The sequence below is a fragment of the Diuraphis noxia genome, unplaced genomic scaffold (assembly GCF_037042655.1).
Source record: "Diuraphis noxia isolate RWA-SAM2 unplaced genomic scaffold, SU_Dnox_SAM2 contig0003, whole genome shotgun sequence".
Lineage (NCBI taxonomy): Eukaryota > Metazoa > Arthropoda > Insecta > Hemiptera > Aphididae > Diuraphis > Diuraphis noxia.
The window spans coordinates 21,549,762-21,665,449 of record NW_028301713.1 but is presented as its reverse complement, the minus strand read 5'-3'; the positions used below and the strand labels follow the sequence as shown (position 1 = coordinate 21,665,449).

Genomic DNA, 115,688 nt, shown 5'->3' with positions numbered 1-115,688 from the left:
TAAATTACATATTCAAAATATTTTGAACATTTTGTCATGAATAAAATAAACATTTGATGAAAATTTCAAGTATTTTCAGTTAATATTTTTTAAATAACAACAAAATAAAATAGGCGGGTAAGTCGTGGATGTCGCTCTGCTGTACAGTAGGTTACAACTCATACAAGTGGGTTACTGTAATGGATGGAATTAAATTTGAATCTAATGATATTATATCATTGTATACGAAAAACGATTCTGAGCGAAGACGGTTTATCTGTCTAGAATATATTATAGATTATTAAAAATTTTCAAATCTTAGATTTAAAAAAAAAAATTTTTATGAATTCCTAGTTTAAAATAATTTGCGGATTTTCGTGATTTTCGTGATTTTTACGTATGTTGTCTAAAATTCAAACTTTGAATGCTTGTAAAAAAAATTGAGACTAAGCATTTCTTTTATTTTGCAACTGCTATTGTAAAAATATGTTAGAAGCCTTGTATTAAATGTTCAAATCTTAGAATCAAAAAGAAAAACTTTTATGAATTTCTATCTAAGATAATTTGAACATAGCCGTAATTTTTACGTATTTAGTCAAAATTTGAACTTTAAATGATTAAAAAAAAAAAATCGTGCCTATGTATTTTTAATATTTTTTAACTGCTATTGTTACAATGTGTTAGAAGCCTTGTATTAAATTTTCAAGCTTTTCTACCGAACACATAAATTTTTATCGATAGGTATTTATAAAAAAAAAAAACTAAAAAAGTTGAAAAATTAAAATGTCAGTAAACAGCTCAAAACAAATCTAGCCATCTAGATATACAATAGAAAATAATTAAATTCAATAATTCTTTACAAATTAATTAATTACCTCTATGGCCTGAAAATAGAGAAGAATGACTGGGTTCTGACAAACTAGCGTTTGGGTAAAGCAGATAATTATAATTTATAATGTATTAACCTGTTATAGTTATTCATTATTATTAGTTATTACAGTTATATACAGTTCAATGGTTCAGTCAAATTTGTAGATTTCGTGTTTTGTTTTGCAAACATGTCAATTTGTTTGCGGGTAACCCGTGTTTAAGACCATAGGCGTGTCTAGACCTTTGGCGCAGAGGATGCAACCTAGTGCGTACCCAAGGGGCTAATGGGCCCAAGGCCCCTTTTTTGAATAATTTTTCTTAATAATTCATTATGCCTCTTGAAATTGCAGAGGGTGCAGGTGCTGAGGTGCATACCCTGCACCCTCCGTGGACACGCCTATGTTTAAGACCATATTTATTCTCTGGTTGAAACCATGATAAATATAATTTACCTAATGCAATTATTGCTTAGCCCTAGAACAAACATTCAAAATTTGTATACAGAAAATTATACCTTTATGGGGGGGGGGGGGGTCAGTGTATAAATAATTTGCTTAGGGTTTGAAAGATGTTCGCCACGCCACTGATGGTGACATGGTTGGCAATGCAATAGGTAAACAGAATGCAACAGAAAGTCCGGAGTCCGGGCCAAAAAAATAAAAATTAATTACGCTAATTCATCGTATGACAAAAATTGATAGTATTATATGAGAAGTAAATAAATTAAGAAAAATACTCATGTCAGCAAAATTCTCAAAAATCATATATTTTTTAAAAAATTATTGCGTTCCAAATTAATTTAACCAAAAGAATATTGAACTTTAAACAAATTTAAAAAAATAAACTACCTGACTTAGATAAATCCTTTTACCATAGAAATTGTTTTTATAATCAGATTCATAATTAGATTATTTTGAATTTTTGAATTTATCCAATATTATTTTTATTAAATTTAGATTTTTTCAGTACTAAAAATAAACATAAAAAAACGTATTATACATTTAGTGCTAGTCACTTAATGAACAAAAAAAAAAATAAATAAATAAATAAATACAAAATATTAATTTGAACAAAAGTTATTCTAAAAGTTAGTTCTATCTGTTACATCTGTATACCTATCATATTCATATTATATATATATATATATATAAGTAAACTATCAACAAGTGGTAGTGACGGCTAGTGTAGCAGAGTCACCAACAAACCAATGAGAAACAGCGAAATTCTACGTCACAGTAATCGGCTGGGCGGTGGGTGGATGCGCGATTTGCTTTAAAACCGGCATATTGTTGACAGCCTGCTCAGCAGCTGCCGACAGCCTGCTCAGCAGCTGCCGACAGCCGACAGGGTATATTCTATAATCTATATCAATTCTATCTTTAATCATGATTTTTAGGTTAATTATAAGTGATAAGAGTTTTATTTTTTAATTAAAAATTATTATTTATAATTCAATTACCTTTGACTGTAGTCTTCAATCTGTTACTATTATGAAATTAGTATTTACATCTTACATTATTTTTATAATTTTCAAATATGTAATTTAAATTGAATAGTTTAATGTTTATCAACCACTACATTATATTAAAATAACTACAAATTTAATACTTTTTGTGTATAAATATAATTTTAAGTAGGTATTCTGTTACGTATTTTAATACAAACGTGTAAGTTTTTTTACCTGTAAATATTTTGTAGCCCTGTGAGCAGGGGCGGAGTGGGAAAAAAATTCAGGCCAGGAAAATTAAGTTCCTCCAGGCTACTCAAAGTTTTCATCTCCTGGTTAAAAATTGTATTTTATTTAATTTTGTATGTAAATATATACGTATATAGGCAGGCAAACAACAAATAGGTAATAAAATAATAAATAATATTATAGTGTATGTATTTTACAGATAAAACTATTAACAAAACTATAAAACTGAAATAAAAATACACAAACCAAAATAATAATCATAATATCTTCTAATGAAATTAAAATAAATATAGCAACTTACAAAGAATAAACTATTTTAGCTTTAGATATAATTATAATAATGGCTTTATCATAATTTAAAATATCAAAATATTAAAGAAATAATCAATTAAATTCCATTTCGTCTTCGTATATAGATAAATAAACTCTTTCATTACTCTATATTATTATTTTTTCTATCCATACTTTAGGTAAACGGGCCATTTAGCTTCCAGGCCAGTCTGCCCCTGCCTGTGAGTACCTATTCAACTCATATCATATAAATTAAGAATTTTTTTTTTTTTTAAACCAATAACAAACTATAACTTAGGTCATGAACATTAAACAATGTATATATAGTGATAATTTCCATTAAATTATTTCAAAAAAATCTAGGAATTTAGAACAAACTTAACCTATTTAAGATGTTGTCGAGAAAAAATAAAGATACAAGAACTATCAAAGAAGGAGTGGTAGGAAAATATGTTAAAAAAGACAAGCCTCCAGAAATACCAAGTAAGTTCACAAAGTAAAAAAAAACATTATATAATTAAAATATGTTTTAATATAATATTCATTGTTTATGAATATTGAATATTAGTATAATATTGATGTTATTTTATTATTTCTTATCTGTATTAGAAATAAATATCGAAATAATTCTCAATGTGGTAGAATTAATTCTTTTAATTTAGTTACATAAAATATTATTAAGTATAAAGTTTAACCCATCATTGGTTACAATGTTACATCTGTTTTTGCTAGTGGTCATTGTGAGAATTTCTTTTAATCGATTTTGTATGATTTTATTTACCAAACCATGTTTACTAGGTAATAGGTATGCAATTTGTGTTAGTTATGATCATTTTTAAATTTAATTTATTTAACTTTTTATCTTGTCATGTACATGTTGCATGTTACAAATTGAATTATTAAACATTATTATTATTTGTTTCGTTTGGAGAATATCTTTCATTTTATAAATGCTAGTCACAAGGCCGCCCGCACAATAATTGAACATCTAATAAAGTTTTTGTTGATATGATAAAAATCTTAACGGTTGAATCAATTATTTTTTGCTTATATTAAAAATTTTACTAGTACCAAAAAAAATATAATAGCTATAATACTAATTTATTGCACTACAATTTAAGTATTTAATTATAGTTAATAATATTAAGATAATATAAGTTATGTGTTAAGATTCTAAAAAATGTATTTATTTTAATGTTTTACTTTAATCTGGAATACCTATTGATGAATTAAATGTTTTATTTTTAGTTATAAATGTATGGACTACAGAACCTTTTAGAAAAAATAACCACAGCCGGACAAATGTTTCGGAATCCCCAAATTTGAATGTAAGAATTATTTGATTTTTAAACGAAGCTCCATTTAATTAAAACATTTTTAGAATACAAACCAACCAAGTGGTTCAGCTCAAAAATTTGGTAATGTGAAAAATACACCATCTCCATCAATGTTGATTGGTCATGAAGGAAAATATACTCCTAGTAGTTCTGTTCCTGATTTAGCTCAAAAGTATTTAGTATTATTAATTTATGAACTATTATGAAATGTTAATACATTTATTTTTTAAAGATTTGCCAATGCTAATTTATGGAGTAATTCACCAAATATAGCTGCTGATCAATCAATAAGTGTTAGGAATTGTAGCAATAGATATATTTCCAATGACTGTCACATAAATCATCAGGCAAGTTAAAAATGGTGTAATCGTACAATGTACCGATATTGTAGTTAATTTATTATAGTTGGTATAATTTGTGAGATGGAAGATTATTTGTTTACGTTCTAAATTTTTTGTTTAAACTCATATGCCATTTTGTTAGGAAAGCAATTGTTTTTGATATATATATTTTTTTTTTTATTACTTTAAAGCCTCAACAACTAAGGTTATTAGCTTACATATTTTAAAATATTACTTATATATACAGGTACAATTTACAATACATTTTACAATATAACAATAAAATTATTCTTGGTAGGTATGTATAATTAAAGTAGGGGAATATCTAGGAAAACATATGAAATTATATGAGGTTATAAAGTTTGGTTATTTTTAGGAAAGTTAGAATATTAATAGAATTTTCATAGTCCGGTCCGAGTGCTTCGTAGAGGTGTTCTGGAATGTTTAAGGAGGTTCTGGTATCTGTAAAATTTCGGCAGTGTAGAAGGACGTGTTTGATAGTTAGAGCTTCTCCGCAGGTTGTACATTGGGCAGGATCGTCGTGTCTCATGAGAAAGCTGTGTGTAAGCCACGTATGCCCGATTTTGATATATTGATTGTAGAACTATTGGTATCATGAAATAATGAAAAACAATTGTACTGTTTCTATTGTATGTTAAATAATTGAAATTGTATTTATTTTTTTAGATGGGAACTCACAGTAGTGCCACTTGTTTGCCTTATCATTCACACTCTGATTTAGCTGAGTCTTCTGTTATTTTACATGGATTTAGTGACAATACAATTTACTCACCAGCATTGTCACAATGTTTCCCAACTGTAAGTCCATATCTATTTTAGATTCTAAAAATATTTAGCTTCTTAACTGTGTTTATGTTTATCTAAACTTTAATTTAAATATATATATATATATATATAAAAGTTAATTAATTTTGCTTACTGTAAATCTGATTGATTTCATACATTTACAATATACTACTGTAACACTAATTTTGGATATTTCTTTTATCCAAATCTTGGTAACCTATTAAATAATAATTTGATAAAAGTGTTTCTTTCGGCCTTGCGTCAAAAAATCTAATACAATTATTAGTTGTTGTAGAAATTACCAATAGTAATTGATGCACATATGTTTGAACTTATAGATTCAAATACAACACAAAAATGAAATTATGACTACTCATCATTCTACTCCAGCTTTACATAATATTGGACAGTCTGTTCCAATACCATTACCAACAGGTGAATATTTATGTTTTAGTTGTAATTAAAATCGATAACATTTTAATTGGCATTTCTCTCAATTTTTAAAATGTAAAAAAAGTAGTTATAGTTTCATAACTACAATAGTTGGATATTTATATTTTCTTTAATATTGTAGAATTTTTTTGTTCTATCATCAATAGTTTCCACAGTGCATGCGATGCAAGTCATTTTATGTCTGATTTTTTTACTCGTTGGGTTACATTATTGAAATTTTAGTAGAAACTCTAATTCGTTCTAGTTATAAATATAGCCTATGTTAATCAGGAATAATGTTGCATTCTGATGATGAAAGAATTTTTGAAATTGATCCAGTAGATTTTGAGTTAATTCGTTACAAACATACAAAAATACGAATCGTTTTTCTTTATAATATTATTATTATAGATAACTAATATATATAATAGATGATGATATTAAAATCTTCAGCATTCAAATTTGTTTTTGATCAGGTGGAGGTGAAGAACTTCCTTTACCACCAGGTTGGTCAGTAGACTTAACGTTAAGAGGTCGTAAGTATTTTATCGACCACAATACCAAAACTACTCATTGGTCACATCCTTTAGAAAAAGAAGGTCTTCCTACTGGATGGGAACGTATTGAAAGCGATGAGTATGGAGTATATTTTGTTAAGTAAGTAAAAACTAAAATTGTAATATTTAGATTTAATCAATTTAGTGTTTTTTAAGTTATAAATATATGGTATAACAACCATAAATTATATAAAATCTAAAAAATATTTAGTATAATTTATGTTTTAAATATTTTATACCTAATAATGCACTGGACATTATTAATATTGTTTGTTGATTCATGTTGTAGTATTTTAAACCATTTTTTTATTTATTTATTGTCCATGTGAGGTATGTAAGAGAGGTTGAAATCAGACAAAGGTCTAGGAAACATAAATTATTTGACTATAAATATTGAATGTAGGTCTATTATAATATTTCATTCTGTATACTGATTAAATGTTAAAAAATATTTTAGGTATACACAATAAATATCATTTTTTTTTTTTAATCTTGAAATATGAATGTTATGCTGTAATAATGTTTTTATTATTTAATTATTTTGTTGTATCTATATTCTATACTACACGTTTTGATTTTTTTTCAGTCATATTTCCCGACAAGCACAATATGAGCATCCATGTGCTCCACATTATATTTATCAACCTGAAGTGAGAATTCCATTGCCACTTCTACCTCCTCCTCCACCAAGACCTACACATTTCCATTCTCACAATATGCTTGTTCCTGCGAATCCTTACCTAAATCAAGGTAAAAATAATTTTTGTTAATGTGGTTGTGTTCTACTTTTCGTTTTAACTTTTTTTTTTATTTAAGAAATCCCTGTATGGCTCAGTGTTTATTCTCATGCAGCTCAAACATTAGACCATAAACTTAGATGGGAAATGTTTCGGTTACCAGAACTCGATTGTTTTAATGCTATGTTAACTCGGTTATATAAACAAGAATTAGAAGAGATTGTGATGCGTTATGAAGTTTACAGGTTTGTTACTATCATTTATTCTAGATTTAATTTTGATTATGTAAGTGAACTGTGAACTTAGATATGCTTGTATATGATAAAACTTGAAGTCAGCTCTTAAACTATTTTTGGACGCCTAATACTTCTCAGACAAAATTTAGTACGCGATAAACTGAGATCAATGGAACGATGGTTATTCTTTTTTAGATCTGCATTATTATATGAAATGGATAGAAGACATATGCAATCACAGTATATTGATTCAAATGAATATAACCGTTATGGACCAGGGCTACGTATTATTGATGTAACTAATGATAATTTACGAGAAGTTGCACTTTCACAACATACAGAAACTAAAGTTTAATTATTAACTATTAAAATATATTTTTATATAATATCAATCAAGCTATTTTAAATTGTTTTTGTATACCATTGTTATTGTTAATTACTTAATGATACTATGAATTATATTTGCATATAATTAAGTTTGTTCTACAATAGGTTCTGTGATAATTTATTGACGTAATTATTATTATTGTAACTAAAACAAAAGGATATGGTTGAAATACTATCGCTATTATTTGTTATCCACTATCATTATAACTTATTTATTTTTTGAAGCAAGTGATAATATAATTTTTGTTAGATGTACTTACTCAATTGTTATTAATGTTGTGGAAGAATAAACTATTGCCTATTATATACTGAGGTGCACGTTTTTACACAAAAAATCGAACTTCTAGTACTTTTTTTTTCTATTATTTTGCAAAAAAAATATTTTTAGAATTGTAACCACAAAGTAAAATATTTTATTCCTTAGTTGTAACTGATACAGTGCCTATAATATGAAATCAACTGAAAAAGTAGATGATATTTATACTCCATTTAGAAATATAAAAGTGGGCTGCAACCAGTTTTCATCAACGGCAGTCATCAGATGCTTCTTTCACCAACACTGACCTGTGAGGATTCTTTTGATCAAAGTTGTACTCATGTGCGCAAGTCAGCTGTCAGATACGTTTCTTATATTGAATGGACTATCTATCATGTAAAGTGGGGGGTTATCTTTGCACACATACCATCAATGTTTTTTAAAAATTGGTGTCTCACCTAATTTACCAGGATAAAAATGTATATTGACATATTATTATGCTTTTCATGTATGTAAAATTAGACAATATTTAATTTAATTAGTTAATAGATAAGTCAAGATTCTAGTGGAGATAAGTTCTTAAAAGCTAAAGTATTTTTATGCTTGATGTATTAACTATTTATTTTATTGTCCCAGTCTTGGCATAATATGTAGACTGACTGTGATTATATAAAAACAAAGATGAATGGACAAAATTACAATTTTTGATTATTGAATTTGATTTAAATAAACAAATATTTAATTTTTCATACATATGAGTGAGCTTAATTAAATGCATTTAGTGTATTTTGTTTCAGTAACACAATGTTATTTTTATTAAGATTAAGATCAGTTGAAAGTTTATAAGACATCAATAATCGAGCCTTAGAGTTATAACTCTGAGGATTTATAAGTGACATTAGGTTTATTTTATGTCTTACAAAAATTATCCAACACTTTTTTGTTCATTAAAAAATAATAAAATATATTTACACATAGTTCAAAAACTGCATTTATCTTAATCGCATTTATGTATCATACATAATAATTAATACATTTAATAATCATTAAATGTTCAAAATAATATAATCCAGTAATAGCCTATGACTAGGAGGTAGGCCCTATAATCTAGTTAAAACTGTATACAAAGATTAAGATTTTTTTGTTATTTACATGGCTCAAAAATAATAAATAAATAACCATAATTGTTTCTTAAAATATTGATATTGGAATTTGAAGGCAATACAATTAAGAAATGAAATTACACAATTTAAGCAATCCAACGTGTTATGTGGTTATCATAACTTCATTATTAACAGAATTCATAGATATTGCTGATCCTTTCTCGGTTAATTCTTTTTTGAATGAGGATAGATTTTGAGTGAACCTATTAAATGTTATATAGGAGTTAATTTATTGAATTTAATATTTTTTTAGTAGATTTATATCTTAACTAAGTATGTATATATATACATACAGGGTTATTGATTTATCATAAGACACTCATTATTTCAAAAAGTATTCTTTTTTCAAAATATTTTTTACATGGTTTCAAATTGTTAAAAACCAACGTTTTTATTAAAAAATTATATTTTTAAATATTTTTTATCCTTATCATTTTTTTAGTTTTTTACTTTTTTGAATAATATAGAGTTTTTATTTCATATTCCAAAGCAGAATATTTTTCTAAGTATTTTGATACATAGAAATCGAATTTGGGGTTAGTAGTTTCTGAGTTATAAGTATTTAAAGTTTAGACAAGCGGAGTAGTGGACAAACATTTTGCGGGGTAACCCCGTACCACTCCATTCTTCCTATCAAAACTTTAAATACTTATCACTCATAAACTACTAGCCTCAAATTCGATTTCTATGTATCAAAATACTTAGAAAAATATTCTGCTTTGGAATATGAAATTAAAACTCTATGTTGTCATTCAAAAAAGTAAAAAACTTAAAAAATGATAAGGATAAAAAATATTTAAAAATATAATTTTTTAATAAAAACGTTGGTTTTTTAACAACTTGAAACCACGTAAAAAAATATTTTGAAAAAAGTCAATACTTTTTGAAATAATGAGTGTTTTATGACGAATCAAACACTCTGTATATATATATATTTATTTATTTACATACCTTTCTCGATTTCTGCTTGCTAAATTCCTTTCAACTCCTTCCATTAACATTTCAAACCATTGAGCCATTGCTGATTGTTTATCAATTGGTTGGCTTTGCAAGATAACATCCCTTAGTTGATTAAAATACTAAACAAAATGTAAGTGATGTTATATAAGTGAGCTTTTACTTTATTTTAGATTATAGTTTAAGTAATCAATAATACCTCTTCATTAAGTAGTATGAGCCCAAGAAGAGGTCTGGACATTGACCATTGATTTCTACATTCTTCAAAAATGATTATGTTGAGTACAGTCTGTAAGATTTGTCTAAACACACCTAAATGTGTTTCTAGAGTACGTAAAAAAATTTCATTTACTTGTTGCATGCGACGCCTCACTTTTTTACCTAAAGAAAATCAAAATATTAAATTTATAACAACTTTTCAGTTATTAGAAAATTCTAACACAAGGTGGATGTAAGAAAAAAAAATTGAGTATATTTAAGAACAACTGATATATAATAATTATGACTATGATTTTTTCTAAGGTTTTTATATTTATAGATTTTTTACTTTCTTTATTTAAGTTAAACACTTAAAAAAAAACTAATATTAAGGTCAAAACAAAATAATTAAAGACGTAATTGTCATCAGTGGGTAGCTTCTTCATTCAAAATTTCATTATATTGTCATTGTCATTAGCTCATACTCTTATTATGCTGATTGTGTATAGATTGTGTATTTATTAATAAAGTAAAAAAAAAAAGTTAACCTAACCTAACACTTACCTTTTAATAATAATTGTTTAAACACATAAGTAACAATATGATCGAGAGTAGTGCAACATCCTGTGCATATAGACATATCTAAAAAAATATTAGTGTTAATAAAGGGTAGCAACTGAATAAGTAAGATTAACAACAAACAATAACAATACATTCTAACTATATATTTAATATGATAAACAATTATTAATTTAAACTTATGAACCTCAAAAATCTTTATTATTTCTCTTTCTTGGTTATGTTACATCCTTAACGTATCTAAAATCATTGTAGTATAATGTGACTCTTTATTTTAATAACCAAATGTATTATTGGAAGTGATTTCATTCACACTCAGTGGCGGCGCCAGAATTTTAATACCAGGTGGGCCAGGCTGGGGCCCAAATATTTTAGGGAGGGCCAAATTGTTGACTTGGTATTTATATATACATATATATATATATAATATAAACAATAGTGATGACAGGCAATTGCGCAGAAGGGGGAGGGGGAGGGTCAACTTCCAATTTTTCAATTTTTTTTACACTTCATTGTGTTAACTTACTAAAACAATGATTTGTAAACATGTATTAATAGTATTTATTTCCTAACAAAATATATATTCATGTAAAAGTATATTAAAATAGAATGCTTTCCTTTGTATTTTCTTTATCATAGGTAGTTGGTTAATAATCTAATCCCGTTGTTCATGGAATTTTCAACAAAATTATTAATAACCTTGATTAATATTTAATAATAACTAGTAAGTATAACTTATTATTTTCGTATTCAGCCGCTGGAAAATACACATTATTTATGAGGCTTGAAAGCATAGTGCATAGTTTTTAACCCATTCAAAATGTTGTTCACGCCATCTATTATGACTTCATATTTCCATATTTTGATTTATTCATGAGATATTTTTTAGTGTTCTAGTATGATTAAATTTAATTTTTGGGGTGGGCCCGGGCCCACCCCTGGCGCCGCCACTGTTCACACTATTCCGCCTAGGAGTTTTCTCTTGCTGCTGGCCATAGTAAAATGATGTAGATTGTACAATATTATCAACTCTTTAGAACTTGACATCCTAAAAACAGGAGCACACGTGCAGACACTCACCAAGGTAAGCCTAACTACCTAAATTCAACCATGTTTTTTTTCAGCTTTCTAAATTTAGTCTTCAATTTAATCCAACTTGGTTGTAGAGACCACTTTTCTATAATTACTTCAAGCTCGAACAGTAATACTGCTACTAACTTTCCTAGCACACCATGACAGTAATCTACTTGAACCATAGATTAAATACAATAAATGAATCTCTATCCTGATAATTTTATCCGATATATTAGCGACAAGCCTTTGTATAAAATTAATAAACTGTGCATGAGTGAAAAGAAATGTAGCATATTTATCTATTTGAATTGATATACATCATAAAATATAAACCAATCAGCAGTCAACCGATAAATATGCAACAGTTCAATTCATGCATGCGCACATAAAGCATATAACACAGTAACTTGTCACTTATATGTATGGAAAATTGTTTACACAGCCAAGATGAGCATGACTCTAATCAAAATATATTATGATCTAATACTTACTCCCATGACATGACGTTAAATATGTACTTACCAAGCTATTAAAATGCATTGCATACTGGTCAAATACAGGATTTGCAGTGTTTATTATAATTTTATTAGCTTTTAAAACATATATCTTGTATACCAATACTTACTAAAATATTTATCTCATAATATAGGAAATATATCTTTTTACAATATATAACTCACCTAATGCATTCAGTCCTTCAGATATTGATGAAAGTATGTACAAAAATACTTGAGGTTCTAAAGTTGATAAAAACTCCATATGATCTTGAGCAAGGCACTCAAGTAATCCATAATATGTTTGTGATAATTTAGGATAATGCTAAAAATAAATTAAAATTAACAAATTATATTACAATTAGTCACCCATTACTAAAGTATGAGAAATATTTTGACATATAGGTTATTGCATAACTTTGATAGGATGATTTTAGATATGCAATGTGATTCAATTGTATATAGCATATTATAGGCTGATTAATATAAGTTTTAATATTATAATAATATTTAATAACATGAAATAAATAATATTAGATAGATAAAGTGAAGAAAAAACTTAAAAAGTATCTGTACTATTTTAAGAGTTAATTTTTTTCATAGGGTTATAACTTATATGGTAGACATGAATAAATAAATATTAGTGAATCAAGAAAATCATTAAATTTAGAGGGATTATATAAAATACCATAATACATAACCTAACCATGTTCCTACACAAATTGATGATAATCTTAAAATATGTAACACTAAATAAAAAAGTTCATAAGTGAATTCAAGGTACCTATATACACAATTTATGTAGTATAATAACAATAAGTTAAATAACTATAACTTTCAAAATCTTTGTTGTCAAAGAAAAATATATGTATTGAATGATAAAAAATAATATTTTTGAATTTATGTTGTAATTACTTATCTCCAATTTTTATTGTTAAATTAAATCATATCCCAAATTAGAATAATTTTCTGAGAATTTTAATGTATTAAAAAGTGGGTACCGTTAAACTATTTATATTTATGTAATACATCAGTTAGTGGACAAACAGGAAATAAGAAAAAAAAGTTAACTTTCATAAATTTTATTATGTGAAGCTTTTAATTTTTAAATTCTTAACTCAAAAGATAATTTAATTGGTAAATAGCTTTATCATTGGATTTGATATCTATAATATTATAAAATCAATTAAGACAAGTAAAAATCACAATTCCACCACTTCACAAAAACTAAGAGATAATTGAAAATAGATTTTGTTTATAAATGGATTGAAAATTATTTGATCTATTGCTATTATACATCCTAACAATGTACATAATAACCAGAACGAATTTTAATTTTATAATCGACATAAGGTTTAATATTAATGCAAATAATATACGACTTACCATAAGATCGCTTAGAGGAATTGACAGTAATAATTTTACAAATATATTAAGAGCATTTTCCAAAGTATCATCGCCATAAAGTTTAAAAACACCAAAGTTGACATAGTTTCCACATAATGCAGCTTTTAACATTGAAAAACATATAGATATTCCTTTTAATTTTTTTTTATATAACATATCTTGTGGAACATCAAGATTTAAAATATTATTTCCTGTAAAAAATATTTATGATTATATTGTTTACAAAAATAATAAGGTTAAAAAATGCTTACCATAAGTACAAACAACTTTACTTGCTTCACGAAATAATAATATTCCATTAGGAGAAGAAACATCAACTTGAAGTCTTTGTGAACGATTCAAAGCCAATTCTGCATAGAGTTTTAATAATGGAGTTGTAATTTCAGGATCAGCATACCATAGTTCCATTGCACGCAGTAAAATTGGCGTATATGATGGATATAACCATTCAAACAATAACATAAATGATGTTTTAGTATTAAATGAAAAAGCTAAGCCTCTAAGATCTCTAATGAGGCCAATTAGAGCTTTTTTGGCTTCAATATTTGAATATACTGATGTATCATTGACACCGTTAACTGTAGCTAATAAGGCTCCTATTGACTCAACGGATGCTAAATTAAAAAAAAAAAAAATTAAAAATGATAGTTAATTGTATATACAGTATAAATTATAATAATCGAATAAATTTACCTGTTAAGGGTATCATAAAATTATCAAATTTATCTTCATCTTCCAATAAATCAATCATAAGGAGTCTACCTAATGAAGTATAGAATGATGATCGATGTCTCATATCTTTAACACTAAATGTGTTTCCCAATAAAGGAAAATGTTCACTCTGTTAAAAAAAAATTATTATTCATTTAGTGATACACATTTTATCTAAAAATAATTAAATGTAAATATTTAAAATTACTGTATGATTGTTTAATAGGAACTGAATTTCATCAAGTTTTACTAATTTTCGAACACTGGAAAAACCAACGGAAAGGTCATTCAATAGAGCTAATGTTTTTTGAATTACTGTATTGCTGGAGCACCAAAATTTTAAATTTGTTATACTGAAAATTAAATTAATGATATAACATGATAAGTAATAACTATTGACATTAAATAAAAATAAAAATAATTTACATTTTCCTCATAAAAATGCTGAGAACCATGTGCTCTTCACTAATGCCAAGGACATCATGTAATCGACGGTATACCTTTGAATTCTTAGGTACCTATAAAAATGTAATACAAAATTTAACTTTATCCAAAATATTAAAAATGAAAATAAATCTAACAACCATTTAGGGTTATATGGCATAAAAATAATTGAACTTTAAATATTCTACATAAATATTTTTTCTTACTTGATCACCAATATAGATTTTTCGAAATTGTTCAAAGAAAAATAGAAATGAATGTTCTAATTTTTCATAACCTCCTTGTGGCAGCCTTGAATCACTAAAAGTCATTAACTGTAGAACTTTACAAGCCATTTCTCCATCCATTGCGTCTCCATCGTCATTACTATTAAATGTTACACGACCACCAATTGCTGCTCCAATCAAGTATACCAACCAAGTTAAACAACCTAAATTTAAAATTATTTATATATTTATACTAAAAAGAATATTTTGAACTAAAAAATATATATTGACACAACATACATACATGTGTTTATTCTAATTTACAAGATATAAAATATGGGTTCTACAGAATTTAAGTTTGTATTGATAGCTTTAATATTAGAATAAGTTGAATCCTATAAAGTAAGAACATTAACTATATTTGAAAATTGGCATTTTACAATATTTAAATTTTAAAGTGAACTATGATTATGTAATTATATTATATTGCAATTTAATAACTATCATAATTGGTTCAAAATTTAAATATCATAAAAAATTTACACAAAAATTAAGATTTTTATTTTTATATGAAATTTACAATCTGTACTTAAAAGCACAATAAGCAAATAAGAATAGAAATATTATAAGGTATTAAACATATAAATTATTAGGTAAATTTTAAATATTAATAGAAAAACAATTTACAATAAATTATACATTATACATGTTATAATCGAAGAAAGCAACCACCCATTATTTTGTTTATAACATGTTTTAATTGTCAAGATCCTGGCACGATTTGCGTTTTAACTTTTATGGACAAAGTTAATGTTATTATTTAAGTCAATTTACATGTCAATCTACTCTAATCTTAATATTAAAGCTAACAAGACAAAATTGGTTCTACAGTATGCAAATTTGGTATGTGGTACGTTTGTAAGATAGAGAACATAATTATACATGGGTGAGAAGATATTTTCAGTAATGCGAGTTACTCAAAAAGTATGATTGGAGGAAAAGAGATATTTGCAAGCTGTCCCTTGCTACCATCATCGCAATACCAATATCATTTTATACTTCACTTAATTGTATCCGTTATCTATATATTGTGACGAAACATCAGTTAAATTTGGATTAAATCTATATTTAAAATTACTAAAACATAAACCAAATTGAACTTAAAGAAAATTTATTTTACATACCTTCTTGAATCTTTAGATCATAAATTGAAGCAGAAGCTGAAGCAATAATTTCTTGATAATTGGAAGCAGATTGGTCAAATAACTGAGCAATTAATGAGCATGTTTTTTGATAATGACATCTACCAATCACAGATAACTGCTCAAGCTGTTGCTGAACATTAGTGAAGTCATCTAATGGGTCATCCAATCCATCTCTTACAATAAGTGTAACACTTTCTATCCTAGATGATATGTAAGCCTTGGTAACTTCAGGAGTATAAGTTTCCAATAAATGAGGTTCTGTAGCTTTGACATAAGGTACTGATGCTACCATACGTTGCCAGAAACTTAATAGATAGTGAAAACTGTTTGGAGCACATTGGTACACCTAAATAAATACAGATTTTTTCATATATTTATTGGCTATTAAATTACATAAACAAAATTTTAGTTATAATTATGAGTATGCAACTTTCAACTTTGGAATTTTAGCCAAAATCAACAATGACCGCAATAAACTAATATTATTAAATTGGATAAAAAAACATCAGGGAATGTATAAAAAAACCTTAAAATTATACACCTATATTATTAATCGAGTTAGGATTCATATGTAATGTTAAATAATGAAATAAACATTTAATTTTATTAGAATATACTAAAATATTTAATAAGCTCTATGAATTTCATAAAACAATTTTACCTGTAAACTTTCAACAGTAAATTTAGCAATGAGACCAACAGTTTCTTGGTAAGTGTCCACCATCACAAGTTCTCCAAGTTGATAATTTGATTTCAGTCTTGCTAATAAACGACAAAACTCATGGTAATTATTTGAATCAGCTAAACCCTAAGCATAAAAAATAATGAATTATAATAATAACACAATATTTTAACGATGATAACACTAGGGTGTAATAATAGTTAATATAACATTTAAATGTTTAATAATTTATTTAAATATAAAGAGAAAATATATATTCAATTGAAATCTTAATACCTGAGGATTAAGTAGAATATCTTTGACACCATTTACTAAATGAGATAAAAATTTAGCTCTTTCAGTAGTACTAAATAAAGAACGTCGGACTGATGCTAGTTGCACCAAGCACGATAGAGCCTAAATAGTTATAATACAATTAATTTTATAACAAGACAAAGTGTGTACATTTTAAAAGTTTTTCTTACTAGGCTTGACAAACTAGGCGGTAGGGAATGATAGAGATCGAAAAATAGTGTTAAAGTAGATTGTTCAAGGAATGCTGGTCGCCAACCTGTGGGTATTTGAACAGTACAAATATCATCAGCCGATTCATCACAAGTTGTGCCTATAAAATCATAGGTTAAGCAATTTTGAGCTAACTGTAGACATCGAGACATGAATCCATGCTAAATCAAAAAAACAATGTATTTAATCAAAACATAAAAATTATTAGTATAATTTAGATGAACCAAATATTTACTTGGGTTTCGTCAGTGAAATTTAAATTTTTTCGATTGTTATTAGCACCCCGTAACATTTGACATGACATTCGAAAAATTTCAAATAGTTGTGTATCTCTGAATGATGATGCAACTTTACGATGTTTTAAAACAGCACGGTGAGATTCTACATCAGCTACAGTGTTCATTTCAGTTGTTAACTGAGATAAAAGTTGTACACCAATCATGCAATGTTCAACATTCGTTCCCTAAAACATTTATACTTTAGTATCTAATACAATACAACAAACATATATTTTAATAACAAAAAATTTACTTAATTAAATAGAGAAAAACTGTATTAATAATAAAATTATTTAATAAAAACTGATAAATATTAATAATTAAATAAAATAATGTTATATGTTAAGTATGCGTATTTCTCATGGTGAAAAAAGTTAGACTTTAAATAAACTGACTTCCAGTAGCAACTAGCACCACAAAAATGATAAGCATAAAGATACAAATTTGAGTAAATGTCTGAGAGGCCTTATTGAAGTATAAGGATCTCCTAGCTTCTATTAAGTATGTGGAGTACAACTATTATTTTCTAAGTCTGAAGAATCATCAATTGTGTCGCTCAACAATTACATACAAATTGATGCCACAATTGTTAACAACTATTAATGTGAGAAAATAGTTTTTTAAGTAGTACCTAGCAAACCAAATAATACAACTTAAAGTTAAAAATTGCAACAGTTTAGTTACTTGTAAAAATACTGAAATATCAGATACAACATTTCTAAATGCATAGGAATCTTTTTCTCCATCAAACCATCCTTGTTTAGTAATTTTTGCAAACAATAATACAAGTGCTTGCACTACAAATGATGGCAATTTAGGACGCGTAGCCAAATAATTCAAAATATAATTTCCTAAAATAAAAATGTTTAATAATTATGATATAAAGTAAAAAATATTATTAAAAATCGTGTTATATTAAAAATAATTTACTGATTTGTATTCTTTGATCAAGGTTCAAAGTTAATGGAGTGCGTGATAAAAGTTTAGTTATGGTTGTAGTTGCTAATAATTGAGAGTAATGTGAGTCAGCTCGTTCCAATAGCAATTGACACTTGGATAGTGTGTTAGGAGTATTACTATTTTGAAATGAAACCAAAGCTTTTTCGGCTTCCACACATAGAGCAGCATCCCTTGATTCGTACATTTGCTTGCATAGCATTTCCAAACGCGGAATACTCTATAAAATATGTAAATTATTACTTTAAGAAATCTGTGAACTCTATATTATAATAATTAACAAATCAATGTATATAAAATAATGATTAAATAATTAATAACAATGGTCATAAATAATAATAATCTATTCTTAGGGATATAATTAAAAAAATATTACAGCAAGACTAAGGATTTGACCGTGTTAAAACATAATCAGACACGATTTTCTAAGATTGTAAAAGTTAGTAAAACTTAAATAGTATCACTTATTAGTTAAGGATCAATATCATTGTCAACATACAAACATTTTACTTCTTTATACTGCATCAATATTGTATTAAATAAAAAAGAAACTAAAATATAAGTAGTTGTTTTATCTGCATATTCTAAACTTATGCTGTCTGAAATGTTACCTGTTTTGATAAATGTAGATAATAGTATAAGTACCTTAAATATTATAGTTTTGATTTAAGTATTGTATTGAATATGCTAAAACCAAAGAAGGTACATAATTATACAAATACTTACAAGAAAATATTTATTTTTCTAATAATTAAAAATGTCTTGCTGATTACTAATATTTTCTACTATACTTAAATAGTAATATACCATGACTACTAATTAATATAATTTAGATGGACCAAATATAAGACCCATTAAATGTGTACCACATTTCTAGAAATTAATTATACACATTTTTTGTTATTCATATATTAATAATTGTTTTATTTTAACATTGCCGGGTAGTTATTTACAAAAGTATGTCTAAATGATAGAGATAAGAAAAAATGGTAAATGTTAATATACTTATACTTAAATATTATAATATAAATATTAGCCTAAAATGTTGAGTGATTAACGTTACATTTTCAAAAATATTTTATAAGTAAATAAATAATTATAATATATAACTATAATTTTATTAATTTATAAAAAAAATAACAAAACATAAGTGACCATGCAGACAGATTAAAACTTGCCTGTATATCGTCCGCCATCTCCATCAAAAGCCATTAAACATCCAACAAAAATATGTATAGTAACAACCTTATATTTAGTAGGTATTTGTTAAAAACTATAGTACCCCAACAAATTTATTTTATCGCAATCACAATAAAAATATTAAAAACCTAAGTTATGGTTAAAAAATCCAGTGCGAATAAATAATAAACAGAAATTTTTGTCAAGTCCAACTACAAACAACGTTCATCTATCAATTTTCATGTTAACCAACATTACACGAGTGTATAAAACATAAATTCAATTAAGTTGCGGTTAAATATCACTTGTTAATAATTTTGATAAATTTCGACACACACAGTTTTGAATAAACATTTATTAACGAGTGATTTTAAGTTTTAAACACATTGTAAGACGATAAATTAAAATTGTAATTATTGTTGGTTAATCTGAAATAGTGATAAAATAAATTATTATTATTATTACTATTTTGTTAATGTTAACAGTTTTTGATATCAAATTATTTTAAACATAAAATATTGTACAATAAACAAAATATGTATAAGCCATATTTTATTATTTATGTCTTATGTAATAATGTAATCACAAATCAGGTTTATTGTTTTGTACACTAAATTATAATATTGTGTTATGACTAAAATATATTGCATGAAGAATAATAATTTATTTTTATTCAAATAGTCGAATTTTTTGTAAGTAATCTCTAATAATTATAATTAAAGACATTTTTATTATTTTATCTCGTCTCCAAATTAATATTCAATTACAAAATTGTTCAAATTTGTTCTGGCAACGGGTAACTATATTGTTAAGTATCATTCGTTCAACATTAAATTTTGTTTAAAAAAATGAATAATCCAAATGATAGTGAGGTTCATGTAAAAATGTTAACAGATGTTTGCCAAAATGTATGTACATTTATAAAAACAATAACAATGAATAACATGTCAAAAGTTGAAAAAATTAATACATTTGAAATAAAAATTAATGATTTGCAAAGTCTTTGTTCTAAATTAAAAATTAGATTAGAACAAATTGATGAAAAAGTTAAAACATTAGCAAATTTGTTAAATTTCACAGCTGACCAAGATGCATCTGCTATTGATATATTGACTCAATGGATCTTATCGCTTTCAAACAAAAATATTGAATTTGCTAAGAAAAGAAAATTATATTCATCATATTCACCTCTAAAATTGTCTCTTAAAGATAAAACAGATTTTAATGAAAGCACTAAAAATAAACTAGTGAGTACAAGGCCTGAAAAGGAAAACAAAATAAAATCTCAAAATAAATTAAATAATGTTTGGAAATTACAAGTTAAGCGTGATGGAAATCCTTCCGATTTATTAAAGAAATCCAAACAAACCACATTAATGCTTCAATCGCAAAGAGAAAAGGTGAAGATGGATATTACTACTTTTAGCAGTCCAACATCTAACATTTCAGTATTAAACTCGTCTAGTTTGTCTAGTCCTGAGATGATTAATCTGAAAAATTATACAACTAATGATAATATATGTGAAAGGAATATAATTCATAATACAGAACTAAATGATTCAGTTAATACTTCTTTAAGTAATTTTAATAAAATTATCAAACCTAGTAAAAATTCACTGTCTATTATAAAAACAAATACTATAAAATCAAAGGAAACAAATACTTCACATGATCAAACTGAAAAACATGATCATTCAAATGATGAAACCAATTGCAGCCTAACAAATGTGTCTATGAGTGTTTTAAATAATGTAACAACACTTAAAAAACAATTCAAAGTTCCTAATGCCAATTTATTAGATAGCTTTGATATTATTCCTGGTTTGAATGATAAAAAAAATGATTTTCCTAATTACAAATTCAAAGAAGATCCTGTTAGAAAACATAATGAGCGGAAGTTGTTAAATGGTTGGGATTGTATGGACTGTTGCAAATTTTATGAAGAAAATAATGATAACCCTGTAGAGGCCAAAAATGCCATGAATCATTTTTCAAGACATCGCTCCGTTAAACACCAACATCACGCTCCAACACCACCAGGTTTTTGGGATCCAATGTAATACCAAAGGTATAAAACTAGAACAATAATTGATTTTTATCAGCTTTCTAATTTATAAGCCTAAATAACTTTCATAAATACTTAAATTGTTTAAATAATTAAATAATTGGGTCTTAACAGTGTTAAGATGTTATGTACAAAAAAGATAATTTATTATGCCTTACAGTAATAAAAAGTAAATATTCAACGTTGTGTGTCATACAGTTATTAATGTATATATAGAAACTACTCCCTTCTAGTGTCAATAGTTATATATAGCATACTTACTTTATTAATATTTAATAAATTAATTACATCATTATTTTAATTACCTGACATAATATTTTTATATTATAGTATATATTAGATGTCAGATCAACTATATTTTTCAAATTTAAAAGAAGTATGTCTAACAATAAGGTGATATATTCAAATAATAAATATATAGATTTTATTTTATTAATTTATAATAATTAAATAATAGTCTTATAAGTTAGCAAAAGAAGTCACTTAATGTACTGAATCTGATTTAAATAAAATATAAGTTAGAAACAAAGTACATTTTTTTCTTTTTTTCTTTTAAAATGTATATATTTTTTTTTTTTTTTGATCGTTTACAACTTCGGCAACAAAGGCCATTAGTTATTTTATTTTTTACATTACGTTTGCTTACATGTAAAATGTATATTTAAATGTAGTAATAAAGTATTTTTACATTTTGTATTTACATAATAATGTGAGTAACAATTTTTTTTTGTGGGTTGGCTGAAGGACAAAATTCTGCAAAATGAAGTACACGTGAAATACATAGCCACACAACTCACAAATAATTATTCTAAGGAATTAAGTCCTCTGAATTCATAAGTCACAATTGATGATTTTATATTGTAATTTGTAATAATCTATTATAAGTTATAGGCAAGTAATATTATGGATAGTCACAATCAATGGGTGCCAAAAAGTTATGATAAAATAGTGTTACATACACACTGAGACACTTTGGCCTTCTGAAATACCTTGCGATTCAATGGACTGGTCTATTGATATTGTCATTGTCTCATTGGTCTTAAGTGGTTAAATATTAATTTATACAATATAAATTAGTCTCTTATATATGGTCAACTATAGAGTTAAACTTTGAAAGATTTAAATCTTTCATTAGTCCATGTTGATTAACAATTTTGAATCCATCTATCCGATATGCTTGCTCATTTTCTTACTAATAGTTTCAGTTAATTTATTTACCTATAAAAATACAATTGTCAATTTTTATAAGTCGTGACTTCACTGTATACACTGCCATAGAAGATGTTAACTATTATTATTTATATTTATCAAAAAAAATTATATTATTATATTATGTTATTTAACCTGCAGTAGGCATTGTGCTAATTTTTTGAAAAGATTAACTTTTAAAGATTACTTGCTTCCCCAAATTATGTGAATAATAACTATTAAGATATTCATACCAGAATAGATGCAAACTCATTTGTAGATATTAATTTTCAATCGGAAAATATTAAATAATAATATAATTGATTTTTTTGATATGCTTATGTACTTTTGATATTTTTAACTTTTTAAGTGTTAATAAATGTTATATTATATTATGTAAATTATTTAATTGTCGAGCTATAATATTCTCTGACTGTAAGCTAATAATAAAAAAAAAAACTATAGCTTATGAGGAATTTTGTAATTATTTTTCTATAGTTTCTACATATCCAACATCTTTTGAAAAAAAAAATTGTGGCTTTGTTAAATTATTATTGTTTGCATTAAAAACAAAGCGAGCATGAGGAGTCTTGTATTTTATTTTCAATATAAAGATGTTAAAATTAAAAATGTTTTGAATTTTAATTACAAATTGACCTGACACCCCCCCCCCCCACACACGCCACACCAAAATTACAGCCTTGACCGTACATATTGTATTATATAAATTATAAATTATATTATATTTCATAAAATATAAGCATTACATATATGCTACATTTGTTTGTTGTGGTTTATCTAAAATATTTTAACTTTTATGCTAAGGGGATGTACTTAATTTGAAAAAATAATAACAGTCAGGGATGGAAAGTGCAAAAAAAAAGTGTACACCTACCTAAAGATTTAATAATTTGGTTGGTGCTAATTTAATATAAATACAATTTGTATGCTTAAATATTTTCACGAAATATGGACTATGCCCCCCATGTCGTCCAACAAACTACATTCAAAATTTTGTAACACTTGTTTGAAACTAAATAAAATAGGGGTGCCAATGTTCAACTTGCCATCCCTCCAGCAAAAGGCGACGCTGCCATCGTTTCTCCTAAAGTATAAACTATTAATGCGTAGCAATACAATTATTGTTGTTGAACAATGTTTTCCCCACATACAATAAAGAATAAATATTAAATAGTAATTAGTAATTACTATGTATAATTATAATTTATAAGTCTTGACAATGTTGTTACTTATTTTATTGCTTTATTCGTGTTATCAGTAGAGTATATCGACCGTTCAATGTTCATATACAGATAAGGGGTGTACTGTTGTCTGTTTATAGGCATTATATACCTATATAGTTATAGCCACAACTCACAAGTCGTCAATTCATAACAAATAAATAACAAAAACAAATATCTTTTTATTTCATTGCTAATACGCAATAACTTTGTGAGAACGTTTGAGTTTCTATTTACAATTCTGTAGTTTGCTATTTCAAGTTGTTCATAAATGTTTTAAAATCACTTTATTAATCGATCAAAATGAAATTACTATATCTAGGGTTTTGTCTCTTTATTGCTTTATTTGGAGAAAATGTTTCTGCTCAAACGCACAAGGTTAGTATTATTTTTAGTGGATTAATCAATATATGATAAACATTTGTTTATTTTTTTTTTAAACTGATCTCAAGAAATAAAAGTTTATCTGATTTTTCAACCATCAGACTCCTAAAATTTTGATGCAATTTTTCAGTTACATCTTTCATTACCTACTCAACAAATCACAACTCATGAAATATAAAACTATTATAACATGGTTCAAAATTAACTATTGTACTATTTATAACCAAAATTATGGCTAATTGCTATTCGACGAATAAGACATTTTAAAATTACACACAGCCATTTAAAACAAACCATCTTTCATTTTAAAAAGAAATTTTCATTGTAACTTACTGATGTTGATCAATGATCAATATAATTATATGTTTTAGATTTTGAAAACAAGTTTAGATTACTTGTTTTATTTTATTTAGATCATACAAGCAAATTATTAACAAATTTGAAAATTCACTCGGTATAATTTGTCCTTTTATATTAGATAAACAAATTAAATTAGCACTGATAACAAATCCATCAAAACCAGTAGCATACATCCGAGTAAACCCAACATTTTCAGTTACGTTATTTATAAATTATAATTAGACCCCGGATTTGTAAGCATTTGTATATTCTAGTTGTTTGTATGATATAATAAGTGAGCACAAAATTTGTTTCTACAATTTCCCAAATGGAACTTTATACTAACATATATGTTTGCCTATTTCTACATTTTTCTATTTAAGATCTTATTTTACTATTTTAATAGCATGTTTCATCATTTAGTGCATATTTTGACGGTTTTGTTGTTAGGTATTTTTCAAAAACATAATACCTATTATATTATATAAGAAAAATTATATTTTTATTGTTTCGATTAATATAAAAATAAATTAATAGGTATAAACGGTTTTCTCAAATATGATTTTGATCAATAATCGGGAGAAATAAAATAGGTAAACCAAGATAAGAACATATTTTTAAATATTTTATATTACCTAGTTAAATGTTTAAAAAATTAATTTTTATTTTTCGTGCACATTTTAACATTTTCGTGCATATATTTAGGTATGCATATTTAAGAATTTTTAGCACATATTTGGTTGATTTTTAATGCATATAAATCTGCACTCTAGTTATAACTTAAAATTACAAAAAAACATTATGTAAAATACTGTTCTGTTTTTCTTTATTTTGTTTACATTACATTAATGGAAATATTAAATATTTACTTGGTATTTTTCAAAACATCCAACTTCTTACTATATGTAAATCTACATTTTGAATTGAAAAATTTAATAATGAATAATATTTTAATATCTTAGTTAAATTTAAAGAATTTAAAAAAAGATATATATAGTTTTTGTTGAAAATATGAAATTTTCTAGGTCATCAATTATGCAATTATTTTTCTGTTAACCTTGCAATTAAATATTGATAGGAAATTATCAAATACTCCTTAATTGGGAAAATGTTTTATTAATCAAAGGCCACATTACTCGCTTGCGCAACACTTGGATTAGAAGTAGATATATAGATATGATTTAACATGAGAATGGACATAACTTTTATTATATGATTATATAATCATTCTTATTTTTTTTGTTTTTAATCATTTATATAAAAGGTTCTGTGATAAAAGTAATAGGAATTGTTTATTTGTAACTGTGTGACCACTACAGTATGAACTCTGGGTAATAATACAATTATTCTCAAAAATAAAAATGTAAGCCCCATTCACAAATCAAATTGTTATTGCCTGAAAAACATTAATTGAACCAATGGTAACAATTAATACTTAAATAAAAATATAATTTGTAAAACAATGTAATATCTTAATTATCAATTATTTCTAAAATCTTAAATGTTTTTCAAGGTTTATAGTTAACGAGTAGTCCTTAAGGCCAATTTAAAAGGTCCAAATTAATGAGTAACCACATATATTTTCCTAATACAATAAACTTTATGTTTATCTAAATACAGTTTTTCAATTTCTTTTTTTAACGCATTAATATTTTTTCTGACCATCTGTATTGGTTTTTAAATTAGATCAATAATCAATAGCTATTAATGATTATCTGTTTATATGCAACCTTTTTGACTGTATGCTAAAAAGAGGAATCATAAAGTATTGTCAATATTAACATTTTAAAATAAATGGATCACTGAAAAACATTCATTATACTTTATAATGATATTGAACTTTTGTATGATTTTTATTAGTCTCAATTAAGAACAATGTGCCAATTTTGGGGGACTCTTAGTAGTATGTAGTTACACTAATTATTAAGTTTAACTCCAAAGAAGCAACATGAAGAAATAAACCCCTAAAGTTCATCTCGAGTTTCAACTATTATAACTAGTAATCTATTTAAAATGTTTAGAAATAAAAATGTATAACTATATTTAAAAAAAAGAAAATAAGTAAGAATACCGCCATTGGTTGTTATCTGTTTAATTATTCTCACTATTCATTTTTATGATTGTTATTTTACTGTCCACTACACCTCTGAATTATTCTGTTATAGATTGAGAATAATAAATATTTTTCAATCTCTAAGCTTTACGATCATCATTATTCTGTGAGAAATATAATCAATCATAAGAAAATAAAAAGAGATACTAAAGAAGAAATTAATACATTTATTAATCAATTATCAGATATTGCACTAAAATCAATGAAAGGATTTTCAGATTATGGGCATAAATTAATTGGAGCTGAAGCAATTGGAAATATATCTCGTGTAAGGTTAAAATATAATTTAAAATAGGACTAGGAAATTTAAACTTAAATTTGCAGGCTTCGGATCAAAGCAAAATAGAAGTAACAGCATGTCGTTTTAATGATTTAAATCAAAAAAAAGAAATAGAAATACATCATGAAAAAAAAGTATCGATCAATGATTTTTTTGTGAGTTTTTTGTGTTTTAAATTGTTCTTGGGCTTACATAATACATATTTTTTTTTTTTTTTTAAAGGTTTGCGATGTATGTCAAATTACAATTAATAAGACAGACAACAATATGTATAAAGTTGTAGAAATGCAATGTGTCTTACATGATTCGCGTACTTATATTAGTGCTCCAGAGGTTAAAAAAATTTGTAATTATTTTTATTTGATATAAAGAAAGATTTAATTTGTTCTATATTTATGGAACATTAAAACAAGTAAAAACATTTCTGATATCAATTGAAATATTCATACACCATTTGATTAAAACAAAGGCTTTTAAAATGAACAATAAATGGTTTTTCAAAATACTTGCAAATTTAAAACTAGTAAACAAAAACTTTAGATTGGAAATCATATCTAACATATTAATGTAACGGAGAATATACAAAATAAAAATGGTAGAAAAATACAGTATTTTTGTATTCTATTTTTAGTTTTATAGTTCTTAATAAAGGAAACAATTGTATTTTATTAGTTCCTTGGTCAATATAAGTTAAATCAAATCATTATAAGTTATAACTAAATTACTAATTGTAATATTGATTGAAATTAACCTGACTGAGTGTTATGTTAAAAAATTAACGTATTTAGAAGGTGCCATCACTCATAGAATTCAACTGTAAAAATTAGTGTTAACTTTTCCTTAGCCAAAGATAGATAATTAATAGTAAGAAAATATGTTTAAGATTAGGATAACACAACTAGAACATTACTACAATAAAGGTATTAACTACTTAGAACTAATAATGACCACACTTCAGTGCCTTCACGTGCAGGAGGTCATTTGGAGTATACATAAAACACCTTGACGCTCTCACGCTTGTATCATACTGCTCCTATTAAATCAGCAAAGTTAACAATAGTTTTGTATTTCATAGATTGTAACCGCTAATAATATTTAAAAGTATTAAACATTTATGTATCAATATAAATTAATGGATGCATATCACATAAGTAACTTTAAGCATGAAAATATAAATTATTTTTTATTATCTGTACATGTTTATTAAAATTTATTGGAAAAACAAAACTGATTTGGTAAATAAATCACCATCAGAAAGTAAAACTCCATAAGAATATAGGAAAACATTTGGTACTGTTTTGAAAGCTATATTATTTTAAATTGGTATAAAATAAATAAAATATTTGTTTGAAACTAAGCTTTTAGCTTTATTTAAATAGTTATTAATTGTTTTATAGCCATCTCCCGTGGGAGGTTATCATGACATTGACCATAACAGCGAGAACATTAAACAACTGGCTCTCTTCTCATTAGATTCTATAACACAACAAACAATGTCCAAAAGATCTTTGGGGTTAATTAGAGTCGTCTCAGCAAAGTCTCAAGTATAATATTCAGTCATATTAAAAAATATATGAGGTAGGTAAAATGCTAGTAAATATTTATTTAACTTTCAGGTTGTTGCAGGAATAAATTATAAAATAAAACTATTGGTATGTGAAAAAGATTCAACAAAAGGCGAGAACATTGTTATGGATCATAAAGTATTTATAATGTTTTCTTATTGAAAATTTAGTTTCTTATTTAACTTAATATAATTACATTCTGCAGAATTGTCGTTCATGTGACATAACCATCTGGGAACAATCATGGTTGAACAACAAAAATGTTACTAAAGTTGCTTGTTCTAGACCTTCAGAACTTACATCATTTGATAGCGTAGCTGTGACTAAAAGAGTAATATTAATCTTTAATATACCTAAGAAAAAGTAAAATATATTTAATATCTTACCCTGCACAGGACATACATGAAAATGTAAATCTTGGAGCGAAAATAAGTTTAAATTCTAATGACAAGAAAGTTAAAGAAATTGTGGATTATGCTTTATTATCTATTGATAAACAAGAAGGATCAAACAAACCACATATATCATCAAAAATAATAAATGTATCCAAACAAGTAAGAAAAAAATAGTTAACATTTATAATTAAGTAATAATTTTAATTAAAACTCAAATCAAATATTGATATTATAGATTGTATCTGGAATTATTTACAATATTGAATTGGAAATATGTGATGATTATACAAGTGAAGAAGTTGACAAAAAGGTAATCTTCCAAATAAATTAATGGATAGCTTTAAGATTAATTTGTTTTTTTCATTTATACTATCTCAATAAATGTCAACTAATATTGATAAATTGACACAATATTGTAGAAATTATTTGATACCAATATTTTTTTATAGTTAATTTATATTTATTTTATCATCGTTTTTAAATAAAATTGAAGCAACGTTAAATAAATTGTAAAATTTAATTTCATCTTTTTTTAATTTGTTTTCTAAGGGACTAAAATCTGGATAAAAAAAGGTTGTTGCTTTAAGATGCCACATCCGCACATGAGTTGTCTCTGTCTTACAAGTGCGTAACATAGCAAAAACTGTTTCGCGCAGGAAAGAACTGAGAAAGCTACAGTTATAACTAAGAAACAAAATTTTGACCATATAAAAAGGAGAATTTTGTCTATGCAATATTGTTTTATTTTTTTTGATATTATTTATACAAAAAAGTTCTTATTGTTTGATAATACATTATTTTTGTGTTTTTCAAGCATGAATAACTTTTTTTGTAGTTCTGATATCGAAAAAATAAAAATGATATTGCACAGACAAAATTCTCTTTTTATATGGTGAAAATTTTGTTTCTTAGTTATAAATTTAGCTTTTAATGGTTATTCCCTGTGTGAAACAGTTTTTACCATGTTACGCACTTGTAAGACGGAGACAACACATGCGAGTGTGGTGTACTCTTAAAATTTTTTGAAAACTGATTTACAGAAAAATATTTATGAACCTATTTATACATCATGTATTATTATTTATTATATAATACAATTTTTGATTGTTTGATGATAATTTGTAAAATATATACTTTTTATTAACTACACCTTTTATAAAAATTAAATTATTGCTACTTAATATATTATGTATTTTTGTAATATTACAGAACTGTAGAATTTGTAATATTAAAGTATGGGAGCAAGCATGGGAGAACAACAAAAATATATCAAAATTAAATTGTTATAAACCTCATACCACCAACACAGATATATCAAATGCTGTAAGTTTATAATATAAACATAATAATTAATTGTAAAATATTAATTATTCATTTCAATTATTATGTTCAAAATCTAAGTGCTTTCAATTGATATCAAGTTTTAAGCTTTGTTTATTATTAATAATTAGTTATAGACTCGATTTTTGTTAGTAATTTATTGAAAATTATGTTAAACCAATTGATCACTGATGAAATTACAATACTTTTATTAATCCTAAAAAATGTTCCATCATTTATTTTACCTATACAAATCTATAGAAAAAGATACTTTAATAAACATTATTCAATACTAAATTTTTAACAGTTTTTATTATTTTACCAGGAAAAATTATCTACAAAGAAAAATAATATTGATGATCGATTACAATTAAAGACAGATTTTGAAAACTTTATTATGACACATAATAAAATTTATACTAGCATTGGAGAAAAAAATAGAAGATTCCGAATATTTGCTGCTAATATGAAGAAAGTAAAATTATTGCAAAACAACGAACAAGGAAGTGCTATTTATGGAGCTACACAATTTGCAGATCTTACAAGTGATAAATTATATAATTTAAAAAAAATGTTTTAAATTACAAGTTATCATTGATGTTTTTATTCTTAAGAGGACATGGTACCCTCATGTGTTGTCTCCGTTACCAAGTGAGTAACATATCAATTTTTACACTCAGCAAAACACATGTAGCTGTGTTTGTTTAAAATATAGAGTGAATTGACCTCTAATAAAAATTAAAGGTAAGATTATTATATAAACAACCTCTTATACTTTTTATCATATTTTTATTTTAGGGCAAGTTATGAGTATTTAAAAATTGTAAATCAGTTCTTGCATCTTAAAATATTTGTAACTCGATCTAAAATTAAAATATGATAAAAAGTATATGAGGGGTTGTCTTGATAATAATCTTATCTTTAAATTTTATTAGAGATCAAATCACTTTAAATTTAAAAAAATAACAAAACTACACGTGTTCTGCTGAGCGTAAAATTTGGTATTTTATGAAGATGAAGACAACTTACGGGTATCACATCCTCTTAATAACAAAAAATTTAAAAAGTTTTTAACAAATTTGTCGTACTGTGTGTGTGTTTTTTTCTTTAAAATGACTTCAGAATTTCATTAATAAATTACGTTTTACATCTTCGAACAACTTTTAATCAGTAAAGGAGTTTCATATTACACCATTAAAGCACATTTAGTTAATATTTTAATCACTAAGAATTAGGTTTTAATGTATTTGCATATTTTTTTCTTGAGTTTTTTAGAATTTCTGAGTTATAAAATGCATTTTTTGAAATAGCATTTAAATCCGAACCCTAGTAATTATTTACACAATAAGACAATAAGAAAACTCATTTAATATATTTTTCTTTTCACAATTTACAATCAGATAAATTGTACTTATGGTTACTAAAAAATTGTTATTAAATAATACAATAAGATTCTAATATTTTGATAGAAAATGAATTTAAAAAAAAACACTTGGGCCTGGACTCATCTTTGACAAATAAAAAAACATTACCCATGGCAGTTATTCCACAAAGTGCCACTATTCCTAATGAATTTGACTGGAGAGACCATGATGCAGTGACACCAGTAAAAAATCAGGTATTTAAAAACTGTTGATTTATAATTTTATATTATAATAAAAGTTCTATAATAATATTTATAAAAATTATAATCATAAATAGATGTATACATTTTTATGTTACATAAAATATGTAGAGCACATCAAATAAAAAATGGGAATAAAATGACAAATTTACGTTTATATTGTCGTTTTAGGGAGCTTGTGGTTCTTGTTGGGCGTTCTCAGCCATAGCCAATATTGAAGGACAGTATGCTATTAAATCCAAAAAACTTTTATCTCTCTCAGAACAAGGTAATTTATAAATTAAATTGAGTAAAAGTATTAAAAAGTTGGATTGTCAGTTTTCCAAACATAAGTTTAAGACATATCCCCGTTCTGTCTGTTATTTATCAGTATAAAGCTATATAGTATATTATGGTATTGTTGATAATAATTTTACCATTTTAGTGTTAATATTCTTAATAAAAAATAATAAACTAGTAATACATTTAATTATAGACTTAAATTAATAAATAGATTCATTTTTTTACACTACAGTTGATTAAATAAATAATTTTATAATGGTTCTATTCAAAATAAATTCATACTATATTAATAATAAAATAGTGTGTGTGTGTGTCAGATTTTGTATCTGACGTTTAATTTTGATGTGTTAACATTAGTCCCATGACTCGTGCCTGTTTATAAAATGTAGGTTATGATAAATAACAATTATTAATAATATTGTGCCAGAACCAAAAGAAACATTAATAACCCAGTCATCAAAGTAATAAATGCATATATACAGGAAACCGAAAAAGATAATATAAAAATAAACAATATTATAGAAAGAAAACCATATAATTTCCCCCCATGGAACACAACATTCAATGTTAACCTTACTCTAACTGAATTCAAAAGAGATAACACATTGCCTTCCATATATAAAAACATTTTGCAAGAACATCCAAACAGCATACTCATATACACCGATGCATCCAAAACTAATGACGGAGTCGGGCTCGCAATGATAATAAACAATCAAACAATAGCATACAAACTTTCACCTCAAGCATCAATATTTACAGCAGAAGCGATGGCAATATACAAAGCCGTAAAATGTATTCACACAGAATACGCAAACCACCAAACCAAATTTATAATACTTAGCGGCTCACTCAGCAACTTAATCGCCATCACAAATACACGAAACCAACCAGATATCACAAAGCTCATACAAGAGGACACTTTACTTGCAGGAAAAAAAATATAAACATATCCTTTTTGTATGGATCCCGGGGCACATAGGCATTCCCGGAAATGAAATGGCTGACCAAGAAGCTTATAATGCAATTGTCTCTACATCAACTCCAACCATAAATTCCATCACATTCGCAGATACAAAGAATGAAAAAACCTACACTCAAATAATAAATGGCTCTCTCACTGGCGAAAACTCAACACCAAACTCAACAAAATAAAAAATAATATAAACCCATGGAAAAATCCTGAACTCAATAGAAAAGATGAAACCATGATAAGCCGCCTCCGAATTGGTCACACATACTTAACACACAGCTACTTGATGAGTAAAGTACTTCTAACCATCAACCACATCATCACTTATTATCAAAAATACAACCAGTATCGAAATCAATTTCACATATCCGAACAAATCTGTCAAGCACTTGGACCAAACCCTCAGGATGTAAAAAAACTTAATTTTATTCTTTAAAAAAAACAGAATTATTGTACAATTTAATTTAATGTAGAAAATGCATACTTAAAATACTAAAAAAGTAACAAAAAAAAAAATTTCTTTTACTAATGACCTATAGTTGTCGATGTACTTTGATCAATAAAAAAAAAAAAAAAAAATTATTAATAATATTAAGAAAATATCATGTGATATTTACATTACACACACCATGTCACTATGAATGCACTACGTATGCTTGGGCTCTGAGTGTTGGGCACACTATTTTGTGACATCAAATTTACCAATTCACTCTAGACCCATTTTTTTTTATGGTGAGTGAGGTACATAAAGAAGTTAACACATCAAACATATTAAAAATTTGAAATACTTATTTGTTTAGTTTTAAATTTTAATATACAATCATACTAGCTAATCTCATAAAAATAGGTATCGTAATAAAAAGTGCCAAATTCATTTAAAATTGTCAATTATAATTAATGTGATCTATTAAAAAAATATTTGTAAACCAGAATTTAGCACTCACAAAATAAGCTATCCTAATCTATTATTTTATTTATGTAAGCTTAATTTTTATAGAACTGATTGATTGTGACAATTTGGATAATGGGTGTGGTGGTGGTTTAATGACTCAAGCATTTGAAGCTGTTGAAAATTTAGGAGGTTTAGAGACAGAGTCAGATTATCCATATGAAGGTCACGTAGATCGAAAAGGTTGTCAGTTAAAAAAAAGTGATGTGAAGGTATCAATTTCCAAAGCTGTAAATGTATCTACAGACGAAGAAGATATTGCCAAATTTTTAGTTAAACATGGACCTCTTTCTGTTGGGGTTAATGCTAATGCTATGCAGGTATGTCATACAAAATGTCAACATTATATAATATGAGGTAATGTCTGGTGGGGAAACTGTAATGATGTTTTGCACAATTTCACTTTATCTGCATTAACCTTTTACATTTCACTCAAACACTGCCGTTATTTCAGTTTTATTTGGGTGGTGTATCACATCCAATCCATGCCTTATGTAGCCCCAAATCACTGGATCACGGTGTGGCCATTGTTGGATATGGAGTCCACAGTAAGTTATTGCATTGTATTTCATAATAATTAATTAATTATGTACCAATATAATATCATTAATAATCTTCTAATTAAAAGATTATTTGTTTATAATAGTTAGATCAATAAATTAAATTAAATAAAGTTAATTTTAAATATTTTCATTTTAGGAACTAAATATACCCACAAAAATTTACCATATTGGTTAATTAAAAATAGTTGGGGACCTGGATGGGGAGAAAAAGTAAGTTAAACTCATATTAAAGTATATGTTTTTTTTCAGAATACCCTTATTTAAATGCGACTTTACCGTTTTGGACCATTAAAAACAGTTGGGGCGACAAATGGGGAATGCAGGTAACGGGCTTGTAAAAATTAAGCCACACAATAAATCATAATTTATCAATAATTATGTGGTGCTTATTTTTAACAATTAAAATAATAGTCCAAATATTGTGGAAAAATATGTACCATGCCATACTTTGACACAATTTGTTTGTTTGTATATACTTTATACCATTATTTGCTTAATTGGGATTAAAGAACATCACAACCTTAAGTTTTTTGGTGTATTAATATAGTCAAAATGATGAAAAACGTTTGGTAAAAATTTGAATAAATTATTATTTAATAAAATAATGAGAGCTTATGAATAGAGCTGACGAGTAGTTGTCCATGATAACTAAAGTGTAAAAGTAGTTTGATTTACAATGGTTTTAATAACTTACTTCAGTATTTCAGAACATTTTTTTTTATATTTCCAAGAATATTACGTGCTTGAGACAGTGGTGTTTTTTTTTAAAATTAAATTAAAATTATTATTTTATACACATTAAAAATTATAATCAATTAAAATTATTAAATTCATGACTCGCATCATATTGCTATGCATTGCTAAATTGTATTATAGTTTTATTTATTATGAAAAAATTAACTATATCAGTGTCAAAAACATAAAAAACTAAAAAAAAATATTAACTTTAAAGATTGAAATCATTGTATTAATTTTGAAATTTCATCTGAAAAACAAACACCGCTGTTCAGACTTTGACTCTATAATAATTAGTGTTTAAGAATGAAACCCACTCAATTTTTTTTTTTTTTTTTTTGATAATGGCATACTTATAATGTAATTAAACTTGCATTTAGTGTTGTGATAACCTTTAACTTTGACTTATACAATACATAATAATATATTTGTTGTAGGGTTACTACTTGCTCTACAGAGGTGATGGATCTTGTGGAGTCAATCAAATGGTTTCATCGGCAATCATTGAATAATTTCTTGTTAAATTAAAAAAATTTACAACCCATTAAAAATTCTCAAAATAACAAACCTAATATTAAACATTGTATTAATGTTTTAATTTGATCTATAGAATTTTATTATACTAATTTTAATTTATGGGTAGATCTTTAGTATATATAACAGTATAACACTGTCTTGTATTAACCATAAAATTTAGATTATATAACTTAATCTACTTAATTTTTTTATATTTAATATTACTAAGAATGTTATTACTTTTTTTTATTCCTTTATAATACAGAAACTAGTATACCATTAGAGTAATAATAACATTTATTTGTTTTACAATGTTTCATAATTTATTCCTCTCATAATTCTGTTTCTAATGCACTAAATATTTTTTTTCTAATTTAAGAGGACGCTAAACCCGCATGTGTTGTCTCCGTCTTACAAGTGTGAAACAGTTTTTGCAATGTTACGCACTTGTAAGACGGAGACAACACAGGCGGGTGTAGCGTCCTCTTAATATGATCTGATCAATATTTTAATGGTTTCCCCATTGTGTGTTGAATTTTTTTTTGTATTATGGCAAAAAAATGTTTAGTCTATACACCCTATATAAGGTATCTATAAAGTTATAAATAATTTTATGATGTAGTTTTTGAGTTAAAAAATAATCAATCATAAGTGTATTAAGAGATATGCATGTAAGATTTTTTTAAATTTTATTTTAAACATAATAAGACGATTGAGTATTTCAATTTATAATATAAAATTGTAAACAGTGAGTGTATAATAAAATAATAAAAGTGTTAGCACTAACATTGACTTAACATTATGAGATAGATTGGTTTAACAAATTATCTTAAAAAGTTCAAATTTAAATAATTAAACAGTTATAGGTTCCCGAAAAAATTTTCTTGATAGTGTGGTCAGCAAAATAAATTAATAATTATAACAAACCCAACTAGTCTTTAATGTATTATTCTTTTATTTACACTAATTAATAAAATCACAATGATATAGATAATGTTTGTCCCTATAGTACAGAATATATGAAATATTATAAAATAAATATGTATTTCGTATATTCTGTGCTATACAGAGTTGTCTGCACAATACAGTTTTTGCTGTTGTACATTTGTAAGATAGGGACAATACATACCAATTTCACTAATTCAATTTATTCTATGACCATGTAGCATTCTATTGATTTCACTGATAGTAACTTAGAGAAATCTTGTACCAAATGTTCAATGTATTTTAAGTAATCAAAAATTAAAATTGCATGTAAAGACAATAATTGTAAATAAATTGATAATTGTTTTCCTGTAAATAGCTCTATAAGAGTCAAAATGTTGTTATCCATAGAATATGATAAAATAATATTTGGTGAAGATTTAAAATATTGATGGACATCTCAAGACATTTTTCTAGGGAAGAGCAAAATTAATTTAAAAATAATTCAAGATTTTTTTACATATTTTTTTTTTAATAAAATATTATTTTTTTCATAAATATAATCAATTATACTATAATTAACTTTATACATTTATACTATAAATCTTTTAAATATAATATTAGTATTATTTTATTGTTTCAAGTAGTTGAATTGATCAAAAATATACATCTACTGTAATAGGTAATTATAGTATAATTGATTATATTTATGAAAAAAAATAATTTCTAATTAAATAATAAATTATATTATATTATTCAATAATAAACTTTAAAAAAATGGGGGGGAAATGTCCGTATCGAAAATATATTGGGGGGAAATTTCCTACTATGCCAAATCAGTTGGTGGTGGGGGGGGGGGGGGGGTAATTGTCCGGATACCTTTATACTTACACTTTAAAAGTAATTTATATGTTTACTAAATTGATGCGTTACAGATAATGGCTTGGAAAGCAAATTTAAACTTCTAGGCAGTGGCAAGTGTCCCCCCCTGATGGGGGAAATGAAAGTATTAATATTTTGTTTATGAGTTACGCCAAAAACTGCTTTTAAGAGAAAATTCCCGTTAAATCTTAAATTATGTGTAGTTAAAAAAAAAAGTTTAGTAATTAGTTTAAATCCACAATAATTTTTGTTAGACTAATTTATCATTTTTTATTTTTTCTTCAAGATTTGAAAAATATTATGTTAATATATTTTACAATAATTAATGAACGTTTTTTCGTTTTTAGACCTTCATTCATCAAAAAATTTAATGGTAGGTAAGTCATATTACAACTCTGAAGTATAGAAATTCATCTTATTTTTCATCGAATGATTTTGTTATTTAAAAATGAATAACAATAGATAGGTATTTTATCATTTGTTTTTTTTATCGTGGGATCCCTTCTTTTTTCCAATTGTCTTAATGTTACACATTCTGTGTTAAGATTATTTGCAACAAAAATAACATTCTAACATCATATTAAGTGATGCTGATATTTGTTTAGTTTAAAAAATATTTTCAATATTTTCCATAAGTACTTAAAATAAAATAAAAATAAATATTTAAATTATTTTTAAATGTTAAATTATTATTTATTGTAGATATGGCTATATGAAATGATTAAGTGAAAATCTGATGCAAAAAAAATGATTACTTTAAGAGATATTATAAAATGTAAAATAGCCGCGTGACGTCATTGGACCCTACTCTTCGTAACAGTGGCGTAACTATAAAATTCTAGCCCATGTGCAATATTATTTTATGGCCCCTAAAAATCGTTATATGAATAAAATTAGACAATTACTATTATTAATTTTCAGAATTTTTACACGAGTTATTTATATTTTGTGCAACTAAAAAATTTGTAATTTTAGGAAGTTTAGCGTTTGATTCCGCAATTTCTTTTTGTTTTCGTTTTTTAGCTGCCCCACTAGTACTGCTCAACATTTTTAGTCTAAAATATAATACCTATAATAAATATTTATAATTTTGTACGCGCAATGTATATATAAATTATAATATGAAATAAATGTAGGTAATTTCAAAAACGGTTATTGCAATAAATACGTAAATATTATGACTAAAATAAACTACCTATAAATTATAATTGTATTAAATAATTATACTTACAATATTTTTAATAATTAATTGTAAAACAATAATTTTTAAAATATTATTATTATTAATTAACACAACTCACGTCTTATAAGTAATAGTACAAAGTTTACAAACAATGTACCGTAGCAGGGGCGGAGTGGCCCACCGGGATACCGGGAAAATTCCCGGTGGCCTGGAAGCAAAATGGCCCGTTTACCTAAAGTATAGATAGAAAAAAAATAATGTAGGGTAATGAAAGAGTTTATTTATCTACAGGGTGATTCTTTTAAGTGGGTACACTAATTATCTCGAAAAGTATTGACTTTTTTCGAAATATTTTTTTACATGGTTTCAAGTTGTTAAAAAAACAAACCTTTTTATTAAAAAATTATATTTTTAAATATTTTTTATCCTTATAATTTTTTATGTTTTTTACTTTTTTGAATGATAACATAGAGTTTTAATTTCATTTTTATACTCTTTGTAATATAAAATTTTATGGTTTTATCGTAGTATATAATTTATTATAAAATAGTTTAAAATTATTAACAACATTTACAATTTTGATATATTTTAAACAAAATATTAAAATTCTAGGGCCCCCTTTTGGGCCTTCTAGGCCCCGGGCCCCGGTGCAATGCACACCTATGCAACCATGTAATTACGCCACTGCTTCGTAATCGCCTAGCTTATACGTGTAAAAGTTCCTCACTTCTCACAACGACTTACCCACCTAAACATTTTATTTTTGAAAGTTAATTTACGTATAAATGTGTGGTTTTGTGTGTTTAAGACGATGCAAGAATCAGAATTTCTATATGACGTTTAGTTTTTTAAATATTTAAAATCTTAAAAGTGATATTTTTGTTAAACGGCGCTCCATGGCGATTTAAATACGAAATAAAAATTCCAAAATTTCTCTTTTAAGATTTTAAATATTTAAAAACTAAACGTCATATAAAAATTCTGATTCTTGCGTTCTCTTAAACACACAAAACCACACATTTATACGTAAATTAAATTTCAAAAATAAAATGTTTAGGTGGGTAAATCGTTGTGAGAATCGAGGAACTTGTACACGTTACACGTATAAGATAGGCGATTTCGAAGAGTATGCGTCTTTTATCAATTGCTCATAACTTATTGAATAATATGAGTAGATACGTAAAACTTATAACATTATCCTTATAATTGAACATTCTTTCTTCTTTCAAATAAAAAAACTTAATTGTTGTGTTGTGTGCTCCTTTAATATGTCTATGGTAGTATCACAGATTATATAATATGGTCTGGAGGTATAATATAATTAAAATGGACGTCCAAGATGAATCATAATTCATAATATTACTCACCGTTGGTATGACTGTATGAGTGTTATGGATATGCCCACTTTCTGCTTTGCGTTGCGGATAAGGTAAACACAAAAATCATTGATAAGTACGTCAGCAACAATGGGAGTTATGAACCTATTCGCGCACCATCTTTTTTTCTCCATGCATTGGGTGAATAAGCGACCAATGAAAAGTGGTGTTTTGGTCGGGCGTAGTTGTATTTGAGCTGTGGACATGCGTATCAGCAACTATAAGTTACATGGTCATATACCTCTTCTTCATGCGTTTTGCTAAAACATTTGGTTATTCTTTATTTCTTTATTTCTTTGTATTTTGTTATGACTAATGTTATATTATTATTATTGTTATTTAATATTTTGCTAATCTATGAAATTGTGAAATGACTGTATATTATTACAATTCACAATAAATAATAATATGGCATTCGTATTCGGTGATATCATCGTGTCGTATCTCGTATTGAGTCGTTCAATGTAGTGCAATCCGGTATTCGTCATAAATTGGGTGTTGTCTTCATTAGGTTTATGCGTAAACTCATTTGGAAGTTACTAATAGTTACAAATATTTATAACCATCTTTGATATTTTAATATTTAAACAGTGACATAGAACTAAATAATACAACATGACTGATCAGTTCGGTCCCATTACTCTTAAATGGGATCCCAAAAATCTAGAGATACGAACTATGTCTGTGGAAAAGACACTGGAACCATTAGTTTTACAAGTAAGTATTTATATTTGAATCAAAATAACCATTTACCAAAAAACTAACTAAATATTGGTAACTGTTGCAGGTGACAACTTTGGTGAACACTAAAGGAACTTCACGTAAGAAGAAAGGACGTTCAAAAAGAGCTCATGTTTTAGTTGCTGCTGTTGAAAAAGCTACTGAGAATTTTATTGAAGTTGGGGAACAAATTGCTTTTGAAAATCCTGATATAAAACAAGAAATGTTAGCTGCAGTTGAAGAAGTTCGAAAAACTGGTAAATTCAAAATTAGTATTTTTAGTAGTTATAATTCTTAAAACATCTTATTTTGTAATACTTGAATGAACTGACATCTATACTTATTATTTATACTTGGGGAAATATAAAATGTTTATACTGCAATCAAATCCTCATCCCCCAACCAGCCATAGGAGTAACCTACGAGTGCCCAATTAGGCCTACGGGCTTATTTCCAAACATAGCGTCATACGGCAAACAAAAATATCACTAATATTATTTTTATTTTATTGTACCTAGTATCCACATAGATTAAATAAATAATATTTAATTATTCATGGATTTTAATAAGGATTTTAATGTAATGCAATAAGCTTTGTAATCGTATAATTTCATTTGGTATTGGTAGAATATTTAAATTTTAAGTTCTACTTTAAACTATAAATACTTTACTGATATTTTCTTATTCTTAACCATCACCTACAAAAATCAATCACTCCATTAGTGTGATAACTAACTTACTAATAGCATACTTTAATTTTTACTTAAAACTCATTCAGCAAATAATATTTAGTTTTGTATTATACTGGTCTAAAGCAGTGGCGGAGCCAGAAATCTCCCAAAGGAAGGACCCACCAGTTATAACACCTAATGCATAAATTTCAGTATATTATATTTTATATTTAATTAAAAAGTCACAATTTAAGTACTGTCCCTTATTTAGGCCAGTTTTGTAGTTGCATTCTCCTGGCAGAGTTTTTTATGAAAACTATTTCTACTATTTCCTCCACAGCTACATTTTCTCCTTTATTTATATTTGTTAAACCCAAGCCATTTTGCCTTTCTTGAGATATTGTTGATCTCAGATAAGTAAATTTTTAGTCTTTTAAGAGTAGAAAACGTGCGTTTTGGAGTGGCAGAAGTAACTGGTTGTGTGGAGAACAACTGTAAATGTGTTTTAATGTTTGGAAAAATATCTTGGCAGTGCTGAATTGCTTCAATTGCAGTTTGTGGTACGTTTTCTGTGTCCTTCCATTTATTTCTCCACATGTTAATTCAGAACTTAAACTGGATATTGCATGAGGAAGATAATTTTCGTATGTAGATGCAACTGATAAAATTGAATCATCATTACATAAATGTAAGTTACATGGTATTATGCCTTGAAGTGGCAATACTTGTTTAACCTTTCATCAAATCTTGAATATAATTGTGATATTAAGTTATCCAGAAATGGTATATATATAGATACTTTTAAATATTCTTCTGGACTGCTGGACTATTGGAACTAACATTCACACGTTTTGTCTGTCTATTACAGATACGAGGCATTTTAATGTCAACATTTACAATAGAAGCTACTTTTGAAACAGTTCCCATTATTTGTTTGAAAGAGTTATCGGCATCATTTCGAATACTTAGTAAGGCATTTTTCACTTGTGTTACGTTAGTCAAAGCATTGCATATGTCTATTTGCTTACCTTGTAAACGTTTACTCAAATTAAAAGTATAAGAAAAACATTTGACAGATACTTCTAAAACAAGAATAAAATCAGGTTTTGTTATGACACTTTCATACAACATAGCTTTTGTTGATGTTTTTGGATTGGTATCATGCTCAAGCAATGTTCGGAACGTTCACTAAAAAAATGAATTCGTTCACATTCACGCTCAGCCCTTGAAAAAGAAACTCGTTCACGTTCATGTTTTTTCAAACGAACGCATTCACGTTCTTTGAAAAAATGAACGCATTCATAAAAAACGAACATGACGTTCATCTAATTTTTTGTTAATAAATAGTTTACCAGCAGTTTGTATAAAAACCCATAAACATATAGGTCTCAACCCAAAAATAACAATTTAGACTTTAGAGCATATACATTTTCTAAAGTATCTAAATTATATACATATTATATTTATTAAATAGTAAATAAATTGAGCGTCTTCAAAATCGTTCAAATTCATCAAAAACATAAACGTAGTTCACATTCTATTTTTTAAAAATGAGCGACGTTCACTAATTATGAACGTGAACGTGTGAACATGCGTTCATAAACGATGTTCTTTGCAAACACTGTGCTCAAGATCTTCTAGCGTAGGAACAATGTAAATATATAGTTCTTTAAAAGTTAATATAGCGTTGTTTCACTTCTACTCATCGAGTTTGGCACAATTGTTTTAGCTTTTTCTTTTTAACAACTTTTTTTTTTATTTATTTATAAAGTTTTCCTGACAATTGGTCATCTAAACTTAAGGCTAAAAGAATATAATATTTTGACATTTTGAAAAAGGTTAACATAAAAAATTTACAAAATTAGTAAGAATTTATAAATTAGAATTTAACAAAGTTTTATGAACTTAGAACTAACTATTATTATATAACAGTAATAGGTATGTACAATTAAGATTTAATTAAGACATCTAAAGTCGTTTCAATAATATATTTTAACTTCTCTCTTCGTTTAGAAGACAAAGAAAAAAATGTACAGATAGATCTAATTATACTATTCATATTTTTTATAGCCGATACTTCACATGCTTTTGATAAACAACATTTTTGTTTGCTGAAAAGTATGTTTACCCGCTGTCTGGTCTCCATTTTCATAGTTTGTTAAGAAGTCTTTTTCCCTTTGACTAGAGATCATAATATGATAATTGGTTTTAGAATGTTCATATAAATCAGCCATAGCATTCTTATACTTATTGGCTCTTTTACTAGGTTTTTTTTACGACTAAGAGAAATAATTATAAATAATCAAGATAAATTGTTTTTTTTTTTCTATGTAATATACCTGGTTGCCTGATCCATCACCTGAAAAAGCAAATACAACACAATATTTGCAATAGGTTCCTTTTTTAATCTCACTATAAGCTAACCATGGAAATATTTCTAAATATTTATATTGAAATTTCCTATTGTGTTTACCTTTTGCACGTTCAGGAAAATCATAATTTGGCTCGGGTATCTAAGTAAATTTCAAACAATTAAATATTTTAGACTACTTTAAAGTGTATTTGACCACAAAATTGGCAGTATCATGCAAATATCCTGATTTCTAAAATAATAAAAACAAAAGTTTATTACATTACAATACCAATTACCTAGCAATTTTTTCGACTGTTCAAAAAAAACATGCAAACGCATAAAAATCTGGGCCTTAGTTATCATGTTACTGATTTATATAATGATGTAGATACATTTATGTAATAGTCAATGGACATTAGTCCACAACTAAACTAAATATTATAATTTAAGATCAGATTTTTATGCATTTGCATGTTTTTTTTAACAGTACAAAAATTGGTATGTAAGCTACTTACAAGTTTGAATTAAAGTCAATAGATCCTTAGTATAATGTTTTATTTTGCATATTTTGTCATTTTTGGACATGTATATTTCTGTATTTTACTATTTTTTATTGCATATTATAATATAAGGTTTTCAAATTCACATATACAGTTATTATTTTATAATTCCTTTTCGGTTTCCCTTGAAATTTGACTTTGTAAGTCAGTCTCTGACTGCTGCTGTTTGTCATCTACATCCATTTCTATTTTAATTTTTCTTTGTGTTGAGTTAAAAAAATTTGTTATTTTTGATGTTCTTTTATTTTGTTGCAAATTTATAAATTTGGTTGTCAATTAATACAAATATTAAAATATGTACACAAGTCACAAGTAGATAATTAAATTATAAATAATATATTAACAAGTAAAAGAATACTTTATTGATCAACTACACAATTAGACTAGGATCACACTAGGTCTTATTGATAATTAAACAGCATCTGAGAAACGTGTGTGGTATTGAGGTATTTTCCAGAAACTTTCAGAGAAACAGCCTAATCTAGACACAATAATGCATTATCGATCTTATCTTTTGCTATTTATATTTTACTTGAAATCGTAGAACGCTGCGTAATTACAATTTACTATTTTTATTTTGGTTTTTTCAAATCATCATTTAATTATTTTATTTAATTTTAATATTATTAGAATACACGAGCTAAGCCCTTTTAGACATAGATAAAACAGGTAATATGGTTTACAAAGCGTGAGAAAAAAAAAAAATAATAATAATAATATAATATTATTATATAGTATTATTATATGATGATTGAGTAGTATTGTGTTATACTATACTATATACTACACAGACCAATAAGGGCCCAGGTCCTTTTGAGCCCCTCCCTAATACGCTACTGGTCATGAGTGTAAATGTTGGTGTAGCATCCTTTAACGATTGATAGATTAATAATTTTCCAAATTTATAGAGTATCAAGTTATGTTTTGAAAAATTTGTTGCACATCTTTATTTTATATAGGTGATGCTATGAGTATTGCTGCAAGAGAGTTTGCTGAAGATCCTTGTGCTTCAGCTAAACGCAGCAATATGGTAAGAGCGGCAAGAAATCTATTGTCAGCCGTAACACGACTACTTATACTTGCAGATATGGTTGATGTGCATTTATTATTAAAGTCTTTAAGGGTTGTAAGTATTATTAATTCTAATCATGTGTTTAACGCAATATTTTATAAAATATCTTATTTAACATATTAAGTATAAAAATATACCTCTATTTGTAATTTAATTTTAGGTTGAAGATGATCTGGAAAAAGTTAAAAATGCTTCAAGTCAAGCTGAACTTCTTGACAATATTAAAGTTTTTGGTAGAAGTGCTAGTGAACTTATGAGTCAAGCTGCAAAACGTCAACAAGAATTAAAGGATCCTCAATTGCGCGATGATCTTGCTGCAGCTCGTGCTATTTTAAAAAAACATTCCACAATGCTGTTAACTGCATCCAAAGTAAAATTTTAGTAATATAATATCCAACTAATGTGCATTTATAAATAACATAAATTTTATCCTTAAGGTTTATGTAAGACACCCAGAACTAGCTGCAGCTAAAGCTAATCGTGATTTTGTACTGAAACAAGTTTGTGAAGCTGTAAATACTATAAGTGATGTTGCCCAAGGTCGATCTGCAGCAATGAACGATAATGGGAATCAAATTTATGACGGACCTGGTGAATTGGCTGCTGCGCTTGATGATTTTGATGTAATTACATATTATTTTTTTCTGTCTTATTAGTGCGTAACATACCTAATTAAATACTCAGCAGATCATGTTTGCCCTGTTAGCTTTAAATTCAGAATGATTTATTCCTAGATTTGAAATAAAATAAAATTTTAGAAATTTAATATATTTCTCACTGTAAATTACAAACAAATAAACTAAAATAAGTGTTTTATTCCCAAAGAAATTATTAATTAATGAATCATTAAAATATGTTTTCAGAATTCTTATCTAATTTATAGATCAATATTGGTATAATGGAATGATGAGTTAATACTTATTAAATGATTTTTTACATTACAGTACGGAATAGAAATGTGTGTGTTAAAGTAATGCATTGGGGTAAATGCACATACATTAATTATCACTTATAATACAACACACAACTACACCGTTTATACACGTTGATACATTATATCATATTTTCTATGATGAATTCCTTTTAAATCAAACTGTTTGCAATGGGGTTGAAATCAAAATTATGAATTACAACGTTATGTTATTTGCACCTATTTAATATATAAAATATATCTGTTTAAGTTCTATATGACATTTTTCTATTGTACCTTGAACTATTAACTTAATTTTAGTAATTTCTTACTTCTTATATTTGTCTTATGATATAAAATAATTAGTACAAATATAATACAATTAAAATGTATCTTTATTTTTTGTCTTTTAGGAAAGAATGGTAATGGATCCTCTTGTTTATAATGAAGTGCGTACTCGTCCTTCTTTAGAAGAACGGCTTGAAAGTATTATTAGTGGAGCTGCATTAATGGCTGATTCTTCATGTACCCGTGATGAACGTAGAGAAAGAATTGTTGCTGAGTGTAATGCTGTGCGCCAAGCATTGCAGGATTTGCTGTCTGAATATATGTCCAATGTATGTACTTTGTTTAAATGTTTATATATAATGTTTAATTATACATTCTATCAAGAATTATTGTTATTTTGTTGGTGTTTGCAGCAATTGCAACTCCAAAGGGTCGGAAAAAGGGTATGGTTTATGGTTTTTGTTTAAAACTAATTTTCTTCCTTGCACTTTACACTAATGTTTTAGAAATAGACCACACAATAAATCCATTTTGTGTACCCTTATTCACTGTCATGTAATTTTTTTTTAATTTAAATTTAACACTTAATCACTAATCTGTGTTTTCTTAGTAGTTTTATGTATTTAAGGAATTTTTCCATAACTTTAAATTCATACATAATGTTATTAACATATCTTTGAGTGCACGACTTCCTAGCTAATCTTTTTTTTTCTGTGAGTCAAGACGTCAAGTAGAGTTTAATATTTATTATTTAATATTCAAATATTATATTAATGACAGATTGTATAAACAGACACTAAACATTTTATGAATCAATTGTGATAGATGGTCTATTGAGTTAATATAATTATCCAACTCAGTTTATATATTTAAAATAGATTTATTTTGTGATTGTAAGTATATAATATTTGATCATTCACTATATTAAATCTTGACATGATTGTAAGCAAATTCCATTTACTGAGTTAATTATATTAAACTCTATCTGAGTACTATTTATGATACTTTAGCAATCCAATATTAATTATCTATTTATAATTTTGATAAAATTAATACATTAAATTAACTGTTTTTATTTAACTATATCTATTTGAATTTATCTGAATTCTTACAAGGATAGCAACAATACAATTTATGGTTTTTTTTTTTTTTAAATAATTTAAAAGTTAAAAATTAGGTATATATAATTATTCAATTTTTTTTTTAGCCAATTTAAGTAGCAATGTTGTCTTGTTTAAATTTATTATTTCCATCAATTGTTTTTTTTTTTTTCAAAGACCAGATGTACACCTAATAATTGTAACTAATTTGGAAGTAATTTGGTACAAATCTAAAACAATAACCACACCTGTTACCTTCAAGATTCAATTTCATTTTAATGTGTAATTAATTGAATCTACTCGGTTGTTACTATATTATTTGATAACTTGAATTCTTTTAATACTTAATGTTATTCATTGTGTATTACCTACCGTATTCTGTTATAATGTCACCGACAATGTTCAATTGTATATTTCAGTTTTGCATGAATAAAAAAATCACTGTAAGGCATGCCATTTTAATAACTTAGAATAAATGTTACAATTTTAAATTTAGCTATTAATTATATAACATAAGCTTTCCTTTTAATAGATGAGTGTTAAAGAAACTAGTGAAGGATTGGAACGTGCTATTGATCATATGTGTCGAAAAACTAGAGATTTGAGACGGCAATTACGTAAAGCTGTTGTAGATCACGTGTCTGACAGGTAAAATAAATCCAATGTAAATAAATAATATTTAATTTAGCTAATTAGTAATATATCCTTTTGTTTGTTTGTTAAACTACAGTTTTCTTGAAACCAGTGTTCCATTACTTGTTTTGATTGAAGCAGCACATTCAGGTGATGAAAAAGAAGTTGAAGAATGTGCTCTTGTATTCACTGAACATGCTAACAAACTTGTTGAAGTAAGTTATACAGTTAGTTAATTGTGTGTATGTATTACTCATTTAATTCTAATGGTTTTATTTTCAGGTTGCTAATCTTGCGTGTAGCATGTCGAACAATGAAGATGGCGTAAAAATGGTACGAACAGCTGCTGCACAAATTGAGAATTTATGTCCACAAGTCATAAACGCAGCTAGAGTACTTGCTGTTCGACCTCGCTCTAAATTGGCACTTGACAATATGGATGTATTTAGAGATGCATGGCAAGCACAAGTCAGATTACTGACTGAAGCTGTTGACGATATAACAACAATTGATGACTTTTTAGCTGTTTCGGGTATGGAATTACTGTTATTAATTTTTTTTTTTAAGTTTGTGTGCTCATTTTATTTTTCTATTTTAGAAAGTCATATCTTGGAAGATGTGAACAAATGTGTTCTTGCACTACAAGAAGGATCAGCTGATCCATTAGATAGAACTGCTGGAGCAATCAGAGGCCGTTCAGCTAGAGTTTGTAATGTAGTAGCTGCTGAAATGGATAATTATGAACCAGGAATATATACTGAGCGTGTGTTAGAAGCAATTAAAGTATTACGTGATCAAGGTAAATATCAATCTACTAATTATTAATCCATATCAATAAAAAATTAAATAATAAATAATTTTTGTTTGTTTAGTTATGCCTAACTTTGCTCAACGTGTTGAATTAGCGGTAGATGCTTTGTCAACCAATCCTCCTAAAGAAGTAGATGAAAATGATTTTATTGATGCTTCTAGACTTGTTTATGATGGTGTAAGAGAGATACGTAGAGCTGTTCTCATGAATAGGGTATACTATTAACTAAATTTTTGATGTAATAAAATATTATTAATAATTTTAATTTTACAGACTGATGAAGAATTAGACCCAGAAGATATAGAATTTGATGAACATTATACAATTGATACACGGAGTAGATGTAAGTGGTATAAATGTACTAAATAAATGTTTATGGTACATTTTTTTTTTAATTATATTTTTATATTTAGTTCATTCATAAAATGATGACTCTTTTTAATTAAAATATTTATAATACATTTTAAATAATTTTTAGCGAGTGCTCATACTGGAGAACCGTTGGATGAGTACCCAGATATTAGTGGAATTACTACAGCACGGGTATGTTGCGACAATATATTGTTTATATTTATTATTTAACAGTTATATTTTAAAATATATTTGGTTCATTTGTTAATTTATTTGTATTTATTAATGATGTACAATAGGAAGCTATGAGGAAAATGACAGAAGAAGATAAACAAAAAATTGCTCAACAAGTTGAATTCTTTAGGAGCGAAAAACTGAAGTTTGATCGTGAGGTAGCTAAATGGGATGATACAGGAAATGATATTATTGTTCTTGCCAAACACATGTGTATGATCATGATGGAAATGACAGATTTCACTCGGTATGTAAATAAAAATACTTTATTTTATAATTTAATATTCATTAGTTATAATTACGTGAACGTGATTTTTAACCCTTTAACTGCTCCACATGCAATTATGAAAACCCTCATTTGAAGTATTTTAATCTTAAATGATTTGATCATATTACAGACCATAGTGTAATAGACAAAAGGTTAAATAACATTAATTTTAATATTAAATTATAATTTTTAAGTGGACGTGGACCATTGAAAACTACTATGGATGTTATTAATGCTGCTAAGAAAATTTCAGAAGCAGGAACAAAATTAGATAAGCTTACTAGACAAATTGCTGATCAATGTCCAGAATCGTCAACCAAAAAAGATTTGTTAGCTTATTTACAACGTATTGCTTTATATTGTCATCAGTTAAACATCACTTCTAAAGTTAAAGCAGATGTTCAAAATATAAGTGGCGAGCTGATTGTTTCTGGGGTATATTTTTATTTTATTATAAAAGTATCTAATGAATTATTTTCACACAATTTAAAAAATAATAATTTTAGTTGGACAGTGCCACATCTCTAATTCAAGCTGCTAAAAATTTAATGAATGCTGTTGTTTTAACAGTGAAGTCTTCATATGTAGCCAGTACAAAATACCCTAGACAGGGAGCAGATCTTCAAAAGGTAATCATTTTATTTCTTGAAAAAGACAAAAGTTAATTGTTTATGTTAATTATTTCCATAGCTTGTTGTTTGGAAAATGAAAGCTCCTGAAAAGAAACCACTTGTAAGACCAGAAAAACCCGAAGAAGTTAGAGCTAAAGTGCGAAAGGGCTCTCAAAAGAAAGTACAAAATCCAATAAAAGCTTTAAGTGAATTCCAAAGTCCTACAGAATCTGTTTAAATTGTATAGTAATTACTAATTGCTATTAGGTGTTAGCTAATATCGATTTATAAAATAAGTATATTTACTTGTACGTTAATCAATAAAAGTAAATGCCAAATAATATTAGATTAATTAAAGGTAAAAACTATAAAACATTCTAATTTTTTATTTTTTATTTTATATACATGATTTTGTTGCCACAATATACTTGATTTGTTGGCTAAAAAGTCTTGGATACCCAATATAAATTTATTTTTGTTGTAACTATTAAAATCTACCAACAATTACTATAAAATTTTAATTGATATTTAGTTTGTTATTAATTATAGCATTTTATATTATAATAAACCTTTTTTATATTTTTCAAATTAGTTTCTCATTTACCAAATAGTAGGGTTAATTATATATTCTACAGTATTATTAATTATTATTTATACCGTCCTAGAAAAAATTTTTTTAGCATTAATAAAAAAATTTATACAAAAAATAAAATAACTATCAATTATGTTTTTTCAGTCTGGTAGACATTTTTATTTTCAGAATTTGTCTATTAGATCTTACGTAAAAGCTTAGCACATTTTTGATATCATCGTATTTTATTAAATTATGTACCATAATTATGTTTTTATTACAAAAATAAATACCTACCAACTATTGCTAACGTTTTGGTTATTGTCATTTTAGAATAGCCTTTACTCTCTATTTAAATCTTATAACCCCTTTATGCAGTAGAAGACCTTTCTGGTTCTCATTTTTTAATTTTTAACTAACTTGTATTTTAAAATAATACATCTGATCTACAATGTATTTTTGCACCATCAATCATCTTCAATTTTCAACTTAGAGAGTGGTTTAAGGTAGCAAACTATATCTAGTTGGTATTTTAAGCAGGTAAAAGCTAGGAAATTGTTCTGCTATATAGTCTAAGTCAAGTGTACCTCGTCATTGAGGTCGCTATGATGGATAAATTAAAATTGTGAGATCTGCCTTGCAACGAAGATATCAGTTGGCCCGGTGTTATTGAGCAAATATTTCAATAAATACAGTAGGTTAATTTTAGTTACCAAATCATATGGCAGTCATAAACTAAGAATATTTAGATACTGGTCTTACTGCTATTCTTAATAATAGATAAATTGTATACAGAATTTGAAAAAATATACCATTAGTATAGGCATTTACCAAATAATATAAACCATTCAAAATCAAAAATGAATAATGAAACAGTTTTATTGCATGTAATAACAACCGTAGGTCTAAGTATAATTTAGTTTGTCATTATTCAACTAATATCATTAAAACATATTTTAAAGATTTATGCTAAGATAACAAATATTAAATACTTAAATTCTGTTTTACATTAATGTATCATTACATTATATTAATACAAATTATAAAATTAATTGTTATTATATACCTAAACACTATTTTTAATTATTATTCAGTTTCTGGTACATTTATCTCGTTACATTATTTATTATTATAGATGGCAGCAAGAACAAATCTGAGTGGCTAGCTAGACTTTAAAGTTTTCATATGCATGACAGTGTGTAATGAACCAGTATCATACTTAATTCATTAAACACTAATTGTAAAAAATATGATTTACTTTCATCTTAAAATAAATAAATTATTTTAATAAAAATGAAATTGTTATTTTCCTAAATTAAAGCAACATTTGTATGTTAAGATTCACTATCTGTTTCATCAAAATATCCAGCTGATTGTAGTAATTTATTTTGTACTTTTACTTTTAATTCTCTTTTGATTGTGTCTGGTAACATCCCTATAATAATAATTGATGTTATGTAATTGCTTCATTAATTTATACACAAATTTTTTTAATATTTAAATATACTTCTAGCATCTGGGGCGATATCATTGAATAAATCGTCTTCAGTTATAGATTGAACTGTTTGTCCTTTAGATAAACGGTCCTTTAACTTTTCTTTGCATAATATTGTCACTTCATCCATCCAACCACTTTCAACCAGTCTTCGACATACTAATGACTTGAAACTATAATGTAATAGTTTAATTACTAAATAGAATACATTTGTTTTTTACTATTTAATATAAATTTAAATGCCTAAAACTAATTTTAATTAAAATGGCAGATGCACTAAAATATTGAATTGATATTAACTATTAAAGTTTGTTTATTTCACACAGCACATTTTTTCATTTGTTGACAAGTGAGTAGAATTTCATATACTAATATGCAGGGCTCTTAAGTTCATACATTTGCATATCAATCTTGCTAAGTTGTGTTTAATGCTAGATGACATTCTATTTTAAGAAACCACGGTTAACTATGTGAAGTCTTATGTTGTATGTTTTTGTATATTTGGAGGTCATTTGACTATTTTCCATATTTTGCATAATTTTGATATTCCTATTAATATTATTATATCAATATGCATTTGTCCTATGGAAATACTATGAAAGAACCAACAATGGATAATTCATGTTATATTTCAAAAAATGTTTATGATTTTTATAAGTGCATAATTTTAGATATTTAGTGCATACCTATAAATGCATATTTTTTAAACTTTTTAAGGCATATTTTGATAATTTTGAGTGCATAAATGCATGCTTATTTAGGAATTTTTTGGGCATGAACTTACAAGCCCTGTAAATATATAGAATATAGATAAAAGTATACTAAGTAATGTGAGTTTGCCAAAAATGATGTAATTTATTAAACTATAAACAGTGTAATGAATATGATCTGAAATGTTTTTATTTGTCAGTTTAATTTAAACAATGTGTTGATTCAATTAAATTATTTTAATTTTATGAGATTAAAAGTTAAATGAGTAACAACTACCTATGTAGCCACAGAAAAAATTAATTTGTTAAATTACATAGTTTCTGACAATCATCATTACTAACACCTAAACCAACTTTGTTAATAAATTATACACTCAAACAGATATGTACATAATGTTGTTATCAATAAAACTGTTATAATTACTTTTCTTCGTCTACAAACGTCACTTCGTTTTGTGACATAGTGCTGGTAGGTATATTGTTAACGAATAACAAATACCTAAGCATACGTTTAATGTTATATCTGCTTCAATTAAACATGTTACATCCAAACAAATTAGTTATTATTACTCGGCATAGGTACATACTATATTCTTATTGTTAATTTCTGTAGAATATGAATATTAGATATTCTACATTTTAATATGTCTATTAACCACAAGTTAATTTACTTGAAGTATTTTTTATATTAGGCGCGAACCATAATATTTGACAATTAATATAAAATTAAACGAATATTACGACAAACTTACAAGATCACAACAAAAAGAAAAATATAGAACAAAATGTTTGAAGTTGAAACATAAAAGAATAAACATAAAATTAAAATTTAATTCAATATGATATCTGAAAAGTTTTTTATGTTATCAATGAAAAACTGAAACAGACAGTAAGTTGTAGTGAGTGTTTAATGTGTTTACTGTTTTGTTGTATACTCTGATACTCAATACTCATCTAAAATATAGTTATAATAATATGATTAGAGATAAGGAGATCAAACTTCATATACATTGTCGTCTCGAAGTGATGATAATCGTGATGTGTTTGGACCATAGACATATAAAGATTATATGTCTATGGTTTGGACCTCCATTCGGACTGAAAACGAGAAACGAGATGGTGGGCAGTCCGCTTTTGAGTGTCTAAATTCTAACACATGGACCGATAGAGAACGCCACATGTAAAATCGTTATATGTATATTATTTATATTAAAATTTTAAAATATAATACGCAGTGGCTAATCACAATTTAGTCATTTCAAAATTTCACATTAATTCATATTTCCTTGAAACATGTTTGATGTATAAATTTTAAAAAGTAATTTAGTTTTTAATTAAAATATTATCTTTAAAAACCACTCTAAAACAATTTTTTGCTCAAATGTAATAGAATGTAAATCCACGATAATTTTCTATTTTTATTCTGACGAATATATTTTGCAACTTACTAAAAAATGCATTAAAATATTTTAGAAGATTTTAAAGTTTAATGCAAGATCCGTCATAAGTTAGTAACCAATCATAAAGAAGAAAGTGCTTTTACGGGAAGTCAAATTAATTTTTAATGAGTACCTAAAGTTCAGATTTTAATTGAAACACGGCCTATGATTTTACCACAGTTAAGACGGGTTCTCAATTTCTCATTTTATGTATGCTAATATTTAGACATTTAGTCATGGTTCTTACTGTCTACTTCGTGTCGTGACAAATAATTTTTTTCGATTGGCTGAATCAGGACAGAATGACAGTGACTGGAGGTCAAGTAACCCTCTAACCCACAATAGTTAATGCACAGAACAATTTAGCTAATCAGTTAACTATACTCTGTCCAACGAGAGAACTCGCCGATTCTGCGCATCTCTCCGTGGCTCCATATCACCCTGCAAGTCCCTGCTATCGAAACTGGTTCCCTTATGGCCGAGCATCGCGTGAGGATACGTAGAAAAACTAAAATTTAGTGGGCTTGCGTTCTCTCGCTGGACAAAGTATAAAATAGGAGATGATCTAACCGAGATCCATGACAAAATTTGAAATACTGACCAATGACCATAAAGACTATGACCACAGATTATATAAATAATTATATTATAATAGGTACCTATAATAATATAACTATATTTTATATTATCTGTGCTAGCCTATGACTACTTTGGTTCTTTGGTAATTTGGTTATTCAGCATTTCAATTTTCAGCCATAAAATGCAACACAGCAGCAGCGCAGCTGTTACAACAGCAGCTGACCTGATGACATAATTTTTTTTTTTCACAGTGATAATGAGTTTTGTTATCAGTCTTAAGCGAAACCTGATAATCACAATATAGCTTATAATATACTAGGTACAACCACAGACTGTGGTACAACCTTAGATCATATACAATATCTATACATACATACATACATACATACATACATACATACATACTATTATCTAATGGTACAACTTAATAACTTATTCACTCTATGGTCAATTGTCAGTTACTCAGTTGGTCTACAGTCTATATTCTATAATTTATGTGATATTCTTGAAAATTAAAAAAAATATAAAATTTATCAGTAATCTGTTCTCACTATTCACTATTGTATACACACCATTTAGCAATTTGTTTTATTTAGTTTTTTATTTCTTTAGTCTGTAAATATTTTTTTTTAATAGTCACTGCCACAGTCATTGCTGTTTGGTTAGTGGTAAACTTAGGTGTTGCTGATTGAACTTGTACTTCTAAACATTTCTAAAACAGCTATTTTCAAATTGAAGACATGGAATTAAATCAAGAGCAGAGTAATACCATATCACCTAATGTAACTTCCAAAATTTCCGATTTTATAACTGCTGAACAAGTCACTTCTTTAGAACCTCCAATTAGTTCTAATGATATTCAGTTAGATAGGGAACAAAGTAATGAAGATTTTCCTTCTCAACCAGTGAATGAAGGTGAACCAAAAGAACAAACTTATCAAGATATATTAGGTTCTGGGGATTTATTGAAAAAAATCATTAAACAGGGAGCTCCAGATGAACGACCAATGAAAGGTGAACAAATTGTGATAAATTTAGTTGGTCGTCTAGAAGAAAATGATGATATTTTCGAAAAAGAAGAAAATTTTGAAATCACTCTGGGTGATTGTGAGGTAATATATTTAAAAAATAAAAAATAAATTCTTATAAATTATGATCTGTGTTCTATTTAGGTAATTCAAGGTGTTGATTTAGCTTTAAGTTTAATGAATGTAGGTGAAATAGCCGAGTTGAAAATAGCGTCACGATTTGGTTATGGTGAAAAGGGATTGAGTCCAAAGGTTCTGGGTGGAGCTAGATTAGTATATACTGTAGAACTAGTGACTGTAAAACCAGAAATACTTCCAGATGACCTTACTCCAAGTGAAAGACTTAATATTGGGTTTGTACATTTGTATCTAATTATTATTGAATTTAACTATCACAAAATTTACTTTTATATGTAGATTAGAAATAATACATTTTATAATATTGTTTTTAAAACTAGTTTAATTATATATTCAACAATTATTATTATTGCTATCTCATTAAAAAACATTGTTCTCCAAAATTCATTAACTTTAATAATAAACAATTAGTTATATACTTATACGAAAATAAAACAGAAGTCCATTATTTATAAAAAAAAAATGTCAATGAACCTATTAGATAAGATTATGATGCCTTTTATACAACTAAAAAATAATTATAAATATGTAACTCTTAAAGTACTAATATTAAGTTAGATACTGTTTGAAATTGTCCTGAAATTTAACATTTCGTAAAAGATTACTTTTTAATTATTTGTTAAAACGAAATATAACTAAAATTAATGGATAAAAAATATGCCATTTGTTTCATATTTTATTGCAAACAAAATAATAGTATGAGTTATATGCAACTTATTTAAGTTTAAAATAATCACAATATATGGTGTGAGGTTAGATTAGTTATATCTTATAGATATTATATAATAGATATTAGATATAAACCAGTTATATCACTGTTTTGGGGAGAAGAAACTATGCTACCATCTACCTATCTATTGTAGTATTGTTTATTATTTAAAATAATTTTCAAACTTATTATGTTTTGTTATAGGCTGAAAAAAAAAGATAAAGGAAATTGGTGGTATGCACGTAATGAAAACACTATGGCTTTACATGTGTATCGCAAAGCTCTTCAATATTTTGGCGGACCAGGAGATATAGTATGATAATATATTATTATTATTCGTTTAAGAATAATTTAAGAAATTAACTGAGATCCATTTATCACAATATTTTAATCATAACTTTTTATACATGTTTCAAACTTATTTACATATTAATGCTCCTAGACTTAAGGTAAGATTTCTACAAGGTAAATTATTAAAAATTCGAGAAAATGTTTGTAAGTATTTTTGAACTCTGTAGCAATTCTCAAAGTAGTAAGTGAATAAAAATGTAGAACAAGAATCTACAGGATTTGCTTCAATGCATGTCATAAATGTATAAACAATGGAATTAAAATGAGAAGAATCTAATGGTTATTCTGTGACATGCATGTGAGAATAAATAGTTAATAGAACAATAATCAAGAAAATAAAATAGGTATGCAATAAATAAAACTACTTGTATGTGGTAGGGAAAATAAAATCAGAGAGTATATAAAGCTGCAGGAAACCAAATAATAGACAAAATAGAGAAATAAGTAGAATTTACAATGATGGAAAAAAATAGTAAAACATATTTGTCTAGCCAAAATAGTTTTTTAACAGCTTATGAAACACTTAATTCAAAGAATATCAACCTAAAAACTAGAAAAACCAACTGAAGACTTAATATGAAGTATAATCTACAGCCTTATATGGGCAGAAGAACATAATACTAGAAATATTAAAAGTGTGATATTATAAGAATATTTTGAAGATAAGCTGGATGTACCAATAAAGAAGTACTTGAAAGAAAATCAAAATAAAAGCTAGTATGGAAAAATAAAGTAAGCGGAAGGACTGATTAGATATAATATATACAAATTTAGAGAAAAGTAGATAATAATGAATGGTGGAAAATTGCTGCAAACATTTTAAGCTACATAAAGAGATAATCCAGAAAAAGTAACCTATGGCCCTCCTCCTCCTACACACACACACCTATAAAAAAGATACATAATATTATATTAAATTAAACATAAAAATGAATCAAAACATTTAAATGCTATGTCTAATTCATTTAATTTACTTCTGTATAAAAACTAAGAAAGAAAAATATATTTTTTGAAATCATATGATTGTTGGAACTATATAATTCAATATCAATGTTTGTCTGTTTGTCATTCTATGTTAATTATGCCAAATATGTACGGTCATTCATACAAGATTAGTTATTTAATGTCTGATATTTTTAAAAAATTTTTTAATTGCTTTTATATTATATACTGTAATACGTGTTTACAAATATAAATTTAAAATCACAAAATAATTACATTATTCATTAATTATTTTTAGATTGGATCAGATTCAGATCAAAAAGATATTCTTAGTGAACGTGTCAAGACATTAAACAACATGGCTGCTGTACACATGTCTATGAATAGTTTAGATTTAGCTTTAAGTACATTGGACAGTGTACTCACTGTTGAACCTAATAATGAAAAAGCAATTATGCGCAAGGGTAAAGTACTAGCTTTAAAAGGACAAAATATGGCAGCTGCTCGTGAGCTTGAAAAAGCATTACAAATAAATCCAAATAATAAAACAGTTCAAAGTATTCTCAGCAATGTTAAAGCTGCATTAGTCAAAGAAAGAGTGCAAGAAAGAGAATTGTATAAAAAAATGTTGGGACAAAAAGATGATAATATTGAAAAGTCAACAAAAGATGACAAAGATACGGTATAGTGTTCTATTATTTATAAACTTAATCTTTCAATAAGTTACCCATTAAAATACCTGTTTTAACAAATAACTTTGAAAAAATAATCGTCGATGAACATAGACATTTTTTAGACAGTAAATAAGCTATGTAAAATAATGTATGTTTATTATTTAATGTTAAATTCTTCTCCCAACAACCTATTTCTTACACTTGTTTATTTGTAAGTCAGTAAAAAAAAATGTGTGATTCTGTAGTCAAAAGTCTCTTCTTTGTAAATGCCTTAAATTTTATAATTGTTGACTTCATAATGCAACTTGATGTTTGGGAGAGGGGAATGTTTTTATTTTACTATATTTAGTACATTGTTAATAGAAATTAGTTAACTAAATTGGATTTGTGTCTTGTTTTAGAGTACAAAGTTTATAATCAGTGGGCTTGTGGCCGGATTAGCAGTAATTTGTGGATACTGTTATCTTAACAACAACTTTCCTTTCAGCAAATTGAATTCATTATAGTTTTTAAAATATATTTATTATTTCTTACATTCGACAATATAAACATTCTATACTATTCATCATGATTCTATTTGACTACAAATATCTTCAAATTTTATTTAAAAAATGTGTTTCAAGAAAAAAATTAGTTGCCAGCTAAAATATGTTATAAAGTGTATTGTTTTTATTCCTTTTTTTTATGTTTTCCTGTATTTATACATATTAATTTACTATATTATTTTGATACTTTTTTGGTATGGTTGTTTTTGTATATATTTATTAAATAAATAATAAATATGTGATTTACTGTATTATATTATTTATTGAAACAGAAATATTTATACTTGTACATAGAGTAAAAAAAATATTGTCTTAGATTATGTTAGTACTCAATATACTTTATTTAATGAGGTTTTTTATTCAAAATGGACAGTTTTATTTCAAATTAACAAGTTTTTATCACTGTGTACCTCAAGATCTAGTGCAAAATGTATTATTTTATGATTATTGAAATTATATTTTGATATGCTACACAATCATGTTGCTCAGTGTAACTGTCCACTGTATAAATATAAGTTCGATGTTACTTAGAAATTGATTTGTTTAATGTAGCACTTAATCATGTTAAAGGCGCCATTAGCTCACTATTAATTCATTAAATGGTTTTATGGTTGTTTATGAATCCTGACATAATGATGTAAGTAAATTTAAAAAAAAAGCGGGTAAGTGGGTAACCCTCTGCTGTACATATTAGGGGGTGGGGTGGACCTCTGACTAGGGTAGGTTAAATTTGAATGCAATGATAGGTATCATTGTATACGAAAAACGATTCTGAACGGAGATGGTTTATCTGTCTAGGGTATATTATAGATTATTAAAAGTTTTCAAATCTTAGATTTAAAAAGAAATTTTTTTATGAATTTTTAGCTTAAAATAATTTGCGAATTTTCGTGATTTTTACGTATGTTGTCAAAATTTAAATTTGAATGCCTGTAAAAAAAATGTGCCTATGTATCTTTATAATTTTTTAACTACTATAAGAATAACTTATGAGAAACTTTGTATTAAAATTTCAAGTATTTTGATGGGACCAAAAAAGTTTTATCGATACTTAAAAAAAAATTGAAAATTTCAGTGGTCTGTAAATAACTCAAAAAAAGTCAAACAATTTTGAAAATTAAACTGTATATAGATATCACTAACATAAACATTTGGTGAAAATTTCAAGTATTTACAGTGATTAGTTTTTGAATACAACCATAAAAAAAATCGATAACTGTCTGATTTTAATATATTCAAAATATTAATATGGGCAGTGTTTTATATATTTTAGATCCTGAGCAGAGTTAATGTTTTTAGTATCTATACTACTTTAGTCATGAAAAATAAATTCTAACTTTTCTTACTTTATAGTTTCCTGTTTTCTTATTTTAACCAAAATCAATTGACTTTAAGTACTTGAGACTCTATTTTTTATAATTTTCTATATTCTATACATGATAAAATATTCGAAATGTTTTGAGTTAGTTATTACTAACATTCATTTAGGTAGTTTTTTATTATGTCAATTAATTATATTCTTTTGGACAAAAAGTTTGACAATTTAGTACTAGATTCGTTATAAGTTATTATTACAGTTAACATAAGTCATAAACTATGATATCTTAGTTCATGGCAGTTAATAAATATTAGAAATTAGAAATCCAATCCATAGAAACGACTTTTGTATAAAGTTCAATTGTTGATAAAATTTATCGTTATCTCAAAATTGAATAATAAACATTTTTTTTTTTTTAAAGTTAATAATTAAAAATAGAAATCCAAAATCCTTGTAGATTTTTTTCAGGGATTCTCTGTGAACTGTGGTCTGTGCATAGATGAGCATGGATATTATAATTTATAAGACAAATCATAAATATATAATTAGTATTATTATAATTATACTAAATTGTCAAACTTTTTGTCCCAAAGAATATAATTAATTAACATAATAAAAAACTGCCTTAATGATTATATTATAATTATAATTAATATATTATTAAAGGAAGTGGCTATTTCCGCGTCCGACGTGTATTTATATAGTCGTACGCTTATATGGTCGAAGGGTATCACAAATTTCACAATCACATACACAGATATGAAGGAGAAACCATAGACCTTATACTAGTATAAGGTCTATGGGAGAAACTAGTTTATCTACTCCGTGATCTGTGTCTTCAAAATATCAGCCAAGGAACCACAGAATAGATTAAATCGGAAGGGACACTTGCAATGTAAACAAAAATGTGGCGGCCATGTTCCGTTGGCTACTTTATCAATTTAGTGTTATCAGTTAAAAAACTGGCATCATAACTCATGATTTAATTCAAAACATTTACATTAAGATTATTAAAAATCTTAGCAAAAGCATTTGTTACACGTTTTTTAGTGTGTACTGCTTTTTAACTGCAGTTAAAACAAGCAGTACATGTTCTGTTGTGTACTGTCGTCAGTAATTTTTTGAATAATTCTGTGCATTAGAAGCATTATTATAATAATATGAATTATCTTTTTCCTTCTCAATCTATTTTCTTATTTTTAAACCATATCTAATCTTAATGTACCTTAACTATTCAACCTTGCTTTCAAACAATCGTGATCTATAAATTTCAAAACTACATTTTAGCTTCTAATAATTAAAACGTGTATTTTTTTCCAATATGTATTTAATATGAATACCTATTTAATCATATATTTGATTTATACCATGATAAAATAAATTATCATGATTTATACTAATCTTATGCAGTTGCTAATTTTAAAATTAAGAATTTTAAGCAATTAGTAAGTAATTTGAATAAAACTAGAGTTGGATCTATACATTTTTGGAAAAACATTGTATTTAACATTTTGTTTTTCTGATTCTTAAATTTAAGCTTTAGCCAACGGGAAGATGGCCGCCACGTTTTTGAGTATTGGCATTGATTATAGAATAGTCTATTCTATAATCAATGGGTATCTTTACCGTGTTAATTTTTATCAGTGTCCTGCCGTGGAACCATTTAATCTATTCTGTGGTGGAACTACTGACTAGCGTCATCTAGCGATTAAATGTATTTAACCGATATTTAGAAGAGTATAATATCCGTATATCGTGGGACATCCGATTCGGTATACGACCGTTGCAATAATACGTTTTGGATTGTTGAGTTTCCAGGTTAGGTAGCTATACCGTTAGACAGCGCCAGTCAGTTGTAGTTCCATAGCTTATTTGGAGACTCGGTTTGACGGTCTTGAAAAATGCATAATATCATAGGCCGATGTATACCTTTAATAGTGCTTGTAGGCCAGTTGTAGCTCGTCGTGAGAGTTACCGTGGTTTCTTATCATTCTTCTATATTGCCACAGCTAATCTACCAGTGACCAGTGACGTGTTCCTCCTTTTCAGTTTTCGGAAAGATTTTTCAGTTTCCATAATTTTTTGTAAAAAATTAATTCTATATTGCTAAACAAGCTAAACACTGTACAACGTATACATGCTAATGAAAAAGTAATGAAAATTAGCTCATTGACGTGTCGTTAAGGTAAATCTAAGATTTAGTACAGTTTTACTTATGTTAATTTATATCAAACAGCCCTTTAAAATAAACTTATAATTTTTTGTTTTCAAAATAACAGGAGATGTTTTTGGTGTTAATTAACATTAACAATTTTTTAGTATTTTATACTATATATAAATTACGTTACATTTTATATGAGTGTGTTTTATTTTAATTTATTTATTTTGATAATTTTAAAATCAATTGAAAAAACAGTCCTGTTGTAATTCACATATTTGAGCATATATAATTTAGTATAAATGCATCGAGTACCAGTTCTTGTATTTGCTAGTCTATAGATTCAATGTTTTTTGAAATGTTAAAAGAAATTAAACAAAATCACAAATTATTTTTAATCAATTGTTTGATAGCATTTAAATTACTTGTACTAATCTAGGCACATTTAGCAGTACTCACTTTAATCAGCCTATACTTAAGTACTTTGATAACTTAATATTTGTTCTAATTTTAGTAAACATGTCAACGTACGAAGAATTTATTGAGCAAAATGAAGAGCGTGACGGTGTCCGCTTGTCGTGGAATGTTTGGCCTGCTAGCAGATTAGAAGCAACCCGTCTTGTTGTACCAGTAGGTTGTCTTTATCAGCCATTAAAAGAAAGACCAGGTCAGTACATAGTTTACACTAAAATTGATCAATTTTTTTCTAACAATCTATTTATGCAAGAATAGATTTACCTCCAATACAGTATGATCCTGTACTATGTACTCGTAATACTTGTCGAGCTATTTTAAATCCATTATGCCAGGTGGATTATAGAGGAAAAATGTGGATATGTAATTTTTGTTTTCAATGTAATTCAGTAAGTATGACTACTATTGTCTCTGTTATCATTTAAATTTATAATAATTACTTATTTAAATTTATTTAGTTTCCTCCTCAATATGGAGCAATTTCAGATCAACACCAACCAGCTGAACTTATTCCAGCATTTTCTACCATTGAATACTCAATAACGGTAATGTTTTAAATATTTATTTTTGGATGATAGGTACAGATTTAGCTTTATAATATTTTTATTGAATTATCTACTTGATTTAGAGAGCTAAAACTATGCCACCTATATTTTTGTTTGTTGTGGATACTTGTATGGATGATGAAGAACTCGGCGCTCTTAAAGACTCTTTACAAATGTCTCTTAGTTTATTACCACCAAATGCTCTTGTTGGCTTAATTACATTTGGAAATGTTGTTCAGGTATGAAATATAGTATCTAATTGTAAAATGTATTTAATGGACTTAATGTTTATATCTATATGTCTATAAATAATAAATATTTCCATATTTTTATAGGTCCACGAATTAGGTTGTGAAGGTATTTCCAAGTCCTATGTGTTTAGAGGTACTAAAGACTTGCCACCAAAACAAATTCAAGATATATTAGGAATTGGAAAATATGCTGCTCCAAATGCACAGGCTGGTGTGCCTCAACAGCAAGCACAACAACAACAAGTTAATGTACCAGCAAACAGGTATTTTCTAGTAAAATCATTATTTTTACTTGTTCTGATGTAAATATTTACATAGATTTATACAACCGGTTCAAAACTGTGATGTAAATATGTCAGACTTATTAAATGAGCTTTTAAAAGATCCCTGGCCTGTTTCACAAGGAATGAGACCATTAAGGAGCACAGGAATGGCATTATCAATTGCTGTTAGCTTATTGGAGGTAATGGATTTTGACTAATTCAATTACAATATTTTGAAATATATAAAGTAATTTTTGTAGTCCACATATCCACAAACTGGTGCACGCATAATGCTGTTTGTCGGTGGAGCATGTTCCCAAGGCCCAGGTCATGTAGTTAATGATAAATTATCAGATACAATTCGTTCCCATGACCAAATAATGAAAGATAATGCTCCATATATGAAAAAAGCAACAAAGCATTATGATACCTTGGCAGTTCGTGCTGCAACCAATGGACATACAATTGATATATATGCGTGTGCTTTAGATCAAACTGGTTTGATGGAAATGAAGCAATGTTGCAATACAACTGGGTTTGTTATTACTATGAAATATTTTCATAAGAAATAAAAATTAATATTTCTATTTCTATTTTAATTTTAGTGGCCATATGGTAATGGGAGATTCATTCAATTCATCTTTATTCAAGCAAACTTTCCAGAGGGTATTAGCGCGTGATCATGAAAACAATTTGAAAATGGCATTTAATGCTACTTTAGAAGTAAAAACATCTAGAGAATTGAAAAGTAAGGTGTCTTTGTTAACTGCGTCTATATTACAATTCAAAATTGAAATTATTTTTTTTTTTTAGTTATGGGTGCAATAGGACCATGTGTATCATTAAACATCAAAAACCCATGTGTATCTGACTGTGACTTAGGTTTAGGTGGTACATGTCAATGGAAAATGTGTAGCTTGATGCCTAACACTACGTGTGCATTTTTCTTTGAGATTGTCAATCAAGTAAATAATTGCGAAACCCTATTAAATTCACATGTATAAAATGTATATAATATATTCTTATTTTCAGCATGGATCACCTATACCTCAGGGAGGACGTGGTTGCATTCAGTTTATTACTCAGTATCAGCATTCCAGTGGCTATAAACGAATTAGAGTCACCACATTAGCTAGAAAGTATGTAATTGTACAATATATAACTTTTTATTTTATGCTTATGAGTTTTGTTTTTTAGTTGGGCAGATCCTGTTCAGAACATGATGCATGTTAGTGCTGCATTTGATCAAGAGGCTTCTGCCGTTTTAATGGCTCGTATGGTAGTGAACCGTGCTGAAACTGAAGATAGTCCTGATGTTATGCGGTGGGCTGATCGTACGCTTATACGCTTGGTAATAAATTAATATACATTATTGTTTTTTAATTAGTTTTTATTGTTTTTCATGTTTTATACAGTGTCAGAAATTCGGTGATTATCAAAAAGATGATCCAAATAGTTTCCGATTGCCAGAAAACTTCAGTTTATATCCACAGTTCATGTATCATTTAAGAAGGTCTCAATTTCTACAAGTTTTTAACAATAGCCCCGATGAAACATCATATTATAGGTAAATTTTAATTTTAAAGGCACTACATTCATAAAGACGGTATACCCGCATGTGTTGTCTGTCTTACAAGTGTGTAACTTAACAAATTTAATTTTCAGCAAATCACGTTTAGTTCCATTAGTTATAGCTTAACAATTAGAGTTAATTGACTTATCATAAAATTTATAGATAAGATTATTATTTTGACAACCTCTTGAGTCATGAATTTTTTACTATATTTTAATTTTGAATCAAGATATAAGTATACAAATAATATACTTTTTTTAAATACCTATAACTTGCTTTAAAATTAAAATATATTATAAAGCTCTTGAGGTTGTCTAAATAATAATCTTACTTAAAGATTTTATCAGTGAATTCAATCTAATTTATAAATTTTTAGTGCTAAAAATTATCTATTTTGCAAAAAATTTGTAATGTTACACACTTGTAAAACAGCAGCATACACGTGGGTATAACGTCCTCTTGAAAAACTATCCATAAGTAATAATTGTATGTTTCTATTTTAGACACATGTTGATGCGCGAAGATGTTACACAAAGTTTAATCATGATACAACCAATTCTTTATAGTTATAGTTTTAATGGTAGGCCAGAACCTGTACTTTTGGATACTAGCAGTATTCAACCTGACAAAATATTATTGATGGACACATTTTTCCATATTTTGATATTCCACGGAGAAGTGAGTTAAAATATATATAATTATATTTAATAAAAATATCTTGTCACATTTGGCGTTGTACAGTCCTTTATGAAAATTATATTTGGAAAAAAAATAATTATTTATATTTTAGACTATTGCTCAATGGAGAGCAATGGATTATCAAAATAGGCCAGAGTATAGTAACTTCAAACAGTTGCTTCAAGCCCCTGTTGATGATGCTCAAGAAATTCTTAAAACTCGATTCCCAATGCCTCGGTATATTGACACTGAACAAGGTGGTAGTCAGGTAAGTTTTATGAATAATTTTAGTATCTCAATCATTTTGATACCGATTAATTTTTTTTTTTTAGGCAAGATTTTTACTATGCAAAGTTAACCCATCTCAAACACATAATAATATGTATGCTTATGGAGGTGTAAGTATTGAATTAATTTTTTATTTGTATTTTATAGATTTAAATTTTAAAGTCAATTTTTAATTTCAGGATGGTGGAGCACCAGTTTTGACAGATGATGTAAGCTTACAACTATTTATGGAACATTTGAAAAAGCTAGCTGTTTCGTCCAATGCATAGAAAGTATTTTTATTCTTATGTCCTGTTATTATTATTTTTTTATTATAATTATTGATACATTCATTTAATACTTGAAAATTAGATAATTTTTCAAAATGTTTTGTAAACATTTATAATTTTTTGTGTTGAAATCAATTATCTTTTCTTTGTTGGAGAAATTATTTAAGAGAAATTTGTAAATTATATTATTATATATAAAAATATTATATTATATTCAAAATTTTTTTGCACAAATCTACTCTATTAGTAATAAAAGAATAAAAATTAATTAAAATATTAGTCTTTGGATTGAAATATTAAATCTCATGCTGTGTACCTAAAACAATTAATAAAATAAAAATAACATAATATGAACGGAATGATCTATTGACAACAGGCATGTTTGATTAGTTTAAGAATCTAATTGACATTTTATGTTCAATATCAGACTTTTCGAATGTTTTACAGAATTCGTCAAATGAAATAAAACCATCCTCATCTACATCTGCCTCAGATATTGTCTTATCTGCAATTATAGACAACTGTTCTTCGCTAATAAAAAAAAAAAAAAAAATACAATTTTAAAATGTGAAATAAAACCATTTAAGCATACAAATTATTAAGAAATTTACCTTATATTAGCACCAACCATCATGTGTAAAATAACCAATAGCTCATCCTTTGATATCAATCCATCATTATCAACATCATACATATCAAAGGCAACTAAAATTATATTGATGTTATTTAAATAAAAATTCTGCTCTACAAGACAAGTTTATTGGTAACTAATAATTATCATTACATTTTATTTTCTCCATTCGATTGTTTTGTTTGTTTGGTTTATTTGGTCGAATTGGTCTAAATTTAGACAGCGCTCTCATGAATTGTAAGAAATTAATACGATCACAATTATTCCCAAAGTCTGCGTGGAATAAATCAACGATTCTTTCTCCTAAAGGATTTATCGCCAACTCTGGAATACGCAGTAGATCTTCCCTACTGAGTGTACCTAAATCGCCTCTATCCAAACTGGTAAACCTACTGTAGAGACGCTCTATTTGATTTGCAGTGACTGTAAAATATAATTTCATTAAAATTAGTTTCATGATTTAGATCAGATTTTAAATTTGACTTAATCGTGAATTTGAAGCTTGCCATACATTCAATATATCAGAACTGGGAAATATAATTAAAAACTAATGGTAATATTTATCTTGTAAATTAATATCAAATTAATACTTTTTTTTTCACTAGAATTTGAGTGTCATTAACCTATATTTCCATTATCACTAACAAATTAAAAGTTAGTTTGTCAATGTCAAACTAGCTTTCAGTTTTAATGTGGATAATATTATTAAAAATAAATTTATATGATTTAAAAGGAAACATTAAGTTCAAATTCAAGGAAATATTGATTAATGTCAACAATTCTACATAGATCGAGAAATACATAAAATTTAAAATGAACAAGCTTAGTTAATTTAATAAAATCATATGCATATCTGTCAACTTAATACTTACATCCAGTTTCATTTCTGATTTGAGCAATTTCTTCTTTACGCAACAGTAACGATGATCGGTTACCCATTTTCAAAATAAATATGAATTGTAAATTATTGAGAAAATAAAATATCTATGAATTTCATATCCTTGACCTTAAAATAACACAAATTCAAAAACCATTACATGTTAAATAGTGTATGGTTGCAGTGTTTGCCGTTTGGTACTTTGATCTTACCTACAATTAGACACTAGCTGTTATCTTAATTGCCTATCCCATAATTATTAATTATCACTATTACAATAGGACGTGGGTCTATCACAGACACAGATATATAAAAATATTGTTATATATCTGTGATCACAGAATAGATTGAGGAGCCTGCAGTTTAGCCAATCCTGATATAAATTATAAGGACATCTATGCGATAATCGAACATTTTATTTTTCTCCATGCAAATTTGTATCAAATTTAAAAAACCGCATAGATCAGTGATAATCTGATAAGACGGATTTCCTATTTCAGTTAATTTAATTCTATCATAGATGCATATTATAGATGAGTATCAAGTTCGATTAATTAATATTTAATACATTATTTTCTATTTAGTATTTACACTTCACGTAATCACGTTATTAACATTATTAATGTGAATAGCTTAATCTTTAAGATGACTGATGATTGTACCATTGATGTCAAAAATAACTTTAACCATCTGATTACCGAAGAAAAGAACAAACACACTGTGTATTGCACAAAATGCCCATCCAAGATTTTGTCATCTACAATGGGAAAGCATTTAAGAATCGAAGTAATTTTTCATGATGTAAAATTACAATTTAGTAAATTTTATATTTATTTTTATATTTTAGTTCAATCTTCCACACATGTCTCAGAAAAAAAACTGCGAGTCTGTTGAATGTGAACTGTTGGCAGATTACTGGATGGTTCCAGATATGTATATGTTTGATAATATTGGATTCTCAAAGACTGTTGAATCCGGCATTAAATATCTTATATGTGCTGACTGTGAAATCGGACCAATTGGATGGTACGATGATAACACTAAGCAATCTTATGTAGCACTGTCCAGAGTCAAGCACGCTGAAGATTCATGATCTTTAATTAAATTGTAAATACTTGAAACATTCTAATTTTATTATATTATATTTATAGTTTTATAGTAAAACTAAAATATATTTTTTTTAATTAATTATAGTTATGATACATTTTTATTGTTTATTCATTAAACAGTATTCATGTCATTTATTCTAATTTATATTAATTTTTTTTTATGTATGTGTGTGTGTGCAGTTAATTGACCAAAATTCTTTGTCAATTATTGAACTCTTGCATACAACATTATCCACAAATCACAGTAGTCAACAGTATATTAATCATAATGTGATTTCAACATTATCTCATGTATAACTAAAATAAATTATTTTATACTCCTATACAACAAGATTTGATGGTTACCTATAATTTAGATTTAAACTAATCATATTAAGTGATCACCATAGTAAATATTATATGTAATTAAGTTACAAAAAATTAAGAATTTCGCACATTGAATACAGAATTTGACATCGGGTACTTACTCTTGTCCTGCTCTTATACACTTCTGTGCAAGAATTAGGAAATCAGACCTTCAGAAAACCATTATAATCAGTCGTATAAAACTGAATTAGACATATTATAGAATATAACGCAAAATGAAAGATATATTGGTTTTACAATAATTTTTATTTATAATAAGTATTTCTGCAAATAGTTTGCAAAAAAAAATTAAAAAGATTGGCGTAGCCTTACAACCTGCATAACTGTCAACTAGAATAAATTTGTATAAAATAATTAAGACATTTTGAAGAAAGCTCTCATACTTTCCCAAATTTCGGGGATCATAATTTGAAGATATTGATAAAAATGTGGTCTTTGTTCATATTATGAGTATTTTTATTATTTCTCCCAAGTTGAAGTAACAATTTTTTTTTTTTTTTATGGGAAAATATACCATCAATATGGTGATTTAACCATATATCTAATATATTAGTAGGTATTCTGTTATAAACAATACAAAATGTAAATTACAATTAACATTTTTATAAGAGATAAATAACTATAGAAAAGTTAATATCCATTATAATTTACATTTACAGGTCTTAAACTTGGCAATAAGTATATCTCAAGTAAACATTTTGTTTATTAAATTTTGAATATTTTTTAAATATTATATCAAATAACCATTATAATTTATTCAGAGCTTTGATCTTGATTTAAAGTACTACTTATTTTTCCAAGTTCAAAACTGTTTGAATTTTATGATAATTATATTAGTAAATTCAGCAACCCCTACACATTGAGCAGGCCTAATATAGTACAACACTAGTAGACAACTTTGCGAGTACATCCCTTGCGGTAATGCTGTAAGTAATGAAAATTGAAACACCATATTATATTTTAAACCTTATAATTTTATAAAAATATACACAAATTAAGTAAACCAAATATACATGGAAATAATAGTTGATATATATATTTTTTTTGTATATACTTCCATTATACACCTTAATATGTTGTCAATTTTATATTGTCATTCCTTTGCAATGCACTATAAAAAAATGAATGATTATTAACTAAATTCAATAAAAATATGAAAATTTACTCACCAATAAATTCTGAGACTGGATCATTTTCTCCGTCACATCTCATTGTACCAGTTATTTCTTCATTCTCAACAATTGGTAAAAATAAATCAACAAATTCAACTGAATAAGGGGGAGAAACTGCTTCTAAAGCCTACTCGAAAAAAAAAAAATCATAAAAATAAAATATAATTTCTACAATGTATAAGTAATTATTTACTTCTGTAACAAAATAACGTATTAAAGAAATATCAGTATCTCCTCTATGCCAACATTGTTCAATATATTTTATAACTGGAACAACACAACCACAACACAACAGGTTCACCATACGGTCAAGAAGCATCTTTTTCATCTCCAACTAAAACAACAATTGTTTGATTGAAATGATTCTATACTAACTTTAATTAATTTTAATGTAAATAATAAATATGAACAAAACAAAATGGTACTGGTCTAGTAGACGCCCACCAAGAAAGTATTACCTAAACACTAATGCTTAGTTTACGCCCTACGTTTACATCTCTAAAATTTTTAACATTCTAATCATTTGTTATAAAATGTATATACTGCAGATAAAAAAAGGTTCAGTTCTATAATATTTTCAGTATAATAATATAATAATAATATAATATTATAATATTATAATATTTTAGTGATGATGATTGATTAACTGAGATAGGTATTCAATAATATTTTAAACAGTACCCAATGTTAAATCTATATTTTATCATTAACTTTACTGCACAGATTTTACAAAACATTATTCCTAATATATCTAATAAGTTAATTCCTCATGAATACCTAACAACCTAACATACTTAATTTTTTTACGTTTAACATTTGCATTTTATAAATGTTATTAATAATGATTAGAAAACGAGAGATGTAATTGGCGGACGTGAACTAAACCTGAATGGCGGAGGTTAACCGGACCAATAACAAATAATTATTGAGCTATTTTATGAAATGAAGAAACTCATTTTGATTATTTATTTATTTAACTTACGTGCACTAGAATTTCTAGTTCATCCTGTTTAGATTCAAAAAGAGAGACAAATAATTTTAATATGATATTATGCAGTTGAGGATGGCATGTAACAACTTCATCTAAGAGTGCTAAGTGTGTTGGTGTATGTTCAGTACATAACTTAAAGAAACTTGGTTCTGTCACAGTACTTTCAACCCAACATATTAAACCGACAGCAACAGCAGGATATCTACATAAAAACAATGGAAATTTTTACAATTCTAAAATTGCAATAACACTGAATAGTTGTCGCGTATACTATAATCTATAATAGAATATGTCAGTTTTACGCTTGTTGAACTCCACAACTCTCCCATCAACGTTCACATATGAAGATAAGTCTATACCTACTGAAATGTTGTGGGCTATGTTTTCTCATTGAATAAATGTAATGGATTTCTTAACTAATACTAAAGTTTGTTGTATTTATCATAGTGTAATTATTATCCTAGAATAAACAAATACCTGATGCAGTGATAAATAGTGGCAACTTCAGCAATTAATTCTGTTGAACTTTTGTTCAAATTACATATACTATGAACTTTATCAACAGCTTGTATTGTAGATTTTAAATCATCCTTATTAATAACTTTCCTTTTTTTACCAGATGTAACTTCATACACACTTGCAGAATAAGCATAAAGATATATGTACTTGGGTTTGTATTCCGGATTTAATTTCATTCCTGGCTTAAATAAAGCCTGAACTAATAATTCTGAAAAATATATATACTTGATTGATAAAAATAAATAAAATAATTAATAATGCATTTAATAATTAAAGCTAAACTAACCAAGAAATTGTGGTATTCTGAGTAAACTGACGGGAGGAGAATCTGATGATGAATAATGTTTATGTAATACGTTTATATCAGCAGGATTTAAGGCATTTCGTGATAACATAGAACTTAAAGCTGCACAAGGCTGGTCATACGGAGCAGCGCCATTTAATGCCATAGTAATAGGAGTCACATCATTTCTTAACAAAACCAAATTCAGATACAAATTTTAATTTAATAATTTTTAAATTAATATATACCTCTCTTGGGCACAGCGAGTTATTTCTTGAGAAAATCTCTTCATATTAACTCCACCATTAGTTTCCTTAGCTAAAACTTGAAGAGCAACTAATGTAAAAACATATGTGTGTTGGCTATGGCATACCATTTTCTAAAGAAAAAACAAAATATTATCCATATAATATAGTAAATACACTATTATTACAAACACCAAACATAGATGCCTAAATATTTCGTCAAATAATAATAAACTATACATTTTATAATGAAAGGTATTCTAAATATTTTTTTTCTTGAACTAATACATATACTTTGATTTAAGATATTGAATAAAATAGAAAGTCACGAGTTCGTGCTTTTTTTCTGTCTTTATTTATTATATCATTTTTTTTTTTTTTTTTTATTAATAATACCCTCGGCAACATGGGCCATTGGGTTTAAAGTGAGAAATATATATAAAAAAAAATTACATGAATTATATCTATATCTAAAGTTATTATATCATTATTTAAATGTTTAAATTTACAAATAAAATATTATTATTATTATTAGAACAAGACCCACTGTTTACCTGATCAGTAAACAATTCTAATACAATTTCTGGATATAGTTTTAATGAAAAAGTATTATTTATAACAATATGGCATTGGCCATTGATAGTGTAACTTACAGCACACTCTTGTATTGTATTTTGACGATTTTCACTAGATGTTTTTATGGATTCTGTAATAAAATTTTTTAATATTCGGGAATATACTTCAATTTGTTGAGAAGCTGTAGATATACTTGTTATTTCACCTTGATATCCAGCATCTGATATCAACTATTAATAAACAAAATACGAATAATATTAAGCTAATATCAAAAAACTAGAGGTAATTTAAATATAATATTTAAAAACAGTAAGTGCTGGTAATTATCAACAATATCTGTGAACCAAGGTAAAAATTATTGATATTCTAAAATAATTTATAGTAAATTCTATATTATGGATGAATTGTTAATAAATAATTAGATAGATAATAACATTTTTTTAGGCAAAAATAGTAGCCAAACACAATGCACACTCTCATCAGTTTGAACTGCCCCTTTTTTTTAATAGAAGGTAACAAAAATCACTTCATAGTATAATATTCCTATAGTCAAAAACAGTCTCTGCCATCAAAAAAGAATAGGCAATGGTAATATAAAACTTTAATCGTAATAATAATGATAAAAAGTAGAATTTTGAATAAAATTAACTAAGTATGTTTACACATACCAATTTTTTCATAGCAATAAAAAAATGAAATCGCTAGTAAAATTTAATGCACCATTACATTACTTAAAATACTAGATAAATTAAAAAAATTATTACAGTAATAGATAGTTAATACTTAATACCTTAATTGTAAAATTAAGCATCAGACAATCAGGATATTCTTCTGCTAATCTATAAATTAATGATCTCCATATTTTGTGTTCAATCATTTCTGTTAACCAAGCTGGAGTCTATTGATTACAACACATATTTAAAATGATTAATACTTATTTAAATAATAAGTTATACCAATAATAAATAATAAATAATAAATAATAAAAATTGACATACTTCTCCCTCTTCACTAAATATTGTATCTGCTTTTTTTGGATCAAATGTTTTTAATACCATATCTTTGAGATGATTTTCAACGAAGGATTGAACTTCACCAACCGCAACACCTTATTAAATATTTTTATTTTAAACGTGCATTAATAATTAAAAAACCAAGCTAAAAAGAAAATAATATTTTTTTGAACAAAATATGAATTTTGTATAAGTTAATCAAAATTAGTATACTTACTAAAGTGATAAATATTAAACATAGTATATTATTACCTCCTAGAATTAGCCATTCAGCAACCATATTTGCCATCTGAGCAACACCAATATAATTCTTTGATAACAATTCTATAACATGCTCAGGAGTTCCACCCACTTGAAAATACCTATACGGTAATAAAAAATGCATTATTTAATTATAAATCATTAGATTATTATTTTTAAACAAAAAATAAATCAACATTAAATTTGAGCAGAAACACTTCACAATGAACTAATCAAGTACATAACTTTCTTAGAAGATTATAGGAAAAGAAGTATATATTTTAGTCATTTTTTTACTACACATTAGTATACCTTTATAATTTCATATTTACACATTAAATACTTTTAATACACTAACACAAATTACACATTTGTATAATGGAGGCAACATGTGAGTGAGATAACCTCTTAGGCCAAAAAAACAAAAATAATAGAATTAAAAAGTGTTTATAATTTTTAAGAAGTAAAATATATAGAAGTAAGCATAATATTTTATTTAATATACCTATTTTCACTTTTGTACCTAATATTCTTCAAACTATTGTTTTCAATACATACCTATTGTATTTTCTGATTTTATAATAATTATGGACATGGTTTACTACAGATATATAGATATGAACTAAGTTTATTATAGCAGACAAATCATCTATATTATTGAGTAATAATTATAAGACAAAAAAGATTACCTTTTAAGCTGTGAAAATATTCCTGGTTCCATGATATAATCAGCACTACTAAATTTCTCTAAGCATTGAGTTAAAGTTTCTTGTGGATTTTCTAATATGTCGTCATTGTCATCAGCCTAAACAAGAGTAGGTACAACACAACAATTAAGAATAATTAAAAAAGTAATAGACATTTTAAATAAATATAATTTTAAATTTATTAAAAAATTGTACAAATATATTAAAACATGTAAATAAACATATAAATTAAAAAATGTAATCATAACATTGGCGATTATTTATATATTTTTACAAGACTAACCTCTACATCAACGTCACCGTCCCAGCGACGATATTCATCATAGTCGTCTTCCATTTTGCTTAAATGAGCAAGTACTGATTTTAAATAGACCAAAGTATCTACACCTCAGTCACAATTGATAAAAACTAGAATATTTAGTAAAAATAAACAATTTTTTAAACGCCTACTTTAGGTTAAACAATTATTAGTGTTAATGTATTAACATTAATTATTTAAGACTTTAAAATGTTATAATTTATAACTTATAAACATTTAACATAAACACACTAGACAAGACTACACACATCACTATAATTCACCATCTATACTTATAGTCTATGCAAATGCAAAATACAAATAACAATCTAAAAAGTTTAAAAATTAAAAAACAATTATTGTTCTTTGATGGCACTAAACCGAAAATTTGATAACACATATCAAACATTTGAGTTTTGTTTATACAGTCTGTTGTAGGCTTGTAGCACAGAATAGATGAAATGGTTGTAGTTCACGGATAAAATTAGTGCAGTAGTGGGGGTAATAACCAAATACGAATATTATGTTATAATTTATAATATTTAAATATTTAATATTATAAATGTACGTCAACCTGTCGTGTATATACTGTATACTATAGTTTTTCGTTGATAAATGATAGAAAATCTATACTTGTGAGTTGTAATTGGTGACTGACGGCTGTTGAGTGGTAGAGGTATTCAAACCGGTGTTACAACTGTTAGTTTCGATAGTTAGGCACCCATTAGAGAGAAAACATAATAAGTGAACAATATAAAAATAAGTTGCTTACAAAGAAGAGAAGTGCAAGTATTATGGTTAAATCTACAATTCTATAAGTTTGTAATATCAATCATAATAATATTATATATTATTCTCTCCCTGACATAATAGTTGTTATAAAAACGACATTTTTCCCTTACTCTATGATGACAAAGCGAAAATTTCCATCAATAATAATCGTCTCACTACCTCTACAAATCTGGCGATAGCATCTGCAGCTATGGTGTAATGAGAACAAAATTAAAACAAACAAAATTCAAGCATTTCAAAATATTTTTCTAAGGAAGTTAACAATTAATTCACCTCCATAAGCCTTTAAGTTTTTTCTACATTCAGACATAAGACTAAAAACTATAAGCGACGAATCTAGATGCTACTATAAAAGATTCTACTTCCACAACCGCCTATGTACTCATTTCCATCCCTTTATAAAAAATTTAGTCTCCGTTACCATACCTATAATAATAAATGATACAATTTAAAAATTGTAAAATTACATTAATTTAATATTATTAATTTTTTCTTTATGGTGAACTTAAGCCTAACTAGCTAGTTAAGTAGTGACTATAATAGTTAAGAAGATGCTACACCCGCATGGGTGTCTGACTTAAAAATGTGCAACATAGCAAAAATTGTTTTGCGTGGGAAAGAACTGAGAAGACTAGAGTCATAAACTCATAACAGTCATAACTAAAGAAGAGAAGAAAAGAAACGAAATTGTTTAATTGTTACCACATAAAAAGGAGAACTTAAAATATCGTTTTTAATTTTTCGATGTCGGACTTATAAAAAAATGTATTCATGTTGGATGAACACGAAAATAATGAATTTTGAAAGAATAAGAACTTTTTTCGTGTAAGTGACATCAAAATATAAAAATAAAACGATATTGCTCAGACAACATTCACATCTCTATTTTATATCAATTTGGAGTATTATAAATATCAATTATACTACAAGGTTCTATCCTAGGCTAACAGTTTCTGCTATTTTGTACATTATTGATTTGTATCACATGTGGGTTATCACATATAAATGTAGCGTCCTCTTAGAAGTAACAAGTAAAAGTGAAATCGAATATTACCCTCTAGAAGTTCGTGATGGCATTATTACGATTTAAAGAAGTGAAGCCTCTCGTCGCTAAAAGAAATTTATTGTTATGAAGTGTTGCAAAGAGCCAAAGAATAATGTTGACTGTACCGGTGACTATAGTTTACGTGGAAAGGAATTATTTCTCGAAACTCAATTTAATTATTTTGTATTTGAGAACTTCGATTGAACAAGAAAAATGATCCGACCTTACAATGTTGCGTCTCCATTGAACAAGAAGTATCAAAATCAATAAATTATGAGGAAATCATCAATTACTTTTATCAGAACAAATAGAGGAAAAAATGTTTTTAGTTTTAGTAATATCTTCATATTTTAATCACCTATACTCTTTTAATGAGTAATTGATTTTTATTTCATACATATTTTAATCTGTAAATAATTTTGGTATTAAGTAGGTACCATATTTTATTTAAAAAAATATAAAAACTATCTAACATAATAATTATTTATTTTAAACTAAATATTTGTGCAATAAATTATTATGATAAACGCATAAAGCATTGTCCAGAGACAAACAATATTGCAAATTTTATCGCCCGAACTAATTTTTTACAAACTATATAATAATATAATGAGTTTTGTTTCAGATTTAGCAGATTTAGATCAATAATATTTTGATAATTTAGAGCAAATTAAAATTGAATCTTGAATAGTCATTAATCCATATTCTGCAATGTTTCATTGCTCATTATTACAATGACATAACGAACCAGGAGATAATTTTAAATATTTATGTAATTATCGTAAAAAATTAAGCATTGCAATATCATTTTTCGGTACAGTAATAATTATTGTTAATAAATGTAGGAACTAGCAAATACTTTTTTTTTTTTTTAAACAAAAAATGGTTTATAATACACATACAATTAAAATGTACTATAAAAACATACGCAATCGCATAGTAAAATAAATACATGATGGACTCGTACAGAATGATTGAATGTTCACAAAATAATATTTGAAACACGTAAAAAAGTAATTTCAAACAATGAATTATTCTGTGTAAAATCAAAGGTAGTTTAAATAATATTTTATAATACGATAATAAAATAATAACACACATTTTATTTGATTTTTTTCAAAAGAATTGATAAAATATAATTAAACGAAAAATGTGATAGAGGAAACACAATAATATAATATTTAATTAATATTTAAAAGATAATGAAATATATAAATTGGCGCTAGTTTAGAAAGTTTATCATTCAGGAGTCGAACAAAAGATAGCGATAGCACAAATCAAAATTCACGTAGGTATCAACAATCGAATTAATTTCATTTCGAATGCTCTGTATGGCTATTTTTAATTTTGTTTGTAATAAAAAAAAAAAAAAAACGACCATAACCTAAAAAATTCGAACAACAAGTCAACAAATCAACAAAAATATCGACACCGTTCCATACTTCCATGAGAACTCGTCTGCCGTCGGTTATACTCTTATAATTAACCGCGGTCCACGTGAATCATAAAGTGATGCGTTTGAATTTTTTTTTAACCGTCACGTTGCAACAGACAATTCAAACAGTGCAAACATCGTTCATCTGAGCGCCTGTCCGAGCCGTTATAGTAATACACCGAGGCAATTAACGTCGCCGTCGATTCGCGATAATGACGGATGCGATTACGGACCTGACGTCGTACCGGACGCTGGTGAAGTGTGCTCTAAGCCTCGGCTTACCCGGCAATCTAAAGGTCAGTTGCAGGTGGTTTTATAGTGTTGTAGTTACACATTTTGTAATGACAACAATAAATAATAATATTAATTATTGTAATCTTTGAAAACAAGACGCGACGATTAAGCACGACGTCGTTTGTGTTTAGTGTTAACTTATTATCGCGTAAAAACGTAGATAAAATATCATTATTCGTTATATCAATATTAATTAAGATGCATGTTATAAAGCGTACATGTATATATGTATATATATGTTCTCATGTCGCATGTATATAGGTATACGGCTGTCAGCAGCTGTACCGTACCGTCCGTACCCATCATGTTATGTGGGTCGTCCGCGATAACATGGCGGGCGGCGTGCGGTGCTTTTCCGGGATTTCCCGACGCCGTCCCGTGTATTTATAGAACGCGCTCGTCGCCGCAAACCGGTTTTGCGTCCGGCCCGTACGCACGAAAATTACAGGTAATCGGCAAACCGGCCAATGGTTGCCGAGCTAAAGGGACTTTTTGGCGGCAGACTCCGACCCGCCGCCACCGCCGCCGCATCATCATCCGTCGACGTTCGGACTTCGGTAGTTTGGTGCTTTATCGGCGTCCACCTCTTTGTCGGGGCCGCCACCGTCTCCACATTATTCCCGTTTCAGTCGCCGCCGTGCTTCGCGCCGAAGATCGTCGTCTCCCGCCGTTGTTCCCGTGATCCACGAATGGCATTATTATTATTATTATTATTATTCCAGCCAACGTTCGACGTGTTTTTCGCCTGCAGCGCCACTCTTATGTCGATTTCCTTTTGCGCCCACCTCGTCTGCTGTACGATTCCCATTAACGAACGCAATTCGATGTTTTGCAGAAAGACGAATACGTTGAGTTGTTGAGATTGCATCGAATGGGATATCATTTCGAATGTAAAACGTTGGCGCACATTATGAAAACGAAAAGGCAGACTATGAAAAAAAACGGTACCAAGAAGCTGGTAAAAAAACGATGTGTCGGAAGACCTCGTAAATCAAAGATCAAATGTGATGAATTGTCATCAGAAACGTCATTGGAGAGTATAAAAATGCGTACACAAGTAGCTACAACTGTTCCAGTTGAGAAAGCTCGCTCGACTGCTAGACCGCCAAAGCCTAATTTTGAAGGTCATGTATGTATTTATGTTAATTTTCTAAAATATGATTATTTGTATCAGTGATAAACATCATACAGTATCAATATTTTACTGCCACCTATTAAATATTGGCGAGTATGATTCTTATCCTCATCTTTCTCTATTTTCTCAAGTGTTTGAAAACATCCTTTTTTTTTTTGTTTAATTTTCATAACTTAACTTCACAACTTTATAATATTAGGGAAAACAATTATTAACTGCCCATAAGTGATGGTTTTTTTTTTTTTGTAATTTTATTGATGAATACTCATTATTAATATTTTTATTAAATAAAATTTCAATGTTTCACATTTTTTTTTTCAAACTAATTTTCACTCACCAATAAACAGTTGGGAGGACCTACAATTTAAGTTGTTTTTAGAACATGTGATAAATGTATGCATTGCAACGTAACTGCCTGTTTGATCTTTATATTGTATGTTCCTACTTATTACAGTTTAATTTTTACTAGCAATTAATAATTTTACCATATTTTTGTATTAATGTCAATTAATTAAGTTAATTATATAGAATAAATCTGTATGGTTAATATTATTTTTAAATTTAGGTGTCCTCTTCTAGCTCTGTGGAAAACATTGTCTACCGACCTCCAATTGCAAAGACTACAAGTGTACTTTTAAGAAATATGTTGCTTTCAACAGATAGAACCAAGTTTAATAGATCTACAACAGATGCTAGTCTTAATATTTCAAACAATAACAATCCACATTGTAACTATTACCAGGTACAGATTTTTTTTAATTTGAATTTCCTAATAACTAACAAATCTCACAAAACTCACCATATTTACTTTCTCTAGTCTCCTTAAATGTTCCAGTCTGAACATCTTGCCATCCTGTTCCATTTTCACTTGTCATCTCCTCAACTAAAAATGAACCACTATGTTGTTATATGTATTTAGCTAATTTAGACCCTTCCTTCACACTAAACAATTTTTAATCTCTCTAAATATAATCTATTTATTGTATTAAATGTATTATTGAAATTGGGCAAAAGTCTGTGTTGTAAAATAATTAAATATTTCACTTGTCATCCACTAGCTAGGTTTTTTACTTTAGTTTATTATTGATTTTTTCTATGCAAAAACTGTAAAGCACTGACTTTATAGAGATCTTTTAAAAATCATGCCAGAAACAATGATATAAGTATTCCCATACATAAAATATTATTAAATTTATTATCTACCTAAATAAATCTGTAGGTTTTTGATTTTAACCAATATTTTATTTTCTGTTTATTTCAAAATGTCTGAAATATAATATAATATTTTAATATAACACTTTCAAATATGTTAAAATTTATATTTGATTTTGCATTATGACAAGATTTCTAAATTAAATTTACCATCACTTATCTAACATAATTATTAGTACTATCATGGTTAGATTATATGGCGTTCATAACAAATTGCTCAATTCATCTTCTTGTGGCATAAATTACAATTAACAAACCATTTAACCCGGGAATTTAACTGATGGATCGTTGTAAATGCAAGCCGCCATTAATTTTATTAATTAACTTAAAAATAATATGTTTTAGTTGGACAAATCAAAACCCTTAAATCTAGAAGTTTCGCATAGAGCTTTTGCTGAAAATTCATCCCGAGTAATTTGTGAATTTTAAAGAATTTATTGGTATTGTGGTTTATTGACAAAATTATGATGTTTATTTTTTAGATAAAGTGGAAAAATAACAATAAAAAGTTAAACATACCTACAAAAGAAATCAAATCTACTGTACCTGGAAATGGTTACCTATCTAACCTTCAAGTTTTTCCTGATATCCCGCAACTGGCTGATGTAGATATTAATGCGAGTTTAGAGATAGATAACTCTAACTACAGCGTGTAAAATTATATGAATAATTTATGTCGTATATTCACAATTTTAAATAATTGATTTTTTATAGAAATGATCAAACTGATACAGAAACAGTCCTATGTATTGATGATTCTGATACCTTGAGTAATGAGTCTGCAGAGAACATAGAAAAAGAACAACAAGAGTTTGATCAACGTTGGGCTATGTCAGTTCGTATGGAAAGTGGAGAAATGTCAACAGCGTTTTCTAACTGTGAAACATTTAATCCGTTAGATGATGTAATATTTCCACAAATGTTAATATCCAGAACAAAGCAAGAATTATTTTTGAGTTTGTTGCATTTTAGGTTTCTTTGTTAGGGCCACAAGATACAGCTTTAGTACAAAATGATGTTATCCAAAATTACATAGAGACAAATAATGTCCAATTCATGCAACTACCAGATTCTAGTTGTGAAGTGATTAGAACTTTGCAATACTACGAGTCAAGATTATTAACAAGTCCTTGGTCTTTTCCAGAACATGTAAAATAGAAATAAGTTTTATCTTTTTCATCTTAATTAAGAAAAGTAATTTCATAGTTTCAGAATCATAATAATGAGTCTATTTCAAATGAACAGACAGCGCAAGGCGAGCAATTAAATGCAACAGGATCAAACCACACTCTAGCAGAATTTGCAAATATGCTTCCTTGTCCAATTGCTGGTTGCTTGTGGTATTCACATTCTGCAACTTTATATGTTCATTTATTTACTGTAAGTAATTTTTATTTTTATTTTTTTTTCTTCTCAAGTGAAGTTAATAATATAGAATGTATTAATTGTTGTATTAATAGTGTCATCAAGAAATGATTTATTATGGAAATGTAATTTCACATGTCTTCAGATGTCAAGATATACAAAATTTCTGCTTTTTTACTCATTTACAATTCGTACAAAATACCATTTATATAATCACTGTTGCATTTGATAGCTATAGTCACACATATGTTGCCACCATTCAGGTACTAATATATTATGTATATTTCTTTGTAAAATCATCTCATATAAGATTAAACACAAGTATGCTTCTATACACTTAACTAGTTAAGGCTTGTCAAGTGTCTTGCTTACATTATTCTCACCACATAGCTTCCATTTTTCTTAAACAAAATAAAGTAGTTTTTTGATCATAGCTAATTGTTGGAAACATAATTCGAGCAGTGAGATCTTAAAAAACTAGACAAAAATTGTTAGTCACCTAAATTTAAACTTATATATCATAATATATTTAATAATTGTAATAATGATTTGCCTATTTTCAGCATGTTTCGTCGTATGGTGACAATACAAGTGTTTCACCAACTACAGCAATACTGACCACTAGTTCTCTACGTAACAATAATGATCAACATTCGTGGAGTGGCCCAGTACAGCCTTACAGTGTTCCACTGGATGTATTACATGCTGATGGTAGATGTTTATTCATTGATCCTACCAATCCTGAACAGATGATTATTAATGTTAACTTAACAGTGCCATTGATTTATTCAAACGATTCAATGTTTGCCTGCTTATAAGTATTATATTTGTATTCTTTATTATGCTTTATAGTATTTATACAGTACCAACAATGCTATATCAAGTTATTATGTTTTGCAGAACATTCTTGTTACATGTTTAATTGTTTGCTTTGTTGTTAATTTATAATTATTTAACTTTTTTTTGTTAGTAAGGAACAAACAGCTTAAGATAAAAATTACTATTAATTATTAGATGATTGGTATAAGAAATATTACCTATATATTGTTAGCATATGACACTATTGTGTCTCTTATACAAATGCTTAATTATTTTACTTTTTATTACAGTACATTACTTTATTTATGTTAATTTTCTCCCTACCATTTAAACATTTACAAAGAAAAATACAATTATTATGTAATTATAGGTGATTGAGTTGGATATCCATTTATAGTTTTGTCCCAATACTAAAATATTTGATTAAATTATTATTTATTTGTAAGTTTATAATTGATAATTTTATTTAATTGTATTGTTGACATCTTTCTGATAACAAATTTACTTTTTACATATGTGTAAATAATTAAAGTTTGAATTACCTCATCTAAGGTGTTGTAATTATATGATTCCAAATATGTTTGGTTAAAATTAGAAAACATTGGTTTAAAATGTATTATGTATTATTAAATATTGTTTATTATTTAAAACTTAATAATTATATAAGACATATTTATTTTTACTTAATAAAATATTTTTCTGTAATTACAGATAAACTTTGTATAATTAATTATTTTCATACACATTTAGTGTCCAACAATCTTCATGATTAATTTTTAGCCAAAGATTACCTTAAGGTTAGGTCTTAGGTGAAAATAAACCAAGATAATTGTTGACAATATCTTACACCTTTATCAATGAATAGGATCATGAATACAACATTGAGTGAAACTATTATTATTTGAAGTATCTACACGTGCAGGTACTTATTTATTATAATTATTGGTTGATTAATGATAGAGATAAGTATAAAAAAAGTATGTATGTTGAATACAAAATTATTAAAACTTACATGAGAACTCAAAGATTATAATGTGAACTTTATTAAATTTACTAAAACTCCTAGAATACCCAAAGATGTTAATTGGAATTCAAATTATTATTTAAACTTGTTTAGTGGAGCTTTGAGAGGAATTATTGACTATCGAGGGTGGTTACCTCAGATTTTCTCAAAATACTAACTAGAAACTGTACTAAAGCATCTGAAAAATGTTAAGTTCACCATGTCAATGCAAAGGTTTAGGTAGGTACTATATTTCTATAATATTATTACTTAACTACTAGGGCTTGAGTGTTGATGATTTATATTCGTCTTTTTTGAAACATACTCCATAGATGACAATGATTTCCTAGAATAGATTATGAATAAACAAATATATATGTCATTTTTTAAAGGCTTAGTGCATTTTTATTATTTATTTTTTAACTATTGAGAAAAAAATTACAAGTTACTTATTTATAATTATTATATTTTTATATTTCTCACCAATTAAATAATTAAATTTTTTCTACCTATTTCTTAATATATGCAACAATTTGAAACTTATCTAGATTAAAATTCGTTTTGAAATTTAAATCACGTAATAAATATTAAATTGTATAAATTGTAAAATTGTAAAATTATAATTAAAAATTTCAAAATTAACAGTTAGTTTTATGATTTTTGTTTAAGTATTTAAGTGACTGACACGCACATTTTCTAAGGCATTTTTTGCGTTTTTATGTCATGAATGCATATTTTTTACGCCTTTAACATCCTTTTTTTTTCCTTTTATATACCGGGAACGGGTAGGAACTGTTTAGCACAATACTGCCACCCGAACCCGTATCGTTTATTCACCTTGACAAATAACAACATACATAAAACATAACAGCTATACATACGTGGGGGCCTCTAACCACCCTAGGTATTTTGGCCTTCAGCCCACAAATTCAGTCACCATACTAATCGCGCCTGCCTGGCCCGCTCTGCATTCTCCTTCCGCCCGAGAATCGCCTCCACCATTCTGTCAAACGCCAACCTCTGTTCCTCCACCATCGCCTCGATGCGTCGCCTCCTGAATGCATCATCTGGGAGGAGCTCCTGCTCCGGCCCCAGGATGATATCCGGCACATCATTGGGTTGTAGTGGCCGGCCGACGCATTGCTCCATCTTCCGTCTGTCTTCTACCCAGAATGGACAGTTAAATAAGGTGTGCTCCACAGTGTCCTCCGGCTCTTCACAGTGCATGCAGTAGGGGTCAGCTGCCCTCCTCCTCTTCCACAGATAGTGCTGGTAGCATCCGTGACCCGTCAATGCATGGGCCATGTGAAATGTCATGGCTTCAACGCTTCAAGTCTTGACTGATACACCCACCTTCTGATGTCTGGAATCATCCTCGTCCACGCTGCCTTCGTCGTGTGGTCCCAAAACACCTGCCATTCGCGCAGTGTTGTCTCACGCTCCTGCCTCCTTATGACCGCCACCGTCGTGAGCTCTCACTTGCGCTCCTCGATTCTGCGTCGCTCATCGGCCAGCAGGTGGGCTGGAGGCATTCTAGCTAAGACCAGAGCTGCCATATCAGACACGGTCCTGTAGCACCTCGCAACCCTATAATAGCGGCACCTCTCCGAGCCTGACTGAGAGCTGTCCTATTCCGAGCCGTCTTTTCGCCTTTAACATCCTGGCCGTAGTTAATATAGTAGACTATTTTTGATAATAAATAATATATAGTAAATGTACACTAATAGTGAATATTGAAATAATTTATTAAAAATTATAAAAAACAAAATATTAGTTTCATATTTTTAAAGTCCTTTATTGAAATAGAATGTATCTGATTGGTTAGTAAATTGTTCGGTGACTTGATTATAAGCTTCTTTATCAAATTTCTCTAATGCACTCAATTTAACAGAACTATAAAGTGTAAAGTAAAGATACATAATATTACTACACGACTTCACTACACATTATAGTCGCATTATCCACTATTAATTATAAAAACAATTTACTTACCTAAATTGTGGAAATACAGCACATGCTGTTGGGAGCATACCAATGAGTCTGAGTAAACAAATTTAGATAAAATATTTTATTTATATACAAATAAGTTTTTTTTATTGAATAAATATAAAATAGGTATTCAAAATTAATATGACAAGTAAAGGTACAATATTCAATATGTATCGTTATTTTTTTTTTTAATTTGTTAAGATGTCAACAGTATAATGGAGATAGATCCCCCCAGCTTTTATATTCTGAACAGAGCAATCACTAAAATGATGTGATTTATTTTTGTTTTTTTTTTCGTGTACATACAAATATTAGTGCTTAAGAGGACGTAATACCCTTATGTGTTGTCATACATGCGGGTATCACGTTTTCTTAACACAATTTTCAACTTTAAGGATAATAGTGTCCAATAAGAAAATTGAAAGTACTTCAAACTTTTATATACATATATATTCGTATTATAAATTTTCACAAATTTTTATTAAATCTATACTTGTTATAATTTTAAAACATTTTTTTCTCCATAAATATCGATAAAAAAATGTTTGGTAGGACAAAAAAGCATAATTTAATGCAAGGTTGCAAAGTTTTTTAATGCTAAGTTGTTTCAGTTATTAGCAGTTGGAAGATATTAAGTAGGCAGTTTTTTTTAACATAGATATGTCAGTTGCAAGACCGTACCTGATAAAAACTTCGTGGGGGCTCCAAAATTTTTCAATGTGGATATTAAACATTTATCGTTTTTATGTTCAAAATGTAAAAACTAGTTTTATTTTTAGACATCGGTAGGGAGAGTGTTCGGATATCTAAACACACCATTCGTACTCAAGTTACGACGTTGTTAAACGCTACAATATTTTGATATCACACAAAACAGTCGATAGTTAATATAATTAGAGTATATTAGCCATTTGGGACTGAAAGTATTTCTTTTGGTATCAAAAAAAAATTAATATAATTTATTTTAAACATTTGTAAAATATTGATGAAATTTCGGGGGATCCCGTTCCTTGCCTTCTAACTAATAAATCCAATGCTACATAATATGTTATAAGAGTTATTGCATTTAAGTATTTAATCAAAAATGGGTGGACGACAATGTATATGTCGTAAGCAATAAGCATATAGTCAAATCAGGCATTTTATTAAATTCCTAGGCATATAGTCGAAGAATTTAATGTTTATGCAATTTCACTATCCGCCTAGACATTTAGTTAAATACCTATTTCATGCCAGGCAAATAATAAAAAAAACATTTTGTATTATTTTAAAAATTTAAATATATTTTCTATCAGTTATTTATTGCTATTTTATACATAAAAAAAGCTGTATATTATTTATTAATATGAAAAACACGTAGGTATATGAAATAATATGTTTAATTTTGTGTTAATTATTATTTAGTATTGTTTTAAAAATGAAATCATAAATATATTCAGGTAATAAATAATTAGATGTGATAGACATAAATGATAGTACGAATATATTGTATAGCCTATATAGTCAGTATAGTCTATAGTACGAGTAGTGAGCACCTACTATATATTCTTATTAAATAAAAATAAAAGTTCCATTGGTTTTTACCTTGGAAAATTAACGTAGGTACTAGGTTGTATGAGAACCTTATCTATATTGAGTACCGTGGGACAAATTATAATCCTATTGATTATAACGATAAAAATATGGCGTTATGGAAAAAGATACAGAACATGAGATTGAATTTAACAATAATTTAGTTTAGTACGTCTATTACGTTTAAATAAATAACTGATAGAAAATATATTTAAATTTTTAAAAATAAGAGAAAAAGTTTTTTTATTATTTGCCTGGCATGAAATAGGCATTTAACTAAATGTCTAGGCGGATAGTGAAATTGCATAAACATTAAATTCTATGACTATATTTAATAAAATGCCTGATTTGACTATATGCCTACGACATATATATATATATATAAATATGTATCGCGGGGGGAAATGTCCTACTATACCGAAAACAAAATGTGGGGAAATGTCCACGATTCCTTTTAATTATAACCAACTACAATAATATACATTAACTATAACCGTATGTCTTTTAATCTCCGTAGGTATGTCGCATGTTTTTGTAAATATAATATAATAAGTATATTAGCACTTACATAATTCCAAATCCAATTGTATTAAAAGGTAAATGTGCCCATTTATTTTTTCTAAACCAGCAGCTTTTGTTATCCAAAACATTTTCCAAATATTGAATTAAAACTTAAAATTACAAAAATTACATTAATATTCTTATATACAGAGAGACAGGTAGACAGCTATCCAGGTATTTCATCAGTTTTCAGATATATTTAATACAACACGTCATAATAAATACATAGCCGTATGACGTCATTGATTTATTATCAGCTATTGAAGCTGGGAAACATTTCGTATGCAGTATTGCAATGATTAATCATTGAACTTAAATTAAAGATCGTCTATTATACAATATTCAGTGACCTAGACCTACCTACTTATTGAAGATCTGCCTACACGCATACACGATAAAATCCTACCATATACGGTAGAGTGATTTCGCCAGTTTTTAAAATTGTTTTTATTCAATATGGTTATTTCGCTAACTTATTTAGTTATTTATATTAATTGATTTTCACAAATATTTTCTATAAATGGTCGGCTTTGGAAAATAGGAAGGAATTTCGCAAAATTAAGATTAATGAATGGTGAGGTGTTTTATAATTTTGCAATATGCCAATACTGGTGTTTAGTCATTATTAAAGTATTTTTTTTTTTAGTAATATTTAAAATTTTAAAACCATTTAATTGTAAAATGCTACTCCATTTTAGATTCGGAGCGGAGCGATGAATGTATTGATTTTACAATTATATGTGTTTTTTTGTGTCTGTGTACATGATAAGTTGTCGAAATAATGTTTCGATTTTCAACTTCAGTAGCTTTCTAATTGGTTAGAAAAGGGAATCTAAAGTTGGTGCATTTGAGAGGTCAAATTTTGAAATTTCTAGTAGTTTTAAAAACACCGTGAAAAAAAATAAGAAAAATCGGGTATTTTTACGCAAAATCAATTTTTGAGAAAATCTAATTTTCTATCTTTTTAGTTTTTATTTATAAATGACAGTAAAATTTTAAAAATATTATTTTTGGGTACTTTAAATTGTATATACTTATTATGAATGACCGAGAGAGTCGTGTGCATAGTGAATCTGATTGATTAATTTGGTATTTATTTTATAGATATACCTACATTTTTTTTTCTGAAATAATAGCAATATAATTAATATAGTATACAACTATAAAATATCCTAGACTGATAAACCGTCTCCGCTCAGAATCGTTTCTCATATACAATGATATTATATCATTGAATTCAAATTTAATACCATCCATGATCCATTACAGTAACCCCTTGGCCCTTTGTAAACTACTTTACAGCAGAGCAACATCTAATTACACGCTTTGACGCTTTTTTATATTTATTTTAGATTCTGAGCGGAGCGATGAATGTATATTGATTTTACCATGATGTGTTTATATTTATATTTTTTTTTAAGTGTTACGATTGATTGTTAATCTTGTAAATAGATTTAACATTTTAAGAATTATTCCTAAGAATCTTAATTGGGGGTTTCGAGCTTGACGAATTTGTAAGAAATAACCATTTCCAATTTTAGAATATAATGTAATTGTTGTATAATTCTAAGTTTTGATAGTCGTATGCCGTATGCGATTGATTGTTGATCGTAGGACAAATCAATTTTTATGCAACCTGCTAATGTAATTAAGTGATGTTAACTCCAAAGAATCAAATAAATCTGCTAACTGCTGCAGGTATACTTAAACACTTTAAACTTGGCATGTATATTGATGGTATCCTGGTTTTCGAAATTCGACAAAAATAGAATGAATAATTATAATTATAATAATAATAATAATAGGTTTTTAAATTTGCATCATGTTTTTTCCACATGCTGATTGATTGATCCCCGAAATTAATCGTAAAACAAGTTTAAAATGATTTTAATAATTAAGGTAGATATACTTATACATCTAGGAAACACCTGGTTAAGAATTTTAAGTTTTTAGTACTGCATTAAAATAATTTGAGTTGTACAAAATGTATTAATATTGATAACTACCTATAGATACTACGATATTTAATATTTGAAAATTCTTACATACCTACTCCTGGAGCAAGCAATATAATTCTAGTAACTATGGTTTCTCCTATGCCTTTTAATCCAGCTAACTGAAAACAAACAGCAAAAATATTGTTAAAATAATTATATCTACATCTATTTTGACTTAAATTAGTAAATACTAACTCTTGAATATCCAACTTTTTCTTTGTTGCAGTCATATATTCTTACACCGTCTATGATTTCTTTGTGTCTCATAATTGGCACATTAATAAAACTGGCACCCGCGAATGTTATCAATGGGACGCATCGCTAATGATGTTTAAAAATTTAATATTTTAATTTTGAATAAATGAACCAACAATCAAGAGTTTAGTGTATTACACCTACTGTGAATTCAAATATTTATAATATTATTGAGAAACTGCAATCGATAAAAATATCATATAATACGTATGATATAGGTATAGTATAGGGAGAAGAATGAAAATAATAGCTATGGAAAAGGCTTAGCGAATTAATGAGTTAATTGCATATTATATTGGATTAATTGATTTACATAAAGTATTGGATGACATATCTTGCTAAGGAGAATTTTTTCAATGTGAAATGCAGCTAAAGTCGATGTTCCTGTGGCAGCCAAAATGGTTATTCCGAATCTAACTTGATTAGTTGGAATGAATTTGGTATCACCGTTACGGTTGGTGAAATTTACTAATGAATCGTATGATTGATTGAGACCATGCCAAGTGTAGCTGGAAGAATTCCTTCTAAAATATTACAATAAATATATTGTAGGTATAAAGTATATATTCTCTTAATTATTTTAATTTATTAATATGATGCCATAAATTATTATATTATATTTTATGCCGTGTATTGTGTGTTTATAACCTACAAACTCAATAGGTACTAAATAACATATAAATACAAAATATGTATTCATTACTATTGTTATCGTTGCACGGGTTAAAATGATGATTGTTAGTGAATTATAAATACCTGTTTATTTTTTAGTAGGTATTGGTAATAGGTAAATTTATACTATATTTAAAATTGTATACAATATTTCATATTGATATCATAGGCGTGCAAAGGAGGGATGCCGGGTGTGCCATGGCATCCCCTGCAGCAGTCTACTCAGATAGCTTGTTTTATGTTTTTACTTTTAATAGTGAAAACTATCAACATTATCATAATTTTCATCACAAACGTAACAGAGAGTTTTGTAGTTATGTACCTATTACATTTTTTTGACAAAAAATCTGATTCATGTTTTTTTTTAAGAGAGTTAAAAATTGAGTTATTTCGAATTATATTGGCATCTCCTGCGAATAAAGTCTGCGCACGCCTATGATTGATATAATTATGTAATACATATTATATTATACCTACCTATAGTATTTATAAAAAATTATAAAATTATAATTATATTTATTTTTAAGTGTTGACATAACAAAAGAATACCAGTTAATTAGTTAATACATTTGAAATTATGGGTATATACATACATTTATATACATAAATTCATTTATAAGATATCATAAACCTACTATAGAATTAATAGATTATAATTAATATTAGAGATTTGGGAAAAGTACGGTACTAAATGTAAAAAGCACAGTTAGTTTTATTATTATTATTTTTTTTATGGTATATGCGACTTACAACTTACAATGTCACTATAACCTCTAGGTTCCTATGTAATGTTTTTTCTTTACTTAACAGCAGCCTGCAGCCGTGTTAGATTTATGGGAAAACGAGTAAACCCAATCTTATATTAATGGTAGGTAAAAAAAAATACATGTGTTTTAATAATGATGTATATCATTGTATACCTAAATACCTTATATATTTATAACTTACGTCAATTGGGACAATAGAACAGCAACTAATAATGATTTTCCGATGGGTATAAATGACAATCGTCCAAAACGATTTTGAACTTCATTCGTGTCTGGGTGAATAACATTTTCGTAGATTTGTTGTGCACATAACAGCTTTGTATCTGTGATATCATCATTTGAAATTGATCCATTTCTATATTCAGTATTAGACATAGTGGTATGGAATGGTCATTAAGTCATTAACATAGAACAAAAAGTCGATATCACAAAGTAAACATGGGATTATAGAATTAGGACTATACGTCTATACGAGGTCATTAAAGAAATAATCAAATAAATACCCACCATAAACTTTCATATATTATTTTCTATTAAAGAAATAAAATTAAAGATAACACCTAGCGACCTAGCTTATTAACTACCTAATTATTTTATATAACATTAAAAAATTAAGATTTATACTAGCTATATATTATAATGTATGTTGATAGCTGGACGTTGGTAATCAATCATCTTATGATATGAAATTTCAAACTATGATTATTATTCATAAATTTTTTTTGTTTTAGGTACATACAAATAAGAAAGGCATAATAATTTGGCATTTTCAATGGTAGTAGAGCTGATAAAGTTCAATTTTGGATTAGTAATCCAAGAATAATACATCCATCTTCCAAAATAAGTATTAAGGTCCCATGGACATGGCACTGTTTTCGGATTTTCCATTATGATACTGTAAGAAAAAAAATTTGGCCTTGAGTCCCGAAGATAATATCATATTATATATATTCGTAAGGTAGTTACTATATTATTGAAAGTTAAGTAGATAATAAAACGTTTTAACATATAAAGTTATTATAATGGTTAATGTTATTATAAAATAAAAAAAAGCCGCGCAAGTAGGTATTGCTTTGATTTAATAGGCTAATAATAGCTGTTGTTGAATATATAAGTATAATATATATATGTTATATTTGAATTTAATGATAAATCATTGCATGCGAAAAATGATTCTGAGTCGAGACGGCCAGCCTGCCTATAATATTATCAAGTATATTTCATGACACACATCCTAGCATATATACTCATATAAAATTTATTTAAAAATTAGGTACCTAATCTAAATTGAAAATATTTCATTTGGTTTTACTTTATTAGCACTAAAACAGTCAAAATATTTTTGAAAATGTCTAGTGTGTACAGTTATTCGGTTTTGAAATAAAATAAAATATAAATCGATTGATGGAAATTCTTTTATTTACAGATGAAAGTCCAATATCGTAAAAATGTTATACTCAAACTAATAAAAATTAATGTTCCGCTCCAGTATACATTTTTTCTGTTAAAGGTTTTTATGAGGAATCTTTTATTAAAATTTCTAATGTTAGCTATGAAATATGGTATGAAAAACGCATTTACAAGTTTCTAACTGAAAAATGATTTTAAAATTTTTAATCTTATATGCACATGAAAAAATAATCGTGCACATGTACATTTAATATTTTTTTTAACTTCCATTAAATAAACTTAACGGAAACCTTGCATTAAATTTTCAAGCTTTTTTACCGTGTAAAAAATTTTTAATCCAAAATTATTTAAAGAAAATTTCTCTTGAATATTAATAGCTCAAAAAGTCTGAAAATATAAATAAAAATATTTGATGAACATTATATTGTCCTTAAGTGTCCTTGTTAAAAAATGTTTGGGTTATGTCTTATAGGCCATAAAATAAAATAAATAAAAAAAATAAATACATTTGCTTAAAAATAACCATTTTTTCACATGCATACGCCTTCAAAAACAAATTCTAATTTTCCGTTTTGACCTCTAAAAAGTATAGACTAGATTTATTTTTCTATCAGACAAAATGCCGATGTTGATAATCTGAGTATTTTTAGTGCCTTAAGTTGTCGATGATAGACAGATTCAATCATTATGTAAAATAAATAGGTACCTACCTAATACCTATTTTGCTACGAATCTAAAAATTTATACATGCCCATGAATTGTGTGTAATTGTGCCCGTGCTTAAACACCTTTCAATTGACGGTTGTACCCATCATGATTCAAGATATTAATAATCTTGACAAGATTTTAATTCGTGGCACCTATTCACCGGGGTCGGTAACCTTATGGATAAAGTATTAAGGCCCGTTCTTACTATGTCCGGTTAAGTGTCTGATATATCTTTAACCGGGCATTGTAAGAACGGCACTAAGTCTTGTTGACTAGGGCTTCGATTACATATTTACATAGCTGATAACTATTTACCCAAACCTAAGACCGAACTTTAATCGGTAAATTTATCAGGGTTTGGAACATTCATTCAAAAAATAAATGCATTCACATTCACATTCATAGAGCTTAAAATTGAATGTATTAGCACTCAACATTTACAATCATAATTCATAATGTAAAAATTGAATGTACTCATGAATTGCATTCATTCCAAACCCTGAAATTTATAATAGTAATACCATTTTCCTATTTTGGTTGAAATAATAACTGATTGCCACGGAGACTGCTTGCAATAGTACCTATAATATGTAGTACCATTATGTCTTTTATAGGTACCCACAGTGGCGTAATACGGAGGTGCACTCGCACCCCCTGGTATTATGCAGCCGGTGCAAATAGATACAACACACCAACTATATTTCATCGATTTGTTGAATTTTTTTTAAACTTATTTAAACATTTTGTTAATACTTTAATTAATTTCATATAAATATTATATTTTTATATGTATATAATGTATCATAGTACAGACACAGCACCATAGGCGGAAATCCATTGAAAAAGTGGGGGGCTGGCTTCTTAAAACCATCATCCTTAAGGATTTAGAAATTATATTTCTTGTTTTTTAAGAATATAATATATGAAATGAAACTACAAAATTGTTATGTTTGCAAGAAGGTTTGTTTTTGGGGCTTAGCCCCTCCCCCCATTTCCGCCATTGCACAGCACATAATATAGTATTTAAAATACAGGTACCTACAGATTTTGATAGTTGTTTATGTTAATTGTTATAAAATATAAAAATATATTTATACTCTATAGTATACACGCGACACGCGAGAAATGCAATTACCTTTAAATATTAGTAATATGACTTAATCTGTTATTACGATTATTGGACCGATAACAATTTTGCACCTGGTGAAATTTAATGGAATTACGCCATGTTATATATAGTGATAGATTATATTATATATTTTTTAAAACTGTGTGTGAATACGCTTCGGAGAGGAGATGACAATATACATTATTTTCTGTATAAAAAAAAGGAAATATAAAATAAAATTGTCTATTATATATTTGTATAAAAAATACAGTGAATCGTGAATGTGTGAGAGTAAGACCGAGAGAAGAAATAAATATAGTCCCACTTTTTAGATCCGCCATTGCTTTAAACTAGCAGAAATTCAAAAAAGTCTAATAGTCAGATAGTGTGTCACTTTAAAACGCATTGCGCCGAAAACCATCTTATACTTACCTATAAGCTATGTATATGGTTGTCGTTTTGAAGTATCTAATTATATATTTATATTTAATAAAATTATTATAAATACGATTGTCAAAAAAAAAAAAATTACTTACTATAACGAAGGTTGTTAAATGAATAAATATGATCATTAAACATTCAAGCGCCACAGACCGTAATGATTACGAAGTCAAAATGTCGACTGCCGATTGACATAGTTATTAGTTTTTAATGTTTATATAAATCCATGGATTTATATTTTATAAGCTAAGACCGCTTAATCTTTATTTTTGGCCCATGATATTAGTTATTTTAATTTCAGTGCGAACACCAGATATTCATAAAAATACATTAATTATTTGATGTACAATTCTGTTGTATAAACTTTCGCTATTTTACAGCACTGTAAATGTTCTAAACTTATGTCTAATGTCGAATTGGAAATTCAAGATAACACTAGAAATTATTTATTGTACTTGTTGCTTAATGCTTATAAATACCATCAGAAATCAGGTAATGGTGAACAGGTAACTTAATAAGTTCTTTGCTGGAGAGATGTAATTTTATTTGATTAGCTTTATAGTTAGAATAGTCTGATAGATACAGAGATTTATTGAACCAAAATCTAATGAAAAAAAAAGAAGTTTTAGCGTTTTTAACCTAACCTTTTTTTGTTCATGTTCCTCTTGATCTTCAAATTTTCACCATTATTCTACATCAAATTTCAATTTGTCATAAACCTATTAGCACATAAGATAGAAAAGAAATTATGGATTAAATTAATGACTAACCAAATTTCACTTAGTCTAACTTTATGCTTTTTTCACCTCCGCTCCATATTGAAAAACGCTGATCTATTTGGTAAGCAGTTTTTCATCAATACCCTATATTCCTATTTCTAGAACAGTATTATATTTAGTTTAAAATATGAACATTATTACAATTTTTTGTTCATTTGTTAACAGATTATTGTTCTGATTTTTAGTAAATTAATGAATGCTATAATCACAATTTATAGGTACATAGAATAAAGTATTACATTGTTCCAAAGATATGTTCAACCGGTGAAAAATATATGTTTTTTAATGATTGTAAATTTGATCACAAATAACTATTAAACTCAATTCCTTGAGAGAACATGCAGAGGTGCAACAATTCTCTGCATATTCCCACACCATATCCTGCCATAGAGGAACCGGTTTTGATAACACGGTAACTAGAATTTACTTGAGGTACAGAGTATAGACACATCACTTTCATTAATTTTGAAACAAGTTGACCATTTAAATAATTAATACTTTAATTTGATTTATTTTCTAGCTCTCATGTTTCTTTAATAAAATATATTTTGAGGAACACTAACATAAAATGATGAGGTACGGACTCATAGACCAAACAGCAAATAGCTTGTCTTAATAGAATATGTTCATAATAATTAATATGATTAAGTACACATAAAAACAAAACAAAAATATTAATTTAATACCTAAAACATCTATTTAAAACGAAAAAAAAAATTCTAAAATAGCACAGTTTAACAACAAATTTTACGAATTTGTTTCTTTATTTTTGATGGTTTCATCAGCCTGTTCTTCTGAATTTAAAAATTCTTCATCATCTTTTAAACCTTCAGTATAAATTTCTGGATATTGGTCCATGCAAGCCCACATAGCTGTGAACTTTTCCCTACATTCCATACCTTTAGGTTCTTCTTTACTATAATGAAAACATGTAAATGATTCTCTAAATTCAACCCCACAAGGCCCAGTCGCCATTCCTCCCAAACATGGACAATTCCAGTTGATGGAACCATCCGGAAATATGAGACCAGGCGAGGGTTCTGGAGGTGATAATATGACTTTACTAGGTGACTGATGATCTTCTTTTGTGGCGAATATGATAGTGTCTTTACCATCTTTAATTATTTGTGACATGTTTATAAGTGCTGTCTTCTGTGATGAATGATATTAAACAGGACGAACCACGATGTACGTTGAACGCAACAGTATTTGAGTTGTGACGTCCAAACAAAGTAAGCGCTCCTCGAAATTTAACGTAAAAAGTAGATGGACACCGAATTATGCCTTTTCCAGCTTTAAAACTTAGTACATCAAAGTTGACACTTGATCCAAACTGAAAGAAATTTAATTATTAAAAACTATTGTAATTTAATTAAATGTTTTCTCAATATTTTAAAAGCATGAAAAAAATAATAAATTCATAGCATAGTTGAAAATAAAATAAATATTTTATAATACTATATAGGTAGGTACAGTTTCCTTATTTGTTTAGTACTAATGATCATAAATTAGCAATTATTATATTGAAGATTTAATAGTGCGAAACAATTTAGATAGACTATGAAGTAATTAATGAAAAATCGAGTAAATTATTAAAATCTAGACACAATTTAATACATATAAGTAAACATAATGTAGTACCTGTCCAAAAACTTCTTTTAACGCTTCCTTGATGTAAAATGAAAATTTTCCTTCATTCACGTCTACGATGTCTCCTTTACGGTCGAGAACATTTCTAAATAGGGAGATAAAACAGGTAAATATAAATAAAATTCAATCAAGTAAATACTGATCAAGGGTTTGGCAATTCAAAAGTTACTCACAAAGTGACTTCTAGGAAGTAATAAGAGCACATAATAAGACGTGTGTGAAGTTGGGTGACCAAAGCAGCAGCTAGGTGATAGAGGTTTTCAAAACATCGATGTATCGACCATAAGCATCGATGTTTTGAAATTTTTGTATTATAATTTTGTCTCGCACAAAAAGTTATCACATAATATGTTTTCATGTTTATTGTATTTTGCGCCACACTGTTTTTTCTCTCGGGACGCCGTGATCATGGACGTCGCACATAATCTCAATTTTTTTGTTCATTTAAATTTTTCCATGTTCTAAACAATGCTATGTTAAAACATCGGTGTTTTCCTCGAAAATTCGATGTATCGACTCTTAGATAATACACATTATCTAAGTATCGACTATATCGATGTTTGAAAAATTTTGCTCATCACGTCGTCTACTAGGTGACTATTTTTCGGGCGGCTAGTGATAAGAAACCTTGTACGTTGAGTTGCATTTTATTCAATATCAGGGGCACCGTCCTATAAACCAGGGTTTCTTTACGAAGTAGATGTCGCCCTATGTCACTCAATAACTTTTGTAAATTGTTTTAAAAGGTTATAAATAAATTCTATTGGCGTCATTATCAATAGATTAAATGACCTAGCTTTGGTCACCCAACTTCACACCCGTCATAATAAGTCATAATTATACATCGTATTCTATTGAAATATTTTCGAAATTTTGACTACTAAAAACTAAGTTGGCACGTATTACGGTGTATAATTGTACATTATATAATTATAATCGTATAATTGCACGGCCGTGTAGAAAGCAAGTGCACCAATGTAAAGTACCTAACACAAATGCTGAACGTAACGGCAGCAAGTAATGAGAATGCACTATTGCACCATTGCACCAATAATGTAATAATCCAAGCATAAATGCCTATGCCCTATCATTTAAGATTTTTAATCTGGTATTCTGGTCCGAACGTATTTGAGGTTAAAGTTTAACCGTTAAACCACGGAGAGGGAGATCTGCAGCAGATTGCAGCTGCTGCTGCTGCTGATCACGATCGACGGGCACCAATCAGTGTGACCAACGGAACTCGGGCCGGGTGGCACGGTCCGGCACGATATTATACTTATTGTTGACAGGCCACCGATAGAAGTAAGTTGTCTGTCTGCCCGTCGTCACGTCGCGTTATCAACGGAGTAGTTGCGTTAGTATAGTTTTGAATGACAATATTATTATAATCATCACGATTTTCGCTTCCAAGTTCCATTCGTGCCGTGGTTGCCGCCGCAGCATTGCAGACTCATTGTTATTATTATTATTTCTGTTGTAGTGCACCTAGCCGCCGCCGCGGTCGTCGTTTTCACACCGTTGTCCGTGTGCGTGTGCCGCCGTCTGGCAAGTGCCGATCGACCGATCTCGCGCAGTTCGCCGACGCCGCCGTCTGTGGTCTCCAGTACGTGTGTATGTGTGGTGCCGTGCGTGTGCGTGTGCGTGTTGCCGTTTCGTTGCGTTTGTTGCCGACGACGACACGTCTAAATGGGAAGCGTGAACAACGCTGTCCGTTGCGGTTTCATATGTCGTCTGTGTTCGAAAATCGACAAGCGCGTTGTGCACATCTACGGCGAACTAGGCAGAAAATACAATTTGGTTCAAAAGATCAGAGACTATTTGCCCATAAAGGTAAGTGGCGCGCGCACACACGAACGGCGGTCGTTGACGTCTGTTTGTTTTTAATTTTTTATATTTTCGCCGTTACTGTTCCGTTACCGTTCTACGGCCGTGTGCCGCGGGGGCCGACGCTCCGTCAAAAATCGAGACGGCCCCGGAGTAACGTGGGTGAACGTGGACGTGGTAGGTAGTTCGGGCGGTGATTTTCGTTTTTCGTCGGCCCCATTGAATTTCGTTATTGTGTTTCGAAACGAGTGTGACGAAATCGGTGCGCGCACGCGCTCTCGGTCGAGCTTGTGTGTGTTTATATTATTATGTGTAGTAATGTATACCATGTCATATATTATTATTATTATGCACATTGCACACACACACACACACACACACACACACATGCCTGTAGATTGTGTGCGTGTTGCGTTATCACCGGGCCGTTGCGATTATAATAAAATAATGTGTGTAGAAACACGTCTGTTGTTTTACGCCATCGCCGAGACACGGTCGCGGGGGCGACGGGCTTTGGCGTTATTCGGCCGGCCCGGGTTTCCTGTCCGAAATCTTGGACACGGTGGCGACGAAGTTAGTGGTAAAAACGGTCTGGCAAAAATCATTTTTAACGAACCGCCCACCACCCCTTAAAACTACGCCATTAAAGTTGAGGTGGTAAAATAATCGTGATTCGCATATTTTTTTTTTATTTTTTTTACTTGATAAAATCATCTAAATAATAGTAACATGACGTCTAACCTAACCTATATCCTAATATTATGATATTCATTATTCATATATACATTTTTATAAGTTTACCACCAGACACCCACCCCCTAAATTAGGTCTGGCCGTCGTCATACTTGAGAATCATGTTCTCGGCGCCACTGCTTAGCGACATTTTCGCGGCACCTACATAATGTCCTCCGTCGTCGGCAGTGTGTTGTGTTCCTCCGACCGACACGTCGTCTCCCCCGCCGCCGTCACAACCTTGACCTCGGGTTTTCGGTGAACTATATATTTTTTATTTTATTTTTATTTTTTCTGTTTCGTTTTCAGGGTTATTAAAAGTGTGTTACTTTCATAGGCGCCAAGGACGCGGCTGTAGCCTTGACGCTCGAGCTCCTTACGCGTAATATTCGATGGCAATATCACAATAACGCAAACGCGGTTGTGCGCTGCCCGACCGCCCGCCTATAATGTGCAGTACCCGTTTTCGAAATTTTATTTCTCCTCGTCAAATTTTTGAACGAGTAGTGCCCAAAGTGCCTGTCCACTGTACCCTCGTCTTGCCCAAACACCCCCCCCCCCCTCGGACCATCCGCCCGTTGAGCACAGCGTCGGTGGTGATGTGATGATGTGTGTGATTTCTTTGAATTCAACGGCTGTGCAATTTTTTTTTTGGTTGCGATTTCAAGGTCTCTCACAACACCAGCTTTCTTAGTGAATTGCTATTTATTTTTTTCTTCTTTCAATTTCCGTACTATTATATAGGCACGAATCGTGTTTGATTGCGTTTTAATGTCCAATTTGGAATATATACATTTTGATGTCCTTTTTAAACATTTTCCATGGTCCATTTGTAACCTTGACCCAACTCTACCCGATTACCTACTATTTGGATTTATATTTTAAATTAAAAGTGTTTGAAAATGAGTCAAGGATATTAAATTGGTTACACTATTGAAATCATACAGACAGTATGCAATTTTAACAATTATTAAATCGGTGTTGTCATAATTTTATTGATGCAGTAACTGGATGGTTATGGAATTAAAGTTAATTTATTTATATAACTCAATATTTATTGATAGTTGTAGGTACCTAACGTGTGTAATTGTGTGGATAGGTTGTTGGACCTAACGGACATGTCTTAAAGTTGTCAAACTCAAAACTATTTCCTTATTTATTAAGACAATAGCTTACAACAATACCTAATAGATTTTTGTAAATTGTATTTCTTGTGTTTTATACTTTTGTAGAACTATAATTTTAATAGTTTTATTTATACTTAACTTTTAGCTACTTATTATTTAAAGAGATCAACTTAAATTTACTTAGATATTTATTTATTGAAATATTTTCTTATCTATAAGAAAATCATTCTAAATAATATATTTGGTCTAAAAGCATATTATAATTCATTATTTAAACATTAAGAAGGTTGTTTAATTTGATTGTCGGTTTGACAATTATGTATTTTTTATTGTTTTGTTAATAGTTTGTGATAACAATAACATTCAAGTGCCCTTGATTTGTTACTAATATTTGATTATTTACTACCGTTTCCCATACCATTTAAAATTATATCGCTTTGTTGCTTATTTTATAACTTTTTGAACAAGACATAAATAGAAAAAAAATAATATTTAGCAATTAATGAAATGCTAAAACATACCTAAATCATAGGTTTTTATGAATTAGGTATTAAAAATGTTAATTTTATTTTTCATTTATTCGTATTGAGCATTCTTAATTTTAGTTACTTAAGAGGACGCTACACCCACATGTGTTGTCTCCGTCTTACAAGTGCGTAACATTGAAAAAACTGTTTCGCGCGGGAAAGAACCGAGAAAGATACAGTTATAACTAAGAAACGAAATTTTCACCACATAAAAAGGAGAATTTTGTCTGTGCAATATCGTTTTTTATTTTTCGATATCACTTATACAAAAAAATTCTTATTGTTTAATAATACATTCATTTTGTGTTTTTTAAGCATGAATAACTTTTTTTGTAGTTCTGATATCGAAAAAATAAAAACGATATTGCACAGACAAAATTATTCTCTTTATGATGTGAAAATTTTGTTTCTGAGTTATAACTGTAGCTTTCTCGGTTCTTTCCCGCTCGAAACAGTTTTTGCAATGTTACGCACTTGTAAGACGGAGACAACACGCGGGTGTAGCGTCCTCTTAATGAAAAATAAATTTGTGGGTTATTTTATATAGTGTTTAATGATGAATCATAATTTTTAAGAAAATCATATGTATGCACTACAAATACCTAAGTAGATAATTGATCATGATATAAGTTTCAAGTCCTTTATCATTAATTTTAAAATTAATACCTAGTTACCTGTTATTTAAGTACTTATCTACTAGGTGTTCATTAATTATCAATTAATTAAAAAAAAAATAATATGTAACTTTAATGTGTTAACACATAAACTCACACATATTGTGTCAATGCTTAAATGCGCTAAAGAAATTTGTTCCTAATTGTTATTTTATAAATTTTTCTAAAATAATTTGTAAATTTTTAATTGATTATGATATTTTCAATACTTAACACTAATTAATTACCTACTAACAAATTAAGTGCTCCAATCGTAATAATTGTATTGTTAATAGTAGGTATTTACAAACATTTATAAAAATACTAAATAGTGATAATGTATTACAAATTATAGGTACACATATATATATATAAATAGAATCAAATAGAATTCTTTACAAATATCAACAATTTGAAAGAAATATATAAAAATATAGCGATGGAAATTCTTGATAAAAATAATTTTTTTTTGTAACTATTTATAGGTATACCTACTTAATCTACCAATTTAGTGAATTTCCCTAATTATGTTATTTCTAAATTGTCTCATATTCAAAAATGTATTCCTAGGGAACTTTAATATTTTTAAATTTTTAGAGTTAACTCTAATCGAGACTATAATCATGTAAATTCTTTTGAATTTAAATAGTATAAACTCAGAATTATCGACATATCAAAAAAATTAAATGCAGTAGAAGTTGCGTACAAATTGAATAAAATTAATCAATTTTTTAAATAGACGAATAACAGATTCTTTATTTATTTATTTTTTAAATGTATTGCTTGTTAGAATGCATTCTATTGTCAAGCGTTTTAGAATTTAGAAATTTTCTATGACTTTTTTATATTCAATACTTGTTTTTGAAGTAAGGATTGATAAAAATCTGTAATCATCCTAATAGCAAACTATAAATTATAGTTAAGTTGTGATAGGTTAGGTATAGTAAATAACAGTTAAATGTATTGATCAGCCATCTTAAAGTTTTTATAGTTCAACAAAATATTGATATTTAATAAAACAATTTAAGATATTTAAGTATTTCTTATCACTAGTACACAAGGATGGGCAAATTATCAAAAAAAAAAAACTAATCAATTACAAATTACTTAAAATACCAGTAATTAATTACAAATTACAAATTACATGATTGTAGAACATTTAATTACAGATTACAAATTACACAATTGAATTACTTACAATTATCAATTACCTTTAAAAATATTATTACAATTCCATTAGTTATTAAATTAATAATTTAACATTAATTTTTAATAATAATATTATTATATAAAAAAGTGTATAAATTAAATCAAAAAAACAAAAAAACATTAGGAAAATAAGGTATCAGTGACGGACAACAATGAGATGGTTACTGTAAGTCTGTGTGTAACGTAGTGTACAATTTGTACATCATACAGTACGATTGTCGATTTATACATGGAACATGGACAATTAAGATATATAAATGTAAACTATTATATCTGTCTACATGTCTATATTATCTGTATTTTGTAGTAATGTTCATCATAAAATTATCTTTTACAAATTACATCAATATGTTTATGATTAAATACCAATTACAAATTACTGAAGTAATCAAATTACTGTAATTGAGAAGTGCTCAACCCTGCTAGTACATATCTAATGATATACATTGTTTATTGCATGTTTATAACTATAATATTTAAACTTTCATGTAAAGGTGCTCTGTTCAGTGAGAGAACACATTGTTTCTGTATATACCTTCACGTCATTCTGCTATTGAAACCAGTTCACTTTTGACAGAATGTCGCGAGGTGATGTGCAGAATCAGCAAGTTATCTCGCTGTACAGAGTATGCATGAGCTTACTTGTAAACATATATTATAAATTATTAGTTATTTCTAATAAAACAAAAATAAATTTTATTTTAATTGTAAAAGAAATTACCTGCTTTAAATAGTCTTGTCATAAAAAATATTTATGTACTTATACCTAAATGATAATTTTTAATTGTCGGCACCAATAAAAAAAAACTTTTGCTACCCAGATTTACAATGTACCTACCACACACAGCATTAACCTTTCAAATAATAATAATAATTAGTTATTTTAATTATGTTACGTTTTTTATTCAATTCATATGTAATCTTAAAGTAACTGTAAAGAAATATGAGTAAGCCATTATCAAATCTAAATTAACTAAATTGTGACTTTTTTTGTTAACTTTGTTGTTTTCAATGATAAAGTGTTTTATAGAACTATCAGCACTTTAAAATTAGGTACACAAAATTCCATTTTTTCATCACTAACTTTCATACATATGGTATTGCAAAATATTTGTGAACATAAATGAAAATGTTCAGTGTGACAGAGGTTTATATACTTAAAATAATAGGTGTCAATTAAAAAGATTCTATACTCAAAATAGCTCGTTGTTTTAAATTGTACGCTAAAAGTAGATTTGTTATAAAGTGTTGGGAAGTAATTCTTTACTGTATCCAAATATAGTCTTCTTAATAAATCATTTTATTCTGCTTAAGATATTTTGATGTTACGAGAACACTACACCCACACATGTGTTGTTTCCGTCTTACAAGTGTGTAACATAGCACATTTTATGCTCAGCAGATCATGTTTAGCTCTGTTAGCTTAAAATGTAGAGTAAGTTGACCTCTTGTAAAAATTAAAGGTAACATTATTATGGAGAGCTTCTCATAGTCTTTATATTATATTTTAATTTTAAAGACTGAGAAGCCCTCCATTATAATGTTACCTTTAATTTTGATAAGAAGTCAATTCACTCTAAATTTTAAACTAACGGAGCTTAACATGATCTGCTGAGCGTAAAATTTAGCGTCATCTTAAAAGCACTATCTATCTTTTTTCCCATGATATTTAATAAAAAAATGATACTTGGCCATAACCTGAGTTAAATTAATGTTTTATTCTGTTTTAGATTAAATCTTCTGATGGTTTGCCGCTCACATTATGTGTATCATGTGTTCAAAGATTAAATCGCAGGCACACGTTGCAAATGGCAATAAAGCACAGTACTGCTCGTTTAGTATCTCGCGCTTCAGTAGAATCTACCACCGGAAGAGACGAATGTAATCAACATCAACAAATACACCTCAGCTCAGCTGTACAGTCAATTTGATTTTCGTCTTCTTTTAATGTATATACCTATTTTTTTTTTTTTCAATGAAGACTGTTATAAAAATTGAGTTCAAAACACATGAGCTGAATAATGGATATAAATATTATTCAAATTTTTCAAGTCTCATCAGTGAATTACTAAAAGTGTTTTACTAACGGTTTTTATTAGATGTAAGTCGAGCAATAAGGTTATTTAACAAAAAATATTTTAAGTATAAAATTATATTTCTATGTATAACATTAAAAATACCTAAAATAATTTATTTTTGATTGTATGTAATTTAATTGTATGTAAGATTAAATGCTTTTTTTATTTAAGAATAGTGCTGATGTAGACCTATTAGTAATATATTAGGGATAGTCAAAATAAATATGTTAATAATGAGTAAATGTACCTATAGATACCCAATCACCACTGCATTTGACAATTATGCATTTTTCAAGTATCATATAAAAAATAGAACATAGAAAACCAACAAAATTGTATTTTAATAAATTAATTATTGAACATAATATATTATATTATAATATCATTCACATTAAATTGAAAACTTGAAAAATGCACATACATTATTATTGATTTTTTTCTTTGAATAGTTACATTTATATTTCAAAAAGGGGTTACTACTATTGTTACTAAACCACCAACGTATTTAAATAACATGGCGTGCCATTTGTCTTTAATTTTATGTTATTTTTTTAAAAGCATTCACTTTATATAATATTTGAAATGAACTTTTCCTGATCTCAAACTTATGGGAAGGTTTTTAGTACAGATTTGTTGAATTTTTTAACATATTAAATTTGACATCCCAATAAATGTTGATTTTTAATTGATTTTTTTTAGTAAAATCAGTGCCTATAAAATTCAATTAAAGTATTAATATATTATTAAATTAAGTTTATATTTTATTTTGTAGATCTAGAAAAATAGTACAATAAGTGCAATATGAATTGGCGCTGGAAAAAAATTTGTTTAAAACTTTTAATTTATTATGTTTTATGATGTATTTCTTTTTCAGAAATAATAATTCAACAAAATTATAAAAAATATTTTTTGTTTTAATTGTTATGTTGTATGAAAATTTTCAACTTCCATTAAATATATTTATCTCTTTGTTAACTAACTTGACCTGCAATATAAATAATTGTTAAGATGTGAAAGAGATAGTATTATAATTTGTCATTAGAAAAACTTATTTTTGCATTTTTATTTTTTTAACACTGTTTTCAGTTCCTAGTATTGTTTAAAAATTAAAATAATAAATAGAACTGGAAAACTGATTTGTACACAATACAATTAGTAGAATTGCTTTTAAAGCAATCCAAAAATAACACTTATAAATTTTAAAAAACCTTTACTAAATTTATATATTGGTATTAAAAGAAAATATTTTCTGAATTAAATGATGTATTGTCTTACTAAGATATTACCTACCCGAGTTATATATGGTTCATTATAGTGTGTCTATGATTTTTTTTTTTAAATATAAATAATTCAAAATATGTAATACTAAATAATATGGCATGGCTATAATAGGATTATTAAAAAAAACTAATACAATTTGTCATATTTCTACTACGTATCTAGTCCATTGAAAATGTTGAAGATATTGAGCTGATAGATGTTATAAACTATGGACGTACAATATTTGGTGGAGAACTGTGAAAACTGCATGTAAACTAAAGTGGACTTGATGCGAAGTGTGTGGCTCAGTTTTTTACAATGGACATTGGTATACAAGAGACCTACAAATAATCGGTAATATTGTCAGCCTTCCCTAGAAATTAATCTCTAATTATTTAAATTGTGCATTGGTAACCATACAATTTATGATTTTTTATATATTTTTTATTACCTTTATTTGATTTAAAAAAAAAAACAATCTGGCAACACGTTTAAATTAAAATTGAAAAGTCAAATATCGCGATTTTTTTGCGTATGACTGTAATAGTAGACTTCGATAATTACTTCTGTTATAAATTTCTACTATATAATAGTAAATCTATACTACCTAATATATATACAAACATTATTAATTACTTTTTACGATTTTATATTAGGCGAGGTTATAATAGGTTTTGTTTTTGAATTACCAGTTACTAATATTTTATTGTAATTATTTATCCGATGTCTTCAAATCTCTATAAATCTAGTATCAAAATATATACGTGCAGGTACTGTTTAATATTTCGACATGGAATTAATAAAGAGAAGGCTAGTGGTAATGTTTAAATAATAAATAATATACGATGTTTAAAAATAAATTGCACAGTATTGAATTTTTAATTTGTTAAGTAATCTCGATTATGTTCAAAATTGTATTAAACATTTGGCTGAACTTGTACTATTATTGTCATCGTAATGTCGAAATGTATACATAATGACACACTTAGTACTTGCAAGGTAATTGTGTTTAATGAGCTACTCAAGGACTTTCATGCTACTTCATTTTGGTAGGTTTCATGAGATGGTTTCATCGTCGAATCTTGAAGGTCACTAGACAGTTATAATCATTAATGTAACTTTTTAACGGACTATTTTGTAATGTAATTTTGCAACCGGTAAATTTCGGGGATTTTAACAGCGCATATAGATGTATCGTAATCCATAAAAAAAATATTCCTCCTCTTGAACAAATATTGTAGGTTTAACTAATTGAAGAAAGCCCTATTAATAACTGTATTATTTAGACCGCGGAGAGTGGAATTTAAAAAATAATACGATACAATTAGATCTACGATTTTAATTCAAATCAATTCCTACAATAGGTACCTAATCGGCCATCACTATAATTACTAATTATTGTAATACATTATGCTAAATACTAAATTACCATATAATAATATGTGCTATAGAAGTATAGGTCGTGAGATACCTTATATAGTCATATAGATTGACTTATAATTTGTTTTCAGGTAATTTATGTTTATTATGTACATTTCAATAACGAATAATGTTGTTAATAGGAATCGATTTTATAACTAGTGCAATGCCTATCTGATAGAATCAACTATTGATATTTGATCTATAATCTGTATTTTTATTTAATAAATTTGTTTTTCCATAGGTACAACCAAAACGTTAGTATATTATTATTATGTCTATATAGAAACAACGAATAATAGTTAAACAAGAAATATATATATATATATAGGGTAGGTGGGTAGGTCGTTTGTAAGTCGTCAAGCTGTTAGATTGTTATTTGTAGGTGATTATTGGTACTTGCACAGATAATTTTGTGTTAAATCACTTAAATGTCTCATAAAGTTAATATAAACATAATTTTGTGTTGGGCCGAGTCAAACAGTATCGAAATTAAAATAGATTGAACAAAATACATTACTTAGCTGTTACACGAATCGCGGTTTGCATATGAATATGAATAATTCGTGGACGAAACACGTAGGTAATGATTTAATTTTTCATAAAATCCTTTCTTCTTTAATTGATTAAAATGCGTATGATTGTTTTATATTTTAAACAAGTTCGCGGTGTCCTGTGGTAAGGTACCTCTGCCTTAAGACTTAAGAGAACACGACACTCGCAAGTATCGTCTCCGTCTTACTCTTACAAACGTATAACACAGGAACAGTTGTTTTGCGCGGACAAGTTTTCTCCCTCTGTATTTATAGAAGAATTACTAAAATTCAACAACACATAGGTAAGAATTTTATCTATTACAGCAGTGCCATTATTTTTTTGTTAACATAAATGCGATTATTAAAATTATCAGTTTAAGAAAATACATTTTTTTTTTCATTTAAATATTTAAAATTATTGGTTAGTGCTATCAAGAAACAACTACGCTACGACACTGATAAAGTTCTTTCCTTATTAATTATTATATTTTCAAGTATAACTATAAAATCATAATTCATAACTCTTTTGGAATACTTATTTACTCAACGCCTAGTCGGCGCAAATTTCAATTGTCGATCGGTTGTTGCTTTTGAAATTAGTATTAATTTTGAATTTCAAAAATAAATCTATATGAGATAATTATTTATTATTTTTGTTGAAGGTACACGTGACAAATTTATTGAACAATATTATAATATTTGTTTTTTTTTTTCATACAACACGCAACACATTTATGAACGTCACAGCATGCATATAAATTTATATCAATTTATAATTGCCAATAATCGTCAACAATTTCTCAGTAAGTGGACAATAAAATATTATAAAAACAGGCATATTTTTACGCTAATAAAATATGATAATGATTATGTAAATGGAAACAACAAACGAACAAACACAAGCCCATTAGGCTGCTTTTCAAATCAGACCTATCTGGGCCCCCCTCAATGACTAATTTAAAATTGGGGAATAATTTAAAGATAATATAGCCATTTAGGTAAATAAAATAAACAATTATACAGTAGACATAATTTATATTTTTTTTATTTATTCATCTATAATTCATAAATCGTCACTAATTTATATTTATAAAAATTGCTATAATTTAGTAAAATATTTAAAAAAAATATATCACTTATTTGGGCGGCTATTCTTAATAATTTAAGAACAATAAATATACCAAAACATTTATCCTGTCTAAATAAAACAACCTATTGTTTAATACATATACTAAAATAAAGTACTATTTATACTAAATAATTTTACTAACCTAACTTGTTCTTTCGTAATAAATTGGAAGTTTCTTTTTCAGCATCATTTCAATTTTTAGATAAATTTCGTAATATTGACCACTCATTACAATATTATTTCATTAACTGAATCTGATATCAACGAAAAACGAACACACACTAATAATAATTACTAATAAATCGATTTAACTATACTATTTGCTTCAAGGGCGTACTCAATGGGGTTCGGATCTGGATCCCTCCCCCGTGGAATGACAGAACTTAAAATTCACAAGGTGTAAACCACTTTTTTTTAATACTTTTTGCATGTTAAAAAAATCTGGACTCCTCCCTTTGAAAAATTCCTGGGGTACGCTCCTGGTTTGCTTGATAATTATATTATTTATTATTTTCAATGGTTTTCTTTAATGTAGACGTTTTAAATCCGAAATTCCAAAATATTATTTTGAGTATAATTTTTATAGTTTAAGAGGACTTAACACTGACACTTGTTGTCTCCGTCTTACAATTACGTAAGATATATAGCTCAGCGGATCACGTGTAGCTTCGTTAGTTAAGAGTGAATCGACCTTTCATAAACTTGAACATAATCTGGTTTTTATTTTACGATAATTCAGTTTTTATGTGAGTTAAAAGAACATTTTTAATTTACGCTATATTATATACGCAAAACTTGCTAAAAAAATTGAACGGTAAAAAACCCACACACAAACACATAATGTTCTTTCCATCATATTGATTCATAAGAGGTCAATTCACTCTAATTTTGCCAGTGTTACGTCCTCTTAACGTTTAATTAATTTATTAGTATTACTAAAACACTATGTTGGTGATAACAACAATCGACTTAAATGGAAGATCTCACTTTATGCGCCAGTTGCGGTGTATTTCTCTCGATCAAACCCGCCGTAACAGAATGCCTTAAGTTCGAAATTGAGCGACGAGAAGCTGGAAAAATAGGTAACCAATATTTTAATCAAAATCCCTTCACCGAACAACTTACAATTTATGATGTCTGTATATGTTCCCAAATGTAAATTAAGATATAAAGCATAAACGTAATGTGTTATTTAAATTCAGCTAATGGCTATAATCGACGAGGCTTTATTTAATAATTATAAAAAAAATAATAATCCACAAAAAGTTGGTCGGTGGTCGTTATCCGCATCACCGCGGCTGATGTGTTGCGGGTGTTGCGACTACGACAATGTATTATTATTGAACATTTCAATATTTCTACGTTGTAGACTTGTAGTAAATTCTTTTATTGATAATATTTTTGATATTTATGATATATATATTTTGAAAATGCTACGCAAATAATAACATTTTTAAAATCAATTGTATACATCAATACAACAATAGAAATATTTATGATATTACCCCAAGAACGATTTGATTGTTCATATTAGTTGAGGATGTCAGCACACTAATAATTGTGTTCCATATTAAGTGTCTCTGACCCACGCGCACATAGAAAACGTTCAGTCAGCAGAACTAAATCAACCTTGTGTTGTTAGCTTTGGTATATTAATTTGCCTATTATGAAACGTAAATTTAAGAAAATGAACTGTGTTCTTACGTGGGATTTTTACAACATTTTAATTTTAAAGCATGATATGAACATTTTTAAATCGTAAACTTTATATACTTATTTACAAGCTGAAACTTCTGTGAAAAGACTATAGGACAGGTAATTACACAGATAATGTTCTTAACTTAAGTTTGGGTACGTTTATATAGTAACAGTAGAAAAATATCAAAAATATAAAGGCACGTTTTTTTTTATAGCTGTTTAAAGTTAAAATTCTGTCAAAATTTTTTAATTAAAAATTTAAAAATCATTTAGTAATAACGTTCATCTCTTATAGCTAACTATTAAAAATTTAAAACAAAATTTCACATGAATAGTTAATTCTGTAAAAAAAAAAAAAAACTATACAAACACAGTTTTTTTTTTTTTGTTATAGTTATTCAAGTTGAAATTTGGACAACATTACATATTAAATAACCAAGAATAACGATTTTAGTTATATTGTTGTAATTTAAAAATATTATTCGGGGGTACTTGAAATTTCTAGAGTATATACTTAATATTCTGATTGTAATAATGAATTTCGTTGATGATTTGCACTAATACTTTATGATAATATATTATTTATTTATACTATGAAATATGTATGACTGAGTGTCTGAGTGAGTCTGGTACAATAGAATGAATCTGATTTACTGATTTGAATAATTTGGAATTTATTTTATAGGTGCCTATATTTTTTTTTGAAATAATAACAATATAATTAGAGTACCGTTATTATGCATATTCACTGCAGACTAAACTTGTACCTACAAATCTATCTATTCTATATAATATTATAAATTAATTTCTGTCTATCTTTTTGTCTGTCTGTTCTTTATGCATACCTAAACGGCTGGACGGATCGGAACGAAATTTGGTACAGAGACTTATTAGATCTATGGGCAGAAGATATAAGCTAAGTTAAAAAGTGATAGGCCCGACCCCGGGAGGTGCCCAAACAGACATTTTGAGATTTACGATGGAAATTGTTATTTATTTATAAATGGTTGCTAGTGGTG

The 115,688-nt window shown here is 27.4% G+C and overlaps 15 protein-coding genes across 28 annotated transcripts; 9 read left to right on the top strand and 6 right to left on the bottom strand.

The window, feature by feature from the left end:
* Window positions 1-2,260: 2,260 nt before the first annotated feature.
* sav (scaffold protein salvador) lies at window positions 2,261-8,679 on the top strand. 7 transcript variants are annotated; one of them, XM_015509040.2, is made up of 12 exons: window positions 2,261-2,701; window positions 3,016-3,057; window positions 3,200-3,319; window positions 4,085-4,164; window positions 4,218-4,345; window positions 4,406-4,520; window positions 5,202-5,333; window positions 5,660-5,756; window positions 6,230-6,410; window positions 6,897-7,060; window positions 7,127-7,292; window positions 7,354-7,485. In XM_015509040.2, exons 3-12 carry the CDS (start codon window positions 3,229-3,231, stop codon window positions 7,367-7,369), a joined length of 1,170 nt encoding a protein of 389 aa, XP_015364526.1. In that variant the 5' UTR covers window positions 2,261-2,701; window positions 3,016-3,057; window positions 3,200-3,228; the 3' UTR covers window positions 7,370-7,485. The 7 variants fall into 7 exon arrangements, with proteins under 7 accessions (XP_015364526.1, XP_015364524.1, XP_015364523.1 ...); XM_015509038.2 differs by having other exon boundaries at window positions 2,262-2,482; window positions 7,479-8,679; XM_015509037.2 differs by having other exon boundaries at window positions 2,262-2,516; window positions 7,479-8,679.
* A 214-nt stretch (window positions 8,680-8,893) lies between these two features.
* Ranbp16 (Ran-binding protein 16) lies at window positions 8,894-20,331 on the bottom strand. Its single transcript, XM_015509079.2, has 19 exons — window positions 19,964-20,331; window positions 18,759-19,005; window positions 18,513-18,679; window positions 17,786-18,013; window positions 17,511-17,711; window positions 17,323-17,442; window positions 17,026-17,172; window positions 16,344-16,710; window positions 15,160-15,383; window positions 14,936-15,027; window positions 14,718-14,862; window positions 14,492-14,639; window positions 14,050-14,412; window positions 13,778-13,989; window positions 12,578-12,716; window positions 10,809-10,886; window positions 10,246-10,427; window positions 10,041-10,168; window positions 8,894-9,292 (listed from the first exon to the last, which is right to left on the bottom strand). Exons 1-19 carry the CDS (start codon window positions 19,985-19,987, stop codon window positions 9,193-9,195), a joined length of 3,312 nt encoding a protein of 1,103 aa, XP_015364565.1. The 5' UTR covers window positions 19,988-20,331; the 3' UTR covers window positions 8,894-9,192.
* Window positions 20,332-20,674: 343 nt separating this feature from the next.
* Window positions 20,675-22,210, top strand: LOC107162241 (uncharacterized). The gene has a single exon (XM_089222677.1). It carries the CDS (start codon window positions 20,813-20,815, stop codon window positions 22,022-22,024), a length of 1,212 nt encoding a protein of 403 aa, XP_089078803.1. The 5' UTR covers window positions 20,675-20,812; the 3' UTR covers window positions 22,025-22,210.
* Window positions 22,211-24,587: 2,377 nt separating this feature from the next.
* Window positions 24,588-36,808, top strand: LOC107162259 (uncharacterized). 4 transcript variants are annotated; one of them, XM_015509085.2, is made up of 17 exons: window positions 24,588-24,836; window positions 27,347-27,562; window positions 27,619-27,729; window positions 27,797-27,907; window positions 28,972-29,118; window positions 29,191-29,277; window positions 29,345-29,470; window positions 29,535-29,693; window positions 29,770-29,844; window positions 30,744-30,857; window positions 31,180-31,399; window positions 32,324-32,472; window positions 32,650-32,746; window positions 34,731-35,002; window positions 35,137-35,230; window positions 35,495-35,568; window positions 36,418-36,808. In XM_015509085.2, the coding sequence occupies exons 1-17, from the start codon at window positions 24,762-24,764 to the stop codon at window positions 36,490-36,492; spliced, it is 2,202 nt and encodes a 733-aa protein (XP_015364571.2). In that variant the 5' UTR covers window positions 24,588-24,761; the 3' UTR covers window positions 36,493-36,808. The 4 variants fall into 4 exon arrangements, with proteins under 4 accessions (XP_015364571.2, XP_015364570.2, XP_015364573.2 ...); XM_015509084.2 differs by lacking the exon at window positions 35,495-35,568 and adding an exon at window positions 35,382-35,455 and having other exon boundaries at window positions 24,589-24,836; XM_015509087.2 differs by lacking the exons at window positions 27,347-27,562; window positions 27,619-27,729; window positions 27,797-27,907 and having other exon boundaries at window positions 24,592-24,836.
* A 4,311-nt stretch (window positions 36,809-41,119) lies between these two features.
* alpha-Cat (catenin alpha) lies at window positions 41,120-52,324 on the top strand. Of its 2 annotated transcripts, XM_015509088.2 has the most exons (18): window positions 41,120-41,578; window positions 41,649-41,838; window positions 46,125-46,291; window positions 46,398-46,607; window positions 46,675-46,860; window positions 47,561-47,764; window positions 47,849-47,878; window positions 49,068-49,183; window positions 49,266-49,383; window positions 49,451-49,700; window positions 49,767-49,967; window positions 50,041-50,192; window positions 50,253-50,322; window positions 50,458-50,522; window positions 50,630-50,811; window positions 51,027-51,267; window positions 51,339-51,461; window positions 51,523-52,324. In XM_015509088.2, the coding sequence occupies exons 1-18, from the start codon at window positions 41,477-41,479 to the stop codon at window positions 51,679-51,681; spliced, it is 2,766 nt and encodes a 921-aa protein (XP_015364574.1). In that variant the 5' UTR covers window positions 41,120-41,476; the 3' UTR covers window positions 51,682-52,324. The 2 variants fall into 2 exon arrangements, with proteins under 2 accessions (XP_015364574.1, XP_015364575.1); XM_015509089.2 differs by lacking the exon at window positions 47,849-47,878 and having other exon boundaries at window positions 41,121-41,578.
* Window positions 52,325-52,875: 551 nt separating this feature from the next.
* On the bottom strand, window positions 52,876-55,308 carry LOC107162243 (enhancer of yellow 2). Its single transcript, XM_015509058.2, has 3 exons — window positions 54,644-55,308; window positions 53,522-53,682; window positions 52,876-53,449 (listed from the first exon to the last, which is right to left on the bottom strand). The coding sequence occupies exons 1-3, from the start codon at window positions 54,724-54,726 to the stop codon at window positions 53,349-53,351; spliced, it is 345 nt and encodes a 114-aa protein (XP_015364544.1). The 5' UTR covers window positions 54,727-55,308; the 3' UTR covers window positions 52,876-53,348.
* A 1,241-nt stretch (window positions 55,309-56,549) lies between these two features.
* On the top strand, window positions 56,550-60,866 carry zda (peptidyl-prolyl cis-trans isomerase zonda). The gene is made up of 5 exons (XM_015509042.2): window positions 56,550-57,349; window positions 57,410-57,618; window positions 58,317-58,425; window positions 59,704-60,087; window positions 60,481-60,866. Exons 1-5 carry the CDS (start codon window positions 56,978-56,980, stop codon window positions 60,583-60,585), a joined length of 1,179 nt encoding a protein of 392 aa, XP_015364528.2. The 5' UTR covers window positions 56,550-56,977; the 3' UTR covers window positions 60,586-60,866.
* A 3,022-nt stretch (window positions 60,867-63,888) lies between these two features.
* Window positions 63,889-68,715, top strand: Sec23 (transport protein Sec23). Its single transcript, XM_015509074.2, has 17 exons — window positions 63,889-64,127; window positions 64,615-64,767; window positions 64,833-64,963; window positions 65,033-65,119; window positions 65,203-65,358; window positions 65,455-65,633; window positions 65,689-65,833; window positions 65,894-66,168; window positions 66,239-66,381; window positions 66,447-66,598; window positions 66,666-66,772; window positions 66,831-66,984; window positions 67,049-67,200; window positions 67,710-67,884; window positions 67,997-68,152; window positions 68,217-68,282; window positions 68,352-68,715. The coding sequence occupies exons 2-17, from the start codon at window positions 64,620-64,622 to the stop codon at window positions 68,439-68,441; spliced, it is 2,316 nt and encodes a 771-aa protein (XP_015364560.1). The 5' UTR covers window positions 63,889-64,127; window positions 64,615-64,619; the 3' UTR covers window positions 68,442-68,715.
* Window positions 68,716-68,786: 71 nt separating this feature from the next.
* On the bottom strand, window positions 68,787-70,314 carry elm (calcineurin like EF-hand protein 1 elm). Its single transcript, XM_015509077.2, has 5 exons — window positions 70,162-70,314; window positions 69,945-70,078; window positions 69,226-69,495; window positions 69,053-69,146; window positions 68,787-68,972 (listed from the first exon to the last, which is right to left on the bottom strand). Exons 2-5 carry the CDS (start codon window positions 70,009-70,011, stop codon window positions 68,828-68,830), a joined length of 576 nt encoding a protein of 191 aa, XP_015364563.2. The 5' UTR covers window positions 70,012-70,078; window positions 70,162-70,314; the 3' UTR covers window positions 68,787-68,827.
* Window positions 70,315-70,418: 104 nt separating this feature from the next.
* strat (RAB interacting factor STRAT) lies at window positions 70,419-72,456 on the top strand. 3 transcript variants are annotated; one of them, XM_089222182.1, is made up of 3 exons: window positions 70,419-70,735; window positions 70,797-71,056; window positions 72,084-72,456. In XM_089222182.1, exons 1-2 carry the CDS (start codon window positions 70,595-70,597, stop codon window positions 71,040-71,042), a joined length of 387 nt encoding a protein of 128 aa, XP_089078308.1. In that variant the 5' UTR covers window positions 70,419-70,594; the 3' UTR covers window positions 71,043-71,056; window positions 72,084-72,456. The 3 variants fall into 3 exon arrangements, with proteins under 3 accessions (XP_089078308.1, XP_015364564.1, XP_089078307.1); XM_015509078.2 differs by lacking the exon at window positions 72,084-72,456 and adding an exon at window positions 71,239-71,389 and having other exon boundaries at window positions 70,420-70,735; XM_089222181.1 differs by lacking the exon at window positions 72,084-72,456 and having other exon boundaries at window positions 70,421-70,735; window positions 70,797-71,199.
* TH1 (negative elongation factor complex member TH1) lies at window positions 72,378-77,848 on the bottom strand. The gene is made up of 13 exons (XM_015509076.2): window positions 77,454-77,848; window positions 77,153-77,268; window positions 76,476-76,585; window positions 76,209-76,318; window positions 76,001-76,108; window positions 75,288-75,440; window positions 74,638-74,768; window positions 74,393-74,577; window positions 74,065-74,314; window positions 73,579-73,789; window positions 72,790-72,930; window positions 72,594-72,723; window positions 72,378-72,535 (listed from the first exon to the last, which is right to left on the bottom strand). The coding sequence occupies exons 1-13, from the start codon at window positions 77,505-77,507 to the stop codon at window positions 72,510-72,512; spliced, it is 1,725 nt and encodes a 574-aa protein (XP_015364562.2). The 5' UTR covers window positions 77,508-77,848; the 3' UTR covers window positions 72,378-72,509.
* Window positions 77,849-80,772: 2,924 nt separating this feature from the next.
* Window positions 80,773-86,070, top strand: LOC107162237 (uncharacterized). 2 transcript variants are annotated; one of them, XM_015509051.2, is made up of 10 exons: window positions 80,773-81,036; window positions 81,870-82,163; window positions 82,735-82,911; window positions 83,727-83,792; window positions 83,864-84,033; window positions 84,096-84,285; window positions 84,354-84,530; window positions 84,588-84,761; window positions 84,842-85,009; window positions 85,310-86,070. In XM_015509051.2, the coding sequence occupies exons 1-10, from the start codon at window positions 80,953-80,955 to the stop codon at window positions 85,562-85,564; spliced, it is 1,755 nt and encodes a 584-aa protein (XP_015364537.2). In that variant the 5' UTR covers window positions 80,773-80,952; the 3' UTR covers window positions 85,565-86,070. The 2 variants fall into 2 exon arrangements, with proteins under 2 accessions (XP_015364537.2, XP_015364538.2); XM_015509052.2 differs by lacking the exon at window positions 83,727-83,792 and having other exon boundaries at window positions 80,774-81,036.
* A 2,222-nt stretch (window positions 86,071-88,292) lies between these two features.
* Window positions 88,293-98,255, bottom strand: LOC107162226 (sideroflexin-2-like). Its single transcript, XM_089224524.1, has 9 exons — window positions 98,144-98,255; window positions 95,121-95,276; window positions 94,563-94,736; window positions 93,256-93,466; window positions 92,883-93,008; window positions 92,740-92,806; window positions 90,698-90,800; window positions 88,561-88,608; window positions 88,293-88,461 (listed from the first exon to the last, which is right to left on the bottom strand). The coding sequence occupies exons 2-9, from the start codon at window positions 95,267-95,269 to the stop codon at window positions 88,353-88,355; spliced, it is 987 nt and encodes a 328-aa protein (XP_089080650.1). The 5' UTR covers window positions 95,270-95,276; window positions 98,144-98,255; the 3' UTR covers window positions 88,293-88,352.
* A 1,246-nt stretch (window positions 98,256-99,501) lies between these two features.
* Window positions 99,502-100,806, bottom strand: LOC107162244 (mitochondrial intermembrane space import and assembly protein 40-B). The gene is made up of 3 exons (XM_015509059.2): window positions 100,651-100,806; window positions 100,469-100,562; window positions 99,502-100,160 (listed from the first exon to the last, which is right to left on the bottom strand). The coding sequence occupies exon 3, from the start codon at window positions 99,959-99,961 to the stop codon at window positions 99,575-99,577; it is 387 nt and encodes a 128-aa protein (XP_015364545.1). The 5' UTR covers window positions 99,962-100,160; window positions 100,469-100,562; window positions 100,651-100,806; the 3' UTR covers window positions 99,502-99,574.
* A 1,063-nt stretch (window positions 100,807-101,869) lies between these two features.
* LOC107162265 (uncharacterized) lies at window positions 101,870-109,678 on the top strand. The gene is made up of 2 exons (XM_015509095.2): window positions 101,870-102,307; window positions 108,280-109,678. Exons 1-2 carry the CDS (start codon window positions 102,164-102,166, stop codon window positions 108,478-108,480), a joined length of 345 nt encoding a protein of 114 aa, XP_015364581.1. The 5' UTR covers window positions 101,870-102,163; the 3' UTR covers window positions 108,481-109,678.
* Window positions 109,679-115,688: the final 6,010 nt, after the last annotated feature.

What these genes read in the sequence shown, in the direction of transcription:
- LOC107162226 (XM_089224524.1), bottom strand. Translation starts at nt 95,269, where the DNA reads ATGGAAAATCCGAAAACAGTGCCATGTCCATGGGACCTTAATACTTAT. An exon ending in AAAAAGTTGGATATTCAAGA is followed by an intron (nt 92,807 to 92,882) that starts GTTAGTATTTAC and finishes GTTTGTTTTCAG; the next exon opens with TTAGCTGGATTAAAAGGCAT. An exon ending in GCTGTATTTCCACAATTTAG is followed by an intron (nt 88,462 to 88,560) that starts GTAAGTAAATTG and finishes TACACTTTATAG; the next exon opens with TTCTGTTAAATTGAGTGCAT.
- LOC107162237 (XM_015509051.2), top strand. Translation starts at nt 80,953, where the DNA reads ATGACGGATGCGATTACGGACCTGACGTCGTACCGGACGCTGGTGAAG. An exon ending in GATAACTCTAACTACAGCGT is followed by an intron (nt 84,034 to 84,095) that starts GTAAAATTATAT and finishes GATTTTTTATAG; the next exon opens with AAATGATCAAACTGATACAG. An exon ending in CTTGGTCTTTTCCAGAACAT is followed by an intron (nt 84,531 to 84,587) that starts GTAAAATAGAAA and finishes GTAATTTCATAG; the next exon opens with TTTCAGAATCATAATAATGA.
- zda (XM_015509042.2), top strand. Translation starts at nt 56,978, where the DNA reads ATGGAATTAAATCAAGAGCAGAGTAATACCATATCACCTAATGTAACT. An exon ending in AGTGAAAGACTTAATATTGG is followed by an intron (nt 57,619 to 58,316) that starts GTTTGTACATTT and finishes GTTTTGTTATAG; the next exon opens with GCTGAAAAAAAAAGATAAAG. An exon ending in CAAAAGATGACAAAGATACG is followed by an intron (nt 60,088 to 60,480) that starts GTATAGTGTTCT and finishes GTCTTGTTTTAG; the next exon opens with AGTACAAAGTTTATAATCAG.
- LOC107162241 (XM_089222677.1), top strand. Translation starts at nt 20,813, where the DNA reads ATGAATAATCCAAATGATAGTGAGGTTCATGTAAAAATGTTAACAGAT.
- Sec23 (XM_015509074.2), top strand. Translation starts at nt 64,620, where the DNA reads ATGTCAACGTACGAAGAATTTATTGAGCAAAATGAAGAGCGTGACGGT. An exon ending in ATCGTACGCTTATACGCTTG is followed by an intron (nt 66,985 to 67,048) that starts GTAATAAATTAA and finishes TGTTTTATACAG; the next exon opens with TGTCAGAAATTCGGTGATTA. An exon ending in CTGAACAAGGTGGTAGTCAG is followed by an intron (nt 68,153 to 68,216) that starts GTAAGTTTTATG and finishes TTTTTTTTTTAG; the next exon opens with GCAAGATTTTTACTATGCAA.
- strat (XM_089222182.1), top strand. Translation starts at nt 70,595, where the DNA reads ATGACTGATGATTGTACCATTGATGTCAAAAATAACTTTAACCATCTG. An exon ending in GAAAGCATTTAAGAATCGAA is followed by an intron (nt 70,736 to 70,796) that starts GTAATTTTTCAT and finishes TTTATATTTTAG; the next exon opens with TTCAATCTTCCACACATGTC.
- LOC107162259 (XM_015509085.2), top strand. Translation starts at nt 24,762, where the DNA reads ATGAAATTACTATATCTAGGGTTTTGTCTCTTTATTGCTTTATTTGGA. An exon ending in TGACACCAGTAAAAAATCAG is followed by an intron (nt 32,473 to 32,649) that starts GTATTTAAAAAC and finishes TTGTCGTTTTAG; the next exon opens with GGAGCTTGTGGTTCTTGTTG. An exon ending in GCGACAAATGGGGAATGCAG is followed by an intron (nt 35,569 to 36,417) that starts GTAACGGGCTTG and finishes TATTTGTTGTAG; the next exon opens with GGTTACTACTTGCTCTACAG.
- TH1 (XM_015509076.2), bottom strand. Translation starts at nt 77,507, where the DNA reads ATGGAAGACGACTATGATGAATATCGTCGCTGGGACGGTGACGTTGAT. An exon ending in TGAATGGCTAATTCTAGGAG is followed by an intron (nt 76,319 to 76,475) that starts GTAATAATATAC and finishes ATATTTAATAAG; the next exon opens with GTGTTGCGGTTGGTGAAGTT. An exon ending in AACTAGAAATTCTAGTGCAC is followed by an intron (nt 72,931 to 73,578) that starts GTAAGTTAAATA and finishes TTGTTGTTTTAG; the next exon opens with TTGGAGATGAAAAAGATGCT.
- LOC107162265 (XM_015509095.2), top strand. Translation starts at nt 102,164, where the DNA reads ATGGGAAGCGTGAACAACGCTGTCCGTTGCGGTTTCATATGTCGTCTG. An exon ending in GAGACTATTTGCCCATAAAG is followed by an intron (nt 102,308 to 108,279) that starts GTAAGTGGCGCG and finishes ATTCTGTTTTAG; the next exon opens with ATTAAATCTTCTGATGGTTT.
- elm (XM_015509077.2), bottom strand. Translation starts at nt 70,011, where the DNA reads ATGGGTAACCGATCATCGTTACTGTTGCGTAAAGAAGAAATTGCTCAA. An exon ending in AATCAGAAATGAAACTGGAT is followed by an intron (nt 69,496 to 69,944) that starts GTAAGTATTAAG and finishes TATATTTTACAG; the next exon opens with TCACTGCAAATCAAATAGAG. An exon ending in TCGAATGGAGAAAATAAAAT is followed by an intron (nt 69,147 to 69,225) that starts GTAATGATAATT and finishes ATATAATTTTAG; the next exon opens with TTGCCTTTGATATGTATGAT.
- LOC107162244 (XM_015509059.2), bottom strand. Translation starts at nt 99,961, where the DNA reads ATGTCACAAATAATTAAAGATGGTAAAGACACTATCATATTCGCCACA.
- Ranbp16 (XM_015509079.2), bottom strand. Translation starts at nt 19,987, where the DNA reads ATGGAGATGGCGGACGATATACAG. An exon ending in ATTTCACTGACGAAACCCAA is followed by an intron (nt 17,712 to 17,785) that starts GTAAATATTTGG and finishes TTTTTGATTTAG; the next exon opens with CATGGATTCATGTCTCGATG. An exon ending in TCATACTACTTAATGAAGAG is followed by an intron (nt 10,169 to 10,245) that starts GTATTATTGATT and finishes CATTTTGTTTAG; the next exon opens with TATTTTAATCAACTAAGGGA.
- LOC107162243 (XM_015509058.2), bottom strand. Translation starts at nt 54,726, where the DNA reads ATGCTTAGGTATTTGTTATTCGTTAACAATATACCTACCAGCACTATG. An exon ending in ACGTTTGTAGACGAAGAAAA is followed by an intron (nt 53,683 to 54,643) that starts GTAATTATAACA and finishes ATTACATTATAG; the next exon opens with TTTCAAGTCATTAGTATGTC. An exon ending in TATCGCCCCAGATGCTAGAA is followed by an intron (nt 53,450 to 53,521) that starts GTATATTTAAAT and finishes TTATTATTATAG; the next exon opens with GGATGTTACCAGACACAATC.
- sav (XM_089222676.1), top strand. Translation starts at nt 3,229, where the DNA reads ATGTTGTCGAGAAAAAATAAAGATACAAGAACTATCAAAGAAGGAGTG. An exon ending in CAAGCCTCCAGAAATACCAA is followed by an intron (nt 3,320 to 4,084) that starts GTAAGTTCACAA and finishes TTTTATTTTTAG; the next exon opens with TTATAAATGTATGGACTACA. An exon ending in GAATCCTTACCTAAATCAAG is followed by an intron (nt 7,061 to 7,126) that starts GTAAAAATAATT and finishes TTTTTATTTAAG; the next exon opens with AAATCCCTGTATGGCTCAGT.
- alpha-Cat (XM_015509088.2), top strand. Translation starts at nt 41,477, where the DNA reads ATGACTGATCAGTTCGGTCCCATTACTCTTAAATGGGATCCCAAAAAT. An exon ending in TGGAACCATTAGTTTTACAA is followed by an intron (nt 41,579 to 41,648) that starts GTAAGTATTTAT and finishes TAACTGTTGCAG; the next exon opens with GTGACAACTTTGGTGAACAC. An exon ending in GTAGATCACGTGTCTGACAG is followed by an intron (nt 49,184 to 49,265) that starts GTAAAATAAATC and finishes GTTAAACTACAG; the next exon opens with TTTTCTTGAAACCAGTGTTC.